This window comes from Brachypodium distachyon, chromosome 2 (genome assembly GCF_000005505.3).
Source record: "Brachypodium distachyon strain Bd21 chromosome 2, Brachypodium_distachyon_v3.0, whole genome shotgun sequence".
Classification (NCBI taxonomy): Eukaryota; Viridiplantae; Streptophyta; class Magnoliopsida; order Poales; family Poaceae; genus Brachypodium; species Brachypodium distachyon.
Window position 1 is genome coordinate 7,116,940 of NC_016132.3, and position 120,664 is coordinate 7,237,603.

Below are 120,664 nucleotides of genomic sequence, written 5' to 3' on the forward strand. Positions count from 1 at the left end.
GGCAGCTCGAGCTGTGATCCAAACGGGGACCGCAAGCTATGGAATATCATCTGGGAAGTTAATGTGCCGACAAAAATTAGGGTCTTCGCGTGGCGATTGGCAACAAATTCATTAGCGGTGCAGGAGGAGCGCAGCCGCCGTGTCAAGAAGACCATGCATGTATACACTGTCTGCGATTGCGAGAGCGAATCTGCTTACCATGCTGTAATGGTCTGTCCAAAAGCGTTGGGGCTGCGCCAACGTATGAGGCAGGATTGGAATCTCCCGGATGAGGCGAAGCTAAGATACAGTGGGCGCGACCGGGTATTGGTCCTCCTGGATTTGGTCGATAAGCTTACTCGACAACGCCTTTTGTTCCTGTGGTGGAGAGCTTGGCATCTCAGGAATGATTCTGTCTTCTCGACAGGCAAGTGCACTATTGAAGCGTCGGCAGTCTTCATCAGGAACTATTCCTTGGCCATGGAGTATGGGAAGGAAGAGGACGCCACGAGGCTGCACTGCCTTAGGGAAATGGGGGAGTGCACTGTCGACACTACTTTTGTTCCTGCAGAGAACAACAATTCTGGGAGTGCTCTTGGGAGGTCTCGGCACGGGGATGACAATGACTAGCTCTGGAAACTCCCTGCACAAGGTTGGCTGAAGCTGAACACGGATGCAAGTTTCCTAGAAGCAACCGGCGAGGCATGGTGGGGAGCTGCCCTGAGGCCGGAGGAGGGTCCAATTGTTACTACTGCCTAGGGACATTGCCCAACCTGTGCTTCGGTAGAAGAGGCGGAAGTCACTGCCTGCCTGGAAAGCCTCCATATCCTTGCTTTAGATCCTGGCACAAAAATCCATTTGGAAGTTGACTGTCAGGTGATTATCGCCGGGCTGGAGAGGGCTACCAAGGACCGATCTTACCTGTGCTTCCAGTATTGCGAACTGCATCAGGTGATGTCAAACTTTGAGGAGTCGAATTGGAGCTGGACGAGCCGAACTAGTAACGGCCTGGCGCACAGCTTGGCGAAATTCGCTAGGGAGTCTAAAACTGATGGGGTGCTTAATGGGGCACTGCCATGTGGTGTTCATGAAAATATGTCAAACCCTTGTAACTTTGATACTTTCACAGCTAATTGAATGCCTTTCCCTTCAAAAAAAAAAGAAAACTTGTAAAACAGCCGTCCACATGGATAAGAAGAAAAACACGAAAATGGGAGTGGCAGGGCTAGAATTTTGCCAAACAGGGAGCCCTCCATAGGCCCGCCCTTGAGAAAGAGTGCATTGACCTGAATGAGCGTAGACAAGAGGTTGGAGTGGATGTTAAAATCCCATGAAATTTGAGGCACATACAAGCGAGGGGCGGCAGCACACCGGTGGCGCGGGAAGGACGGCGGCGCACCGGTGTGGGTCTGCCGCCAGGTCAACGGTGGCGGCGAGGAGCGGCGCGGCAGTGGCGGCGCGATTCGCAGTTAACTTCGAAATGCACTGCCCGCGAAGCTTCGGTGCACAGTGCACCCTCGGCAGGGCACCGATGCATCGGCGGCGCTCCGGCGAGTACACCGGTGCTCCGGCGGAATGCACTGCTTGCAACTTGCCGTTGCACGGTGCACCCGTGGCAGGGCACCGGTGCACCGGCGGCGCTCTGACGAATGCACTGCCTACCCCAGCGGTAGTGCACGCGTGCACCGGTAGCGGCACGCGGTGCACTGCGGCGCAGGTACGAATGCACCGCCGACATGGTGCGAAATGCACTACCAGCGCGCGCGGAAATTCACTGCCTGGCGGGAGGACGTGGAGTTGGTGGTTTGAGACGGGATTGCTTGGGCGGGAAGAGCTCTGCAACCGGTTGCAGAATAAGAAAATGGAGGATCACCCTCCGTTGGCAAGGCAAAGTTGCAATATGAATATACAATTACAACCCTTCCCTGGTTAAGGTTGCATGATTGTATCCTTCCTCTAGATACATTGCTGAAGAAAATTATCTGGAACTCAGAAATAGTCCTTAAAAAGCCATGCCAGAGGAAAAAAATCATATTTAATTTTACGGTGATATACAGAGAGCACATATAAAGCATAGAAGAAAAAGCAAATTCGGCTCAACTGGGCGCAAAACCTCAATGGTTGGATCACAGTATACCTGGGCATGGGTGGCCTAGCCCGAAGCCGACGTCCCGGGCCGGGTCCGGGTTTCACTTTCCAGTCCCAAGCCTGGCCCGGAACCCTGAAAAAGCCCGACATGACTAAAATCAAGAATTTTTAGAAAAAGATAGGTAATAAAAATCATTTATTTATTCCGAAAACAATTACAGTGATGATAAAATGGTCATTTTTTCGGGCCTCCGGGCCGGGCTCGGGCTTGAGGTTTTCCCGTCGGGCTTTATGAAGCCCGGCCCGGGGTTTGCCAATGTATAGATCACACTAATGTTTCCTACAAATTGGCCCATTCACTTCCTCTGCTAGGCCAATCATTTTGTACCGGATAGGGCCTGCCAATTTGGCCCAAGTGATTCCCCATAGTCCAAGGCCGATGTTGATCTACCAGAAGTTGACGGAGGACTCGTACATGTTGCCGAACTGCCAGTTGGGCGGCGCGACATTGTACGCCGTGACGGACCTGCCGTCGTCAGTCTGCACCTGGAACGACAGGCTCTGGCCCGTGAGGTACGCATTGCTCTGCCAGTTGGAGCCCCAGTTACGGCTCATGGGCATCCAGTCGGTGTTAGATCCCTTCACGGCCGCCGCCGACACGGCGCCGCTGCCGGCGACGTTGCTGATGAGCACCAGCTCGAAGTAGTCGTTCCCGCTGATGGAGAACCGGATCCCCCCCGTCCTCCGGCACGGCGCGCGCGCGTACTTGACGGGCACGAACCCGCCCTGGTAGACGGCGATGGCCTCCCAGGCCGGCTGCGACATGTCGAAGTGCTGCCGCGGCGGGTTGCACCACCCGCCGCCGTCGCTGGGCACGGACCAGTTGGGCGGGCAGAAGTCGGTGGCCGTGACCGTGACCGGGGACGCCCCCGGCTTGCACCACCCGGTCTTGGAGGAGTCGCAGGCGACGGCGTAGCACGCGCCGCACGACTTGGCGTCGCCGTAGAGCGTCGCGCTCAGCGCCGTCGTGTACGTCCCGTACCCGGCGCCGTTGTACTTGTTCAGGTCGCCGTAGCCGCAAGACCCGCCTGCATGCAAAGGCAAGAAGCAAATGTTATGGAATCGTTCTGGTGAGCAAGTGTACGATGTTTTGCAGGAAAACGGACAAGGATATGTGTCCAAACTAGTTTGACAATGAGGAAAATATATGTCACGTACCCATTGCGCCGGACCCGTCGCTGCCTCCGTAGAACGTGGCGTTGGCCGGTATCCACTGCTGGGCCACTGAACCACCGAGCTGTGACACGCACAGGCCCAGGAAAACCACCAAGATCGTCTTCTCCATCTCGCTGAAACTAACACTGCTTGAGTGCTTCTCTAATTAATCAGGCTTGCAAACTGACCCCCCTGCGTACTGAGGCCAAGCTTTGTGTTCTCTCTGCTACTTATAAAGCATGCAACGAGACCTGCGAGCGGATGGGTGTTCTCCTATACCAACGGATGCATCATGCATGGTTGACGAGGCGATCATCAGGCATTATGCACAGTGCATGTGGCTTCATTTCATTGTTCATTTTGGATTGATTAATCATGGGTCATATGTCGCAGATCACGCGGTGCGTGGGTTAGGATCCCACATGCATGATAACCAGTAATTAGCTAAGCGGTTCGTGAATCTCTGCCTCTCTGGGATACGACATGATTAGTCATGTCAGTGAAACTATGTCCCGGTAGTTGTTCCTTTAGAAGCGACTTTCAGGTCTTGTGATGACTGTGATCAGGAATGCGGCAATGCATTCTCCGTAACCACTCATGTGACAAACAATATTCTCTACGCAAATTCAGAGTTTTCAGAACTTGGCTAGAAACATTGCATAAAGATCTCTCTTTCCTTTTTGTACAAAAACAAAATTATCCTCATGTGTTGTTCATACGAGACCGGGTGCCTGAACTATGAATCTAGTATATATGATGCCTTTGGTCACACATAGTTCGCGTGATAGACTGAACTTACTTCTGGGCAACACACGGATATGTTAGCTCAACATTATGCATGGTAGTTCAGACAAGACCTGCAGATGATACTTTCCGTTCACACAGTTTTTTATATAACCAAGTGACCAACAAATCGGGAGAACGTTTAATTACCTAATCATTCGATGAAGATCAGGATTGTGCTGAGATTGCTAGACATTCTGGCTCAAATTAGTTAATCAACTGCCGTTTCATCGACCCGCTATGGAAATCATATATGCAATGATATGATCAAACTGAGTGGACTAAACTTTTTTTTAAACGAGGGAGTCATCTTCCAACGAGATCATTGGGCTAATAAAATAACCTTTTCCACAGTAACTTACAAAGAACACCTAATGAATTCTGCAGGTCACTCACACACAAGGATCACCAAGAAGGTACGATCACGTGCTTAGTTGTAACAAACTACCGATGCAACGTCCAGAAAAGAGAAGTCTAAATCGATCTTAGCTAGCTTGTTCCAATGTTCCTCTTGCAGAGAAAACCGCCGAGTAGCACAATCACCAGGGAGGAAGACCGCAAGCCGGCATCCTAGTTGATGATCAAGATTCAAGAACAGCAGTCAATGGTTGGGTACATAAATTCAAATATTTCAAAATCAATTTCATTTCTCAAATGGTTTGATCGTACAATTTAGTTTAAATTCAAATTATTCTTGTATTTGATGTTATTTCGCCATGAAAACAGCGCTTTTTCGTTCAATTTCTCTTTCTTTCTTCCTGTACCCTTGAAATTGAAGTAAAGGTCGCAACTGATGTGTTAGGGTTCGGCTATGGGGGATCACCTTTACCGAAGAAAGTTTGTGGTCCACAAGTAGAGATAAGGATGACAGATCGGCAGGAAGGGGATGGGCACTGGCATTGGAAAGCGGCGCTTGAGCGCGATAAATTAGTAGGCTGGTTTTAGGGGACAGGTTGACTGGGAGGAGTGAGAGGACCAACGGGCGAAGGCCAATGGTTCTGTGGAGTATGGATGCAACAATATAGAGATGGCGGCACGAGAGTTCTTCAACCGATTTCGGTGTTGTGTCAGCAATAGGCTTGAGAAGTGTAATCTTTTTGAGCTAGCTTGTTGTAACTGAGATGTTTGCTCATGATACGATGAATGCCTGGGACTTTAATAAGTTTTAAGATGAATGCATTGGTGGATGCAAAGGCCTAAGATTCTCCCTCATTTTTCTTAAAAAAGGGAGGAGCTAGAGGACATGGTGATGGCGTGTAGTTTACGTGGCAAGGAGGGCAAAAGGGACTAGGCAAATGTAGTTTCGGACTAGCCAAATGTGAACTAATGCAATCCTATAATCTTGGGCATGTCTTTACGAGCTATCGGACAAAGAGAAATCCACACATGTTTGTTTGGATGATTTTCAATTTTTTGGCATGCCAATCCTATTTTGACAGCTCTATTTTTTTATTAAAGTTGAGTAACCTACGGGCAAGAAAAACCTTAACTAATATTTTGATGGCCAATAGGACAACGTTGGACTCAAATCAAAAGCCCATATGTCTCTCATCGAGTTGCACTGCGTGTTGCCACCTTGTGGCTCTAGAGAAGCGGTAGAGAAAGGATTCCGTCAAGTTTTATTTGTTTGAGGGGAAAGAGTCCAGTCACAGGCCAAAAACTGCTCAATGATAGTGGGCTGAGTTTACTTGCGAGGTATGCAGAAACAGGACTGGAATAATGGGCCAACACTCCTCATTTGAGTCCGTCACAAAAAAGAATGATTTGACACACTATATCGTTAGTAAGGCATATGTTATGACTTTGTCAATCTACAACTCTACGACACCTTTCTTCAGCAAGCCTGTGTACTTGCAAGTGCAACCATTTATTAAAACAAAGATGACATTTCTAATAACTCATCTTAACATAGTTAATCAATCATACACAACTTTTGAGGACAATCATTTCATAGATGGTTTATAAGAAAAGCCATCATTTCAGAGATATTAACCCTTTTATGTTGATGTTTTTTCCCTTCAAAATATAAATATACAATAAGTAAACGATGAAAATTTAAGGTCCAAATGTTCTCTTGTTTTTGCGAATAGCAAATATTCTATACAATAGAGCACAAAAAAATAATATAACATGATACATAACATACAAGACATAGTTTTGTGGAGAGTTAAAGAGATATCTCAACAATTATCAAACGCAGCCCAAATATCAATTCGAACAGAGGTGCTCTAACAAGACCACTCCTGCCGCTTAGCATATGAAGTTCACTCTTGCACAGAGCTGGTCTCAAAGAATGCACAACAACACAACTGCATCAGCACGTGCTTAACGCAATTAGAAAGACAAACAAATGAATGAGCAAATTAACCAGTTCAACTTGAAAATCGATAAGTCGTTCTAGCTCTTCTTGGGTGCAAACTTGGCCTTGATCTTGTCCACCTCCACGGCGCCGATCTGGAAGGCCTTGGCGAGCACGTCGTCGGGCACCTCGGGGGAGGCCCCGAAGAGCGTCATGGCGATGGACTGCGTGCCGGGGAGCTGGCTGTCGAACGCCGAGATCACCGCGGCGGGCTTGTCGCCGGTGTTCTTCTGGAAGTGCACGAGGCCCCTGGGGAACGCGAAGACGTCCCCCTGGGAGATGGTCTTGGCGAAGAGCTTGTTGGCGGTGGTGATGAAGCCGACGTCGAGGTCGCCGTAGAGGACGAAGACGACCTCGGTGGCCCGCGGGTGCGTGTGCGGCGGGTTGAGCCCGCCGGGTGCGTAGTCGATGCGGGAGAGCGAGACGCCCAGCGTGTTGAGGCCCGGGAGCTTCTCCACGTTGGCGCCCGTGACGACGGAGCCCGTGGTCGTGTTGGTGGCGCCCGGCTTGGCCAGGATCCCCGTGAAGAAGTCCTCCGCCGTCGCGTTCGCCTTGCACGGGAACCCGTTCACCTTCAACCCTGCGCGTGCAAAAACGGGCCGTGGAGCGTGAGCAGCGACAACGTATACGTTGTTGGATTGATGGGTGTCCCGCGGACGGACGGTTGGGATTAGTTGCAGAACACACGCATCGACGACCGTTGCGCATGATCCATGTTTTGCTTGCGTTGTATTTGATATAACTTGGTTGGGGGGAATGATGATTCATTTGAACCTAAGGAAAAGTTGCTCCGATACTCCGACGTTATAACATGGCCGGATGACGGGGACATGTGTGCTATGGGCACCAGACACACTTTACATGTGTACTAGCTTATGGCTCCTTTCTTTTCGGCTTCCGGGACGGGTTTCTCCGAGAAGCTGTTCTCTCCTAGCTTTCGGGAGAAGCCGTCCTAAATTTTTTGCTAGGTTTTTAGATTAGGTTAGGCTAACCTAATTTGGAAGTCTAACAAAATTTCACATGCGGCTTTTCCAGGAAGCTAGGTGAGAGCAGTTTCTCGGAGAAGTCCATTCTTGTCTCAAATTTTCTCAAAAATGGATGTATCTATTTCCAAAAAGTGTCTAGATACATGTAAGATTTCGACAAGAATTATGGAACGGAGGGAGTAGATTACTAGATTGGATGCATAATTAACATTTTTAATTGTTATGGAAAATTCTGAAAATAATTCACATATATGCAATTTTGGCTCCCGAGATAAACGATAAATGAAAAATACTTAAAAGTGTCAAAAGAATCAGAATTATTTACATATATACAATTTTGTGTTGCCTGTAAATTGTCATGGAAAAATGAACATTTGTGTGCCTTGTATAAAAAGATAAATGTAGTGCTAAAAAAAGCAATTTTTAAAGTAGTAGTATACATCTGTCGTTTTACACATGAGAAATTCTTATGTTTTTCCATTAAAACTGTAAGCACATAAAAGACATAGACATGTCTAGAAATGGTTTCGTTTGGAACTTTGGAATGTTGTTTTCTGGGCACCACTTTGAATTTCGGATATAGGATCGACGAAGTATCCCAGCCATGCTCATCCGTACTGCACGTCTGCATCCAAGACCCAACCATGACTTGGTACTGGATTTAGCATTAACTACCCAACGTGAATTTCTATCCAAGTAGTACTGTCCTACGTCAGAGCGTCAGACACCACAATACTGTGACCCAGCCGTGCAGAACCCGATCCAATTCGAACCCCGTTGCCAGAAACAGAGGGATTCAACAAAGCCTTGAACAAACAAACTGCCTTAATTGGAGTACCTGAGTTGAGGTCCGCGACGCAGATGTCCTGGAGGTAGTCCGGGTCGCCGGCGAGAGTCGACGGCGCCGCCGCGAGGACAAGCGCCACCGCTACCGCTACCGCCACCAGAAACAGGGAGGAGCAAAGCCGCGCCATCGTCTCTAGCTCCGGCTGACCTCTTCGGCTCTTTCTACAGCTCTAGTGGCTGGCTGGCTGGATGCTGAGAAGGCAGAGAGAAAGATGGTACTTATGGACCTTATGGTGGGGCAAGTGTGAGACGAGGCGAAAAGAATGGGCTCTCTCAAAGCAGAGCTGGTTGGTGTGACTGACCGTGCGAGTTAAGGAGCCTGGCGGCAACTTTGACAAGTGCTTCCAGCTCAAGCAAAGAGACTCTCAGTGACGTGCGAAAAAAAATGGGTTGGTGGTTTGTCGCTATGAGCCAGATCGATTCCTAGCGTTTCAATATCTAGTTAGGAGCGGTATTTGGATAATTTTTCTCCGGTTCACTGGGTTCTATGCTACTCATCCTGATACTGACGGACAGCCAGAAGCCCAGAAGCTTTGTGCACGCACAAGCTGCATCGGTGCTACACATGGCGGATTTTTTCTTCTTCTTTTGCCTCACAAAGGGTGCAAATTTAGCAGCAAAGCCCTGAAATAAGCTGGAGAATATGTTTTCAGAATTTCAGCTTACAGCAAGCCATGAAAAGGAAGTTACGGCAGATATAATTCTACGTGTTACTTTAATCAAAGACAAACGGGCCGTGATCTTGTGGGAGATGGCGATCGCTTACCTTGGAGAAGCTGCTTATTCGCTGCATGGCTCTGTCGGACACAACAGGAACCCGTTACGCTGTTTGTGACTGCAATTAATAAGCCTTATCTGAGTGGCAGCGGTACGTCCTCCTGAATCCTGAGAATGATGAAATCGACTTGTTTCTTCCAAAAAAAAAACATGTTTTCTTCTGTGAAACAGCGTGCGATCACCAGTGCTGTGCTAACATTTGTTGGTTAGACTGAACTTATTGTAGTAACCGTTTGTTCAAGTGCAAATAGTAATGCATGCAATTCGTGCCTGATCTTGTAGCTTTTTTAAGCTTGTTCATGTAATTATTCAATTGCACATTTGCTGGTTAGACTGAAAATCCTTACACAGAGGTTGTAGAATTGGCTACTAGACAGACTTAAACACGAATAATTTAGCGTTTGATCTCATCTACAACACATGAAGCTGAAGCCCAAATTTTACTGTCAAATGTACACTGCGCAGTGCACACTGAAGTACTGAACCTAATTGATCTCGTGGACATATAACCAGTTCGAGCTTATTGTAGTAACCGTTTACCTTACCTGAAATTTCCCGTCGATACTTCAATATGCCACCGAACACTAAGAGATGAGTGTCATGGATCGCTATTCACTCATCAGTTCAGAAGACCGACCCGAACTGCAAATAGTGCTTGGAGTTGCATATATTCAACTGGTTAAAACAATGACACTGGTAATTTTCTGCACGCTGAAGTTTATTATTATGACAGAAACTGTAACGCCTTCACGTCTTGGCGTCCTCTAGTTTGTACGTACTTCACATCAATGGTTGGAGACATAGGACACTCCGTGCTCCATGACTTAGTTAGCTGAATAGTCATTTATCTGTTTTCTTGTCTCCATCCAGCTAAGTTTATGCTCCTACTAGAAAATGCTCGTGTTTTCCTCCGGAAACCTTTCAAAAGCTAGATAAGGATTGCCCAGCTAACCAAAGTACAAAGCAAGCCAACCATTTTGCATGGAGAGAGAAAGAGACTCCCGGGCGGAGCTGGCATGTAGCTATTGGGTTCAAATGAACCCAATAAAATTAGGCTAATCCCTTTATATTCATTACTTATTTACTATTTATTAGTACTTGGAATCTACTCTCACTGCTGAATGAACCCAATGACATAATTCTGTAGCTTCGCCACTTCATCAGATCTAATACAAGCAGTACTGCATGATCTGTATGTTAATGTAACAACTAACAAGGGGCCAGAATTGTGAACTTCTCCCTTTACTTGTGTAATTGTGTTCCAAAAGAATATCCTGGCATCAAAGTGAATATAAATATTTGATCACCAACAAGATCTGGGATCTTTCTTTTGTCAAAATAACATCGGGACCTAACAGGAAAATGAAATGGCACGCTTTATGGAAAAGCACAAAGAAACTAGATCAGACAGCAAGATAACCTCCTACTTATTTAACCGAAAACACCCTTCTAAAACTTGCCTTTAATAGGTTTATGCATGCTTAATTATGATCCACAAGCTGGCCAGGATTGGAAAGCTTTGGACCAGTAGTTATTGTTTCATGCATGCAAACATGAGGCGATGGCTCAACTTAGAAATGGTCATGGGTGCTCCCATGACGATGAAGGTGCTCCCTGCAAAGTTGCAGAGCTTGAGTCTGTGTTTCGTTTTCTTTTTGCATCGAAAAGTTTGTGCAGCCTGCAGGCTTTCTTTCTTCTTCCAGGCGATCAAAAGTGAAATGAAAACCTACTGTGTGGCCCGGCCCGGAAGATATGGCCAGGCTTTTAAGAAGGAGCGCCAGTCTCAAAAGGAACCGCATTGCTGGTAAGTATTATAGCATGCAAATAATCTCTACCTTCTAGCCATCTCTATTTAATGTCGCACGTTGCCCAATGATATATGATACTCCCATATGATGTATAAATGAAACACTAAAATTTTCTACTCCACCCTACTCAATCATACTGAGCTAGATATACTACTCATCCAAAACAACAGTATAGAACAAGGTGACGTATCACGTGAAAATCTCTATTTAGTGAAAACTTGAAAACTTTCTATCCCGGCCATTAGATTTCAAATATACTGCTTAGACGAAAGTGGAACCTGTAGTCACTTAAAGACATTTTATGGAACAAAAACCATTAGGTGGGATTCTCTAGGTTCTTTTCTTCATAAATGCATTTAAGTGGAAGTTTTATCTCATCTGTTTATTTAAGATCTAATGGATATAATTAAAGTTTTCAAATTTGCACTGAATAGAGATTTTCACCCGATACATTCCCATAGAACAATCTCTACCATTAGACCTTCACGAATGATGGCCCAATGCCCATGTTTATCGAAGGATGAAGGTTAAAGAGCTCTAGTTCGAGCTTCATACTTCATCCATTTCAAATTAGTTGTACATATAGGTCTTACAAGTTTTCCTAAAATACTTGTTACATTTAGATTTGTAAAGATTATTAATCATTATGTTCTTGCTTTTTCTAGGCAAATAATTTTAATGCTATCATCCTATTGGATGAAGTGAGATGACGCTAAGTACAAATTGAAGGAACATTGACTACATGATGCAACAAATTGCATTTGAACATGAAGAGAGGGATCAAGCAATATTTGTCCATTTGACTTATTTTGTCTTTACTGCATGTACAACTAATTTAAAACGGAGACGGAGCTACGATTATTTGAGCAACTGAGCTCCGGTAGAACTCTAGGGTCTAGCGTACCAAGGATATGATGTTGAGGGAACTATACATATTGTGTCGTAGTGATTCAATCCGAGTATCTAAGCTAGCTTCGGATTTACAACTGATGGTTTGCTTAGGGGGGGAAGTCACATGTGCAAGTTTCAAAAGACATGAAAAAAAAATGTGAATGTATTTATGTTATGAACTTACAAAAATCATGAAAAAATGTGTTATGCTATGAACATACTATGAACTTTATAAAATTTCACTCATTAATATGGACAATCTTGATCTACAAAAACAGGGGTGAGTGAATAATGTTGCTGTTTAGAAAAGGAATTCTTCCAGCCAGTGATAGCACTACGATTAGTATGACCAAGTCCTAGCCAATGGTAAATGGGTATCTGATTGACCCTAATTGTTGGGTAACCACTGCATACAACTTGCAGCACACGCGGAATGTGTGTCTCCTCTTTCTAATTAGTGAAACGCGTTCCGGTAATAAGAAATGCGTTCTTGCCACCAGTAGTAGCACGGCGATTAGCTTAAACGCAAGTAGTTAGAATATACTCCTTTTTTTCGACGATTAGCTTAAACGCAAGTAGTTAGAATATACTCTTTTTTTTCGAAAAGGGGTGGTTAGAATATACTCCTTTTTTCGACGATTAGCTTAAACGCAAGTAGTTAGAATATACTCTTTTTTTTCGAAAAGGGGTGGTTAGAATATACTCCTACTCCGTGAATACGTATGACCAAGTCCTAGCAACAGTTGCCGAGTTGACTTCCACGTTATATAAACGGCTTGGAACTAGACAGGTTTCGAAGAACTTCAGAGTTCAGACAGCGGCTAGCTTGCTCATCCCAACTCCAAGGGTGTCACAGGGAATCACCCACAATGTCTAAGGTAATTAGTGATCGTTTATTCATATTCTTATTTTTGCTTCTATGTCTTTGGGGTAGTTTCTGTGGAAAAAAGTTGGAGGTGTACACATGCCATTATGGCCATGAAACCATTTGTACTGAAATGAATGCTTGTGCTTTGACTTTATGAATGACCTGCAGAAGATAGTGATCAAAGCTGATCTCATCGGCCAGAAGTGCATGAGTGAGATCCTGTCAACTGTTGCCAAGCTTGAGGGTACCTATCTGTCCCGTGTGATCGTGTCATCCTCCCTATCTATCGTTCACCCATGTTTCATCCTCTCTTGAACCAAATTTCCGTGATTTCCAGGGATCAAGTCCATGGACATCGACCAGGACAAGTGCACGCTGACGGTGGTGGGCACGGTCGACCCGGTGTGCGTGGCCCAGGAGCTCAGGAAGGCGTGCTTCGCCGCGGCCATCGTCAGCGTGGAGGACGACAAGCCCAAGGAGAAGAAGACCCCCTGTCAGGAGGCCTGCGAGAAGACTTGCAAGGACAAGTGCGAGAAAATGGCCTGCTGCAAGGACTGCGAGAAGGCCTGCAAGGACAAGTGCGAGAAGGCTTGTAAGGACGTGTCCTGCTGCGATGACAAGGGGCCGTGTTGCAACAACAACAACGGGTACCCTTGCAGCACGCCGCCGGCGGGATTCTACTCCGGTTACGGCTACGGCGTGCGCGGGCCGCCGGTGGGGTATGGGTATGAGTGCTACGAGGAGAGGTCGCCCGGCGGACAATGCACCGTTCAGTAGCCGTTACACTAAAACCACGACAAGAACAGTACGTGAGATTCCTTTTGATTTCGACGTGCTTTTAGTTCATGCGCTTCTTCGCCGTTTGCTTCTTGTACCCACGGTGGTGTTTCCCTTAAGAAAAGAATTGTTTTTACCAGTGGTGTAGTAGTACAACGATCGCCATGAGGTCCATGACCAAGCTATTCGTACATTGGCATTCTATTTGACTTGATCACTCAATTCCTTTTGGTTATCAATGCATACTACTTGCAGCAGCGTTCCTTCATTTCTCCGGCTACGACGCGCATACACTGAATATTTGTGGCTGTTTCTTCTGATGATTGAACGCAACCGTGTCGGGACTTAAGAAACATGTTGCCTTGAAAATTCGACGGACGGATGAAAAACAAACAAAGTAAACGTAGACTGACCAATTCGATCTAGGAATTTGTGGTGCAACTATACAGATTGCGACGTCCGGAGTTAAGAAACTAATTCTTTCCACCAAGTAGAAGCACGATGATTTGCTTAATCGCAAGTAGTAAGAATATAGACCATGTCCCAGTCCCAGCAACAGTTGCAGAGTTGACTTCCACCTTCATATAAACGGCTTGGAAATGGAACTAGACAGGCTTCGGAGGATTTGAGACAGCGGCTTGTTCACCCCAAGTCTAAGGTAATTGGCATTATATATATATTCATAATTCATATTCTTCGATTTCCTTCAATGGTTTTCGGGGAGTTTCTGTCAAAGGAAGTTGAAATTTTACACATGCCATTAGCATCATGAAACTGTTCTTTATTTTTTATAGGACAGGCATCATGAAACTTTCTGTACTCTGTACCGAACTACGGACTAATTGCTCGTGTTTTCATATCAATTAGGAGTAGTATAAGATACGAGATTCGGTTTTTTTTCTACGGGTGTGTGTCTACTTCATGCTCTGCTTCGCCCCGTTGGAGTTTGCGTGTTATACTACAGTGGTGCTTCACAGACTTGCAGGCAACATAAGATATGAAGTTTGCAGAGGCCAGGGATTTCCTCCTTTTCCCAAAAAAAGAGAAGATACTATGAAGCAGTCAAGGTGAATTGTATGTACGATGATCACAAACAAACAAAGTGAGCCAGCAAAAATGTTCACACACAAAAATTGAGCCAAGGTAAACATAGCATATGACATAACCTATCTGGAGTAGAAACATTGTAGCAGAACATTGATGATCAATCAGGACAGAAGACGAATGAATTCGATACAGAACAGCAATTAAATGGAACTTCTCAAGATTTACCAAAAACAAAGTAGTGTCCATCCTGTCAACATCTCGATCCAAATTGTGGAAATGGATACCGAAAGATGGCAAAGAAGATGGATACATTCGCAACTGGGAATAGCTCAAGTTTGATGGATCATGGATTCAACGTGCTCCAGGCAGCATAAACCATGAAACAAAAACTTAACAAAGTCATGTCTATGCTTCAAAAGCTGCAGTATGATACTCTGTTTTCAATCTCAGTCTGTCATAAAAAAAACCAATTACAGTACACAATAGTTATTCAAGTTAAAAATGAAAGAGTTGGGTCATAAATCTCCAGAGTCAAAACCCTTTGCTGCATTTTCTCAAATTATAAAACTGATTACATAAGAGAACAAAGTGAAGCTACAAATATGACAAACCTTGATCATCATTCCATCTACAGATCAAAGCTCATCCCTAACCTTATGATAACTACATGCAACTAAGCTAGACCTAAAGGGCCAAATATATAATTAGAAACTCATACCACATCACCTCTGTGTACCCTCTCCAATGCCGCAATATCCAACATAAAAAAGTTGACAGTAAACAAATACTCCCGGCACCAGAGAAGAAGTCAGGAGATTGCAGAACAAGAGGAACTAATCAACTTTGTGATGACCTGAGTTCATCTAGTGCCGTGGTGACCTGCTCCCGGACAAGCTCAATCCTCTTCAGATAGACCTCCAGCTCAAGAATCTGCTGCTGCCTCCACTTCTCTTCACTAGGCACCCCAAGGTTGTGTCCAGACAACCCAGAACCAAGGCCAAGAATATCAGCACTTCCTACACCCCCAAATCCAATGCCCAACCCAAGTCCAGTCTGCCCTGTGACAGCTACTGAGCTGATGAGCTCCTTCAGTAGTGGTGACAGGATACTCCGGACATCCTCTTCAGTCGGACCGTTGGGTCTCACTGGGGCAGGCACATGTGCCAGCACCCGAGGTGGTGGTGCAATCATAGGCACCGAATTCTGCAATGAAACGGCAGCCGGCTCCTGAGCAATATCGGTTAACATAAGCGCAGGAGTTGCAGGCGTTGTGGGCGCCTCCATCTCTTGTGCTGTCCTCCTCCTTCCCCGCCGGCTGCCTCTGCCTCTCGGCGTGGTCGCAGGCGCACTTCCGCCGCCACCGTCCTCAACTGCAACAGGCAGCGCCGTGGCAGCAGCAGCGGCGGCTGCTGCAGCTGCAGCTGCTTCTGCCGGATTCACGTCGTCCTCGTCCGAGGCGTCGCCTCCGTTGCGCTTGAAGGACGGGTGCCAGATGTGGCGCGCGACGTCGTAGATGGCGCCCTCGTGCGCGCTCTTGAAGGCGAAGGCGCCGCCCTGGGCGACCATGCGGTTGGCGCAGACGCGGTACTTCTTCTTGAGGCGGCGCAGCTTCTCGATGAGCTGGTTCTTGGAGAACTCGAAGGACAGCTTATGCCGGATCTCCTCGTAGAAGGGGACCGTGTCGTACTGGTGCGACGCGAACGCGGTGCCCCGCCGCGACGTGAACTCCAGGAACCCGCGCAGGATGAGCAGCTCCTCCTCGTCCGTCCACAGCCGCTTGAACAGCCGCCTCGATTCCTCCGTCGCCGCGGCCGCGGCCGCGGCCGCGGTCGCTCCCTGTGGGTGAGACGATGGCGGCGGCGGCGGCGGAATTGGACCGGCTGGTTCGGGGGCTGGAGGTGGGGCCGAGTTATCGGGGAGGGCTGGTGGTTCCTGGGGAGCAGCTGGGTTGGAGTTATTTGAGGCGTCGCTATCGGTGCCCTCGTCGTCTTCGTCAGCGGAGGAGGATGAGCGGGAGGCGGCGGCGGAGGCAGGGTCGTCGGCCATGGTGGTGTGGCGGGATTGTGGTGGGCAGGTGAGGGGATTTGGGATTAGGGGTTTGGGTCATTGGGTGGGAATCAGGTACCGGATACGGCGGACCGCGGATAGAGGACTACGTGGCGTCGCGCGAGAGGAAATGGAATAGGAGCGGCTGCCTTGCTAGGTTCCGTTCCAACGCTGACGCGTCGGTCCGAGTAAACACTGGACCCACTTAACGCATTTTTTTAGGAGAACCCACTTAACACTGTAGTAGTAAAACATAACTCGTGGTAAAAAAAAAAACATCATTAATTGTCTTATAAACTCATTCTATCATGAAAAGTGTTAGGCTAGTCATAGTGGAAGTAACAAAGGTAATAACTGAAGTGTCAACTAAGCAATTTTGGTGACGTGTCATGTTATTAATGTGAAAAGAAAGGGTGAGATAACTAGATATGTTACCGTTACATCACACTTCTCAAGATACAATGAGTCTATAAAGCTAATAAATGAGGTTTCTATGTTACCACAAATATGTTAACACCCACTATTGAAGTAGTAACATAGAATAGTAACATGCATGTTACTCTCCACTATGACTAGCCTTAGGTAACATATCTAGTCTCTCCTCGTTTAATAACATGACGCATCATCAAATTGTTTACTTGACACTTATGAGTAGTCTAAGAGCATCTCCACTCGTTCCCCCATACGAGGTCCGGCGTTTGCTTGTATGGGGGTGGGGGCACCGACGACCTTTTGATTATAGGGGTAGTATGGACCCAGCCACAACCCCATATCAAAAAGAAAATTGCTTGACATTTTCACAAACACCTCGCGGGCGTGGTCGGACGAGCTGGGAAAGAAGCCGTGCGGCCACTGCGGCAGCCATGGACGGCAGCGAGCTCGCTGGCGAGCCCGGCATCTGACTGGGACACGGCCACGTGCAGCCACGAGCGGGAGGGAAGCGGTGCGTCGCCGCCTACTCCGAGCGCGCGGGGAGCTGCGGCGCTTGACGCAGGTGACATGTCCGCCGACGACGTAGGCCTTGAAGATGACGCCGTCGTGGTTGACGAACTCCTGCAGGACGAGCGGCGGGCGGAGCTTGCGCAGCCCCTTGTAGTGTTAGACGAGGGACATCTTGTGTGACTTGGCGATGCCGTCGGCGACGAGCGGCTTGGCGATGAGCAGGAAGCGGAGTGCGGCCAGGAGGCACGAGTCGCCTATCGCGGAGGCGTCATAGTCCCTGCTGTCGTCGTTGCGGAGCGGGACGTCGAGCTCGGAGACGACCTGGAGCATGGAGATGCGGTTGTGGAGGCGGTCGATGGCGTGTGGTGGGTCGATGACGGGGATAGAGGGGTGGAGGGTGGAGAAGGCTTGGAGCTGGGCGCGCCAGTCGTGGCCGTCGAGCTGGTGGATGATGAGGTTGAAAGGACCATGTTCCGTGAGCAGTCGTGGGCGTGGTCGCGGTGGTAGACGGCGAGGTGCTCCGGGAAGTCCGGCAGGTGGAGGAGGGGGCGAATAGCACCGCAGGAGGAGGACGGGGCTGGAGCTCGAGACGTGTAGGTGAGAAAAGGATGAGAGGGAGAGACGATGTTGGACATGTGCCCTGTTTTTGTTGGATGGGGTGTTTAGCCGTCGTACCCGCTTGCCCTCCTTTGGCCTGGGGGCGCCGGATGAAAATTTTCTTGCGCCGGCGTGAAAGTTGTTTATAGTGGATGCGGCTGAATGCGTTTTTCTCACCCGCGCCACTATTTTGGCTTTTTTGTTCCTTTGGAGGGATGAGTGAGGATGCTATAACAGTGCTTGCGACGTCTGGGCTCTAGCGCCGAGAAAATCACTTGTACTGGCCCGAGGAGCGCTGTCTCTCCCTCGACCGTCTATTCGGTCCAGCCCATCGGAGCAAAGAGCATCCACGGTACCATTTGGCCCGAACCTTTGGCCCACCAAATTTAGGGTCCAATTCATGATACCCTCTCGACCTAAGATCCAAAAGGTAAGACTTCTCTGAAACTCGTCCGACCGGCGGCTTACCTAAGCCCATCTCTATCTCTACTACTTACCAGTGGAGTGCCCGTGCGTTGCTACGGATCGACAAACTCAAATGCTTCACTGCGTACAACTCATCCTAGACTCCTAATAATTTGGTAAAAACATATAACATGTATCCTTTCCCAAGGAATTCTATTCAAACATTTCAGCATCACTTCCGAAGTTACAGAGTTTGCGCTAAAACAGCGACAAGTATTTAGAAACAGATGGAATATAATATAGCACATGCTAATTAGTAGCAATAAAATTTCAGCTCCAATGCAAAACATTGGCCATCCTAAAATGAAAAATATCATCCTAATCTTACGTGCTCCTAACATTTTTGGATTTTACAAGACATGGCTCTTCATTGCCTTTTTAGTTGATCCGACCAAAAGTTAGAACAGAGATAATACCGTACAACACAGGTTGTTTCCTTTTCTCTGTGTGTTACTTTGCTAGGTCCATAATATTATCCTCTCCCATATCTTTCCGGACCAGAGGAATTAATCTCAAGTCGGAAAACTGATATGTCATAGCAGCAAAAGGAAACACATGTCAGAAGTATTAATTAAAAGCTGTTGAATATTTGTTTCCACTAAAATTACAAGGGAAAGAGAAGTATAACTAAACACATATGCATTTAGTACTACAGTGGAGGGCTATGAATAAAGTCAGGTTTGTAACTAACAAGCAGAACCTTAAATTATTATTATTTTTAATCAAAAAGGCTGACTAAAAATGACTCAAATGGCCTATGTTAAATCAGTACATGTACATAGCCGCATAACAGATCAAGTGCAAAACAAAATTTCTTGGCATGACCAATCCACTAAGTAATTCCTATAAGAATGCTAATGCTATATAACTGCACTTATTTGTTTAGTCATATAACTACTTCAACACTAATGCTACACTATGTCCATGCAAGTTGCAGTTTGTTTAAGTGCTTAAGATGGTCTCTAAGAAATCAAAGTGGTAAAATATGTTCAGTTATGCAGCTCTGTACAAAAAGAATTTGCCTTTTGAAACCATAACCATCTCTCTGAAGTTTGAAACCTGAAAGTGTCATTTGCTGATCGATCTACAATCAAATGCCTACGTTAGAATTGTGGGAGACTCAGTCTAAGTATTAATTAGAAGGCCAGGCTTGGGATGGGAAGTATTGCAACATTAGGTGTAAAACTTTGAGCTTGAAGCTTAGATATAAAAGAACAAAGACATGGAATAATTTTGGTCGCTGCGACATATGCAACCTCAAAACAATTGAAATGAAAGGTGTGATAAACTATAGTAATTAATTTTATCATTTTGCAGATGTTTCTAGAGAACCTCCACTCTGTAAATAGTTTTATCATTCACGTAAGATTACCTTTGTATAAGAATGCCCATCATCCTTTACAAAATCAATGTTCACTCATGGAAAAATTAATATCTTGTATCCACAATAAGGATATACTTCTAGCTTTTCCCAAGGTAAACTACTCCACAAGGGGAGGTTGGAGGCGGGAGGGTGCGGCGGCTCAACGTCCCTGCAGACGGGGAGCAAGAGGTCCGGGTGTGGACCCTCTCAAGGAGCAGGTTGAGGTACATCGAAACCTTTTTGAAGCACTATGATGGTACATCGAAAGTTTTATTTAGCGTTACTCTCCAACAATGTTATATCTCATGCCCACAAGTAGTTTTGCATTCTAGGCCAAGAATTAATGGAGGATACCTGAAGATTTTTCTTTCCACAATGTGATATAACTGGTGCATAGAGCCTCCTTGGATCTTCCAAAAATATCATCTTCAGGTATGTATGCCTCCTTCAAATATCATGTTATTTTACATACTTGCATCAGACCAAGACCGAGGACAGCACTCAATGCGAAAACAAAAATTTGCTAAGCTAAGAAAATACCTTGCTTCATGGAAAAGCCTACAGGAGCCAAGTCAAAATTGTCAGTTTGCAAAGCCTGGAACCAGAGTGGTGCTGTCAGTTGCAAAAATCACATGGCTTAACCCAAACTGACCTGCAAATTTGATTCTCCGTAGCATCGCAAACTTTCTGCATGTAATTCATCAACAGTAGATGGCATAGATACTAAAAGCGCAAAGACTGCAGGTCCATCTTCTCCTCTGCATATGCAGACGCGGAGGCCTAAACTTGTCGGTTTTCCTTGCAAACGACTACTCCCATTCAGTAACCAAGTGCTTGGTATTGTACTGTAGCTCATCAACAATTGTCAGTCGTTCATGGTGATTTCTTTTCACTCCACCCGCACCATAGAAGGCAAACAACCAGCAGCATCGGATAAGTATTCGGATTGAATACATTCATATAGAACTTCCTTTGCACTTCGGCATGTAATTAGCTTGGATCTGATTGTGCAAATCAAATATCTTTGATAACAAATACTCCCTCCATCCCATATTAAGTGACTTTCTATTACATGTATCTAGACGCTTTTTAGGCATAGATACATCCATATTTGGGCAAACTCGAGTCACTTAATATGGGACAGAGAGAGTAAGAATGGAGACAACATAGTAGTTGCTAGCTACAAACTAACAAACGAAAAAGTATTTATTCGAGCAACACAACAGATAAGAATGTCTTTATTCAGTTATTACCTATATGTCACAAAGGGTACAACAGAAGCAAGCATCTTCAAATTCACCTCGGTGGTCTTGAGGAACACGCCGATCACCATCTGGGTCAGCCGTAGCCTTGCCAAAATCTTCTTGATGTGCGGGTGCAATTCTTTAGTGCTGCAATCACAATTTTTTTTAACAAATCAATCAATGTTAATCCATCACCAAGAGCCAAAGAATAACAAAAGTATCTGAAAAGCTTTCGATTATCTACCGACCCGGAGCTGCAGATGGCGAAGAGGAGCTGGTCATCGTCGTGGCTCTCAGCGGGACTGAGCCTGCAGGACTTGAGGCGGGTGTGCATCCGCAGGAAGTCGAGCTCCTTGTCGCGGAACTTCCTGATGAACTCCTCGGGTCACTCCTTGTTTATACAGTGTTCAAAAGTACAGTAGTTAAAAGCTTATAAATATTCAGTGTTGTTGACTTCAAAAAAATTCACGCTTATCTTCCACTGAATACCGAACATGTTGTTCTAAACTTTCAACTTCAGTTTGCTGGTCATGAATGAATAAAAGTATTCGTATGGCAAACAACCCAATTTATCTACCAAAATAACCCAATAAAGAACCCTAACCCTTCACTGCTATAGCATGAGAAAATGACCAAGAAAGCAAGGAATCCGTGGAGGGTTCAGACCTGAACAATCTTGTGGCCCTTCCTCCTCCGCCCCGCTGGCTCCTCAGTTCCTCATTGTCAGGGGAGGTAGGGTCATGCACAGGCTAGGCGGCCAGCGGGAGCATCTGGGGCGGGCGAATCTCGCAGACCGCTCCATGTGTGTGGAAGCCTGCTGCCAGATCCCATCGAGGGATCCTTGACTGAGTCCTTTCTTGAGATGGGAGGTTGGCGACGCAAGCCCACTCCGCCTGCGCTGGATTTGGAAGGGGCGGCGGCGTCATCCGGCGGGACCACATCAGATCTTGGCGGCGGAAGAGGGGATGGCGGAGGCGCGCCGCGAGTGGATGGGAGGCGGCGATTTCGTTGGGGGTGGTGGTGAGGGGAGCGAGCGATCAATCGTGCAGGTGAGTATGCAATCGTTTCGGGTGAGAAAGTGTATTCCGCTTTCCGCGAATTGCGCGTGCGGTGGCAATCGGTGTAATTTCAATGAAATTGACGGATGAATCAACGTACGTACGTACCAAACTGCAAATTAAGTAGTAGCAAAGATAAAGATAAATGCACCAACATATTCTTCTGTGTAACTCCCTCACAAAACGTACACGGACCCTTTCGTAGCCGGGAATTTTTTTTACTGTGTGCGCTTTACCAGGAACGTTTAACCTGGAATTTTTTTTTACTGTGTGCGCTTAGCGATTAATTAATCGTCCGCTGCTCTGCCTCCCGACGTCGGCAGTCCCGATCCCGATCCGCGTACCTCTTCGTCTCTTCTTCCTCGCGCCCTACCCTCACCTCGCGCGCCCCCCGCCGCCCCCACGCCGCCTCGCGCGCCTGCCGCTCCCTCTCGCGGCCCCCACGCGCCCGCGCTCCTTCTCGCCGCGCCGCCTCGCGGCCCCCACGCGCACCCGCGCCGCCTCGCGCCCCCACGCGCCCGCGTGCCCTCGCGCCCCGGCCGCCGCATCTCACTCGCCCGCGCGGCCGCCGCCCCATACCGTCGGGTCCAACGCCGCAACGCTCCGCGGACGCCGCCCAGACAAGGCTCCGCCGCCCCGTTCAGACGCCTGGAGGTGAATTTCCTGCTACATCCTCCTTTTCCCTTGTCCCATAGAAGATTCCAAATTGCAGTGGTATTATACTGCTAATGAACGGGATCAACTAATTGCAATACCTCTTTGTACCATATTAATCTGGATTGGCTTCTTCAAACTTGCTGTACTGAACAGTCCAAAAGGTGAGCAGTTCTGATCTTTAATTAATTCGATTCTACCATTTAGGAAATACTGACCACCTTCTCATTGTTTAATCGATCTAGCTAGATGGAATACATTTCTTATGTGTTTTGCTTTGAATAATGTGATCATCTTTGGTTAATGGCTGGAGAATCTCAGCATCATTTACCTTTCTGATTTCTCATGAGCAGTGGAGCATGAATAATTGATGAATTTTGGGGCGAATTTTATAATACTTTACACCACAGTGTTTGTACTAACTACTAAGGTCATTCTATAACACTGTTAACATGTTTGATTTCAAAGATACTTGAAGTGTTTTAATTCAACACCATGTGAAGCATAAATTTTGTGGCGCTGTCAAGGGCAAACATTAATTCATATACTCAAAACAGGAAAGCTGGGGGTATGCATTTTGTTGTCAAGAATTTGTGCAATAAAATAGTGCCACTATTCTATAGGCAGCAGTGCTCACTAAATGGAAATATTAGTTAGTCAGAGCCTTGTATGTGTTATCATTATTGAATGCTCATGGTAATTACAAAATTCCTTTGATTTCGACTGATGTAAATAAAATATGTACATTGCATTACAATTTTTTGCTCTTCCATGTGCTTGTGACGTGACAGAGAACGAAGCTATTAAGTTTACCATCTTTGTATCCAGCATGCAAGTCTCAAATGCAATGCATCAGCTGTTTGTTTAACTTTCCAGATTTGTGCAGAACACCTTACTTTGCCAAATTTTTTGATGAAAATTGTCTGCATGTTTGGAAAATGCACCATCCGCAGGACATCGCTCCGTGCACTTCCGCTGGCCGCGCCGTGCCGTTCCACAGGTAATTATGGAAACTTGGTGTACAGAGTACTGCGCATGGGTTTATCTTCTTCGTTGCTGCAATGCTGCTCTTCTTAGCAGCAGGGTCATTGCATAAAGCAACAACCACTAAGTTCATGCCCGTCCAGTCCCCTGGAAGTGAGCTTCCTGCTATACCCTTCTCCTCTCCCCTTGATTTCTTATGCAGTTCGTTCTCAATTAGTCAATTCCCCGGGTGGTTGATTAGAGTTTGCTTAGCTTCGATGGTTGATTAGAGTTTGGGCTGGATGATTTATTTGTTAGGATGTTGGATTCACCAAACTGGATTGGGTGTGGTGAAAAAAATTCATGAGGTTGCAAGATTGAGATCCACAAAGAACTCTAATGGTATGAGTATAGGCTTCACGATTTAGTAATGAACAATAAGGTTGGACTTGGGCGCTGATTCTGCGCTAAACCAAGGAGCTGTTGATGATATCTGAAGCTTTACGAACTGGAGGTTGCACATATTTACGAACTGGCTTGACTTCATATATTTGCTTCGTTTGCAGCTTCATATAGCAGGAGGCCACCATGTGGTAATTTTAAGAGTAAATTTCAGAAAACCACACTTTTCCAGTCACTTGTCTCACAGAACCACACTTGTTGCTAATTTGTCCGCTACGCCACAACCATTCGGGCAAAGTGTAACAATGAGCCCAAAACAAACGAGTTTAGGGCTTTGACAGGATTCCCGACAGGTGGGGCCCACCTGTCAGGCGTAAAGTCGGGTCCAACGTGACCCAACCCAACCCATGAACGACCTTTCTTCTTCCACCTATCATCTTCTTCCCAGCCCCGCCATGATGACCATGCCGCCCACCGCCTCTCCTTCATCCAACGCGCCTACACCGACGGCCATATTATCGTCTGAACAGCCAGCGCCGGCGCCTGTAAATATGGTGCCCGTGTCACGCGGGCGGAGGCAGGCAGGCGGCCGCGCGAGGGCGCGCGCGGGCGGAGGGCTGCGCGAGGTAGCAGGCGGCCAGGAGCGCGCGCGGGCGGACGCAGGCAGCGGGCTGCGCGAGGCAGCAGGCTGGCGGCGCCGCACAAGGTTGTGCTTCTGGTGGGGAAGATGGCCAGATGAAGAAGACAGTTGTTATCGGGTCGGGTCGGATTGTCAAGTGGGTCCCACCTGTCAGGAATCCCGTCAAAATCGCTAAACTCTTTTATTTTGGGCTCGCTGTTACACTTTGCCCGAATGGTTGTGGCGTAGCGGACAAATTAGCAACAAGTGTGGTTCTGTGAGACAAGTGACTAGAGAAGTGTGGTTTCCTGAAATTTACTATAATTTTATTAAGAGTGTCAAGGTTAGAGATGGAATTTATTTTTACCTTTTGTGCCTCCTGCAAAGTTCGATATTCTGAAGTAGCCAATCTTTTCATTTCACGAGTTGTTGGACTTCAAAGGCTGAGTCCATTACGAATGAGCATGTAATATACTTGTAGTAATATTGCCGAGTAGTTGTCTTTAAGTATCGCTGGAAACTGGGGTTGATTGTAATATTTCTTCAACTATAATTATAATTTATTGTGTTCATGGATTTTATCTGATGCAATGTACATGGATCGTATACTGGATGTGCGGGTTTATATAGATAGACCATGTCATCTATTTGAGTGCCCAATAAAAAAAATACTAAATTGAAGATAAATGAAAATCAAAAGATATGCTTTAAATTTTAAGGACGTGCGTGCACGTGCACACTCACTAGTCAGAGTAAAGATCACACGGCTCGACTGGACCGTCGCTGCAGCGGGCAGCGCTGCCCTCTAGTCCGCCGACGCCGGCCACCTCGTCGCTGCCCGAACCTACCCCCAGCCCTCCCTCATCCTTCCTGCAGTCCCGTACCCCTCTCTTCCAGGCGCCGCCGCACGCATCTGCTCTCCCCCATTTGTTCATCCCAGCTCCGTTGAAGGAGGAGCCAGTCGTCGCCTTCCGGTGCTCACCCACCGGTAAGTCTTCTGTTTCGTTTCCGTTTCTTGCTTTCTTCGGTGTGCTCGCCTGGGGCTCACTGACTGCCACTTCTGCACGTGCTTCGTTCCATTCCATCCACACCCAGCCAGGAAAGGAAACGGAAACCATATTCCTGTGGAAATTTTCATATGCTCTGCATGCGCGCAGCCGATCGATTCGAATTCGTGTACTCCCTCCGTCCAACAACAAAAGATGTCTCAAGTTTGTTAAAATTTGGATGCATCTAGACATGACTTTGTATGTAGGGGTTCCTGCAGGTCGGGTGTAGTACTACTACGAGTTTGTCTGGCAGTTTGATTTCCGCTGTAGCTTTTTGTTTGTGATATCTGAAGCCTGAAGGGGATTTTATTTCCTTTTGCTGAATTCTTGTGTTGTAGCTAGAGAAGATGGATGTAGACCTGTGAATGCAGTTCCTCACCCACTCAGGATATGTTACATATTAGTTTTTGTGAACTCTGTGAGATTTTTTTTGTGAATTTTGTCAACTACGGAGTAGCAATCAGCCCTGCAGGCTGCAGGACCTGATTATCTAGTTCAGTGTAGTTGAGTTGAGTTAATGCAAATCAGCATTCAGTGCTTCGGTTCAGTAGCATGATTGATCAGCAGCAAGAGGGGCCGTTATGTTCACTGTCTAACCTATTGCTTGGGGTCCAGGGCGACCCTTGCCCCTGGGATTTTTCAGCAGGGTCGGTGGTTCGGCAAGGGTCAAATACGCGGAGGTAGCAAGTACTAGCAGGCAAGCAGCAGTGCAGAAGCTCGAGTGCAGGTAGGATGCGCTAGTTCTCAAAATCAGAGTTCTAAAATTCTGAATGATTGATTGCTTAATTCAGGTGATATATTATTGCTTGATTCCATCGATAAATTGAATTATCGATTGATTTTTATATTTGTGTTGCGTTATTACCCTGTGGTAGTCTGGTGATAGATAAATTGACTCCTTATGACTTATGAGACCTTATTAACAACTTGTGTTGTATTTTTCGCAAATTTGTACATCCAGTGTTAAAAAAATATTGTGCGTTCAAATCCGGCCCCCACATTGGTCAAATCCTGGATCCACCTCTTTGATTGTGCCGTGAGTGTCAGAATAGCCTGATTCAGACATGAGAAAAGTACTGAATCTAGCTAGCCTTTTGAAACTGATTTTTTTCTTGACTTGATGCTATTGGAAATGGTGAGGTTCTTGCTGATGCAAGAAAGTTTATAGCATAGCTTTTGTTTTGTTTTGATTGATAACTCCTGGATCAAGAGTCTGGATAACCATGTCAGAGCTGCAGACATGTGAAGTTATCTTGAGCTCTAACTGTAAAGAAAAATAATTACTTGGGTCCTATGACGATTTCAAGGGTCTTTTGGCCTGCCGCGAGCTCCATTTGCTTGTTCAAATAAAGTACGGAGTTTTGTAGGGTATTACTTCATTACTAGCATATGGGAATGAAGTTTATTGTGCCCATGGTTTGTCATAAGCATGAAACTCTCTGTCCTGGAGCTTACAATATATTTTCTACTATAATCCACATCCTGTTTATGTAAGAACCTAAGTTTGCTGCAGGCAAGCTCTTCATATTTTTGATTTACTGATAAATGCATACACAAATAAGATTTCGCTCTGCTACTGTATGAACAAACTAATTTCCCATGAACCACCATCCCTCTGCTGCTTTGTTTATGCTTTTGGCTTTTACGTGCTGACTTTAATATGCAACCTTTTTTCTTCTTCTCCTTTAATTGCCTTCTGCCACACTGCTAGTAGGAGGAACAATCAGAAGGTATTGATCTTTGACTACTAGTACATTATTATAGATAACCTTATGGTATGCATCTCCTCTGTTACTGATTGTTCTGCTTTCACAACCCATGTTTGGTCTGTAACACTTCTTTAATTAATCACTTTTATTTTGAGCAAACTTGGGATCGAGAAGCAACTTTCCTGACAATTAGGAAAATAGGAAGAACACTTGTTTCCATTTCTGCACTGAACTGCTTCTAGCAGAAAATAGCTGTTTGTAAGAAATGCTTATATCAAGAAATAACTGATCTGTGTGAAAAATATAAAAATCTTTACAAGTATGCTAATTCAAATTGAGAAATCTGCTCCATAATATTACTCATCATTTTATTTTGCTGTAAAAAACACATTCATGATGCCTCATCTTACATCTACTACTAAATCATTTCTGATCCATGCAATCCTGGTTTAGTCCAAATATACTTTTAGTAGAGGGGATTGAGCGTGAGGAAGGGATTCAACCTCCTTGCGGATTGGGTGATGAGAGGGGGATCAACCCAAGCCCTTGGTGGATTGTTCCCTACCAACCAAACAAGTCCTAAATCTGCCCACTTGGGCAATTGGATGAATATCTGGTTTGCAGTGTCAGCGTGTCGGAGACAGGAGTTTTTAGTATTTCTCTCTGTTGTCTGATTGATCTTGGTTCCCTTGCTGATTGTCCTGATTGTGGGAACTATGCAAATTCCAAAGTGTACCGAGTAATGAAAATCAACATACCGCTAGCACTTGCCTACATGGTGGATGTCAATTGGATTGAGAATTTGGGCTAAACATAAAGATTGAAAGATTGTATGCATTGCTTAGTTTTTGAATATGGAAAAATAGTGTCCAAACCCAGCAGTTGGCCCTGATTAATTCAACCCCCTAGGGTCCAGCTTAAATAATACTGTAAATCAGACAGCATGACTTTGACTTGCATACTATTTTACACTAAATAGTCACTATGACCGGCATGCAGTTTACATCATGCATTTGATTTATGAAATTACAAATTGGCATTGTTCTATGACTGCCAATTTCCCATTATATCATTCATGTTTGTTTTTTACTTTAGCTTGTTGGCGTTGCAAACTTTTCTCTTGATATTTCTTCCCTGTTAGGTGATAACTAGTTTGATGGTTAGCATGCTGCTTCCTATTATTGATGTTTGTCTTAAAAACATTTCTTGATCATGCAGTCATCTGAGCAGTCATATATAGACTTGGTAACAAGTTATATTCTACAAAATCGAACCTCATGGACAAATAGAAGTTTCACTGTCTTTGTTGCCAAAATGCACTCTGTTTTTAGTTAACACATTTCTTTCTTTCTTGTGGAATAAGGGCTGGATATTAATTCCTGGTGTGTTATCATAAATTCTAGATTGGTTAGGTGCTGTGAGAATTCCTCAATTTGTATGTGTTCTGCAAATAGATGGGTGAGCACTAATCAATGAGAAATCAATCAACTATAGCCTTTGTCTGATATTACGGTTTTGTACCTAATTAACATCTGCCAATTTTTTGGTTTAGGTTTCCGTTTTAGCACTTCTTACTCTTGAGGTTACTTGGAAAGGAAAAGATTTTCTACTTTATTTAACTACAAACAATTTCAGGAAGCAAAGTGCTCTGAAGTCTGAACAGCTGAAGCTCCTGCTCCGGCAAATTAGTGGGGTTTCTATCGGCAAAGAAGCTAAGGATTGTGATGGCATGTCGACAGGCTCTGGGATGGTCTGAAGGGGAGGTTATGCGGCCAGAGTCAAAGCCATGCTCCCGACTGATGCGTCACACTGCTGGCATCTTCTCTGTTGGTGGCGCCCTTGCTTTCTGGGTGCTTTGCCGTCTTCACTATGGTGATTCTTCCTGACCATCCAGCTTTTCCAGTTTCTAATGAATTAATCTTCAATCCTGATTTGATTATTCATTGTCATTTCAATATCTTAAGGTTTCAAGTGTTAGTGCTTCCAAGTAACTCAGAACTGAAACCATTTTGTTGACCCTGTTTTTGGCTATATGTAGGTCCAAGGATAACGGTTCCAAGGAGTCTCAGGTGGGCATCATGCGGAGTAATCTCTACAAGCTCGACATCAGCCTTGCTCGTGCGGCTCTTCAGTCCGGAATGTGAACCGCAGAACATAGCAGCCTACGACAGACCTGAATACAAGCCTGCATAGTATCATGAAAACTCAGGATCCATGTCTACCGGTTCCATGCTAGTTGCTCATTCAGCCCGGGAGATGCGTTCTCTGCCCTTCCTATGATACCCACCTTATGCATAATTTAGCCTGCCCTGAACTTGTAGATCTCTGTATTTCGTTATACACTGGGCTCTCGTCATTGCATCTCTGAGACTACGAGCTATGCTTGCTTCCGAATAACCTGATGGTTTGTAAGATAGAGATAATCATACTCCGAGTCCAAAGTTCAGAAGTTCGAATAAGCCAGTCCTGCGCTGTGCTTAATAAGCTTGTCTGTCGTTTTTTTTTTCACAAAAGCATAATGTCTATTTTGTGCACTGCTTAACGCGAATCAGTTTCAGAAGATAGCAGAACAGTACGTCCAGGATTAGGATCCGAGTTGCTTCCTGCTAACTAATCCCGGATGCTTCATTAAGAACTCAAGTTCGTATCGAGCTTTGCATACGAGATAAGTCTGATATATAGAACGTCGTTCGCGTACGAACTACGCTGCAAATAACGCTCGGAATCTCACTTAAATTTTACTCGCGTCGAAACCAACACAAGAGAGAGACGCCGGAGGAGCGAACTGAAGGAACGTCGCAATGCAGCTCACGCTGTTCAACTGCTGCCCGCCGCCGTGCCCGTGCGCAGACGGCGGCGGCTGCTACGAGGAGCTGCCGGTGTCGGTGCCGCCGCACGTGCCGCTTGGGCTGAGCAGGGAGTACGACCAATGGGAGGAGGGCGCGTACGCGGGGGCCGTAGAGCAGCTGCAGCTGCCTGACGGCCATCGTGGCGTCTCGGCGGAGATCACGGAGACAGGCAGCGGCTTCGGGGCTTGGCTACTGGCGGCTTTCGCGTCGGTCTACAGGAACATGGTGGTGCCCGTCCATCGAGCTTTTTGGACAGATTCTCGATGCTTAAAGCACCGGCCAGAAGCTTAAGCGCGCGTGTACGTACTATCCTCCGTGAGTTCTCTGATCCGGCAGGCACGATAACGATGCGCTTTTCGCGATCGAGAGTCAGCCGGCGGTCCGGTAGATGCGTACGCGTGCGGCTTTGCGCTGGGTTGCGTCGACGTTCAGATACCTGTCGTTGATGTCGTCTCGAGAAGCCTAGGAGGATCTATTCCAGAAAGATAGAGGAAGAAGAGATCGAGCATCTCGAATTCTCGGCGGTGGCAAATCGGAAGCGCCTCTTTTTGAACGATGGCATGACACGGCAACGACATTGTCAGTGTAGAATGTGTTTTTTTTTTGGTAGTTCGTTAAAAAAGGAGAATGTGTTTTGTCTATGTTAGCATTGTCGGTACAGCACCTACAAGCACAAGAGGCATTGACAGTGTAGAGTGTGGTTTGTCGTATGTGAAGTGCTTTTTGATCGTCAGATGAGCTTGTGACTGTTGTCATGTTTCATGATGATATTGTGGATGCGTTGTATTTTCGACAGATTTTTGTTAATTAACTGGATGTCCAGACTTTTTTTAAGACAATGAGTGGAACAAAGCTTCTCGCAAAAAAAAAAAGACAAAGCTTTTGCATCTGCCTCGAAGAAAATGTATTATTAAATATGCTTTTTCCGTATGCTATACTTGGTCGATTTATCAGTGTGTCTGTTTGTTCCGTGATGCACTATATCGAGTTTAATTATGTTGCTACTCGCTAGCTTGTCGTCAGAATTTTCATCTGGTTTTTTCTTTAGACAAAGCATTGTAATAGGAAATATTCTTTTTCTCGATCATAAATTGTAGAAACATGTTATCTCTCGACGAGGTTCCACAGAAAAACTTTGTGCAACAAGCTTGTGAACGTTAAAAGGAGGATGGACTAGACTCGCTCTTTGAATGCATGGACTTCTCATTAACAATGTGGTTAGATTGTGCATCTTGATAGCGTGATTGACTTTAACGAGACTCGCTCTTTGAATGCATGGACTTCTCGTCAACAATGTGTTGAAATTGTGCATCTTTAGAGCATGTTTGACTTTAACTGGACTTGCTCCAAGAAAATATTAGAAATGTGCTACTCCCTCAGTCCCATATTAAGTGCCGAAATATTACATGTATCTAAACGTTTTATAAGTACAGATATATTCATATTTTGGCAAATCCGAGTCACTTAATATGCGACGGAGGGATTACTTGATTACACTATTTCCCCCCATGTCACCTTTTTGTTTTATTGAGAATTCATACTTTTATCATGGAGGACAACTTCTAAAACACCATTCAAAAAACGTGGTTAACATGATGATGAAACATATCATTATACTGTATCTGTATGAAAGACGATTGTATTGATACCTTATGAGGCGACACAGAAAAAACGGTGCATCGACCTTACGAGGGTGACACAAAAGAAATTATTTTGAGAGAGAATCTGATGTTTTTGAAGTTTGCTTTGGGTCAGCCTCCAAACTTTTTCTCCGTATTTCAAACCGTCCCCACTCGCCCACTTTCTCCCACCTCCCCCATCCAATCTTCGCTTCTCTCGGGCCTGACCGAAAGCAGCGGCCAGCCCAGCAGTGCGCGCGGCAATGGCGGACCCCGTCGACCTCGTGCAGCGCCACTGCCTCCGCCTCTCGACGCGGCTTCCGCCTCCGCCGCAGCCGCGATGCCTCGTCGGGGCTCGCCTCCGCCTCCCGGGCTCTCCCCTCTCGCTCCGGTGCCGCGCGCTCGACGCCAGCAAGCCGGTGGCGGTGGAGGGGGATAAGAGCGAGGAGGACGACGAATCGTACTTCTCGGTGATATCGTCGAGGCTTTCCGATGTGGACTACCACGGGGAGAGCACCAAGGGGGATTTGAACGTTCGGAGGGAGCACATCGACGCGCTCGGTGAGCTCCGAGCCTCCGACGCCTCCGTGATTCTCAGCTATTACTCCCTGTTCCGAGAGTATGTCATGTTACTACATAATTGTTGACGATATTATTCCGGTGGGATCAAACGAGCACTGGAGTATGCATTCGACAAATTAAAGCATCCGGCAAAATAGATTATTCCTGATGGAGCATACGGTAACAGCATCACAATTATGCTAGAAATTGTTATAATTACTCGGAAATGCTTGGATTTTAGGTGGGAATGGCAAGTCAACATTGCATGGTCCTATAGAGGAGATAGCTTGGAAAGAAGCGAAAGAAGCTGAAACATTGCTCAGTGACATGGGAATTGCAGTAATATTCTACCCCATTAGCATGATTTTATTCTTCTCTGTTCAATTTTTCTAACATGTATTCAGTAGAACTCAGCACCAATCTGCTTGGCGCCGTCCAGCATGACCATCACCTCAGTGGCTCAGTCATAGTAACACTTACTATTACAGACGAGAAGTCAATTAACAGACCGAACATGATCTACCTTTACTAACACCAGAAGCTTTTTCAGTTATTGAAATAACCGCCAATTTGCAAAATTCAACACCGGTATCCATAGTGGTAAAACTATTTCATGACAGTTATGTTGTACCAGGAAAAGCTTAGTAAAAGCCATATTGTTGGGGTATAAATGAATCCCTATATGAGCCGGGCCTCTCATCCTGCATGGCAAGAGACTAAGTCAACAAAAGTCCCCTTTCGGTCAACATGCCAACAAGGCTTGGTCAAGCCACATAAGCTAGTTAACAAGTCAAGCGAGTCAAACAAGTCCAGGGTCGAGTCCTTGAGTTGGGAATGATTAAGACCGACACATCGGGTCTATGAGTCTTTAGACCAGGATCGGCGCGTCCAATCCTTGAGTCTATTCAAAACTCGGATTGACGACGTCGCCTCAGGAGACCTATTGCTACCTGGATGGTCGCTCGACTCTTCGCTCCCTCTATCTCCCAACGTAGAAATAGGTCACGCTCCACGAGGTGACAAACCTATTAAAAAAATATTGAAGTGTCAACTTGTCAAGTGTAAGGCAACCCTCGCTAATATGGCCGGCGTATCCCCCCTAATTCTGTTGTTGTTCTTGAGCAAGAGCACATATGTTTCTTGATAACCAGAAAAATACCTAATTTACCGGAAAATATTCTATATTGTTTAGCAATGCATGCCAGAGTAATATATTAAGAAACACTAAGGACACACTCTTTGTAGCACCAGCACCATGATTTCCATTTAGGGCAACATAACTGCAGCGGATACAAGAATCATGATAAAAAACATTCTAAGAAATTATAAATAGATGATAGCATAATATGTTAAAAGCTAAAGTTTCATGGTCAACATTAACTATAAAGTCTGCATACTGAACAACAGATTTATTTTACAGTTAATGTCTTACTTTTAATGTTTCCTTCTTGAACTTCCATGGTTGGTTCCTCTCGCCAATCATATCTTGATTGAGCATCATGATGATGGAGAAACTAGTCATCCTTCCAAGTACGTAGGCTTAGTTGTCTATTTCCTAATGCAGGATCCTTTAACACTGAGGCACTCTCCTCGTGGAATTTTCTGCACCAGGACACTAAATCTTCGATCTATCAGTGTCATTGGCTATGACATGGATTACACATTGGTTCATTACAACGTGATGGTACTTCAATATCCATTTTCTAGATTTGTCTTCTAATTGTTCTGAAACTGAGGATTGCTTATATATGTATTTTTTTTTTACAAATTTGATTGCTGATATGACTGGTAATTCTGAAGGATAATGTATGTAAGAGTGTCAACTATGAGTAATTCTTTTTGTAGCCCCCCCATAGTCTTACATCTTGGATAAGACGAAGTGAATGTTCTATATATCGTTCACTACAGTGATTACATGAAACTGCAAATATACTGATGCGTTTTGATATTTGTGCAGGCCTGGGAAGGGCGTGCATATGATTTTGGGATGGCCAACCTGAAGAGCATGGGTTTCCCAGTTGATGACCTTGAATTTGATCCTGACCTGGTAATTATACCAGTGTTTACTTCATGCCTAATACCTCAAAACACACACATCATCCTTAGTGATATAATCACTCTTCCACAGGTTATCAGGGGTCTTATTATGGATAAAGTAAAAGGAAACTTGGTTAAAGCTGACCGTTTTGGATACATTAAGAGGGTCATGCATGGTACCAAAATGCTGTCCACTCGTGCTGTGAGGTAGACATACATAGCCAAGGGTTTTCAGTTTTCAGCAAGTTGTTCTCCTCGGGAAATGATAACTCTTATCCGTGATTCTGCATAGTGAAATATATGGAAGAGAATTGGTGGACCTGCGGAAAGAAAGTACATGGGAGTTCCTTAATACTCTTTTCTCTGTTTCTGAAGCTGTCATGTTCATGCAGGTTATTTACCTTTTCCTTTATCTGATAATTGCAATTTTAATGTTAATGTTATGTTGCTTATTTTTCCATTAAGAAGAAGGGCGCAAGAAGCGCAAGTACAGGCAACAAAGCAAAGGCAAATGCCTAAAAACAGGAAAAGAAAGAAAAGAAAAGAAAAGAAAAGAAAAGAAAAGAAAAGAAAAGAAGATAAAAATGCTAAACACTATACAGTATACACTATACAGTTAAATCAACAACCACATCAATTCTCCTTTGTGCATCAGATAGTAAATGTTGCCACTATTCATCTCTCATAGATATATGTAATTTTCTTTGAAAGAGTTGGTAAGAATTGGTTGCAGAAGTGTTTAAAAATCAGGGAAATACTATGTTAAGTGCTAGCCTAGTAAAACTTCTTGATAGTAGAAAACAATGTGCCCTTGTCTTCCTAGTGATTAGAGTTTGAACAAACGTTACATTCTAGGCTCAAATGTTAATGTAGTGTACACATGAATTTGCAGAAATGCCCCGTGAGGTTTGTAGCAGAAACTTCTTGATAGTAGAAAACAACCAAGTTGCCATTTCATTTTTTGTTAGTAGTGGGGTTTGTAGCAGTAATGTCAGGGAGCTCTTGATGGTATTTGGCTGCCCTGAGCATTTGCACTTCCTAATAAAATCTTATCCAGGAAGCTTACTGCATGTTCGCAAACTGGACAGTATTTGTTGTTCTATAAATTAACATCATTAGTTCTGTTCTGGTTCATTCAGTAAATAGTCGCAATGCTTTTTCTAAGAAAACAGGGTTTTCAATTTGGTGTCATTCGACCTTCTGAACCTACATAGCATAACCTTATGCCTGTCATAGTAAACGTTTTCTCAAGTTTAAAGTGAACCATCGTTATATGGACAATGGTCCTTCTTTTCAGATGGTTGACAAGTTGGATCAGGGTTTGGTGCCTCCTGAACTTGGGCCACTGGATTACACAGGGCTGTACAATGTAAGAGTACTGCTGATTCTTTTAGATGCCCACCTTTGTCATGTCATAGCATTTGGAGTCTTTGCTTTCAGGCTGTTTCCAAAGCACTTTTTCGAGCCCATGTAGAAGGTCAACTCAAGGTACTCTTTGGTGATTCTATATGATTTACAACTAATATTTGTCTTAAATTTTCTTTAGCTGGTTGAAATGTAGAGCGAGATAATGGCTGAGCCTGAGCGATTTGTAGAGCCTGATCCAGAACTGCCTTTAGCTCTTCTAGATCAAAAAGAGGTTAACACACCACCACCTTAAGTGCTCATGATATATTTGAAATATTAGGGCCATTATACTGCTATACTAAATTACCGGTTTCCCTTTTCAACTCAACAGGCTGGAAAAAAGTTGCTTCTTATTACTAATTCAGATTACCTCTATACGAACAAAATGATGAATCATGCATTCAATCGCTTCCTTCCGAATGATATGGGATGGAGAGATCTGTTTGAAATGGTGAGTACTGAGTATTTATGTCCCCTATATGCTGGTTATAAAGGTAACACTTGTCAGCCATTGCATGTCATTGTACTCGAAAATTCATTAAGGCCAATTGATTATTTATTTATCTAGGTTATAGTCTCTGCGAGGAAGCCAGAGTTTTTTCAAATTTCACACCCATTGTACGAGGTTGTAACAAATGATGGATTAATGCGTCCCTGTTTTAAAGCAACTTCAGGTAAAAATCTTGTTGTTCCAGCTATGGTCTAATTTCTATTGAATCTCTAGGACTTGTTCTGTTTTTTTTCACTGTATGAGCATCAGAACATGTTCAAGATTCAGGTCAAACATACATCATAATTTGACTTCAGTCCAGCTTCCTTCAAAACCGAAAATTGTATAAGCAGATTTCGGATTGACCTAGAGGGGAAAAAGACATAAATATGTTCATGCTAGGATAGGAATAGAAAAAATGTGTGCACCAATTATGAACAGCTCTAGTACATGACTTTATATGAGCTCATACAGATTTACCATTTTATAACCACTAATACAGCTCTTGTATGCTATTATAACGTGAGTTTTGCTCCAATACACCCTTTTGCAACTGAAAGATGGTGCAGTTATAATTCATTGTTCACCCAGAAATGTGTTACCTTCCTTCCTATGCAGTCTTTTGATGCTGACGTGCATGCAACTTGATGTCTTGTTTCTTTCCGTTGTATGTCTCTGTTTCTGATGTACTAGGTTGACCAGGATTTTTTTTTGTGCCTGACTTGTTACTCTTTTCTTAATTGGGTATTTTAGGGGGCTTGTACTCTGGTGGTAGCGCTCAGATGGTTGAGAAGTCTCTAGACATTCATGGTGATGAGATATTATATGTGGGGGACCATATTTTCACAGATGTAAGCCAATCGAAAGTTCATTTAAGATGGAGGACAGCATTAATCTGCCGAGAACTAGAAGATGAGGTTAGGCTGCTTAGTTTTCTCAGTTCTCACCAATTTATACAAAACAGAGTTCTGTAGAGCATTCAGCATTGGTATATCACATTCCAGCTATAGGAATATGCGGTAAAAAAAATCCCTTCCTCTTTTTTTTAGAAAATGGAAGCTTTCTTAATTATTACATAGTTTTTTACAATCACAAAACTTGTGAAAAGACTTGGAACATTTGTTAATTCCGTGATTGATAGTTTGCCTATCATGTGAGTTTTGAAAATCTGTGAACATAACTTTTTTATAATCAAATTATCTGATCAAACTCCATTAGTTTAAAATAAATTGCACTATAGGGGTCCTTAGACTTGCCTGTTGCCTCATTTGGATCCATAGATTTCATTTTTAGCTTGTTTAGTTCCTATACTCGCATAATCACGACGCTTTGGTTAATCTATTGATCAAGTGATGAAACAACAACTTGGAGGGACCTAGTACCCACTGTCTTGTACAACTTGTGATGCCAAAATGCTGCTCATGCACCTACCCTTAAGATCATTAACCAAGTTGATTTTTTAGAATTCTCCAAAACTTTATCTAGAACGGAAATAACCACATGTAGTTTTAATGTATTGTTGCCAATAACTGTATTTTTGTTTAACTTATTTGATCTTTCCTTCTCCTGCGTTTGCAGTTTGAGGCACTAATCCAAAGCCATGTTCAGAAAGAAAAGCTTGTCACACTTATACAACAAAAGGAAATCGTGGGAGACCTTTTTAACCAATTTCGCCTGGCCCTGCAGAGGCGTACAAATTCACGTCCTGCACAGGTATTAGAGTGAAACCACAAAACTTTCGTAAGATTTAACATATTGTTTTCTTTCCACGGAGAAGCTTGAGATTTTATCCATCATATAAACAATCTACAAATGTTACCACACATACTTGCATTGATATATCGATTTTACTCTTTTCCAGACAGTTGCTGCTACTTCTATGAATGATCAGGAGCTTACAGAAAGTATGCAAAAGTCGCTCATTGTTATGCAGAGATTAGACGAAAAGATTGCACCATTGATGGAATCGGATGGAGACCTTTTCAATAAAAGGTACATCAGACACTCCTGTGAAGTTCTTTTGAGCATACTTAATGTAATAAGTACTTCAAGTGAGTGGTTTCCAGATCTATTGCCCTATGTCCCTTGCAGAAGAAATGCATGTTAAGTTTAGTTGCCATAAATGCCAGCGCGTCTTTGTTATTTTGCTTCTTATTTTGAATGTCTACCACTCCCATAAGGCCATAAATATGGAACTTTACCATCTTTTTCATATATCTCTTAGTGCATCTCTCTCTAATTGTCAGAAAGATAAACTAAGCAAAAGTTATTTCCTCTTAAGATGGGGTTGGCTGTCACGGGCCGGCCTTTGGGACAAGAGCCATCTAACCAGGCAAATTGAAAAGTGAGTGGTTATGTCCTCATAGCAGTGAATTTTTACAGTGCCCAGACTTATTTGTGTAAATAAAACTAATTTTTCTTTGCTGTAGATATGCTGATATATACACATCAAGGGTTTCAAATTTTCTACACTATACTCCTTTCATGTATTTCCAGTCACAAGAACAGGTAAAATACACAGCTCCAGATAATCTGGTGTCCTGCCTTTGTTTATTTACTTATGGTCATGTTCATTGGTTGAGACATTAGAGTGTCAATTCTCACATTGACAAAAGGCACGTTATAGCAGTAAATAGATTGACTGTAATGCAATCACTTCTGCAATTACCTCAGAATCTGTGAGAAGAATATCATACAAATGGGAGTACTAGATTTTTCTGTTGGTTTGCCTAGTGAAGTGTCTTCAGAGGTGGAATATTGATAATTATCATATCTACTTTTCGCAAAAAAATTTTATCATATCTACTTGACGTCATGAAATAGCCAAGGCACCAATGCAAGCAGATCACTGAATTGGCTTAGCTGTGTTCCTAAAAAATTCTGCTTACCTGGAAATGCACTGCAAAAGAACATTGACATCAACCCGCTATTTGTATATGATATCTGTCTGGACACTACTAAAATGGGCATTGCTTGCATAGATCATATGATTAATCATATTGTCGCATTCACCATTTTTCGCTATTTTATTATAATCTGTCTGATCGTTGGAACTTCTTCTAGACACTTGCACACGATGTCCATTCCTATTCCCGCGGTCAATAATGTTGGCGCCACTGCCAACGGGCTCCACCGATTTTAATTCAGAGGAAGAGATGGGGTGATGGAAAAAGAAAGGGAAAATAAAATTGTGGCCGTGGCAGCTGGGCAGAACCTGCATTCCAGTGCAAGGGCTTCTAACTTGGAAGATGTTACATTGCGTCGTCATGTGTAGCTGTGTGCCTAACTGCCTGCGTATGTAAAGTGATTAGCTTGTAAAATTGTCACACTCGTAAGTTGATTACAGTAAGCTTTGGTTTGGTTTGGTGAGGAACAAACGACCAGTGTAACTACGGTGGGTCATGTAAAGCGTGACACAGTGGAGATCCGTCATTGTGTAACATACATTGTGCAAAATACATGTTATTAAATAATGAAAATATTGTATTTCTAGTTCATTGTCTTGAGGAACACCCAGCGATTTTATCGGCCAGCACCACAACATCGAATCCTCAGGCTGTTGCATTACTTGGTTGGCTTGTTCCTCACAGCTAATCCATCCATCTCTAGTTCATGGTCTCGTGGATGAAAGATTCACCGTCGCGTTGTAAGCCTGTGCTTTCCATCCAATATTTGTAAGAATTGGCCTATCTTTCAGTAAAATCCTTGGAAATACATGCGTTTCAAATTCGTAAACAGGGTTCAGTTAGGTACTGTCAAAATTTGTCATTTGCCACATAGGCACTCTCGCCGTCCTCCGCTCCAGCCTGCGTGGCTCGTCACTCCCTATCCTCCTCGCACACCGCAACAGCTGCACGGTCAGACGCAACGCAAAGCGAAAAAGCGCCGCCCGACGGAAACGGGGTGCGGCGGCGATGTTGCGGCAGATGCGATGGATGACGGACAGGGAAGGGAGGTGGGAGCTGGACGTGGAGTCCCCGGCGACGATGGAGGGCACGGCGCGCCCGGTCCCGGGCGACCCGTTGCCCCTCGGCCTCTCGCGGGGCCCCCGCGTCACCCGCACCAAGCAGCTCGACTTCTTCCACCGCTTCATGGCATCCCCGCTCGTCCCCGCCTTCAGCCCCTACCGCAGCGGCCTCTCCCTCGACCACGCTCACCTCTTCCACCTCGCCGAGAACTGGTAAGTCCCTCCTCCCTTGAGGCCTTAACACCCTAAATCACCACCAATCTTACCAGAAACGGGCGTATTTGCGTATCCGCGCTGCTTAAGGGTGCTGCGGTTGTTAGATAGTGAAATGTGGTTCATAAGGTGCCGGTGGTTCCATACGTACAACTACTCCAATGGGCGTCAGTGAATGAAACCTAAGGAGTAGTAGATTTATTTTATGATAGTACGGAGTAGTAGATTTCTTTGGTATTTGCTTCTAAATGCGTTGGATTTTAACAAAAACATGAAGGGGCAAATCGCAAAACTTGCGGACGGACTACGACGAAGGAAGCGTTCCTCCTTTTATTATTTGGGTAGAGTAGATAGATAGATTTGAACCTTGCCTGCTTACAGGATGGGGACCTTTATAATTGCAATGATTTTGCTTCATATATAACACGTATCTGATTTTATCCAGGTCGCTAACAATTTATATAATTTGTGCAGGTCTTTTACTATCCTGGAGCAGCTTCATGTAAAGAAGCTTGTGGAAGTCGTGAAAGAGAAGTTGTCAAATCGGCAAGAAGGAGTCCCCTGGACCAATGATCTCAAGAGGCAATTGCATGATGTTATGTCTCTAGGTGTTGGCACGGAACTCTTGATCACACCAGACACCACTTTGCTGCTAGAGCTGTACAATATCAAGAAGGGCGAGCGAGGCAAAGCGATTATTAACCATAAGGCAAAACACCTGGATGCTCTTAGGCTATTCGGTATATATAGTTAATATGCGGGTATTCTTGTTACTGCCACTGCGATTTCTCAATAATCTTATTTTTGAAAGTATGCTAGTTAAGACATCTAGTCATGACTGGTTGTTTTATGGAAATATCTTTCCCATTTTTTATTTTTTGGGAATGACTAGTTTACTTAACTAATCCTAGCTGTTACTGTTCTGAATGCTTGGATGATCTGAATTTATCTTTACCATTTGCAGCTTCCTCAACAAAATCTTAAATTAGAAGCATCTTGGCCTGGATTATTTGTCGATAAACAAGGGGTATACTGGGACGTGCCTCTGTCATTATCTGCTGACTTTGCTTCAGTTGGCTCCAGTTCTGGATTGAGTTATCGCCTGTTGGTGCAGCAGAATAGTGGGGAACCAAAATGTTTTGGTGGTGATGAAACCAATGATGTTCCTCTCGCTCTGCTGCCTGGATTGTGTGTTAAAGCAGCTTTTTCCATCAAGAAAAGCATTGATGTCTGGAGGAAAAAGGAAGACAAGCTAAAAATGGTTCAGCCATATGATGTATTTCTCTCAGACCCTCATGTTTCATTCACTAGGATTGTTGGTAAGAATCTATCTGTGTTTTTATGTTGTCTTGACTACATCTTAGTACTACTGAAACCTGTCTTTGAGCTCTGGAAATTCATTGTGAAAGCGTCTTTTGACAAACATTCTTTCCATCCACTTGCTTACTGATTCTTTTGTTGATTAAATTTTCGTTCACATGCCGTGCTCATTGTTGCATTTCATGAATATATGATAATTTAACTCACCTGTTTCCCATTGTTTCACGATATTTTGCAAGTAAATACCATTGTGGATATATATATAATATCACAACAACTTGTAGCCATATATTGCATTTTTAGGTCATCAGCACCAAGTTTACAGTTTTCTGCTTCTTTTTCTTTTGTACAGGTGCCGTAGCCAGTGGTTCTTTGGGGGATTGTTCAAAAAGAATATCTGTGCAAGACGAAAGAAGCAATGCCTTTAGAGTGTTCAATGATAGGAATAAGTTTGCTGCCTTTGCAGACCTCTTTGCTTCTGTCACTTTTACAGCTCAGCATGGAAATTTTCAGAGGCTTTTCCTAGATCTGACAAGGGTAAGTGCCCGATTAGATATATCTTCAGGGTCGTTGTTCTTACGCGGTGCTTCTCGTCTTGCACAAGATTTCTTCTTCTCTAGACGGCCTGATTTAGAGACATTCTGCGACGTTTGTCCAAATACAATTGTTTCTCTTCAACAACAGGTGAATCATATATTTCTTTCAGTTCACTTTGTGCTCTGTTACCATAAGTGCATATTTCTTTATACAGAATATCATGCAAAACAAGCTACTTTCCATGTGATATTCATATCTAGAAAGAGTAGGTCTTTCTGTATACAGAATATCATGCCACAAATTGTGATATTTTTACTCTTTGTTTTGCATTTGAGTTGTGAAATCATTTCAAAATCTATGGGTCTTTTGCTGTTTAGACAATAACCGTAAGTGGTACTGGGAAAGCAATGTATTGAAGAGATTAGTTATACAAGCTACTTTCCAGCAGGAATAGGTTGCCAAGATGTTATTCTACACAAAACAAAAATACATACATCTGTACATTTTCTTTAGAAAACTTTGATTGTGGTCAGGAATATTAGCGATTTTAATTTAGGTATCATTATGTTGAAAGCGATAAACAAAATTGTTAGGAGAAGGTATCCAGTAATTACGAGTTAACCATTAGTTTTTGGATTGCTGGTTGGGATATTGGCATATTTCTTTCTTTCTTTTTTTTACAGGGAGGCATCTTTTTTATTGTTCCATTTATCTGTCAAACTGTGAGCCGCAGGGATTGCACAATAGTTTTGGTACTGGGAACTAACGAATAACAAATATTAAGAAAACCTATAATATAATGCTAATGAATGCATAGCATGAGAGCTTAATCGTGTCATTTATTAGGTCTAGGTATGCTTATATATAGAACCCCAACTCCTTAGCTATCGATGAGTACACTTGATTCTCTGAAAAATCTCAGACTATAGGGATCGGTAAGATTAGTACCTTTTTGGTCATTTCCCTATTTGCCTTCAATATATTCCGAGCAGATGAAAACTAGATAAGATGATTGCAGTTGGTAGGAACTAAGAAGCTTTCATAAAACTAGATTTAACAAAGCTGTTTGTTGTTCTTTTTACAGATAGTTGGGCCATTCAGCTTTCGTGTTGAGTCATCGGTTGCCATTGATCCAAGAAGTCAAGACCGTCTTGTTAGAGTAGATGACTCGGTTTTCGCTATTGATTGGGCCCTGAAGGTCCTTGGTTCAGCAAAGGCCACGGCTTGGTATTCCCCCAAGCATCAGGAAGCAATGGTGGAGCTTCGTTTCTTCGAGGCCTGATGCCCTGATGGATAGAGATTCCAGCTCACCTTAAAGGCCACATGACATAGTCATGGGGTTTCATGGCCTGATCATAAAATTTCACTCGAATATCAGATCAGATGGATTGGGGTTGCTGTTTTTCATCAAGCCTATGCACATGACATCATCAAATTTGTCTGGGATTTTAGAAGTTTCTATTGATGCTATAGTAAGGAAGGAGTGGTAGAATGTTGATTACCAGTGGTAATTTAGACTTTTTACGTGCATATGGTGTGGGGGCCACTCGTCCTTACCTGTAGAGAGACGCAAGCACTCGGCTTTCAATCTACTCTTCTCCAGAGAGTTCACGTGAGGGAGAAGAAAGGAGAGGGAGACACGAAGAGCTCCACCAAGGCACCAACGAAGCTGCCATCTCTGTGCGCTTCCCCATCAGCCGGCGGAGATTCTCCGTCGCGTGCTTCCGGGAAGCCGAAGAGCCTCCTCCGTGCGCTGCTGGGTGGTACACGAGCCGCCGCCGCCTCCGCACCCTGCCGGAAGGCTTTGATAGGCTATTCGCCTCCCTGTGCCTCCCCGTTGGCTGCCCGGGCTCTTCCCCATGCGTCGGCGCGGAAGTTTTTTTCTTCTTGAGCTGTGCGGAAGTTTTTCGGACCTACCGATTTTGCCCTTTCACAAATTACTAGTCCATTGTGATACTCTTGTTTTTACCACCGATACAATATGGGTCTTGCCCTAAAAAAAATCAATATGGGTCTTCGGATCTACAGTAATAAAATGGACGTCTCACAGTGATTTAAAGTTACTGTAGAAGACCTCTTCTTTTATCCGAAACATCAGCCCCTGCCGTGCTGTGCTGTTCATCGGGTAAAATAGGTTCTGATCTCCAGGAATTCAGAGAGGCGGTGACTATTTCGGCTCTTGTAGGATAAGTTTAGCTATGCCTTAATAATATACGTCAAGTGAGAATACATTTACTTGTGTTTCATACGTACGGTGGCAATTGTCTTTGTTCATTGTCTGAATATGCAGATGTTTCTTCGTAACATATAAGACGGTATAGCGTGCGCTTTACTCTACCACACTCACAGGTTAAAAAATGATAAAATTGCAGAAGAAGAGAACCAGCAAGTATAATAGTGAATTATGGCATCTTGACAAGGGGTGGTCCGATCTTCTCAGAGAGCAACGTGGATAACTGTATGATTCTACAAATCTTTCGGCTGTTCACCCGTCGCCAATGCAACGAACTTGCAACCCAATGAAAATTTGCAACACCACACACTTGCGCAGTAGTCCGCCGACCACAAGCGGTTTCGCAATCTTCCAATTCCCAGCGGAACGACAGATTACGCTCGAACTTTTAGTAGATTAAACACCCTATCGAAACGAATATGGTGTAGGTAAAATTCCTGATCGAAACAAAGAGAAATTATATACTTTCAGATAAATGCTTGGAGCAATTCAACAAAAGGTTCTGAATAAGCTAAAACGTGATCTAACTCTAACCCTAGCCGTACCCCTTGTATATATAGGCGAGGGACAGCCAAACACACAAATGGACTCAGACTCAAACTAGGTTCGACTCAAACATATACAACCAATCCGAATAGGACTTGGCTTAAACTAGGACTCGCAGGTCCGGGCGCCCCTTAGACGTGTCGGACTCGTCGTAGGCTGTCCTGGTGTGCCTCGTACTCATACTAAACTTGTGGTGGGCAGATCATTCTTGTCGTTGGCTGCCCCTTGCTCACAAGTTGCTCTTCTAGCATTTTGTATCCTCCATCTTCATTTGTGATGCGCCTGCCTCCCTCTTCTCTCTCGCGCATATCTTGATGTTGGATAACAGCACATGATGATCCTTGCACGCGACCTCCTCTCTCTCCATGCTCCACGGTTGCCTCAGCCTCAAACCTGATTACACAAAGATACAAAGATTTAGGCAGCATAAAATTCTCATCAATATAAACATTAGGTGCAGCTAGGAGTGCGTTCACCTGTTGTTCTAATAACTTAGCACGTGCTCGTGTAATTGGTCCAATTCGTAGATCATTGGGTTTATCTTAAACAGCAAGATCATCATTATGCAAAGATGACAAAGGACTAGGGATGCCCTCGTCACATCTTCTGAAGGAAAGACCAAAATAAAACTTTGCTTTGGTTTGAAAATTGGGATATTTGGTGCGTATTTGTGCAGGTTGATTCTTGGACGATTAAGATTGGGTGAACCAGAGGTAGGTAAAGGTTGACGATCGCCAGGGATATTTGTAGTGTTATTAGTTGACCAATTTTTCCTCAGATTAATTATACTACATCCGTTCCATATTAAGTGACGAAATATTACATGTGAAACGGGAATGTGCCAGTATTCCAGTCAGAATGAAATGCAGATCACCATTTTAACCTTTTAGAGTTAATTTCATTCTTTTTAAGGAATTTAGAGCTCATTTGAAGGTTCTAGCAAACCAATGTTAACTTCAGCTCGTTTTTTTTTAAAAAAAAAGCCAATTTAGAGCTCATTTCAAAGATCAAAGAAAACATAATGGGGCACCGCAGAAAAAAAAAATGGTGAAAGAAAACCCCAAAGCCCACTTGAGAGTTGAGAGTGCGGCCACGTATCTGCTCCGCCCCATTGGGCCATTTCAACCGATCTCCCAGTTCACTAAACCCTACCTGCCTTCCTCGCCGCCGTGTAAACCCCCCTGCCACCCCCGCCGCGCGGCCCATCCCCAGGTGCCGCCGCCGCCGTCTCGCCCCAAATGGCGGCCGCCTCGAGAGGCCTCCTCGCGCGCCTCCGCCACCTCTCCCTCGCCGGACCCCGCCTCCCCCCCTGCCGCCTCTTCTCCGCCGAGCCTCTCGTCTCCCACCCCGACGAAGACGGCGCCGGCGAGGGCGGGGGACGGATCATAGAGGCACGTTCTGGGATCATGGGCCCGGATTCTCGGAGGACCGGCGTGATCGGCGTGAAGTGCGGCATGTCGGCGATGTGGGACAAGTGGGGCGCCAAGGTGCCCATCACCGTCCTCTGGGTCGACGACAACGTCGTCTGCCAGGTTAAGACAGCCGAGAAGGAGGGGTTCTTCGCGCTGCAGGTGCTTCAATTTCTCATCTCAGCACCAAACTTGGTACATGATAGGGATCACAAACCGCTGATATTGTTTTACTCGTATTTGAACTTTATTTAGGAGAACTTAAGTATTTAGATTTTCGATTTAGCCGTGAAATGTTGAAAAATATTGTTTGTGGAACTACTTATGGGTAGGTCATGAGAGTTGAGCATAGCTGTGAAACTACTTATTTCAATGGAAGTTTGTAAGCAAATCCATGTAATAACATTTTTCTTTCCTCTTCTCCCCACAAGGAGGCTAAGAAAATGAGTTCAAAAGAGGACAACTAATTTGCCTTTGACTATTCTACTTTCTCAACAAAAAATCATATCAGGTTGTGTAGGGTTAGCCTACCAAAGTAGGTTGTTGCATTGTGCTGCTAATTTTTTTTCATCTTCTAAATTTGTGATAGCAACTTGTTTCAAGAATAACCAGCGGGTTTTGGAATTGCCAAGTGCATCCCACACAGTTGCTTATTGCAGATGACCGCCTACCCACACAATGAATAGTTCAGAGACTCTAGTGCAATAAGTATTTGTCTTAGTTTTGTATTTTGTTATTGATCTAAATGCAAGTTTATATGCTAAGTGTTCAGAGTTCTTGCTCGTCGGCTTTTGTTGTTATCGTTTTATCTTACAAAATTTGTTGCTATTTTCTGGAAAAAAAAATCCTGATATTTGTTAGCTCGGAGCTGGCCAAAAGAAGGAGAAGCATCTAACAAAGCCTGAAGTGGGCCACTTTAGATCACAAGGAGTCCCTCTGAAGAGAAAATTGAAGGAGTTTCCTGTTACTGAGGATGCACTTCTTCCTGTTGGGACAACCATCACGGCTCGCCATTTTGTGCCCGGACAGTTTGTGGATGTAATTGGAATCACAAAGGGGAAAGGTTTTGCAGTAAGTATTTCTTGTCTATCTATGCCTACTACTTTCACTACTTCCTAAACAGTGCCTAACATGGTTGTAATTTGTAAACTTCCTGAGGAATCACCATGTTTTAAGAATGAATGTTTTAGATGAACACGTCATCATTAAAGCTTGGGTTTCTTTCAGTGACACCTCTTCAACTAATTAGCTAAAAGAAATAGTATTTAAAAGTTGTGCAGTGCTTCGAATGCAAGAATAGATAGATGATAAGGTCCCAGCTATCTTTTTATTCCAGGAAGCAGTCTTATTCAAAGCACCCCAATTTTGTCCGTTGTATTCGCTGCTAACTTTCTGACAAGTGACAATCAAGACAAACATTGCTTGTTTTGCTGAAGATTTTTAGAATTCCCGAACCAATCTATAAATACTACTCCGTATTAAATATTGACTTATGGTGTACAAAACAGTCTGTTTATATGGGAGATCGAAGAAATTGATGAATTTTTAACCTTTTCAATATGACACTGTTATTTTCTTATCCGTAAATGTTTGTGCAACTTAGGAGGATTTTCAATAATCCAGCTTAGTTCCGCGTTACCATTGCAATCAACCTTATAATCTCACAATATTACTACTTCCATTTTTTCTTCTATTCTAATATATGACTTCCCGTTTTTATAGGACAAACCGATTATATAACCTTTTTTTACCTTTGTAGGGTGGCATGAAAAGACATGGTTTTAGTGGAATGCCTGCATCACATGGTGCATCTTTATCACATCGCAGCATCGGTTCTACTGGTCAAAGGGATGCTCCTGGAAGGGTACGTCATACCTCATAATGTCCATGCACTGAACAATTCATTTACATCTCTCCTCCCAAAAGGGGTATGGTATAGGACTATAGGTCATTAGAACAGACAGCGGTTATACTCTGCTGGAAGTCACTTAGCCTCTTGGCAGAAATAATCTTGGATATTAATTTGCAAGTTACCTAAGAGCAAGCGTAACGTTGGTCAACACCGATGCTAAGAAGCTTTAGAACTGGTTCTATGCCTTGGAGCAGTGAGGTGCTAAGAAATTTTCACTAGAATCGGTTCTACAAGGTAGTTGACTTTGTAGGTCCCACATGAACGAGCGCTGCAGCAGCCAGGAGGAGAAGGAGGCCGAGGTGGGGCTGGCGGCGGCCGGTAGGAGCAGATCGAGGCGAGAAGCCGGGAGGAGGAGGCCGAGGCAGCGCCGCCCGCTTGGCGGCGACAACGGACAGGAGGAGGAGACTGAGGTGCGTCCCTATTCCAACCGAGGGGAGGACGAGGCCAGTCGCTGATATTCTGGCCACCGCGCCCTGCCACCCTCGATTCGGGCTGCCGCATCTCCTCCTGTACACTACGTCGACGGATTCGACGCCTACAAAACGTACGGGTGGAGGAGGCTGACACAAATTTGTTGGGGATTTGAGAAATTGCGTTGTGGAATTTGTTGGGGATTTGGGAAATTGTCTCCTGTGATCTGGAGCAGACGGGTTTGTTGAGGAAGAGCAGTTCGGTGGGGGGTGATGCCACGGGAGGAGAAAGATGAGTTTGGGAAAACTAAAACTCTGGCTGGTGGGCCTAAACCAGATGCTCCTGGACTCGATACATTGCAGCACATTCTCGTTTGCTAGACTCGGTACTTGTGTCAGATCGCTAGATCGACACGCTGCTCATGCCCTAATGTGCAGAAATAATCTTGGATATTAGAACTATTGGAGTAGATTGCACCTTGTTTAAATAATCAGCAGCAGTGCTATTCGATTATATCTCTAGTCAGTAAGTAATCATAGGATGTCCTTTTGAGTTGTGCAGAACATGAAGTAGATTTACACGTTTCCTTTTTTATTGGCTGCTCAGGGTATTTACTTCAACTGTTAATCTATTGTTGTTATACATATGCACCAAAACCACGATTGTGTCTCCTTAAGGTTTCAGTGTACTCAGTACTGTTGAACAGAAACATTATTTTGTTGTTTGTTCAGATCTTATTACGCCTTCACTGGAAATATATGTATAGGTGTATAAAGCCCATAAGTTAATCAATGGCTGGAATATTGGTAATCGGTAGCTGCTCGGTCGGCTAGAGATTAGGGATTAATCAGAATTCGGACTGATTAACTGATTTCATCGGTCGACCGTTGCACTAGAATATGCTACTCCTATATAATATGTATTCAACAAGTAAAAATGCAAATGAGGAAAACAGTAGGCATGTATGGCCTGTCAATCTTGCTGTTAATGCGAGGATGAGAGGGAGAGGAGAAAATGCGGGATACTTGGCAGGGAAGTCAATTTGGTGGTTTTTGGGATGGATGGCCATGGAAATTTAATTATGATCCTATGCGATGAATCGCTAATCGGCTGATAAATCGGTTGGCAGACCCAGTGATCTGACCCGGCGATCAATGCTGGCGATTCCCGTTAATCTACTTGGTGACCTCCCAAGTAGCGATTCATCGGCTGATTAATCGCTGAGTCGGTGGAGTTTGTGAACAGTGAAGTTAATGCTTCTCATGAAAAATAAAGTGTGCACTTCGCTTCTAGACTTCTTGGCTTACATTTTAAAGGGTAATAGGTAAGATAACTGTATCCATATAGGTCCTTGTGTTTTTATGCTTAGTGTGCTTATTATTTCTCTTCCTAAATTAATCAATTCTGGAGAAAGACAATATGGTTGCTAGTTTTACTCTGTGGTTGTCACCTACGTCCTCAATATTACCATCTGCTGACTGCATTCCAAGACTATTTATAAAGACGGATTCTTCCTAGAATACCAAGGGCAGTCCTCAGATGGTTTGTGATTCTGATGTGATGTGAATGTGGATTCACCTAGATATTTCTCAAGAGGGGCTCCTGAGTCCTGACAGATCTTGGTGACCGAATCTGTAAATATATGGAGCGAAATAAAAACAAAAACCACTTGATTGTTTCTCTAGTAAATATAAGTACATGTCTGTAGCAGCATTTTTTCTGATTCTTTCCATGTGGTTTGTGTAAGACTATTGAGTTTTTCAAGTTTCCTCAGGTGGAGTGACAGGTGAGGTCACTTGAAGCTAGCACAAACGGATGCACTTAGTTTTAATTGTGGATGGACAGTTTAAACTTAATTTTTCTAGTACAAATGCACTATTGGAGAATTTTGTCCCAAAGAACAACACTGCAGGAGGTAGTTCTCCATATAGGCTAACAGCTGTAATAATCTCTCAGGTTTTCAAAAACAGGAAGATGCCTGGACGCATGGGTGGTGTACAACGCACCGTGAAAAATGTATGGGTTTACCAAATTGACCCTGCGAGGAACTTACTGTATCTGAAAGGCCAGGTAATCCGATCTCCACTTTGCAGTGCATCTTGCTGAACAGCTGAAGTATAAAGGTTGTGATATGTGTGTTATGCATCCTCTTGTCAACTTTGTAGGTTCCCGGTCCTCAAGGTAGCTTTCTTTTCATTAAGGATTCAATATACAAGAAACCCGACAGAACTCTGCTGCCATTCCCTACATATTTCCCGCAAGAAGGTGAGCCGGAGGACTTGGAGCCCCTTGTTGCTGATCTTGGTGATATCGACCCATTCATGGCAGCAGATTAGAACGATGGCCAAATTGGAAGAATCCCTTTTGTTTTCAGTCCATTTCTCGACAATCTCACGTGGTTGTTTGTTAAATTTTGCATTGATAATATGAGTAGTTCCTGGATTGCAAGAGTCATCCCATTACTGACCTGCCAGAATCAATGTTGTTCCATGTACATTACCTGGCGGACATGCCAGGGCCCTAACTCAATTAGGGTGCCGAGCTGATTGTTTGATCGACGGAGTGGAACAGTTTTTTGTTTAATAAGTTGTGTATGCTAAGGTCCAGATGGATTTATAAAATCTGAAATTTTCACTGCTGAGATCGCCATTCCGTGCTGAGAGTCCCTGTTGCAGTAATCTTTGCCTGTGACTGTGAGATGTCCTTGGATCGAAAGGACTATTTTTAGCTCCGAGTAAGGTTTCCGTTTGTAAATGTAATACTTCTTGCGATCCATATTAATCGTCGATATTACATGTATCTATATGTTTTTTAATATAAATTCATTCATATTTTGACAAATTTGAGACAATTAATATGGATTGGAGGTGACAAATAATTTGAGACAGATCGGATGTGACAAATTTGAGACAATGATCGGAAGAGTAGTACATTGATATGCGCGGAGATGTACGTGAGGGGAAATCACATGGAGCAAACAGTGTTTCACACGGATTTTAAGGCGGATTGAACAGCAGGGGACGTGCCGGTACCTACCGCTACCGGTATATAAGAGTATGCACACATAAAGACGCAGTTTGACAAGAAGCAGCGTACCGCAATCGATGGGGTTGAGGTCTGCGGCTTCGCCGGAGCTTGACACGCGGTGCAGAAGCCGGAAGCGGCGGCGCGCTGGCGCCAGAGCATGGCGAAGCGGTGCAGGAGCCGGAAGCGGCGGCGCGGGGAGTTCTGGCTCTGAGGCCGTGGACATCCTGGTGTCCGCCAGGCAGGAGCTCCAAGTGGCGGATCTGTCGCAGACGGCAGACCTGCCAGAGGGACAGCTTCTGCAGCGATTGCTCCCACGCCTTCTGCCCTCGCTGCTGCTGGGCCCCACCACATCCCGTCGCGGCACCTGGTCATCCGTGACGACACGGTGCACGAGGACGGCGACGGCGAGCACCAGCTGCTCCCGGTGCTGACGGAGAAGCCGGGGACGTGCTTGCGGTGCGGCTACCGGCGCTTCGAGCCACACGGACACGGGAACGCCTCCTTTTTCTGCTCCACGGACTGCATCCGCAGACACCAAACTGAGCTTGCTGGACGGAGGCAGCGCCGGGACGCCAGGCGGACCGCGCGCGGGCTGCCTCTGAATGTTGCCAAGAACAAGAAGGCGAGAACCCGGATCGCTCGGGGCCGGGTCGAGGAACGGGGTCGCTACCTCTGGAACAAACTGAAGAAGATCTACCTTGGGGGCATATACAGTGCCAAAAAGCCAAAATTCCAACTTTGCACCCTGTTTGGCACACGCCGTGAAAATCTAAGAAGAGTCCAATGCCCTATTTGTTTGGGCTGAAGATTCTTGAGAAGCAGCCGGAGATTCTTGGATTTGGGCTGCAGATTCTTGAGAAGTAACTGGAGATTCTTGGACCTGAGAAGCAGCTGGAGATTGTCAGATTATACTGGTGCTAGACAACTGTTTGCAACCTGCTTCTGAGAATAGCCGGTGGGGCCGTAGCCGGTGCTGAAAGTCTGAAATGCGCTTGTATGCTGAATGTAATGATTAAGTACTAATTTAGCACAATTTATTGTTTTGATTGATCTCGGTACCATTTGGAATTCGAAAAAATAAATAAATAATATTATTTGGGTTCAAGAGCAAAATAATGAACCGCAAAAATAAATTCGAACATACAGTGCAATGCACACAATTGCATATAGATTTTACCACAAGCGACTAGTTAAATATAATAACAAATAGTCCAGAATATGAAGTGCTCATACATTACCACGAACCACTAGTAGGAAATATAATAACAAGTAGTTCAACATATGAGGTCCAAAATACATACTGGCTCTACCGTACAACTTTTCTATCGACCTATCAAACCATTAGCAATCCTTTCACGAAACACATCCATGGTCAGAAGTATAATGATCAACCATACGCTTGAATTCTCTCTGCATGGGGGTCTTTTTCTTATTTGGGCTTCCACCACCACTACTACCCACACGCTTTCCATTCACAGACCCAGACTTCTGACTTGTAGGAGTAACTAGTACCTCCTCACCTTCATTATCATCTTCAATAATAACTTGCTCATTGCCTGCCCCAGGCACATAAGAACTCTTCCCATCAACATGAGCTCCCGCAAACATAACTTCAAGTTCATCTATGAAATCTGGAGGTCCTTTACGAAAACCTTCGGCAAGTTTATTGCCCTATGAATAAAAACAGTACAAATTAGCATCGAATCTCATACCAACAAAGTGTGCACATAATATTAATAACCTTTTAGTAACTATATACATTTATAGTCTCTTGCCACCAGTCCTCGTCGGCGGTAACAGTTCTTGTAGCTTGGTCCCAACCCAGCCCAGTGCATCTACCTCTATAGTACTTCCATGCTGAGTACAAAGCTTTCATGGCATCCCATCTATTTTTGAATTGTCTTCTAGTGTAGTTTCTTCTAGTTCGTTGGAAAAAATCTCGCTCTAAGTTCTTGTACCCTGTGGTACTCAAAAAAGCCGTTGGTCTATTTCCTTCAAGCGTTTGTTCAGCGCATATCTCACATAATGCTTTGGCAGCAATTGCATCCCAATTTTCTTTTGATTGGTTTAGTTTTTCTTGATCGATCTATATACATCGACAACAAGCATATAATTGTTAATACATAACAGCAAGAACAGCCCTATCCATGAATGCTCCATCAATACACCACAAAATCCATACATCTATGGAATACATCTATACATCCACACATAATACATGTACAAAAAAATCTTAGGTTCATCCAAACATGCAGCAGAGAGGGCATCCATACATGCAGCCATATTAGAGAGAGGGAGAGGGGGCTCACCTTGGCCTGAGATCCACGGGACTGTAGAGGGAGGGGCGGTGGAGGGCAGGGGACTCAGATCCGGCAGTGGAGAGCGGCGCCGGCGGGGGAGGGCGGGGAGGAGAGCTGCTCCGGCGGGGAGGAGAGCGGCGCCGGCAGGGGAGGGCGGGGACGACAGCTGCTCCGGCGGGGGTGGGCGGGGAGGAGACCGGCGGCGGGAACCCTAGCCGCCGCCTCCCATGCGCGTACGAGAGAGAGGAGAGGGGCTGCGTGGGGAATCGGTGGGGGTGGGGGAGAGGGGAAAAAAGAGAAGGGCATTCTGTTCGTAATTACGGGGAAGTGGAGGGGTAGGGGTGAGCGGGGAGAGCCAAAAGCTCAGGAAGCACCTCAAGAGGTGCTTCTAGTGCAAATGAGAGAAGTGCTTCCCATAAGCATTGAACAGTTTTTTTGCTGTTTGTTTGAGATTGTGCTTTTGAAGCAGCACAAGCACAAGCCCAAACAAACTGGGTCTAAGAGCATCTCCAACAACATACTCATACTTTGGGTGCCCAAAACCAATATGGGTACAAGAGAGAGAAAATTTGGGTATGCAAATTGGCTCCATCTCTTTCAGCATACCCAAATCTGAGTACCCAAAACTTAAATACCCAAAACTCTTACTTATTACAGATTTTTTTTAAAGAAAAATCCCCATCTTCTTCCTTATCCATCCATCTTCTTCAACTTCTCCCATCTCCTCCTCTTCCTCATCTGACCGTGATCCTCTGGCGCGCGCACTCCGGCGACCTCAAGGCCTGCCGCCTCCGGCGCGCGGTATACGACCGCCCAGGCGCCCTCCGGCGAGCGGGCGGTGACGCCCTGGCCCGCCATGTCACAAGCAGCAGTAGTGGGGGAGGAAAACCGACGAGGAGAGATGGAAAACCGACGAGGAGAGAAGGAAGCGGTGGGAGAGGTTGGGCGGCGGCGCAGGTCGCGGCGGAGCTCCTGGGCGGCGAAGAGAGACGGGGGAGGGGCTGGGGGCCTCGTCGGGGCTCCAAATCGATGGGGACATCGGGATGGGCAGCGGCGAGGGAGCTCGTCGGGGCGGGGTCAAGGAGGTCGTGGTCCGGGGGCAGGGGGCGTCGTCGGGACGGGGTCAAGGAGGTCATCGGAGGCTCAGAAGAGCGGCGCGGGGCACCGGCCGGCGACAGATCCTGGGCGCAACAATGGGGCACCTTCGGCTTCCGGCGGCGCACGTCGCGGGGACGACTGGGGTGACGGTGGTGCCGGGCACGACGAGGGAGGGGTACTGCGGCCGTGTCGGGCACATTTGGGAGGTCGCCGGTGGGCTCCATCGCCGGCAGCGAGGCGAATTCCGGCGGTCGGGCAGGAGGTGAAGCAACCGCCCCTGTACAGGGTTTGATCTCTGTGCTTATAGTGCTAGTTCCTGGATCGACTCACTAGCACACACAGTTTCAAGATGAAATATCGAGATACAAAGGTCAAAGTACTTTATTACATCGCATTCATCCAGAATTTAAGAGTACTTACAACCTTCCATGACCCCTTGGGTCAGCATATCAAAATAGAGTTTCAAAGACTAAGCAGCGGAAAGGTAGAAGCAAATGAGCCACAACTACTCCAAGGAAAGAGCATGTTGGAATGTAAGCACGTGCCCCAAACAAACAACGACGAACCTCACTCGTCGTCGGATTCACCTGCATTGTTAATTGTAGCCACTACGTGATTAATACATTGAATGTATTGGTAAGTTCACCTGGAAATTATAATAGACCTAACAATATACATGCAGTATATGGCAAGGTGGGGTTCAGGCTTTTTGGCGTGGTAGCAGAACATAGTTTACCTTACTACAATTGAATGTTACAATAATGTTAACTAATGGACACCGGGTAGAAACGCCGATGCTCCTATTAATCTAAGGACATCGAGTAAACACATCGATGCTCCTAACCCAAGTTCAAACCATTCATTTTATTAAGAAATTAGAATGAGTGAGACCTTCCTTACAGCTCCCAAATCTAGTTGCTCATAATTGTCCGTAACCGGGAACACGGCTAAGTACTTAGTTTGACACTCTCGAGAGGTTGTACACATTCCCCACAAGAAATCGACGTGTTAATCCCTTGCTGTTCTCAAGGTAGAGTAGCAACGGCATCGATTACAAGAATTTTCAGAACATAATCCCCCAGACCACCTGAGGGACCCGCGCTCCCACCTACACAGCTACATCATTATAATCCCTCGGATCTGGGTTCATATTTCTTACTCATCCAGCCAGAGCCTATTTAGCATGTGGTTGTACTGGAAGCTACTAAACATGAAACTAGTCCAGTCTCTGGTTACCCCGGGTGGCATTCCACATTTGCGACGCAAGCGCTCCCCGAATCCACGGGGAGACGTCCATGGACGATCCCTCCCCGAATCCATGGTGAGTCGACTCAGAGGGACTCATAGAAATGGACCTGACGTCGCATAACATCTCAAAAACTCAAAGCCGCCCACCCAGGATGATTCGTCAAAGTTGTTTTTGCCAGGTTTCCAAAATACTCCACATTAACAGTTTCATGGAAATTGAGATTCCCTCCCACGTATACTAACATAGCATAGCAAATCAGCTACCTACGATGGCAATTGGTGGAAAGGTAATGGCACAGGTATCCTACTCTACTAGTACAGAATATAGCTAGCATAGATACGAGTAATATCCCTATCAATGCAAACTACACAACACTAGTGCATAAATATTTAAAATAAAAAATTGTAATGGACATTAATGATCAAAGTGAACTTGCCTTGATAGCAGTTGGACTTCAAACACTCGTCACAATCGCACGGTTCGCCCTCCGAGTAAACTATAATAAACAAGCATACACATACATAAACAAACAATTCACAACACGACAAAAGAAAGTATGCTATGATGCAATGCAAGCATGTGACATGATTTGGTTTATTTTATTCGACAAGAAAGGTTTCAGTTTCACATACTCACTAAAATAATCCTTTGGTCAAAAAGGATTAAACCAATTAATTTTTAAAACCACAGGTTAAAAGCAAGGTTTACAAAAGGGTTTTAAAAGCTTAAAACAAAGTTTGATTAGAATCAGCCAACTAATTAAATCAAAATTCTAGTTCTCTGTTCCAAATGAACAGAGGACAATAAACCAAAATTTTGGGCCCTGGTTTCAAGTAAAAAGGATTTTTAAACAAAAGATATGAATTAAATGGCATTAAAAGACTTTCTGTAATTTGACTGGGTTTAGATTATTCAAAATTAAAATTAAATTATGCCAAAATATTCTACATGCCGAGAGTTTTCCAAAAGGTGTGGAACATCAAATTTGGCCAAACGGATTAAAAGATATGATCATTTGAATTTCTAGGGATTTTTCTGTAAAACTGCCATTTACTCAAACCGGGAATTAAGTTTTAATTTTTATCCATGACACGTGGCGTGCTGTGATTGGATGGTACCGGTTCGGGATTAAAAATGAATCGCGACCGTCAGATCTAACTTAAAATACAAAGACGGCCCAGATCGAAGGATACCCCTTCGATCGGGTTGAGCCGAGATCTAACAGTCAGGGGAGGTTCCGGCCTCACCTCCGGCAGCGAGGGTTCCGGCGAGTGGCGGCGACGGCTCGGGGTGGCGGCGCGGGGTGTTCCGGTGGCATTCGGGCATCGGGGAAAAGCGCGGACGGGGCGGCTCGTCTTGGCGAAGAAGATGGAGGCGTCGGCTTCGCTCGGGAACGTCGGAGACGTCGCGTAGGACGACGGGAACGCCGCGGCGGCGGCAAAGCTTCGGGTCGTCGGCGTCGGGGAGGCTGCGGTGCACAAAAGGCTGCGGTGCACAAAAGGGCTGCGGTCTGGCTTGGCCGGTCAGGCACGCGGGTGAGTAGGGCCGGTTCGGCCCATTTGGCCGGGCCGGTCCGTTTCTTCCTTTTTTTTCTTTTTCGTTTCCCTTTTTCTTTTTCTGTTTTTCCTTTATAACTTTTGATTTTGAACTCCAAATCAATTCAAATAAATCCCAGAAAATTTATAAAATCGTATTATAATATGATTCAACTTTTGGGACTATAAATCCTTCCAAATAAAAAATATATATATTGTTTTGTCCTATAAATGCCTTTAGGGCTTCATAACTATTTAAATAAAATAGCTTTTCAACTCCAAATAGATACCAAAAATTATGGGGTAGCTCATTTATGCAATAAACCCCTTTTATGATCAAAACCTTATTGGTTTAAAAACCAAAACTCAAATGGGTAAAAAGGCTAAGGTTTTAAAATAGTAGAAACTCTTTTAAAAACCCTTTTTTTTGGAATAAAAAACAAGATTCAAAATGCAAATGTGACATGATGCTCATGGATGCAATGCATATGAAAGGGTTTAAAATTTTGGGATGTTACAGGAGGAGGGAAGGGGCTAAAGGAACGCGGGAGTGAAATTTCAGGGTAGTTGGAGATTTTGGTCTTTTGGGTACTCTAGCCTAGAATACCCATATATGGGTATTTGGGGGCAAAATTGGGTAGCTACCCAATTTTTTTTGGCTATCCAACAAATATGGGTACCTTGCTAGAGCTAATTTTTGAGCCAAAATACCCATATTGACGGGTTTTTTGTATTCTTCCCAAATATGCCACGTACAGCGCCCGGGTTGCTAGGATTCTAATCCTGCCCGATTTGCCATCGTGGCGTCTAATCCCGGGATCAAGTTTTGCGTCCAAAAAAATAAGGCAGGCGGCGATTTTCAGAGGAAGCAGGCGCAATTGCAAGCGTATAAATACAACCCAATATTGACCCATAAATGCACTATTTGAGTTTCCTGCGATAGATCACTCTGTTTTTATAAGGCCTGCATGGAATTTTATGTCGAATTTTGACAAAAATTACATTGGCAATGCGAGGTTATTTGGCACAAAAGATATATTGTTAGATTCGTATTAGAATATTTTTTTTCCTAATGCTATGAATTTTATATACATATATTAAATATTATTTACATAATTTGTGGTCAAAGTTTGGCACGAAATTTAATAGATGTCTTATAAATCCGAACATAGGTAGTACATCGAAAGTGGTGGTTAGTTGCAATAAAATCACATTGTAGTGGTCCCGACTCATCAAATAAGGTTTTAATTATGTGTCAAACCAGTAGATAAGACTGGTCATAGTGCAAATAACTTAGATAGTAACATAGATGCCAATTGGGCATTCTAGTGATATGGCATGGTAATTAATGAAAAAAAAGAGTGATGTGGTAATTAGATATGTTACCATCACATCATACTTTTCAAGATAGAATGAGTCTATAAGACAATTAATGAGTTTTTTTATGTTACCACAAATCATGTTATTCTCAATATTGACATAATAACATGCACTAATAACATATACATGTTACTCCACTAATTTATGGTACTATGCAATATTACTAGCCTAATACAACAACATAAATTAAATAATATCAAGTGACGCGACCGATGGATGACACAAATTATTATGTTTTTTACGGACGTGCGTAATACTGTAAAAGATAAAAGATCAAGCAAACATGGATGAGGCCGCGTTCCTCGCGCGGTGACCGTTTCATATTTGGAGATGATCAAACGTGGCGTGGCGAGGCAGCCCTCGCGCGGCGCGCCAGGCGTTCCGACGCTGCCTCCGCCCGGCAAGTTGGCTTTGATGTCTTTGGGAGCAGCCCGTGGAGCAGAGAAAGGCGTCGTTCCGGCCGAGTGGCTCGAAGGGCCGGTAGCCGCACTGCATGCACGTCCCGGGCTTCGCCGTCAGCACCGGGAGCAGCTGGTCTTCGCCGTCTTCGTGCACCGGGTCGTCCAAGATCATCTCCACGTAGGGGAACCACCACTCGGATCCAGTGCAGCGCACGCAGTGCCGGACGCCGCGCTCCTCGATGCGCAGGACAGCCTCAGGGACGCGCGGCCCGTGGTGTCGCCCGTGATGGTCCCGGCAGGCGGCGGCGGAGAAGGCGGCGTGGCACAGGAGGCAGAAGGCGTCCCGGGGTAGCCACGTCGCGTAGTCCTCGGATGCGATCGTGTCCTGAACGTGGCTCGGGTATATCGGTTCGCCGTCTGAGTAGTGCGTGGCGAAGACGAGCCGCCGGCCGCCAGCATGGGAGTTGACGACGTCGACCCGGATGACCAAGTGCAGCTGCCGCGGACTGTGGTGCGCGTCGCAGCAGTGGGGGCAGAAGGCGTGGAGGCAGGTGACGCAGAAGCACCGTCTCCGGCACGCCCCCCACAGGTCCGCCACTTAGAGCTCCTGCCTGCCATGCAGCAGCCTGGCCTGAGCGGACTGCACCGCGCTCCTCGGCGGCCAAAGGGACGTTGCTACCACCGGCTTCTTCCCGTGTCGCTTCGGCGACGACGGCACGAAATCTAATCCCATCGATCGATCGATCCCGATAACACGACCCAGTGCTTGATCATCACCTGGTTGTTATGTGTTGGGAGAGTTATTGTTATGCTATGATTAATTAGCAAACGAAACCTACTCGGGTACAACAGACAAGATCGAGAGCTACGCTGCTCTACGACTTCGGCGTACAAGGCTCCACTTGCAGACACTTAACGGCTCCTCCTGTACTGCCTAAATATATGGATGCAAAGAGACTCCTGTGAGAAATACTAACAGAGAAGAGGATTTTAGGGTTTGGAAGTGCACCCACCGCTCAATGAGGCCGGCCGTGTTTTTTTTTACAGCAAAAGACCTAACACAAGACTAAAGCTCGTACAACTTACATGATCTGATACTAACTGAATTAGAAATTGATAACAACTGATACTAGTTTTTTGTTAGAAGCTGAACTGATACTAATTAATTTACAACTAACTGAATTAGAGATCTCGCATATACATGTTTAACTACTCGCAAAAAAAAGAAACAAGTACCCGCAACAAAGAAAAAAAAACTATTTAAATCAAGGACAAGACTGCAGCGCGACGCACGCTCGTTAGTCTGAGCGCCCGTACGCCAGCCAAGCTGGCTAGTTCGCATGCGGATGTACTTGCATGCATGCATTCCGATGGTACTATGTGCTGGTTGCTGTTGCTGCATTAGTATGACGGGACATTTTAAAATGGTACCGCTGGTTGACAAATCATTTTCATTTTTGGATTTATTTCGACGAGACTTAGATCTCGTATACTCCCTCCGTTCCATATCAAATGACTCAAATTTATCTAAATATGAATGTATCTATACCTATAATTTAATGTCTGGATATACGTAATATTTCGGCAATTAAATTAGACCGAGAGAGTATATGAATATGTTCGGATGTCAGTTTTATCCATCCTATGTTACCACCTAGTAGCTTATGAAGTTACCACCACATTGGTGCATCAGATTACCACATGTTGCTTTTCTTGATTATTGCAGAGATCAATATCGTGCTTTTCCGGTGACATTTGTCTCTTATAAAATATGGTGGCAATTTGTATATTACAACATGGCAATGGAAGAGTCCTAAAAAATTTGGTCGGATTATACATGTCTCCTTTACCTTCACAATAACTTCTTACAAAATAAGGTGGCAATTTGTATAATACCGCATGGCAACACAAGAGTCCGAATTTTTTTTTTTTGAAACATACATGTATGCTAAATGTTACCGTCGGGACAACACTTACAAAATAGGGCGGTGACATGTGTAATAATGCTTGGTAGCGAAACAGTTCAAAAGAATTGGGTTGAAACATATACGTAAGTATGCTAAATGTTACCGACGCGCCAACTTCTTACAAATAGAGTGGGAACTTCTTACAAAATAGGGTGTCAACTTTGTACAAAATGCGTATGCTAAATGTTACCGACGTTACAACTTCTTACAAAATAGGGTGGCAACTTCGTACAAAATAGGATGACGACGTACAAAATAGGATGACGATTTTGTACAAAATAGGTTGGCAACTTCGTACAAAATTGAGTGGCAACTTGTCTATTACCCGCATGGTAATAAAAGGGTCGGAAAAAACTTGGTCCAAAATAGCTGTTAGCCGTTGTTACCCCATGACAACTTCTTATAAAATAGGATGGCAACTTGTGTATTACCTCATGGTAAGAGTCTAAAAAAGACCGGTCAAAATATACATTTCTACCAATTAACTATGATGACTGTGGTAACTCCTTACTAGATAGGATGGCAACTTATGTATTACTGTATGATAACAAAAAAGTCTAATTTTTTTTGTGAAAACATACGTGTCTTCTAAAATGTCATGTCATGGTAACTTCTTATAAAATAGGATGGCAAGTTGTATATTACCACATGGTAAAAAGACTCAGAAATAAAATTTATCCGAAATATACCCATGAGAGGTCTACTTTCGAAGCGGTCGTCGATACGAAACTAATGGCGAAAACGGATTGCGAATCGGACAAACGGTTTGATCTAAAAAAACATTTTAAAATTTGAAAACCAGTATTTAATGCGCTGATGTCATTGGTGTTGTTACTTTGACCTGTGTACTTCGTAATTGCACTTTTCTCTTCCTTTGTGCACAGCATATTTACCCTTGCATGCATACAAACTTGATACGAGAATACATTGCAGAGAAGCCGTCGCTCTGGAGAACACACGTGCGAATGTGCCAGCTATAACAGCAATCTATGGCCAGAATTGAGTCGCGCGGAAAGACCAGCGCGCAGACGTTCACCGGTTATAATTTCCGTTAAATCAAAACCGGTGTATGTAGGACCGTACATTGAGACTACGAAACAACCTGGTACGGATTTCGGCGAAATTGCATGGGGACAGCGATGTTCACTTCGATCCATAAACTCGCGAATTTGAAAAGCAACTCCTTAAATTTGATACGTTGGTCCATTTTAATCCAAAATGACAATGTTCAAGCCAAATTAGGTCACTGGCATCTAATTAATGAGGCTCTGGGGGTCCTTCTCGCAAGTTTCCGGCCTGCGGATTTTTTCGTTAAACCCCCAAGAATAAACTGGTCTCTAACTCCCGGTCCCCAGACCCAAATTACTCAAAGGCGAACTGAGTACAACCCAGGGCTGCCAATTTCCGCATCGTTTCCCCAATTTGACGCATGCTGCTTCGCCTTAGCAGTCGTTGTATATGTTTCGTCGCCGCCCGCAATTCCCTTCTCACCTCCCATGGACGGCACCGATGCCTCGTCAAAGTGGGTTCACCTGCAAGGGAGGCGATTCGATCATGTCCTGGCCCCCCGAGATGGGGACAGAACATCACGGCCGTAGGGAGACATCGAGCGGTGTAACAGGAGAGCAAGGATCTGATGTTCTAACACGGAACGAGGGAGAGGGTCTTCTGAATAAATCACACCCGTCGTCTCTTCGTAGCGTTGCCTGGACCGCGGGTTAGAGGCCAAAAAATTCCAGGAGGTTGAACAAAAGAAAACAACGGCCGCAAATTTGCAAAAAAAGACCCCCCCAAGCCATGTCAGACTTGGCCTAATTTGGCTCAAAGTTGTCATTTTGAACTAAAATGAACCAAAATGCCAAGTTTAAGGGGTCGTTTTTCAAATTCGCGAGTTTATGGATGAAAGTGAACATCGCTGCCAAGTTCATGGATCGACCATGCAGTTTTCTCTATACGGATGCAAAGAGGCTCGATCCTTCCTCCCGGCCAACCGACAGATGATTGCTCTCACTACATCTTATCTTGATTAAGTTAAGTTTGATCGAAGTACTCAATTTGTGTAGAAATGCAGGACAGCGCACCCCATACTTTGATTGTCCGATAAAATTCTTTGATCAACAAATTTTCATTTATTGGTAGTATTGTTTACACATTGTCAATTAATCGTAGGTGTATTCGTTGACGGCCATTGGTACTTGGTCCCCACTGCTTTCGTTGATGGCTAAGGATCATATGAAATTTGGGTGCAATCGTATGGAGACGGTAGCACAGGTTTTCTATGGACGGTTTGGGTGGCGCGCCGAGCGTATGCTGGATAATGTATGGTTTTGTTCCAGCCTTTTTTGCTTCATTTTGTACAACTTTGAGATGTTTTTTTCTGGATGATATTATGATACTTCGGTTAATAATAGTATGGTTGTGTGCATCAATCGATGCAGAGGCCGCGGTACTCCCTTCTTTTAAAAAAAAATCATAGGTGTATTCTAAACACCAATTTAATATTAATCATAGTGTATTTTGAATACCAATTTAATATTAATGCCACACAACTAAATTAATGGTCAAATTTTTTTCCTTCAAAATACATCTCCCGGATGGTGTAAGTAATAAGTACGACATAATATTGCATCACATAACTTTGGTCGAAATCTGGTTACATAAACAAACAACTCTTGGTATAAGCCCCACAAGGCTACTTCCTCTGATCTTACTTCATGTCCCGCCCGGACACAAATGGGAACTACGCCGCGGCCACGCCCATCAGCAGTGTCTCTGGGATGGCCCGATGCAGTGGCAGAACCTCCCGCCCGGCTACCCTAGGCAATTGCCTAGGCTCAAGCCCAACCATATAGTAGCAAATATCCAATTTGCTATCTTGATATTTATCGAGTGGCAGCGCACGGGCAAGTAACTATCTTTTCAACCATGCAAAGATTTGTCAGAAATACGAACGGAACGCGGAACACAGCTAGTCGTGGCAGCGCCAGGGAAAATTGCTAGTTTTTAATGAAATAGGTTCCCGGGTGAAAAGCCAAGTCCTCGAACTGGGGGCGCATAGGAAAAACGCTAGTTTTAATGAAATAGGTTCCCGAGTGAAAAACCAATTCAAGTCCTTGGACTGGGCGGCGGCGGCGCTTGCGGCATCACTCTCCCCCTTGGGGGCGCCGTTGGGGGAATGCTAGATCTGCGCTTGAGAGGATCTTGGCCGGTGGCTGGGCAATTGCTAGTTTGGCTCTGGTTTGCGTCGCCATGGCCTGGCCTAGCAAGTTCAATGCCTCGTTGTCTGTCGTGAAGATGGGGTGGTGGAAGACGGTGACGGGCTGATTCTGGAGCGTTCGCATACGGCAGACGCTGGAATTTAGCTTGTCCGGTTGTGTCTTCGTGGCCTCCAGATTTAGATGTTGGGTTGTGGTGTGCGGTCAGCGCATACGGCCCCGATAATTCCCACACCCTTCATAAGGTTTATAAGTATAGCTTCGTGGCTTTGGATTGTTCGATTGGTGTGTTTGTTTTGTCAGACTTGTTATATAAATAGATCAATAAAAATTTGATGCAGAGGTCAGGTTTCAACTTCCTTTTCGGAAAAGGTAAAAGTTTATAGAAATGAAAAAAAAAATCACCATTCTGTGCTCAGAGTTCCCTGATTCCCTGATGAAGTAATAATTTCGCTGTGAGATGCGCGTGGATCGGAAGGACTATTTTTAGCTTCCTTGTCCAGTTCGGACTTGGGATCAGCGCCGTGCCCGCGTAGGTTTCCGTTTGTAATAAATACTCGTACTATACATGACGACATAAAAGACTCGGTTTTAAAAGAAGCAGCGTATCGCGATCTATGGTTTTGAGGTCTGCGGCAATGCGGCGTCGCCGAAGCTTGACGACGCGGAGCAGGAGCCGGAAGCTGCGTCGCAGGGAGTTCTCGCTCTGAGGCCGATGGGGTCGTTGACAGCTGAGGAGGCCGTAGACATTCTGGTGTCCGTAAGGCAGGAGCTCCAAGTGGCGGATCTGTCGCAGACGTGCCGGAGGGAACGCTTCTGCATCGACTGCTCCCACGCCTTCTGCCCTCACTGCTGCTGGACCCACCACAGCCCGTCGTCGCACTTGGTCATCCGGGTCGACGCCGACACCGACGCCGCCAGCAACGGCGGGCGCGGCTGTCTCGTGTTCCCCACGCACTACTCGGATGGGCAGCGGATGTACCCGCGCCGCTACCAGGACATCATCGTTTCCAAGGACTACGCCACGCGGCTGCCCCGGGACGCCTTCTGCCTCCGCTGCCGCGCCGCCTTCTCCGCCGCCTCCTGCCCGGACCACCACCGACGCCGTCACGGGCCGGACCTCCCCGACGCTGTCCTGCGCATCGAGGAGCGTGGCGGGCGGCACTGCGTGCGCTGCACGGGGTCCGAGTGGTGGTTCCCCTACGTGGAGATGATCTTGGACCACCCGCTCGAAGAGGATGGCGACGGCGAGCACCAGCTGCTCCCGGTTCTGACGGCGAAGCCGGGGACAGCATGCAGTGCGGCTACCAGCGCTTCGAGCCACACGAACACGGGAACACCGCCTTTCTCTGCTCCACGGACTGCATCCGCAGACACAAAACGGAGCTTGCCGGACGGAGGCAGCGCCGGGACGCCAGGCGGGCCGCGCGCGGGCTGCCTCGCCAAGCAACATATGATTATGACTAGGCAATGCGACATACGACAGAGCTTGCCGGACGGATCGGAGGGAGTACTTTTTTTCCCACTAAATTATCCAAAACCACCTTATGGCATTTGTTAACCAAAACCACCAATTTGTTATTGTATTTCATTTCAACTAACCACCGCTTAATCTGTTGCACATGGTCTAAATAGTCACTAGATCATGAAGGCGGCCTTGCTGCGCCGGTCGGTTGCGACAACCTATCTATCATGGATGAGAAACAGTAGAAATTTGTTCAAACATATGGTGAAATTTCAAATTTGAGTGGTTGAAATATGTAGAAATTTTCCCCGCAAAAAAAAAGAAATACGTAGAAATTTGAATCAAGTTATCAACAGGTAACACTAAAGAAAAACGTTATCGACAAGCAATTGCAACTCCTTGTTAGGTACCCCGTAGCATTGCAACAGCAGTAGAATCATAGAGAACACTCTAAGGCTCCGTTTGGCATTGCGGTGGATTATTATAATTCCGTTTTTTCCCACTTTTTCACTATTTTCGTGTTTGGCTAACCAATTTTTTCCTACATTCATCTGTATTTTTCCATAGCAAATTATAAAATAAGTTCAGCGTAGCACAGTTCAGCAATGCCAAATTGAGCCTAAGCCTAAAGACTACAACAGGTGCTACACTGGGTAGAGAAACATAAATAATTAGTTTAATAGGAATGTGCGCAAAAGTATTCTAGAACCCGTGGTCCAACTGAAAGCAATATTTCAAAACATCAAGATGGTCACTTCAAAATCGCATAATGCGTTGTCTTCAAGTTTTCAACACTGACATTACACCTTCTCCTCCTGTCATGTAAGCACATTGTGCAAAGTCTTTACCATGGCAACACCCAACTGAAAAATCCAAACAAAAAAATTGAATAACCAGTCTGAAACGAAAACTTGAATCATACACTTAGAATTTGTCCAATGGCTGCACCAATTTGCCAACCCGACAGGGTCATCCGAGAAATAAAGCTAGATGCCCCCTGACAAAAAACTGAAGATAGTGTTTAAAATAAATTAGCAAGCGTGACAAGCTCTGTAATCCAGACCAGCATGAAAATACACTTCATGTACTCTTTAAAAATTGAAGAAGTCAACAACTGAAGATATAATTCATGAGAAATGACAATACAATATGTGTAAATATTGCAATACCTTCACGATCTGAACTGTTGAGGCGATCAACTAAAATGCCAAGCAAGAATCGTTCAGCTGAAAAAAAGGTGCCAATGTGTGTAGATCCATCAACAGGGGAGCGCCGCCACGGCCTGCAGTCGGGAAGGGGAAGGGAAGCACCTTCGTGGTGCCCACCCGAGGCGGTGTGAACCAGGGAGGTGATCTCAATGGCCGGAAGAGCCGAAGAAGGGCACAAGAGAAGCGCCGTAAAATGATTATTCAAGAACCATGGAATAGCCATGGCTTCCGAAGGAACCAGAGTTGACGCGCAGACGAAGGGAAACGAAAATGCGAAGATTATCCAATCAAGAAAAGGAGAAGTAACACACCCACTATCCAATTTATTGAATTAACATCCATCGTTAATTAGGGAATGGTTCAGACACGAGAGGACACACCATGAAATTCTGATCGGGTGGTTCGTGGTGGAAAAAATGTATCATCTTTCTCTTATACATTTTGTCCTCCTGAAAAATTAAATTGAAACAACAGATTATAGAAGAGAATCATTGGATTAATTGATTTGTACACTAAAACTACGTACTACAGAAGCTCTAACCTGAAACAACAGCTCTACCGATGCAAGATGATCTTCAAAGAAGAGCTCAACTTGGTCTTCCATAGGGCTAAAGGAAAGAAATATCATGCTTTCCAAGATCATTGCAGCATTTAGATAGATTTTCATTTACATTCCATCATTGTACATATTATTTTAACTTTAATAAATTGTTGTAGGTCTTTTGGCCTACAGTTTCCATCAAAAAAAAACCCTGAAACAACAGAGGAGAGGAGAGTTGCTGAGTTGGGCCCTACCGACTAGGAGCAGGCGATGGAGTGCTGCCCGCTAAAGTTTGCAGAATCGGCGGTGATTCGTGGGAGTCGAGGAGACAGACAGACAGTGCCACGGCGAGTCGGCGAGACCGAACGGGGATCCGTGACCTAGCGCCGCAGGCAGGGCCAGGGGTGGGCATTGGGGTGGGCTGTGGCGGAGCAACGTGGGGCTTAGGCGGAGGCGTGCGGAGCTGGAAGAACGCCGGTGGGTGCTAGTTATTTATAATCCCTCTCATCTAACGGCCAAGAATGACCAACTCATTAAATCTGACGGCTAGGAGAGTGAAGCACTGAGAGGGCACTTTTGATGCAGAAATTGGCATGAGCGCCCTAGCGCCCCGCGAGCCGCTCCTGCGACTCATGGGGCGACACCCCGCCGCCACCCCTAGTTCTCCCTCTCCGCGCCTCTCTCACCCTGCCGCTGCCGCCGGCCGCCCCCCCACCCACCCCAATCTCCTCCTCTCCCCCCATCCTCTCCCCTCACTTCCCTCTGGCTCGCGCGGCACAATTGCAGCAGCGCACGCAAGGCCCGCGACGGCATGACTCCGGCGGTGGTGGCTTGTCCTACAGCTGCGATGTCGCTTGGGCAGGCACGCGGTGGGGTGTGCGGATCTGTGGAGGCGCAATTCCGGCGGCGGTGGCACGCAGACGTGGGGCAGCGAGACACGCGGTGGGCTTGCTGCTCGTTGGCGGGCCTCGAGCTGCTCCCCGGGGAGCCCGTATGGCAGAGTGCCGCTACTGCAGGTGCTGCGCTGTTGGTTGGACAGTGCGCTCCACGGCAGGGCGCTGCGGTTCTCCGGCCGGCGTGCGTTGTTGCTGTGATGCTGCTGAGATGGGGCCTGCGCCCTAGGGGCTGCGGGGGTGTGGTGGCCTAGAGGGTGCTCGGCCACCGGTGTGTTGGGTGGTTCGGGAGTTGGCTCAGGAGGCGTGCTTGAGACGTGTTGGCCGGCTTGACTGGCCACACGAGGGTGGCCGATGAAGGAAATATGTCCTAGAGGCAATTGTAAAAGTATTATTTATTTCCATGTTCATTATTAATGTTTATTTCTTTATGCTATAACTGCTATGATTCTTGAATATGAGATTCAAAGGAAAACTCATAAGCACGTGTAGAGAGATAAACACCAAGTTATCCTAGTCCCGCCTCTAGGACTAGCTCATGTGTCGAGAACAAGGGTGCCGAACAAATCCAATTCCATGATATACTACGAGATCGTCTGTCACTTGTTGTTAGTATTATCATAAGATTGTTATCGTATACTCACGTCCTTAGACCATGAGAATATCAAGTCCCTTCATACTGGAAGACGTGCTTTGATGGTTATCAAACGTTACCCGTAACTGGGTGGCTATAACGGTAATCTTCAGGTATTTCGGAAATGTATGTCTAGCGACTCGATAGTTCAAGATTGGGATTTGCTCAGTCCGGAACGCTTCCTGGGAACTGAAGGTCACCGAGAGCGTGATTCACCCCATGGGCTGCACCACTCCGGGGTTGATCCCCCGGAACGGGTCGGTGGGCTTCATCTGCTCCAGTGGCAGCTCAAGCTTTTCCACCAGCTTGGCGGATAGCAGGTTGAGGCTTGCCCCGCTGTCCACCAGTACCTTGGTCACCGTCACGTTGTTTATGTCGGCGACACTATGAGGGGGAGCACCCCTGAACCCAAGGGACGGATCGGGTGATCGTCCGAGTTGAAGGTGATCGGCACGTGCGACCACCTCAACGGCTGCTGCACCTCCACGCTGGGGAGGAGGGCGAAGACCTCACGCGTAAGCCGCTTCACGGCAGCGTGAGACGTGAGAGCATACGCTCCCCCGTGGATGCAGGCGACGTCGCGAGGCTCCTGGAAGCCGGGCTCGTCGGCGTCGGCGTCGCTGTAGACATCCTCGTGCTGCTCAGCGCGAGGTTTGTCGTGTCCCCGGGGAGGCCGGTCCTTGCCTCCGCGGGCCTGACCGCGAACCCCCACGGGTTCTCCTTTGTCGCCACCGACTGCGCCCCAGCCTGCTCCGCCGCGGGGGTTGTTCGGGCCGTCTCGGGAGAGGTGCCTAATGTCCCGGCAGCACGGCACTCCTCGTGGCGCTGCTCGCGCTTCTCCTTGATGGTCTGGAGAGTGCGGCAGTCCTGCGCGTCGTGGGTGGCGTTGGTGTGGATGGGGCAGTGCGCGGCCGCTGCCGGCTTGCTGCCCGATGCTCCCGCCGACGCCGCCTTCTTGGTGGCCTCTGGGGAGCCCCCGGCTCCGCGGCAAGCACTTGCTTCCCGCCGCGTTTCCGGGAGCTCTTCTTCCCGGAGCCCTCTGGTGGGTTTGCCGCTGCTTTGGCGGCAAGCTCGGGCGCCAAGCGCCCTTCCACGGCCATCGCGCACTTGTGTGCAAGAGCGTAGAGATCCCTTGTGGTCCAGATCCGGTGCGTGTTGAGCTTCTCACGCATCTTCGGGTCTCGAACGTTGATAGCGTACGTGTTGATGATGGCGGCCGCTTCCGCCTTAGGGATGGAGTAGGAGAGGTTGGAGAACCTGTTGGTGAAGTCCCGCAACGTCTCCTCCGGTTTCTGCACGACCGTGTGCAGCTCCGCCATGGTTCCCGGGCGCTTGTAGCTGCCCTAGAACGCGTTCACGAACTGCTCGCGCAGGTCAGCCCAGGAGGCTATGGACCCAGCGGGCAGGTTGAGCAACCAAGTCCTCGCTGATCCTTGAGGACCATCGGGAACCAGTTGACCCTGACCTTGTCGTCAGCACCAATGGAGTGCATGCCCAACGTGTAAGTCAAAAGAAAATCCTTGGGATTCACCGTCCCGTCGTACGTCCCGAGAGCCGGCGCTCGGAACTTGCGGGGCCATGTCACCCGGCGCAGCTCGCGAGTGAACGCGGCGTAGCCGTCCTCGGCGCCCATGTGAGCATCTTCCTACTCCTCTGGGCGCGGGCGTTCTGCTTCACGCCGACGCCGGCGCTCCAAGCGCGGGCGGAGGTCTTCCTGCTGGCGGGCGTTCAAGACGCTTCGCGCGTCACCCCATGTAACGGTCGGTGACGAATCCGAGGACCCCACGGGATCCTCGCCTCTTTTCCCTCTCGGCGGGGGAGGGTGTTCTCCGTGTCCCGAAACGCAGGGCGCGTCTCCGCGTCCCGAGTTTTGCCCTCGGCCTGAACCAGCCGGGGCGCCCTCGCCTTGCGGCTGCTGGGCGGCGAGTGCGAAGAGCGCATCTAGCTCCGCACTCCATGCTTCATGCACCGGCGTGCCTTGTGGTGGCTCATAGCGCACCATGACACGCGCGGCTATAATGGCTTCCGCCGGGGTCTGGGCGGGAGGCTATCGATTCTCCGACCAGCTGCCCTCCGCCCTGTCACCTGGTGCCCTCGGGTGAGTGGCGCGAGACTCCGTCGGCATCGCTCGTGACGCGCTGTGCTTGTGGCGCAGCTGTCGCTGCGCATCTTCGGCCCATGAGTGGACTCGCTGGCCGCTCGCGCGGCTGGCTCTGGCGCTGGGAGCCGCAGGCGCCCTCGGCCAGTTGTCTGCCGATGGCCAAGGAGGTGGAGGCGGCAGTTGCGACTGCTGCTGGTGCCGTGGAGGGGACCCCTGGTCCCCTTGTGCTTGTGACGCGTGCGCAGCGTCATGGGACCGAGTGCGCATGGCGAGAGTGTCGCGCAAGTCGACCTGGGGCTCGTCTGCCTTCTTGGGCGGCATGGCGAGCTAGTTGTTGAAGACGTCGTAGGGTGTGGATGACGATGACGCCGGCGGTCACCCGAAGCTCTCTGCACGCCCCCCTACCTGGCGCGCTAGATGTCGGAGTACGGTCTCCGGCACCGGGGATACCGAGCACCTCCTTTTTGGTTCGGTGGAGGGCAAGGTGATCGCTCCAGCGATCGCCGGCGTGGAGATAGACACGAAGTGTAGACACAAGAGTTTACTCAGGTTCGGGCCACCCGGAGGTGTAATACTCTACATCCTGCTTTGAGTTGTATTCACAAGTTTGAGTGCGTACAGATCACCCAGGGAGTTCCGGGTTGGCTCTTTGGGTGAACTCTGTGCTATCTTCTAATCACTCGGGTTGGAACCCATTGACCGATGGCATTGGTCCTCCTTTTATAGACAAGGAAATACCACAGGTGCCAATGCATGCAGCGTGACACGTTGCCTATACGCGTGTCACAGCCGCACGGAATACACTTTGGTTGATCCGCGCTGGACGCCATGCAGCGCCCTGTCTACTGTACATGGTAGAAAAACGGTTCGCAAGGTAGTCGCCCTAGCCTTGTTTAGCAAGACTAGGCCTGCCGATAAGACTCATGTCGGTGCATTAATGCACTGCGCCCGCCGTCTTGTCCTGTCTTCACTGTTCTGCGGGTCCCGCCTACATGCCCGAGCGCGGGTTGCTAGGGTGCACCCTCCCGGCTAGCGCACCTGCTAGTTGCCGAGAGGCGTTCCTTCGGCTTCCCAGGACCGGGGTTCCCGGGAGCATCTTGTACTCGGCCCTTAGCTTCACCTTTACTAAGGGTCGTTTCCTCGAGGCAGGCTTCCCGGGAGGCCTTCCTGACGAGGCTTCTGGCGACCCACGCGTCCCGTATCAGTGGGACCCCGTGGGCCACTGGTACAACAGTAGTAAATGTTGGATACTGGATGTAAACATGGTATGTTGGATATTGGATGTAAACTGGGATATATTTAGTTCATCATGATGCATGTTGGTCTATTTAACTTGTCTCTGAATTAAATGCTATTTCAAACACACTTTCAAATGGAAAGCAGAATATTTCTCTATTTATCTGGACATGAAGCATGTTGGTCTATTTATCTTCTCTCTGAATATTTCTCTATTTAGCTGGACATGAAACAGAAATTCAAACACACTTTGAAACTGAAATTCAAACATAATTTTAAACTGATATTCATATCCAAACTGAATTTGACACAACAGTCATTCATTACAAACTGAACTTTCCAATTAGATGAAACCCCTTGTGATCAAAGCAGTTAATGCATACCCAATTGCACAAGCTCCTACTAACATCAAAATGCATAACTCTTTCCTATCCTGCCCCTAATCTCTTCCAAATGACTCCTTTCAATCAACTTCTTCTCTTTCTTCATCTCCTTGATCACCACTTCCAGCTCAGCTACTATCTGGAGTAGCTTTCGATTTTCACCTTCCAAAGCAACTAGCATGTTGCTGTTCTGCCTCTTCTGCAGTGTCAAATCATTTCATCAGTACAATTGCCCTGCGTTTCAAAATTTCCAACCAAAATGCATCAACAAACATGGGCACAAAATTGAGATGGAGAGCGCCATCAGTAATTCACCAAATCTCACCTTGGACGATGCCCTATGGTCCCAGTAAGCCTCACCGATCACCTTGGCCCAACCGCCGCCGCCCGCTGTACTCCACCTACTGTTGTCGCCGCCGCCTCCCAATCCTCCTCCGTCTCCGCCTTGATCGTGGCCGCCACCCATCTGCCGCGAATCATGCCGCTCGGGAGCACGCATCAAGTGTTTGGTCTCTCACCCCAGGTCAGTCCTCCGTCTCTCGCCCAAGCTCGGCACGCCGGCGATTCTAGGGTTACGACAGAGTCAGGCGGAAGAGGAAAGGGTGTGGAACAAGTTTTTTTAAAAGAAAAGTCGCTTTTCTGATGTCCCTGAGAGCTGGATCGAGGAGTAAGATGCAATCTTCTCAGGGGGGTTCTTGCAAAAACTCATAACCGGCTAAAACAACCACGTGGCACCGTATGATTGGCATGGACCTCTAACCAATCCGCATATCAAGTTTAGGGACTAGCTTTGCTCATTTGTGTGACGAAAATGCTCCCACCACTCAGGTTTTGGGACTAGCGGTGCAATTACCTCTTAATTATAAGATAAGGCACTAAGAGATGATATATTGTACAACATGTTTTGTTGTCTTATCTAAATGACGTGGAACACATAAGAAAAGATAGCCTTATCAACCATTTTAGATGCCCTTAATACCTTTCCAACGGATCCGGACCCATCAGGAGATTCGACACTTGCTGAGCGTGACCGACAAAACAAGCTAACGGTTCTGTTTTTATCTTTCCAAAGGAGTTGTAGTTTGTTAGGAAAGTTAGAGATAGACTTGGATTTCGGCCTCCTTCCTCATGGTGGACGAAATTCCCTCTTCCTCCACCTTTATATACTCCATGTGTTCCCTATGGAGCCTCGGGTTTTGTTTAGTTAAAAGTTAGCCATCGTTGTAACTTTGTGTAATCATGTGTGTCGGCTAGACCATCTGCTTTACCGCTTTCGGAACCCCAATTTATCGTCTCATTGAGGCATTGGTTTAATATAGCATACTCGCAATTTCAGATTGCATCCGCTATTTATCTTGTTCTTCGATTGCTTGCAGGAACAAAGACCTTCGTGGTCAGGTTGATCGTGTCCCCGCGTGATCAATAACCTTCTGAAGTTGGTGTATCGATTGCTAAGACGTTGTCTGTAAACCGTAGTCGGATCATCAACGTCAACTCCTACCCAAATCGAGAGATACCAATCTCATCGAAAGATCAGGCCCCAGAGACTGGGCAAAGGAGGATCTTGTACACCACAACGATTCACTTCCTCTTTTCTAATGTATATTCGTAGGGCTCACGCGGAAGCTACGCGCGGTACATACTTACATGCAAGGAAAATAAAAGAAGAGGAAATAAACCACTGTGGTTTTCATGGTCTTTGTTAAGACAAAGTTATACGTCAATCAACACACATGGAAGGTGCGAGACAAGAACATCATGTTCTCCTTGTGGCGGTCCGTGTTGCGACCCATCGGCGGCGAGGATCCTAGGTGGACGTGTGTGCGGAGAGATTCTCCATCGTGGCAGCTCGAGAAGTTTTGTGTGACACCTGCTGGCTGTATCAGTCGGTAGATCGCCACGTGTACGTTAGAAGGCAAGTTGTAATTTCTTATCTTCTATGGTTTTAGATGTAACTCGAGCTACATCCCCTGTAACACGCATATTTCAACCTTCAAAAAACATTCTACGTTACCTTCATCCTAATAAACTAATTTGCTCTCTTTTTTTTTGCCCGGAAGCTAATTTGCTCACATAATTTCAAAAAAAATAAAATATATTCCTGCCTTAAAAGAAACATCCTGCCTAATTTGTGGTCGGTGCGGGCAACAAACCCACCTAGCGGGTGGGGTCCACCGGTTATCCTTTCCCCTTATATCTCCAAACTGTAAGGTTATCCTTATCGTCTCTCCCATTCTCCCCCTCTCTATTGTACTGGCTCCAAAACACCGTCACACACCACCGACAGAACGGCGCGGATCGAACGCTGTCGTGCGACACCTGCTCGGATCAAGGCTAGATTGGGGGCATCGACGCGGATCAAGGCCAGATCAAGGCGCCGGTGCGGACCGGCGCCGGATCAAGGCCGGATCGAGGGCAAATCGAGGCGCTGGTGCGGACCACCGACGGTTCAAGGCCGGATCGAGGGCATCGGCGCGGATTAAGGCACTGAACAGGCCAGATCGGGGTGCCGGTGCGGACCGCCGACGGATCAAGGCACTGACGTGGATCAAGGCGAGGGGTACACTGGCGTAGATCGTGGCGCCGCGGCACACCGCGGCCGTGGATTTAGTCGCTGCCTCCATATGCCATCCGAAGGTCCTCATGGATCTGACCGACCACCGTACGGTCTGGCTGGTCACCATCCCCTTTATGTGTTTTCTTTATATTTTTACTGCATTTTTTTTATCAAATCCGATGGTCTTTTTCCAAATATTTTAAAAGTTTCTCAAAATTGCTGAGAGTTCATCTCATATATTTATTTTTATTTTTTAGAATACTATTGATATTTCGTTTTAATATTCTTTTTTTTTTAAGTTTCTGAAAATTATCATAAGTTCATCTTAAGAACTTCTAACTTTCTGAATTTGTTGAAAGTCATCTCAATATTTTGGACTTTCAATTTTTTTAAAGTCCTAAAAATATATTGAAAATTTATGTTTCACATACTGAAAAGTCCTCTAAATTTGAAATTTACAGGTGGCGTGAAGTCTGTGCGAATTTACAGCGCACACAGCCCACATTCCCCAATCCCACAGTGATTGACCACCTCCAACGACCTTGTTGCGTCGTGTGCAGTCGAGTCGAGCGGACCCCTCCTCCCCTCCGCCCTCGCTTCTCGAACCTTCTAGTAGATTCCGCCGCCGCCACCCCGCTCCAAATCCTCCTCCTGCCCCGCCTACTCCGCGCTCGCCGCCGCCTTCCCCTGCCGCGGGGCCCGAGATGGACGACGCGTGCGCCGTCTGCGCGGAGCCGCTCGAGTGGGTGGCCTACGGCGCTTGCGGCCACCGCGAGGTCTGCTCCGCCTGCGTCGCCCGCCTCCGCTTCGTCCTCCGCGATCAACGCTGCTGCCTCTGCATGGCCCACTGCCCCGCCGTCTTCGCCACCAAGGTCAGCACCTAGGGTTTGCTCTGCGATTTCCTCTGTACCCCCTCGCGCCCCGCGAATGACATTTACAATTGCCCTCATTGCTGTATTGGTTTTTTCGCTGTCTAGGCAATGGGGGACCGCACGAGGGTGATCAGCGATTTCTCGGCCCTCCCGGTTGCACCCGGCGAGGGGAAGGCTGGGGAGTACTGGTACCACGAGGACACGCAGGTGTGGTTTGACGATGCCGACCATTACAGGGCAGTACGCTCGATGTGCCGGATTTCTTGCACTGTTTGCGAAGGTAGCAGCAGCAAAAGAGTGAAGAAGGGCCGTAAGGTGGGCAAGCCGAAACATAATGTTAAGTTTGGGAGCATCGAGCAGCTCAAAGGGCATCTGATCGACCAGCATTGCTTGTACATGTGTGACCTTTGCTTGGACGGGAGGAAGGTGATGTTATTCATTTTCTACTTTTCCTTGTTAACTGGTGTAACTTTAATCATATATTCTCTAATGTGAAGATGCTTGCTGGTAATATTCGTAGTATCGTGTAACACTAGGCAGATAACCTGGTGCAATGTGGTAATACCAAGTTACCAACTATCATTTCATTCCGGACATGATAATTTGTCGCAAGCAATTAACATGATAATTCTTAGGTCGTGTTGTTAGTTGTTACATCGTGCTATAAGTATCAGTTACACACTAGCAGGTCAATTAATACCAAACTAGTGTTGTCATAGATTTTGTTTGTTCTCGTCTACTTATCTAGTATCTAGCAATGCAAGTACTGTCTGGTATCTGTTGAGCTCGCTATTTTCTGGTAGCCGAATACAGTACTCTACACATCAACTTAACGCATGGCATCCCATGTTTTAATCCACCAACGGTTGATATTTCGTATATTTTGATCGCATTAAGACCATGACAAACGTTCATGTATTCCTAATAGACCAAATCCTCTAACCTTATTGGTGTTCGCTCACCTTTTTTGTGCACTTCAATATCCAAGTATATATTACATAAGGTGCTACCAGGTGATGGATTGAATATTTTCATAACATTTGCGATTTGGAACTTTGTGTGTACAAATGGACATTTACAGTTTTACACCACTATCAGTTGACATGTACTCCCTCCATCCCATACTAAGTGACTTTCCATTACATGTATCTAGACACTTTTTAGGCATAGATGCATCCATATTTGGGCAAATTTGAGTCACTTAATATGGGACAGAGGGAGTTCTTGCTTAAATCAGTTAGAAGGATGCCAAGTATATTTGTACTCTATTTTCAACCTGATGCGTAATGATTTAATGTTTGGCAAGTTGCCAAACGCCAACTGCTACCTCCGTCTGGCATAATGGTGCTGTCAATATCATTTTTTTTGCATTTTTTCCCTTCATTTATTTCAGTTCTACCAGCATTGCCAAGTACATTTGAACATACATCCTGGTTGGACACCTTGGTTTGTAGCCTCAATGAACATTTTCATGTATTCCAGGTTATCTGCAATTTACTCGCGAGTAAACTTGAAATAAGCAGATAACTTGAAATAGGCAGAAACTTGATATCCTCAAATTATGAAATTAAATTGCCTAGTGCTAAATACCAAGTTACCAACCTATAATAAGTTCCTGAACTGTTGTTGTCTTGGGCAGGTATTTACTCGCGAGCAGAAACTTTATACAAAGCCTCAATTAAATCAGCACATAAAATCCGGTGATTCTGAGGTTGATGGCTCGGGAATTGAGCTCAGAGGTTTTGTAGGGCACCCAATGTGCAAGTTTTGCAACAGCCCATTTTATGGAGATAATGAACTAGATACACATATGACAAGAGAACATTATTCTTGTCACATATGTCAGAGGTGCTCTTCAACCATTATTTTACTAGTCGGAGCATAAGTACAAAGTAATGCTATCTCTGACTTTGTGAATTTTTTACAGGCAGCATTCTGGGCAATGTGATTATTTCAGGAACTATGATGACTTAGAGGTATGCCGTATCAAGCTGTCAAACTTGCATTACAATAAGAGCACTATCTTAGATTTAGGCACAGTCAAAAAAACATTACACTCATGCAAACATTGCATGTAGTAAGAACTATATACTAGAAAGATATGTAAGTGGATACTCGACGATTGAATAGAATTTGCACGTTTAATCTATTGTTCCTATCTCCGAGTTTATATTTATTAGGTATACCTTAGACCATCAATGTAATAACTGTGTGGTCACGAGGTGCTGCATGTTAGGAGGAAGCAGATTGGCACCTAGTCTCTGATTAGGTACCCCAGAGGCTCAGAGGCCCAGAGTCCTAGGCGAGGGTGTAGTGTAGTACCTATGCGCTGCATAGGAACACTCAGGCCAGGTGGGTGCCTTTTCGAACACTGTAATTAGTAATATTAATTTAGTTGGTGCCATATCACTTTCTTAGATGAAGTTCATGTCTGGAGCAGTTAATCTGTCTTCTAGACCACCATAACATATTGGTTATCTATTCAACATAGAGCTGTGCCTGTTAGACCTCTTACCTTCTAGTATGGGCATAAACATGATTTCCATTTTGGGGTGCCGATACATGTCATCATCACCCCTAGATTTTTCATTTCATATCAATCCTATGCTACAAATTTAGTGTCAGGCGCTTCTTTAGATTTCAAGTTATTATTTAACAAGTTGCTAAAGAGCTCACACTAGTATAAATTTCATGCTATTATCTAACATGTTGCATGGGCATATTCAGGCGCATTTCCGGTCAGACCATTTCTTCTGTGAGGACAGGGAGTGTTTGGAGAATAAGTTTGTTGTCTTCCAAAGTGAAGCAGAGCTCAAGGCAAGTCAAACACCATTTATATATCATTATTCATATTCACTGGACATGTTACCAGATTAGTTCTTAGCACTTCGTTATAACTTGTCAACACCAAATTTTTCTTATGTTCATTCCAGAGGCATAATGCTGTGGAGCATAGGGACCTCATGCATCATGCACGGAAGAATCTTGCACTCCAGGTCTACAAATGAATCTGCCTCGTTTCTACTCTTTGTTAAGTTTAGACTTCCGTCTGTTGACACACTTGCATATTTGTATGGATGAAAAACATGAGTATCAGTAATCTGATTTAATTTACCTTGCTTACCATTGTCAGACATCAACCGGTTCTAGAGAATGGAGTGAGCAAGAGAGGAGTCATGGCAGAGGTAGGAGGAATAATGCTTGGGGCCCCATTGGTGCAGTTGACAATACCTTGCTGTCTGTGCGTAGCATTGCAAATGTGGGCCGTGGCTTGGGAAATCAAGTCACTTCTGTTGCAGCTCCCTTGCCATCATTGAGTATTTGTTCTGGTTCTGGGCAATCATCACAAGCGGGCCAAAGCTCTGGGACGAACCGTGTATTGCAGCAATCATACTTCTCTCCCCTCTCCCGTCAGGAGGTCCCTGATGCAAGAATAGGCTCTGTTCTTCAAGAAGCTTCATCCCCTCCTGTATCAGAAAGTTATACGCCAGCACTTAGTCGGAGCTCAAGGAATGCTGCAAGGATAAGGGACGAGGCATTTCCTCCTTTACCAGGCATTAGTAACAGGAGTGCTGCTTTAACGCAGCAAGGGGTAAGAAAGGTAACTGAGAACACTCGTGCATCCGGTTTCCAACAGCAGAGCAAGGGAACTGTGATTACACACCAGCTTAGGTCCGTTGAAAATACCGACTCTATCCCTTTTGATTCAAGTCGTTCCCTAAGTTCGCCTATGCCCAACCCAAGTCCTGACATTAGCGGATCTTCAAGTCTGTCTTCTGCTGGAAATGAAAGGAAAGGCACACTTGTAAACAGCCAGATGTGCCCTGTGGAGGATGTTCGTGCAGCAAATAATTTCCTGGTTGAAAGAATTCGGACTGCCTTAGGGATGGATCAAGATAGGTACACAATGTTTAAAGAGCTCTCTGTGGAGTACCGTCAGGGTGTTATCAATGCTTCAAAGTACCTTTCATATGTTGAGCAATTTGGTCTCTCGCACCTCGTTCTTGAAATGGCTAGGTTACTGCCTGATCCTCAAAAGCAAAAGGAACTTGCTGATGCATACTACACCAACTTGCGTCTTACAAGCCTCCAAGGAAATGGTGGTGGTGGAACTGTTACCTCAAAAGAAGGCAACCGAAAAAAGAAGGGGAAGGGCAAAGTTCCTGATGCTACAGGAACTACTAGTGCTACAAAGGATTCACCTGAAGATAAGTTCCTGAAAGCTACCCGCAAGCTTCAGTCTCCGGAAGGAAATTCTAGAGTGGTCCTAAGAGAAGGGTGTGGAGCAACTAGCGGATCTTCTCATGAGCTGGGGTGGCCTGTGAAGGGAGCTTGGCAAAACCATGGAGGACAGAGACTCTTGAGCAATCTGAAGAAGTAAATTCGGTTCTGCAGGTTGAATTACCAGCTTATCTGCTGTGAAATGTTGACATTTCAAGGCAAACTCGAAAGGCGGTGAGGTAATTATTAGTTTGCCTTCTGGTAGGTTTTTGTCTTGGAACAAACTAGTTTGCATGAATCTGTATGGGTTACATATGTATGGAGTACTGTGGACGTTGAAGGAGTAATTTGGACTACCTAGGTCATTTGCGGACATTGTTAGGAGAAACTGATAGCTATCAGAGCCATTGTGCTTCATTCATGATGTTTGTGGCAGGATTTTATTTCGAAGTTGCCGTCTACTCTCTTCGTTCCATAATTTTTGTCGAAATATTACATGTATCTAGACACGTTTTAAGAATAAATACATTCATATTTTGGCAACAAGAATTATGGAACAGAGGGAGTAGATTTTATTTCGTTGAATCCACCTAACAAACGTTGCAAGATGTGGATGCCGCGAGTCGCCATAGAAACGGTGCAAAATTTGCAGGTTCCATGACATTCCAGATGCGTCACAGCGTCAGGCTGTAGAATGCAGATCGATGTGGAGTATTAAACAGGGAACCCACTCGCAACAAGATTAAACACAAGCGTCGACAATCTAGATCTGAATATCTGATACTTCCTACGCGACGTGAATTTGTATAAGAATTTATATAAATCCACGTCATTTATTTTGAGACAGAGAAGTACATATTTAGTATTCCCTCTGTTCCCAATTATATACCGACTTTATTATAGATAACTGCGCCGTTTTTATGCTAGCTCGATTGAGCAGGGGCACACCTACTGACTGACGTGTAACAAACAGGCGTTGATCCCTGAAACCCAACAGCAACGAGCTACTACATAAGGATCACTTTTTATGAGCCATACTTGGGTCGTCTGCAACGTACGTGGAGGAGGACATGGTCCATCAGTTCTTGCAGGGTGGGCCGCAGACGCCGAGGAAGGTGTCGGTGCACTGGAACAGCTTCTTGGGCTTGGAAGGGTTGTGCTTCGCCTTCGATCCCCTCACGGCGGTGCATTTCTTGCAGACCGGGTCGCACTTCTTGACGACGTCGTCGCAGGTGTAGAGCCCCGAGAAGGAGAAGTTGCAGCTGCTGCAGCAACGCAGCTTGCCCCCGTTGGTCTCCCTGTTGCCCTTGCTTTCCCCCACCGCTGCTGCACGTCAGCGATTCGCATGTCAGTTCATCACGCACTAGCTCGTTTTACGCCATGGAGCGACCGGTTAATTTCGAGGAGAGAACGTACCGTTTTCTTTGGCCACGGCCGCAAAGATGCCCATGACCAGGACGGCATGGAGAACCAGCAGGATCACCATGAGCGTGCTGCTCTTCATCGTTGCAGACAGCTCTAATCCCCTGCTGCAATTCCTTGCAGAATGCTCAATGCTCTTTGTTGTTATTTGCAGATGATTGAGGAGGAACTCCATATATAGGTGTCGAGATCGTAATGTGGCAATTTACCATGAAACAAGCGAACGTATTTCTTCTTTTTCCGTGTTTTGGGATGTAAAGTTGTTAGGCGGCGAGCCACCTAGTCTTTTTTGAATCGTGGCTACGCGGTTTTGCCGGTTTGTGCAATGCATCTGTGATCTTTAATGTCTTTTCGTCAGCATCAAAAAACACAGCTGGGGTGCAATATATATAAGTTAGGTTCAGTTCCAAATAACTTGACTTTTCGCGAAAAATGAAGTTCAGTTCGAAATAACGACCGTCGATCGGAAGTAAAACGGAAGGTGTCACCACAGATCATGTGCCAATGACTATTTACAAAGAGACGCAAACTAACCTGCTAAATGCACACTTGTGCAAGAGTGTCAGACAAGTCGTGTAATGACATGCAGTACTCCCTCCGTTCTTAAATGTAAAAAGTTCTAACTTGATTTTAAGTCAAACATTTTAAAAAAATTGAGTAAATTTCAGAAAACCTAGTTTTTGAGGCAGTTGTCTACCGAACCCCACTTGTCACTAATCACGTCGCGGGAAACCCGCCGGCGGTGCGAGAAGGGAGAAGGCGGCCGCAGCAAGGAAGAGCGCGCGACGACGAAGGAAGGATGTGGTGGGGAGGAGGGTCCGACAGTCCGACCGAGAAATGTAGATACATTCAAATTTGACTAAATTTGAATGCATATATACACTAAGTCATGTCTACGTGCATCCAAATTTTGACAAACTTAAGACATCTTTTGTTGGATTGAGGGAGTAGATATGAGACGGGGGCGCTGAAGAGGTATCACGTGAACCTTGTGTTTCGATGAATTATGCATGCATACGTAACTTTGTATAGTCTGGATATGAAATCTATTGTGTATGTTGGTAGATTTTTAATATTAGAATATGTTCTTTTATATGTATTCGGTTTTTAGCTAGCATTGTACTTTGTATACGGGCGATAGTGTACGTATGTAACAGTAAAGCTGGGCGTACATAAATGCGAAAACAATTACTCTTGCCAGCTGCATCTGTGAGGTTTACTACGCCGATGGTATTGCTAGTACTACTTGCCTGTGCGATAGCATGTGGTAACTTTAGCGCGCTCTTCCTTTCACTTTTACACGTTACTCGTACATTTTCCCTTTTCTTTTAAACTCCTGGTGAGTAGTCGATCCCCTGCCAGTCTGCGTTATAATGAAATTCTGAAATTATAGCCCTAATAACTTTGCCGTGTTAATGATAATTTGTTACTATAGACTCTTATAGTGTTCCAACTTTCTTGGTGTTCAATTTTGTTCATTTTATTGTTGATTTTGTTTGTCCTTGAAGACTCTCTAGCTCAAAAATACTGAAGCACTGAGCTAGGAAATCTCTTGCGGAGAAGGGAATGGAAAGGAGCTTCTCTAGATCTATGTATACTCCATCATGACTCTCTTTTTTGCGCAAATGCTGCTCCAACCAAATGGTAAAAAGACATAAACCAAAGCAGTGTTACAATAACAGTACTCCATTAAATTGATACTCATTCCCACAGCACAAGAGCCACTTACACCTAGCATTATTCATGCCTCAAGAACAGCACTACCACTACATAACCAATAAGAACTCAACACGTAGTACGACCGAAGATAGACCAACCTAATTGGAAAACAACAAATTAAACGTCCACACAAGAGTGCAAGCTGCTAAACTGCACAAATAAAAACGTACGCGCGGCGTATAGCGCCCAGGGAACCATCATGCATGCATGCACGTGTACTACGTGTATAATAGCATTACGGAACGAACCAATTAACCATGCACCGCTAGCAGAGATCTAGCATTTCTAGCTTGCGAAAAGAGCCTTTCACGGCTTGTTGGCGCGCTCGACGACGGCTCCGGCGGCGGGGGATCCGGGCATGCCACCAACGCCGCCCATGCCAGGCAGGCTGCTGCCGCCGCCGATTCCAGGGAGGCTGCTGCCGCCGAGGAAGGGCATGCTGCCGATGCTGCCGAAGCCCGGGGTGGCGCCGCCGCCGCTGCCGGGGAGGCTGAACCCCGGGATGCTGCTGCCGGCGCCGGGCATCCCGCCAAACGCCGGCGACGCGCTGCCCGGGAGCCTGTCGAAGGGCGGGAACGTCGTCGGCTGCAGCACCGCGTCCTTGTTGCTGCTGGCGGCCTCCGAGGTCGTCTTCAGGTTCCTCGCCTCGGTCGCCACGGCCAGAACGGCCAGGACGACAACGAGCAGTGACACCATCTTGGCAGACATCTCAGCTGGAAAAGAGTGCTTTGCTAGCTCCTGAAACAAGTGTTGGAGTACGCGGTGTGTGTGTGTTGGGGCTTTGGTTGCTGGTGTGTGTGGGAGATGGGATGGGAGGAGGAAGAAAGGTGGCGAGAGGATTTATAGCGGGGCGCGGCAGAGCAGGGCAGCGACATTGAAGAGGTGTGGCACTGGCAGCTCATCCATCGGCCGGAGCGACGGTAGGTGGGGGAGCGTTAAGGAGACGAGTAAAGGAGGGGGGTACCTGCTGCTGTTTACTGCGCCATCCTGTGATCTCCATTAATACTTTTGCTCTTACAGGCCAGTGCATCAATTGGGCCGGGGAGGAGGAACAGAGACAGAAATTGTAGATCTCTGGTTGTGGTTGGGAGCTGCTATATCTATCTAGCGCGCGCGCAAGCTGTGTTGGTTTCAAAACTCAGGAAATTTGAGCTATAGCTAACTTTGGCCGCTGGATTCATTAGGGTGACAAGACACCGACAAGAAAAGGGAGCATTGCTCTAGTATTTTTTTTACAAATAAATTTCAGAAAACCACAGTTTTGGGGTCAAGTGTATCGTCGAACCACACATTTTGAGTAAGTTTGTCTTAACTAGCCTGAAATCGGGTGGTTTTGCTGTTTGGCATCCGACAGGTGAGACTGAAGCGACCGCCCCCGTACATAGGTTTGATCTCTGTGCTTTAGTGCTAGTCCCTGGATCGACTCACTAGCACACGCAGTTTCAAGATGTAATATCATACAACAAAGGTCTCAATATTACAACGTATCATCCAGAATTTAAAAGTACTTACAACTTGCATAACCCCACGGGTTAGCTGGAAATAAAACAACTGCTTAGCAACGGAAAGTGAAAGATACAAGGACATATCAACACCACCATGAGAGCATGTTGGAATATAGGCCCGTAACCCAAACAAGCGGAATGTACATCTTACTCGTCGCCGGAGTTTCCTGCATCATTAAACGATGTAGCCACTAGGGTCAATACATTGAATGTATTGGCAAGATTCACCAAGTGTTATATCAGAACCTACCAAGTATATGCATAATGTGGCAAAGTGGGGTTCAAGGCTGCATAAAAGATTAGTTATTTAATCCTATCTTTTAAATCAAATAGAATTTTATCACTAATGGACATGGGGTAGACACACCCATGCTCCTATTAAACTAAGGACATTGAGTAGACACATCAATGCTCCTAAACCCAAGTTCAAACCATTCATTTTATTTGGAAATTAGATTGAGTGAGACTTTCCTTACAGCTCCACATCTAGTTGCTCAAATTGTCCATTGCCGGGGACACGGCTAAGTAATTAGTTTTGACGCTCTCGAGAGTTTGTACACATTTCCCAGAAGAAACCCGACGTGTTAATCCCTTGCTGTCCTCAGGACAGAGTAGCAACGGCATCGATTACGAGATTTTCAAAGGTAATTCCCTAAACCACAAGAGAATCACGCTCCCCCTACACGGCTACCTCAGTACAATTCCTCGGGTCTAGGTTCATACAACTTACTCTTGTCTCGCCAAAGCCCATATAGCATTGTGGTTGTACTGGAAGCTGCTAAATAGGAAACTAGTCCAGTCTCGGTTACCCCAGGTGGCATTCCACATTTGCAACGTAGACGCTCCCCAAATCCACGGGAGAGACGTCCATGGACGATCCATTCCCGAATCCACGGGAACTCGACTCAGAGAGACCCATAGAAATGGACCTGACGCTGCTAATCCTCAAAATCCCCAAAGCAGCCCACCCAGGATAGTTTATTGAATTAATTGTTTTGCCTTACACCTAACAAAACATTTCATATATCCAAAAGCATAACAATATCATAATGTAGTTATTTCCCCCGCGATACTACCATAGCCTAGCATTCAACTACAATCGATGGCAATTTTGGTAGCAAGGTAATGGCAAAGGTAAAACTATACTACCTGGGATTTATAGCTATCATAGAGGTACCAGTAATATTCATAATGCATCTAATAAAACATCTAGCGCATAGTAAAATAATTGGGAAATGATCAAAGTGAACTTGCCTTGTCCAAGGTTGTGGTAGTTCTCGCACTCTTCGCAACAAGGTTCACAATCCACACAATCTAAAATAAAAGAAATCACACACAATAAACACAACATTCAATACAAAAACATGCTATGATGCATATGCCATGACGATGCACACTTGGTTACCTTTAATGTAACAAGTTTTGTTTCTATTTTGAAAAGTTTTTCAAATGATTTGGACAGATTATACAACATCAAAGAGGTAATTAATATGCATGAAACAAGGATAGGATTTAAATTAAAAGATTATATTGTTTTTTTCAAACATAGAGAAATATTTAAACTCGTAGTGTCATGTCATTCATAAAATAATTTTCTCTTCTGGTCCAAATGGACAAGAACATGCTCAAATAATTTTACAGCAAGCTAACAAGCTCAAAACCATTTTGAAATAATTCATTTGAAATTCAAACCATATTCAACCAATCTGTAATTTTCTTCTGGCAAAGTTGTTCAAAATTGAAATTGGACTGTTCCAAAATATTCTACAAGTTGTGAGGATTCCAGAAAGGTGTGGATCATAATTCGGCCGAAAATTAAAAAAAACCTTTGCCACGTGGCAGTGCGGCATTGGTCGGGTTCGGGCTAGGGTTTACCCTAGCGGCGCGGGTGGCCAGACGGTAGCGGCGCGGCGGACGGTGGAGCAGCTCGGCGGCGACGGGCGGCGGGCGGCTCGGACGGCTGGCGGCGCGGGCGGCGGCGAACGGCGCGGGCAGGGGGCGGACGCGCGGGCAGCTCAGGACAGAGCTCGGGGCGGACGCGGCGTGGGGCTCGGGGCGGACGGCACGGGCGAGCGGCGGCGGCGCTGTGGTCGACCAAAACCAAATCCGGTCACGTCAAAACCTGCGGGACGGATAGGGGAGCAAGGGACGGGCGGCCTACGGATGAAAAGCTCACCGGGGTGACGGCGGTTTCGCGAGGACGGCAGCGGACGGAACCTTCTCCGGCGAGAAATTAGACTCAAACCGAGGCAAAATCGGGCAAAGAAGTTTGGGGAAAAGGTAGAGGAGGCCGAGAGCTTCAAAGTGACGCGCGGGGTTTCGGATATGGAGTCGTGTGCGCGGAGGAATCGGAGCGGAGGCGTGGGGTGGTTTTCGAGCGTGCGTGGCGTGGAATCCGGACGGCAGTTGGAGGTTGAAGACGATGGCGGGGCCCGCCTGGCAGTGGGAGCGTCCGGTCGGCTCGGGCTGGTCCGGTCCGGTTTTGCTTCGGTTTTTCTTTTCTTTTTTTTATTTTCTGTTTTTGAACCTCAAAATTGATTCAAAGTTCCAAATCACTCCAAATAAATTGCAACAAAATTTGTAAAATAATATCTTCATATGATATAACTTTTTGGACAAAATTCCTCAAAATAAAATATTTAAAAATACATTTGCTTATAGAACGGCTTATAGGGCCTTTTAGGCTATCAAAATAAATTATTTTCAAAATAATTTCAAAAACAAAATTTACGGGATAGCTTTATATATGCATTAAATCCCTTTTTATGCCAAAACACCCATGGGTTAAAACACAAATGCTTGAAAGCAAGATCAAAGCCCAAAATCAAATAAAAACACTTTTGAATAGGGGTTTTCAGGGTAAATTTTTGGGTTTTCAAATGTGATTAAATGCAAGGGCGACATGATGCTTATGATATGCAATGCATATGAAGGGTTTTGAAAATTGGGATGTTACAGAGACCCACCTGTAAGGAAACACGTGAAACCGCAAAACTACCCGGTTTTGGGCTACTTGAGACAAACTGCCTCAATATGTGTTGTTCTGCAGACAGTTTGCAATATAAGTGTGGTTCGGCAATACAATTACCCAAAAACGGTGGTTCTCTAAAATTTACTTTTTTTTACTTCAGTCAAGAAAAAATAACTTTATTCCTCAAAACAGAAAAATTAACAGTGGAGTGGTGACAGTTGGGTAGCTAAATTATATAAGGAGGTGAGAGAATGGAAAAAAAACTATTTGGAGGCCTAATTGATTTTCAAAGTGAGAACTGTTCGTAAACAATATAGGACTCTTATACTTGGAAACACAAAAAAAAATTGGAGTAAATTCCAAGAAACCACAAGGTTTTAGAGCTAGGATTTCAGGGGGCACAAGTTTTGTGCTTTGCAACAGAAAACCACGAGGTATGAGTCTAATTGTTTCATAAAACCCAAATGACCCGGTTTTGTCAATTTGACAGCAAATCCGACAGGGGCGGCCCACAGCACAGACGTCACGTCAGACGAACCCTTTTTTCCCCAGCCCCTCACCCAAATCTATATTTGCACCCAACAACAAATAACATTTTCCCCGAAAAAAAAACAACAAATAACATAAAAAACAAAAAATTACCTGGCTGCCTCGGTGCCTCCGTACCCGCGGCCGCGCCTCAACCGCCGCCGCCGCTCCCCGCGCGCCGCCGCTCTGCTGCCCTGTCCCCATTCCCAGCCCCGCCTCGGGCCGTCGAGTGGCAGGCGCGTGCGGTAAGCGGCGGTGCGGGAGGGGCGGCGAGCGGTAGTGTGCGGCGCCGCGGGAGGGAAGGGGAGGGTGGAAAGGCGACGCCGGGGGACTGGGAGGAGCAAGGAGAGGTGGCGCCGGCGGGATCTCTATGCAGGGAGGGGTGAGCTCAAGTCAGGTGATGCTGAGGGAGATGGCTTCGGGGTTCGGGGTTCGCTGGACAGGGAGATCAGGTGGCGGCGGTGGTCGGCCGGAGTCGGTGAAGATGAAGGTGGCTCCCGGAGTCGGTGAAGACGAGGATGGACAGAGGTGGTAGAAGGGGATAGGGAGAGGGTCATGAATACAGAGGAAGAGGGGGGGCTATGTGAATAAAGAGAGCGTCTGAGCTGTGGGCCGGCCCTGTCGGATTTGCTGTCAAATTGACAAAACCGGATCATTTAAGTTTTCTGAAACAATTAGGCTCATAACTTGTGGTTTTCTGTTGCAAAGCACAAAACTTGTGCCCCCGTGAAACCCTGTCCCCAACGGATGTGGTTTTTTGAAATTTACTAAAAAAACTGCTCCCTCCGTCCAAGTATCAAGTTTTACACTTGCGACCTGAGGCCGGGCCTCCGATTTTTTGAGCCCGAACCAGCTAATCGCTTGGCGGACAGTGATAGGCCAAGCAGACGTTTAGCCAGAACACAAACCAAACAGTGTCTACGAACATCACAGGGTAGTCTACAGGCAGGCTATGTTTGTTCAGGGTTGCAACAAAACATACACTAAGGGTTAAGGGTTTATTGTTCGAATTAAGTAGAGTAGGTGCATTTTTGTTGGTCAGACCTCGGACGACTACGACAGTTGCTGCACATATTATTAATTACTAATATACAGTAAAATATAAACCCGCTTGCTCGCCAACAACGAACAGTCTTGGGGTTGGGTAAACAAATGTGGTATTTAATGGATAAATTCAGATATATACCTTAGCTTGCATGCCTGGTTCCGCATATATAATCCTTAGTTAGTCATGTCAAGAGATCGATCCAATTTTAATAGCACTAGCTACTTACCATAAATTCGGCCGAGCTTGAAAGGACTGAGCTGCAGTAAAGTGCTTTCATTTGGTGACTCCACCCAAATCATCATTGCTGTTGTTTGTGCTAAATTTGACTTTGTGCTTCTTAGGAATAAAAACACAAGATGGTACGTACTGCTGGCACTGTTCATTCATACCACACCCGATCGTCGATCCATCGACCGGCCCCATACCCCCATGTAGTTTTTGGTTTAAAGATGGTGGACTCGTGGTAGGCGACATTTTGAAGCTCGAAACATCATGAGCATGGGCGACATGCCCTGAGGAACAGGGCACTACCATCATACTCCTTCTACCAAAACCCCTCATTTTGAAGCTCGAAAAATTGCCGAGGTATTTTACGCATATCGCCAGCTCTCCATGCATGTTCCTTAGAAAAATGCATGGCGGCGATCGAACTGTTCGTCACGGCGTAGATTCTTTCTGGTGCATTAATTTGTTGGTCTCTTAATTGATTACTACTCCTAGCCAGAGAGCTCGAGCGGATTATATAACAGTGCACACCAACAAGACCGTCTTTGCTACTACACGTCATTCGGTTAATCCACTTGTTATCTCGGTCAAAACCTTCGCTAACGCTTGAAGGTCAAAAAGATCAACCTCTCATTCGATCTTATTTGAACGATATATATTCGCATCTCCATCAAAACATGACTGCTCTGATCACAGTACGTCGGTGGATCTTTTGTACTGGTACTCACTTGATTCCGCGGAGCATGCAGTGGCACACATAAAGATGACGCGACGACTTTATGGCACACGATGGAGTCACGCGCGCTAGCTAGCACATATGCATGCGCCTACCGGCCATCTGTAAACCGGATTTAGTTAACTCGCGCCTTTGCCAATGGATCGATCAGGGAACGAGCTGGAGCTGTGGATCGCACGATCAGGAAAGAAAAGGTGGCGACCAATGGAGGAGGCCGGAAGAGGAGATCTTCAAGTACTAGTAGCTAGCTCGCCAGTAGAAGTAAAGTGGATGAACAGCTGGCCTTAATTAAAAATTTCTCACCGGCCAACCGCCTCTGCCCTCACTCACTCGTCCCTCGAGATCGAAGAGATTCAACCAAAAGACCGATCTGATGGAAAGGGCAAAGACAATACACTTAAAGCAAGAATAATAGTGAGCTATAAGCTAGCTACAACAATTTAAATACTATATTGGTGTTTAGTTGGAGGAAAAAGAAGAGGAGAGAGAAGAGAAGTGGGCTGTTAACTAGTAGCCAGCTGCAACACGTGCTCCTAGGCACCCCGTGAGACCGTAATGTGGACCTGCTATTAATAAAATAGTGTTTCTTATACCCAACTTATTATACATGCTAGTTATTATATTACTTAAAGATGACATGGCAAAGCTTACAACCAGCAGCAGGCTATAGTTATTAATCTTGCTCTTCTACTTTAACACGCTTTAACACTCCTCCTCACGTGTGGCTCCCTCAGGTCTAAACATGAACCGAAAGTGGGCTGCAATTTTAATTGCGCTAACCGGGTCTCGAACACGAGACCTCTTGGCTTTGATATCATGAAAAGCTTCATGTTCTAGCCATCGCAACCAAAAAGACCAATCTGATGGAACGGACAGGGACAATCCACTTATACTTCAACAGAAATTACCTGCTTTCGTTAATTTCTGCAAGATTTTGAAACGGAGCTGGAGCTACGTACTGTACTCAACTCACTGGCTAGCGTCATGGACTCATGGGGCTCCCTCCGGCCCACTGGCAGAGAACGCATCCTGGTCGTTGTCATTTCTGCTTGCTGTACTCGCCCACCCACGCTACAGCAGTAAATGTGGACAGGTTGCTATGCAGTACACTACCACTTCCCTCGGTTCAACGATATTTGAGTCTGTCACAACTGATCGCTTCAATTTCTGCACGGCTTTATGTTTCCCCCAACGCATAATTTCTCAGCATGCCATGGTAATTATCCTGAACTTGGTAGGCCCAGGCAATTCATTTCATCTACTGTACTTACTCCATGTGCTTACAGAAATAGCAACGTCAAGATTGGATTCTTCCATCCCGCAAAAAAGAAGAAGAAGTTTGGTTTCTTCCTCTCTTTTTTGAAACCGAACAAGATTGGAATAGAATAAAAAGAGGTGTTCGTTCGCCCGAGATCAATTACCATGTCTTCTTACCCGTAATTAAGCTCGACGAGTTTTTCAGAACCAAGCGTTGGAGCAAAGCGATCTCGGACAATACAGATATGCAGTGATTTGCATGTACCGTACGCAATAGCATGTACGCCGCTAGTAGCTCGACAGACGATGTTACCTGGCATATGTTGGCCCGGCCGGCCGTTGGAGCACGGTGTAGACCGCATTTACTACTGCTGCTCAGGGCTCCGCTCGCTCGTCTGGAATCCCTTGTTTCGTTTGTTTCTTTCTTTTCTCTTCTATGGTGCAAAATTTAACAGAACGGTTAGCCCGCGGCGCGCCTCGCTGGCATGCAACTAGCTAGCTGGGCGGCACTTTGAGATACCCCTAACCCTGACCATGCATGTTAATTGTTGCATGTCGGATGGCTGCGATCCACGACTACACGTCAGTACAAAACACTGCGGATGCGCACTGTGGTAAAAATCGAATTCTATAAATAAACAAATTCAATAAATAAAAAAGTAAATTTGACAAAACAATTTCACAAAACCATATTTTTGGACAGTCATCTCACCGAGCCCTAGTTTTCGTTTATTTGTCCGCAGAACAACACATTTTCGGGCAATATGTCTCAACTCTTAAGTATACCAAAACAGAAGTTTAAACCGGTTTGATAATATTCCTTACAGGAAGGCCCCACATGTAACGTGCCACCTCGACGTAAACCCGACCTGACACACAGAGTAAGACGCAGGCTAATGTTGGATTTACGCCGACCTGACACCTGACACATGGGGCCCACATGTAAAGAATCATGTCAAACGGGCTTAAACCCTATTTTGGGCTACTTGAGACTGTCCGGAAATGTGTGGTTCCGCGAAAAAAATAGCGAAAACTGAGACTCGGTGAAACGATTGTTCCAAAAGCCGTGATTTTGTGAAATTTATTCTTTCTGAAAACACTTAATTCTGACATCCTGGCAACTTGTGGTTGTGGGCAGCTTAAATCATTGAAGGTTCTAAATATTAAAATTTATAAAATTAAAACTAACTCGAGGTCCTCGCAATAATATCAGCTCAGGTATTTTCACACCTTAATTTAGGTTTGAATAAAAATTCCTGCTCCAAATGGAGCGCAAGTCGCAAGCCCAAGCACGTTCCAAATTTCATTATTAGGCTCGACGTTCTTCCTGGGCCTTGCCTAACTGCCTTCCACCGCAGAAGAACCTGACTCGGCCCATGAAAACAGAAAACAGGACGAAGTAGATCTAAGCAAGCCGCATGATGATACCAAAAGGCGGCCCATGGCAGCGAGTTGTCACTTGTGAAAAATTAAGCAACCAGCAGTCTGAAGAGGACCCCTCAAAAAAAAAAGCAGTCTGAAGAGGACAATTAGCAGCAGCAATGGCCACAAGACTACAACCGGACACAGTTTTACACACGTAACACGACTAGGACGACGATGACACTGCAGACGCATCAGGATCGGACGCCTTATGACTGGAAGCCCGTTCAATCTATTGATGGACCATCGTGGTCACCCGGCGCCATGGCCACATGGTAAGCACCAGTGGTTGCGACGCCGTTCTCTCCCATGGCCCCATGCATGCACGCGACACACATAAACAACAGGAGGACCACGGGGTCACTGTTGTTTTAGGCCCGAGTTAGCGCTCGCATTAGCAGCAGCCTGAGATATAAAAGCCAATCAAACAACAATCCCCCGACGTACGTTTACTCTCGTCAACTTCCAAATTACTCAGGCGCCGGTGCAGAACGGCAAAGTGGATGTCGGCAGCGCGTTATTGTTAGTACTAGCGGATAACGGAACCAAATCTAGAAAGGGGCCGGGTTCCTGCGTGTCGCGCCCATGCTGACCGCGCGGATTGTTTGTCCGTCGCGCGTGGCACGAATGATTCGATGGCGCGCGACGCCACCAGGCGACGGGCGGAGCCGCGGAGGGGGAGAGACACTGCACGCAGCGATCCAGGGCGCTGTCGCCGAATCTAGAGGCCAGAATGGCCGCCCGACGCCCGAGACGCCGGATTGAAAACGCCAACGCTAACCACGGGTTGACCCGACTGACCGGCCTCGAAAACCGCGCCTCCTCGCGGTCACCCCCAGCAAAGCAGCTACTGGAACTCAAAGCCTTTTTTCCTTTTGTGTATGACATGTGGGTCCCATTGGCCGTGGGGACCTGCCTGTCAGTCTGTGTCGTGACGGGTCGCCGGAGCGCCTGCCTAGGACGCTCTTGCTTTGGAGTTTTGAGCGGTTTGAGGCGATTAAGCTCCAGTGTCATCATGAGCTCTCGTGATGATTGGATGAGTAGGCCTTAATTAGATTTTGAGGCCACTCCTAACCTGCCCGGCGCTACATGGGTGGGAGGCGGTCTTATCCATGAACCCACCCAAGATGAGCTAATTAAACCTTGTTTCTTGGCGCGTGTCACAGGCAGGTGGCCCAGGTCTCGTCAGCCCTAAAGTCCAAATCCATTGGTGGGGTCCATGCTGAGCCGTGGGCCATCGCGCATTTCAGTTTCACCTGTCGTAATTAAGCTGTCCAAAACATCATAAACTCGACCGACCAAGTGGGCCGGCAAAGCCAAATACTCCACTCGGCTCGGTACCGTCCAAACGACTGTTTCCCGTCAATCAGTTTCTCGACCGGGACATGGTCTCTTTTAATTCACGAGCAAAGTTGGCGTCTGCACCTACGCACCAACTCGCGAAAAGTATATATACACCTTGTGTGCAGTTTCTTGTCAGGCTTCCTCTGACCCTGTCAAATGCTATACAAGGACTAGCTAGCAGCACCAACTACTGCATGTCTGCATTCCGTCGGCTATACACACCTTGAGTACATGTCTACATGCATGACGACGCTAAACTACGACCACAAAACGAGGCGGCTTAGCCACGTTTTTTGAAGTGATCCATTCCGTTTCCGTGCCTGGGAAAGTTGCCAATCGGCGACAGGCCGATTAAGGCTTCTTCTTGGTCGAGTTGAGTTTGAGCCGGCACGCGGCAGCGGCCGGTCAGCGCGTGCCAGTAGGATTTTCGTTGGCAGTTGGCACGTCCTGGAGCCAGGCCTCCACGGTACGGCAGGAGAGATACTCCAGATGAATGAATACTTCTGCATTGACGGATTGGTTGACGTAGTAGGCGCCGGTCGGAAACCACCAAGGAGTTCTGATTGTTTCTGGCACGTGTTAAATGGCCGACCATTACAGGAGCACTCGGATTTGGATGTTTCAGCAAGTTCTACCTAGGCGCCCAATACAAATGAGTGCCGGCCTAAACAACTCTTGCTTGGCACGACACAATTGCTAACTTGCATGTACTAGTACTAAATTTAGGATCACTATTGGTATATATATGGTGACATTATACATGTACTCCTATTACACCATCCGTAAAACGACTCCAAGCCAATACGGAAACGGCTGCATAGTCTCCTAAATCCCTCGGATTAAGGAAATCCATCCATGTATCTATGGACGACACGGAACCTACTTATAGAGCAGTCCATATCGGACAGGATGACACTCTACGTCTATATAAGAAGTCGGAGGACTTTGCATAGGAAATTACATATCCAATGGAGGTCACACGCACAATTGAATCGCAACGTACACGCTCGCCCCTCGCCAATTATAGATCTCATATAGGGTAGCCTCGACGTGTAATTTATCTGGCCATCAATACGTAGCACAAGGAAGCAGTAGGGTTATTATCCGTGGGCTCAAACCTACATGCATTGGTTGTCGACAATATGTATATGTAAGAATGACGATGTATGAATCATCAACGTCTACAATGTCGGGAATTCACAATAGTTTTTAGCTGATACAAACTAGGATGTGAATTCAGGTCGTTACAGCTATAGCATTGAGTTTTTTTGCCTATCCGAAGTTGTATAACAAAATTGAAATTTGGTGTAGTTATAGATGCATGTGGTGTGCTTGTGTCCACGTCCGTCGTTGAAGCCATCAACCCGCTTGGATAGTCTCGCAGCCGACTGCAATAAAACATGTATCTATCTACTATGCCAAGAAATTGGAATTTCAAATTAATCAAATGCTTCAGAGATTAGAAAACTACAAGTTCAACTTTGATAATTGTGAGGTGCCAAATTTGTGTCGCAGTTCGAATAAGCTGCTATTCACAATTGAATGTGCCCTTTTTTCAGCTTGTCGATCAAATTTAGATTTCAATTTTCGTGACATTACAAAAAAAATGGTGTATATATGTGGCGAGTGTTTTATGAAAAAATAGCATGTCTCATCTAGAAACAAGCAATGCCAACCATTGATGCTTCAGCCTTTAGGGCATCCACAAATCGGGAAAACTGCCTCTATAGATGTTTCTAAGCCATTGCACCTTTTTCTAGCTACCTCTAAGCTTAGAGTCACCTTTTACCTTGAAGGCAACCTTCAAGACTAAAGTTATTATGGAGCCCACTTGTGAGACTTTAAAGCACCGAAGTCCTAAGATAACCTCTAAAACGCTATTCACTTGATGGTAGGGACCACCTTAGAGACATCAATTGTATCTATACATTGAAAAGTTTGATGTAAGAATAGAGATGGATTGAAGGTCCCAGCTTAAAGACTGTGGATGTTCTTAGTAGCCACCCTTCGGCAAATAGGTCATCTATATAAGATATATTTCATGAATCATGAAATTTATATTTAAAATTGTCAGAGATTTGACTTTCTGGATCCGTGGATTCACCCTCTCATCAAACAAACATGCACGGTGACATGAATCTCACTGGGAAAAAGTCAGAAGTTTGTTTTTAATAAATGTAATGTGATATCATGTTTACCCATCCAGCTGTAACCGTTTCCTGGAAAAATATCCAAAAATGTTCCTCCCCTCATTTTCACAAAGGTTGACGTATTTGGTTGCATTAAGACAACATTCTAATAACAAATAACTTTATTAATATGTAATTATTATGATAGGAAACCATAATTATCATCAAGAACTTTTGAGAGTGAATATATTGATATAAAGTTTAGAAACACATATTAATAAAGTAATTTTCGGTCAAAGCCTTGTCTTAACATAACCAAATACGTCAAACTTTGTGAAAAAAGATGGGGTATATTTTATAATCCTACCATCTTAATTTTTTTTGAAGTTATTAACAATGCTCTTTACAAAGACATGATGCTTTTGCTTCATCATACAATGGAAACTATGTACAATGGCAACGGAAAACATTTCAATGGTCCATTTGCCAATTTGGCAAACTTCAGAAACCCAAGCTAATTTGAACTTAAATGTAGTCCATGGCGACAGAACTTTGCCCTCGAAAGTTAGAACTACTCCACATATAAAGGAAGTGAAATGCAACTATATCCCAGTTACAAGGACTTCTTTGATAGGAAATTTTGACGGATTCAAATCTGGACAGTTTTTATACTTGAGGTACTTATTTCTTGGACCATGATTTACTTTGCCCTGGACATTCATTCACTAGATTACATAGATTTCTTTGTTAACTAAGGTCTCTTGGTACGTTTCAGTTTGCTTTACATATGGCACAACCAAAAAATGTCGAGAAAAAATAGTAGTCCTTCCGATCCATAAAACGGACGACATTTTTTATGAATAGGAGGGACTACTTGAGTGAGCGAGATCACAATCCTATGTTTCGGTTTACATTTCTGTGTTTCTGGAATCACCCAAGCAAAGACAATTTGTTGATTAGGGTCGCTGGTTAACGTTTTGAGGCAGAACCATCCGAACTTTCTACGACGTTTTGTCCCAGGTCCTCTGAACTGAAGACTACTGTAACCAATCATCCCATACCAAGCATTTCGTCGTTCTTACGAAACACGTCTTTACTTGTCGATGCGCGTCTACCGTGTAAACAATTGGACTTGCATAGTCCACATGCTACAGGAACCTCCGTCCCGTGCTTTTACTACCACGCGATCCACTGAAAACGAGCAAGTAAACAGAATCGGTAAAACATGGCCTCACGACGGAGCATCTGTCAGCCTCACATGAGTGACCACAAAATCCATCCGGTTGGGTTTCATCCCCGGCCCTCCTCGCTGTCGAGGCCAGATTCGCCGGTGAATTTGAAAAATCCGGAACCACGCGTACTCCCACAGTTACACGTCGCACTTGGCCGTCCCCGATCTATGCGGTCCAGGGAAAAAACATCACCCACGCCTCGCTGCCGCAGAGCCACATGTTGGGCTCGGCTCCCTGACCCGCTCCCGCTGTTGCCCGCTGCGCTAGTTCTCCTTTCCTCTCCCTTCCTGTCCCTGCCCTGGTGCCACTCTGTTCACCCTTTTTCACCTGCCTGCATCTAATTCAAACTGAAACCCAAGCCAGATCTAAACCAAACCCAATCCAACCCAGTGAGGGTAGGGGTAGCCTGGTCAATTCTCCCGCAACCTCTGCTCGAATCTTTGGGTCCTCTGGTGACTACTGGTGCAGTGAAAAGAAGTGAGGGAAATAAAAAGAAAAGAAAGATAAACAACCTTGTCCGCACACGCCGCCCATCACGCGTCCCGGTCACGTCCCCTCGCTGTAGCGTGGGCCTCATGCCGTCCTGGTCCAGCCGTCAGTGGGAGCGGCTAAAGCAGGTGCCCAGTGATTAGCAGGCGAGAAACCCGCCGCGGCAGTCCAGTCCAGGCAGCGGGCCCCGCGGATTTGACCGGTCAAAAGGCGTGGCCAACCAAACCCCAAGAGGGACGGATCGATCACGGGCTCCCACGCGCCGGACCCGGGCTTCTACGGCCCCGCGTCACCGACAGGTGGGTCTACGAGGAACAGGCTGGCCCACCTGTCCGTGGGGGGTCGGGGGTGCGCGCCGGTGGTGCGGCGCGTTTTCTTGTGGTGATGGTGGGTTGGCTTTGACTGCCCTCGGCAGCAGCAGGCGGGCAGGCACAAATCATTTCGGCAGCTGCGTCCGCCTTGGCATGGTGGTAGGACTTGTGGTAGAGTACCACCGCGTTGCGTCCCGACAACCAAAAGGGGCAGACGGGGGAGAGGAGCTAGAGTAGAGAGAGGAGAGGAAAGGGGAAGGCCATAGCAGCCGGGAGCCGGGAGAGACGCTTGCCATACAGAGGGAAGCGAATCTTGCAGGGGGAGAATCCGGGGATTTCTGTGGCGGAGGAGGAGGTATGAATCGTCGCGCATCTGTTCCTGTTCTTCGATTTGGATTTCGTTGCTGGGTTCGGTGTTTGTTTCTTCCTCCGCTGGGGTTTTGTGTAATCCACGAACATAGACGCGTTCGTGGTTGTGTTCTTCGTGCATCCTTGGTTGATGGTTCGGGACTCGGGAGTATCCCCTAGGATCTGCGATTTTTCCTGATGAAAACCGTGGCCATCTCGTGCTCCTCTGTCGGATTTGCGCGAGCGTTTCTCGCGAATTAGCTAGGTTTCCCGAGGCTCTCGACTTTGTTCGATTATGGAGGGATTACTCTCCCCGTCCGTCCGCATCTTGCAAGTATTAAAACGATTGGCACAAGACATCGAGGCTGAACGGCTTACAAGAGGTAAAAAAAAAAAAGCTACGCGGCGGCTAACATCGGGAAATCCCGCCACCAGCAGCACGACAACATTGCGAATCTCCTCTGCATGCCCCCATGGCCACGGGCATCGGAGTGATGCTGCTGCGTTTGCTCTGGATTTGTGCCTGCGTTTACTGGTCAGTCAGCAGGAAGCATTCCTATGGGACACCGGAGTACTGAAGTGTTTCTGGTATTCGTTGCTACATATAGATCATTTATGCCGTCATATCGTACCCAATTTTTAAATTGGTTTAGTCCTTTCCCTTTTGTTTGAGGGCTGCTGAAATGATTGGAAGCCACCCCCGTAAACGGATACAGAATACTAGCATCGTAAAGCAAAAGAGTGACGCCTAAATCTGGATAGGTTCCCTTTTCTTTTTAGCTTCAGTTAGGCAAATTTGCTGTCTTAATGGCAGCATCTGCCGTCTTCTTTTAGTTTCAGCTAGGCATTGCAAATTTTGAAGGGGAAAACTGTTTGCCTGAAAGTCATGGTTGCGAAGGCTCAGCGGTCAAGCTAAATACCAGTTGGGCACATTAGGTGTTCCAGCACTGCTTATTAGTTGTCGGTGCATTTGATGTGTTCGTCCTAGATTTTGTTGTTATTCATGTGACTGATGTTTGTCGTCGCTGGGATCGCAGGTGCGTCAAAAGATCCACAGCTTCTGTGATTTGATGCACAGCTGACTTGGCGTCTCTTGGCTTGCGGAAGAGATGGCTTCAGTAGGCATAGTTCCGTCCGGGCAGAAGAACAGTAGCAGTACCAGCATGGGTGTGGAGAAGTTACCCGATCAAATGAATGATTTGAAGATAAGAGATGATAAGGTCAGATAAGTTCTATTCGGATGTGTATAATGCAATCTGTTCTGTATTTCTTCGAGAATATAATGACTTAAGTCATAACATATTGTATCGAATGATATATGCAGGAAGTGGAAGCGACTATTATTAATGGCAAGGGGACAGAAACTGGTCACATTATTGTCACAACTACTGGTGGCAGAAATGGTCAACCGAAACAGGTACTACTTGATGTTCCATTTGATTGGGATTAGCAGTCTTTTGTTCTTATGTGTTTGTCTGCAAGCAGGATGAAATAATTAGAAAGCCAACACATAATTCTGGCATGCCAAATGTCCTAAATGCCTGCCTTATTGCCAATCTCTTCAAACGCAACAATTTTTGAACTAGTTAATTGTACTTTACAATTGATGTGGCGTATTTTCATTATAATAACATGTGCGTGTTGGATGCAGACTGTGAGCTACATGGCTGAACGTATTGTAGGTCAAGGATCATTTGGGATTGTCTTTCAGGTTAGTTGCAACAACTTCAAGCTGATTTGTGTTTACTAGGTAGCTAACTCTCTTATTTCATTTCATGAATCTGCTCCTAACTGCATTTGTGCATTCCTGTCTTGAGCCGACTGTCTATTTATTTTGGTACTCTATAGGACCTTAACAAAATTTTCTTGCGCCTACCATTATACTTGAATACTTCTATGTGCGGACATATAGATTTCTTCTAATGTTCAATTTTATTTTGACCTTTCTGCAGGCTAAATGTTTGGAGACAGGTGAAACTGTTGCTATAAAGAAGGTTCTTCAGGATAAGCGCTACAAGAATCGTGAGCTGCAAACCATGCGCCTTCTTGACCACCCAAATGTTGTAGCTCTGAAGCATTGTTTCTTTTCTACAACTGAGAAGGATGAACTATATCTAAACTTGGTTCTGGAGTATGTGCCTGAGACTGTTCATCGTGTTGTGAAGCATTACAACAAGATGAACCAGCGCATGCCACTTATCTATGTGAAGCTGTACACGTACCAGGTAATATTTTATTTATGTTCCATTTGGATTACTATTCGTGACACTCTAATATACGTATGCTGCTGATACTGACCTAGCATGTTCTGTTGTTCAAATAATAAATCCAAACTGCTTTCAATAATAGCCTTTGATAGCTCTGTATCAAGCTCGTTTTTTTATTTCATGAATTTAATCCAATATTTATTGTGATGGACAGATATGCAGGGCACTGGCTTACATTCATGGCAGCATTGGAGTTTGCCACAGAGATATCAAGCCACAAAATCTTCTGGTATGCTGAAATAATACTCATGATGTGCTGTTCTCAAGCACCAATTACATGTCTCTCTAAATTGATTTTCTTAACTTTAACGACAGGTAAACCCACATACCCATCAGCTCAAACTATGTGACTTTGGGAGCGCAAAAGTTCTGGTAAGAACAAGATAGTCAAGTAAGTACACATTTATAGTTTTATCTAAGTACCTAACCTTATCTGCGCGCTAATTTGTAGGTCAAAGGAGAACCAAACATATCGTACATTTGCTCCCGATACTATAGGGCTCCAGAGCTCATATTTGGTGCCACTGAGTACACTACGGCCATTGACATTTGGTCTGCTGGATGTGTTCTTGCTGAGCTTATGTTAGGGCAGGTAAGCAGCCTCTGTTTTATGTGCATCTTGAAGCCAGTCCTCCATAACTTGACATATTGTTTGAGATCATGCTGGCTTACATGGTCATTTTATTGGACAGCCTCTGTTTCCTGGTGAAAGTGGAGTAGACCAGCTTGTTGAAATCATCAAGGTAGCTACCAGTTCTTGTGCTTAGCAATTTATTGTCCTATTGACTCTCCCGGCATGAATCTCACCTTGAATTTGATCGTTTGTTGCAGGTCCTTGGTACCCCTACAAGGGAAGAGATTAAATGCATGAACCCAAATTACACGGAGTTCAAATTCCCACAGATTAAAGCACACCCATGGCACAAGGTGCAAATCGATCTAGTGCAGGTTTTATATCGTTAGGAATTGGTTTTTATCAGCTGACTAAAGGATATGCAAATATTTAGGTATTTCATAAAAGGATGCCCCCAGAAGCTGTTGATCTTGTCTCTCGGCTCCTCCAGTACTCACCCAACCTAAGATGCACTGCTGTAAGTACATCAAACAAATGCACATTACATGATTGGAACACACAAATACTAGATCAATGAACTAGTCTTGCATTAATCTTTGGAACTGCATATTTTACTAACATTATGGTCAACTATGTTGTCCAGGTGGAGGCACTTATTCACCCCTTCTTTGATGAGCTTCGGGACCCGAATACCCGCCTTCCAAATGGCCGCTTTCTACCACCTCTTTTCAACTTCAAACCTAACGGTATGTTCAGTAACAGGGCAACACTTCTCCTGCCTATTTTCACTATGGTAATCCTATGGTTCCCTGTGTTATGGTGGCTTAGATCAATAGTTATTAGTTCCATGGTTACTGATTTTTCATGTAAAAAGCATTCTGTAATCGTGTGTAGACTTAAAGTTGCTAAGCCACTGTCTTTGGATGCCACCAGCCCTTATCTTATCCCCCATTTGTTGTTTCTTCGCAGAACTGAAAGGAACCCCAGTTGATATTGTGGCCAAATTGATCCCAGAGCATGCGAGAAAGCAGTGCTCGCATGCAGGATTGTGAATCGCCCGCCTCATGACTTGAAATTTCTATGACAAGTGTGGTGTTTCCCCTGGGATGTTGGTTGGGCAGCAAGCGATTGTGATACACTGATGGTTGTTGAAGATGTGAAGTTTCGTTCTTGTATGACCACTCTGTTGACCTGTGTAGCTGAGTAGTAGTATGTTTGGATGTGAACTTGACATGTAGCCGGCTCAACCCCCCTCCTAACCCACTTGAGAAATGAGATTGCCATAGCTGATCTGTAATATGTTCTAGAGCAGTATGAATGTATTTATGGTAGTGGATCCATGCGTGGATCCTCGTTGATTTTCCTAGTTTCTTGACTGTCAGACTGCTTTCGGCTTTTAAATTGTGTTATGGAATGCTACTTGTTACCACTATATCACTATATAGTGATGCTATTTAGTTCATGTTGCCTCGTACCGTGTCGAGCTTTGCAATGTGAAATGATTTGTTTTCCTCTTAATGTCTGTTATAATATTGCAGACCAGTTTCGTTCAACTTCATTCAGAGAAAGTACTGTTTTGTGTTGTTTATAATTAAAAATATATATGTTTGCTCTTTCATAAAGATTGCCGTATTTGTCTTTTTTTTAGATCTACAATTGTCTTTTTCGGCATGGTTATTCAGCAGTGACTGAAATAAGAGTGACTGGACAATCCGCATAATCGCTCGCAAAAGCTCCCATAAAATTGTGAAAATTGTTGCAAAATTCCCGATCGCAAACGAGTAGTACAGCAGAGGCAGGGAAGAAGGCATAGACGCCAAAGGAGGGAGAGAAGCGGAGGAAGAATGGAGCAGACGCGGGAGATGCCGAGATGCCATTGGGGAAGTACTACTGTGACAAGGAGTTCCAGGACACCGCCGCCGCTCGCAGGCGCCACCTCCAGGGCGCGCAGCACCACCGCGCCTGTGCCCTTTGGTACGACTCCGTCCGCCGCCAAGGTGCGCCCCCTCGTTGCCTGTGTCTGTCGCACAATCCCTCGAACACCTTGGCGACGCCCGCTGTTCTCAGTCCTAAAACTTAACCCGTCTTTTTCGGCAGAGTCCATCGGCTGCGCTTCTCCCTTCCTCCAGCCCGACGCTGCGATCCTCGGCAAAGGCGTCTGCAAGATGTATGACGCCAAATCGGCTGTTAGAAACGAGGGAACCACCGGAGATCGAATAACCGTGCCGATTTCTCGTGCCCTCGTGCTGTTCAGTGCCGAGCAACGGCCAGATTCTATGGGCCGTGCTTTTTTTTGCGTGCCTCTGGCCGGCCCGAAATAACTAGGCCCGATGGCCAGGATTTTTTTTTTGCGGGAACCGATGGCCAGGATTAGTGCCCCGTTTGGCTCACACAAGCGTCTCTCAAACGGACCCTTCCTCGGTTCCTCCACGCCGCCGCCGCCGCTCGTAGCCGCCGTCGGACGAGAAGATGCTCGACATCAACCTCTTCCGCAAGGAGAAGGGCGGCGATCCTGACCTTGTACGCAATTCGCAGCGCAGCCGCTTCGCCTCCGTCGAGCTCGTTGACGAGGTCATCGTGCTCGACGAGGAGTGGCGCCAGAGTAAGAGCTCCTCCTCTCCGGCCCCCTCCCCCCTTAAAAAACCTCCCCAATCCGCAGTCCGTTACCCCCAGGATTTTTATCGCTGCAGGGCAGTTCGAGCTTGACAAGATCCGGCAGGAGCTGAACAAAACCAGCAAGGAGATCGGGAAGCTCAAGGCCGTACGTTCGCGTTGCTTTGCTTTGCTTGGCTTTCGTTTTGTACCTCTGCCGTACTTTGGATTTGCATTTGACGGTCGACAATGCCCTTTGCAGAAAAAGCAGGATGCTACGGAGCTGATACAGAGCACAGAAGAGATTAAGAGCAGATTGGCCGCCAAGGAGACGGAGGTGCAAGATGCCAAGAGCACCCTCGATGCCAAGCTCGTCGCCATTGGCAACTTGGTGCATGAATCTGTGCCCGTCAGCAACGACGAGGTATGTTGAAAGCGCAAGCGTTAGGTTTCGTGATTCTGGAGATAAATAAGTGATTATTGGTTTGATAATACCAGCGTGTAAGTAATTGTTTGTTTGGGATGCATAAGTCGTAGAACTACTAGCTTCAATTCAACCTAATTCTCGCCCTCCTGTTTCTGCTATCAGAGTTCCTATTGCCTTTTAGGTACTATATATACTATAGTAATACAAGTGTTGATTTTGATTGTGACCAACTGGGCATGCCTTTTTGGATGACTAGGTCCAATTCTTGAAGTGTTGCCTGCTGAGATTTGCTTCACGTAGCTGTAATAAGCTGAGCTCAAGCGATCTAATAGTTCCTTCTCGCAGGCAAACAACGCTATTGTACGGACATGGGGAGAAAGGAGGTTGGAGGGGAACTTGAAGAATCATGTTGATCTTTGCTTAATGCTTGACATTGTAGCTCTGGAAAAGGGTACGTGCTGAAAATACATTCTACTACGTTGGCTGAATACTTCCTCACTATACTGGGATAGCTCGGTTCAAGTTTGATTAAATGTTCTATTACATATTCCAAATTACAATAGCCAAGGAGCACCTAGTTAAGTGCTAGGCCAAGCATTAATGCAGCATGCATTGACACCTCTCCTTCATGTATTGGTTGGTTCCACATTGGGAACCAAAATTACACACAAATTAGTGTAGATGTAACTAGCTTTGCCTATTCCCAAAGCAAATGGGCTTACAAACTGAAATTGGATTTTTGAGATGTGCCTAATAAGCTGAAAAGGAGGGAGTACTTATTTTGTCATTCTGATACCGCCTGTGATTTTGTGATGCCTATCTGTAACACAACAACCTTTGTTCAGGCTAGTACAATGCCCGTGCATTGCAACGGAACAACAAATCAATTATATATAAACACTGATAAAAAAATCAGTATAGTTCACAAATGATTATATTGCTTGTGGCTTATAGTTCAAATGATTATAATGCCCGTGCATTTGCTTCCTATATATGGTGATTACCGCACATAATGCACATAAATATTCAAACTAATTTCAAATTTCTATCAAAGGATCTACACTTTTGATTTGATCATCATACATGATACGCCAGTTTCCATACCCTGAGGAGAGCCTTCCCAGTTTCCATCACAAAACCTGTATCAGTATTTCCAATTCCAGTTGCAAATTGACCAATTGCTCCAGCATTGCCTGTGTGATCTATAAAGCAATTGGTGCCGGTTAATACTTTACAATAAAACCTCAAGCCGCTTCTAGTACTTGCAATCAGTGCAATACCTTGCCTGGTGGGAAGTGATCTTCTCGGGCAAGCTCAATGTGGCAAAGAACTCTGTAGTCTGGGACTCTGGGTTTCCCTACAAACCCCCCAAAAATGTAACCCTCTCTCCAGAAACTTAGGACCTTTTTGGATTTGCTATGACAGTTCACAGAACCACATCATGCAAAAGAACAATATTTTTTTTTCATAAATCCTGCAGGTATTCAAATGAATTCCTTTCAAACCTGTCCTGCTATAAAGGGGGCTTATCCCTGAATCCTAAATCAGATTCTATGTCATTCATTTTAAACAAAGAAGTCATACTTTAACACGATATTCTCCAGGTGCATATATATAGTACATAGTACCAACAATAACTATTGGAACCGTGAGGTGAAAAATAATAATCAGGAATCCTGTAATTCATGTAGACCTCTAAATCAATTTTTGAGGTGAAAAGGAAACCTCAATGCAGGAGCAAGTCAGATGAAATCTTGATGCAACTGTCACAATCATCAATAAATCTGAAACTAAACCAATGAATATGTAAGACCATGACATCGAAGAAGCTAAAATCCCAATTGTAGATGGATCTTGAGAAACTCCAAAATGCAAGACTACCAGTCATCCGCCCGTTTGTTTATGATGAGTATGTGCAACGAAAATGGGATCAAAAGATCAATCATATTTCAACATGGGAAACAACTACGGGGAGAAATTACCGGAATCAATAAACTTGCCACGACACTACAAAAATGAAGATGAGTTACATACAGACTACAAAAGTGTGGCAGGAAAAATAATAGAAATATCTTAAGGAAAGGTACATATTATACAAGTTTATTTATTGCTAAAATGGTACATAAGTGTAAAGCAGGAAAGATAATATATATATAGGCATATATATATATATATATATATAGGCATATATATATATATATAGGCATATATGTATATCTGACACCTCCATAAATAATATTGACTGAACAACCCAAAGACTCAGGCTAACTGAATTTAAAACAGATATGTATTTGATAGGATCAAGTGGCTAACACATCACCAACCAATCAACCATGGCATCGGTTTCCATAACAAAATTTCAGAACTTGGTCTAGCAAGAAAACAATAGAATAATAATAATAGATAAAGGTATACTCCATATCTATAGCATCAATTATCTCTAGGAGAAGAAAGGATTTGGATTTTGGAGTATAGATAATTCCAGAACTGTTTTCTTATCAGTCAAATGTCGAGCAGCCCAAACTTGCTGTTAGAAACTGATGAAAGCTCTTCCTTATGACCATTCAAAACCATTAAGCAAGAAAACCATTGGATTAACCTGAATTAATCAGGAAACAATTCTCTTGTGAGATGGACAGGAATAAAGAAATCCATGGCACAACCATTGGTTGCTTACAGATCAGCTGATATCTTAATTAATCGAGTGAATTCCATTTTTTACCCCCTCTTTCAATTTTTTTCACACAATCTACCCCATTTAAGGGAATTTTCAAAATTATACCCCATTTAACCAAACCTTTGCCACTGATTGCCCCTTTTATTATTTTTTCCCCAAATCTGAAATTTTCTGAGGGATGGGGCCCACTTATCAGGTTGACGTGGCGTGCCACGCTGGACTTTGGAGTCGAACCGGACCGGGGCAGGCTCTGGTTCGGTTCTGTTCAGGCTCCGGTTGGGCCACGATTTGGGCCCGACGGCATCCAGCAAATCAGGCGTTCGCGCACCAGGTCGCTCATCTCTCTCCCTCGCTCGTCTCTCTCTCTCTCTCTCTCTCTCTCTCTCGCTGTCGATCAGGTTAGGTCTAGGGTTAGGCGGTGGCTGCCTGGCGTGGGAGGAAGGCACGGACGAAGTCGCTGGGGAGCAAGAGCCCGCTCGCGGATGGCGCGGATGAAGTCGCCGGCCAAACATCTGCCCCCTTCCCTCTTCCTTTCCCTGTGCTCGAGCGATTTGTGGATTCCATTGGTGATTTGGGGATTTTTTAGGATTTTGGGGTTTCCAGTGCTTAAATCGTGCTCTTGCAGTGTTCAATTTGTGCTGAATGTACTCTTGATTTAGGGCTTTGTGAAACACCGGCAATTCTTCTGTGGGTGAGAAAAGCGTCCTGGGGTTATCCCTGTGGCTGGCTGCTGCCAGAAAGAACCGAGGAGGAAAAGGTGTATGAGATTTCGAGGGAACTGCAAATGCTGAAGAAAGAATTGCTGCAGTAGGCTCCGTGTTTGTGGTTGTCTATGTCTTGAAGAAAACAATATGCTGAATGCTGCTGTATAGCTCCAGATGCCGTGTTTTGTTTTGTTTTTGTGTATAGGCTTGTGTTGCCAGACTGGACCGGACCGGTCTGTTTGACCCCCAAAGTCCAGCATGGCATGCCATGTCAGCCTGTAAAGTGGGCCCCGCCCATCAGAAAACGTCAGATTTGAGAAAAAATATTAAAATATCAGAAAAGTCCAGCGCGAGAAGGTATACGAACCTGCTGCCGGTCTTGCAACTGTCTTTGCCCCCAAGGCCGGCGCTGCGGAATACCTTGGATCCAAACTGGCAGACAATCTGAGGGGGTGAATCGGTTCTGCAGCACACCGCCGGCGGAGACGATGAGGGGGAGGCGCAGCAGGTGTAGTGGGGGGGGGGGGGATGAGGAGGTGCGGCGGCCGGAGCAAGGTATGAGAGGGGCGCCGGCGACATGAAGAGGGGGAGAAGTGGAGGCGCAGCGGTTGGAGAGCATGAGATGGCCGTTTTTGTTTTTTCTTGTGATGCGTGGATTCGGAGGGATGGGAGGGGTCCCACAGCAGTTGGAGGAAGTGAGGGCCGGCGGGGCTGTGGGAGGAGCAGCGGCAGCAGCTCCGATTGCAGTGGCAGGTAGATCAGCGGCAGCGGCGGCGAGTGGATCTCGTGAGTAGGCAGAGGGCGAAGGAAGAGACGTTCGGTCTCGGTGGGAATGATCTGAGACGTTGATAGAATTTAGATCCGACGGTGAGGGATGGGTAAACTGTGTGTTTATAGTAGTAGAGAACTTGGGGAGAATGGCAACTGTCAATAGCTTACCTAACACAGGCTTTGTCCTTGATGAAGTTTTAATAATCAGCACTGCCCGCCGAATTCTATATGCCTATGCGCACTGCTGGTGTGCTGTTCTTGATGACTGATTTGGCAAAATGTCTTAGCTAGACTATAGTATTCTGTTCATTGATAGAAAATTCTGGTTTCAACTACCACTCCTGTATCAGCAATCTTGACTCCAGTACTTCTGTGCCGCACAAACTATTGTCCTTTATTACTACTGTTTGTTCCCTTCCTGGATAGTTGATAGAGGACATTGCTGCATTTTCTTCCCTCTTGCAGTCGTAGACATGCTTAAGAAAGTTGGTACATCACCTCGACAATATGGGATGGATAACGTCATTCCGCTACATATAATCAACTTTAGTAGCAATCTTTTATGTTTGCATCTACATGCTCCATTGAACTTGTGAAGAATCGTTTTCAATTAAATTAGCAAGCGTCTTTTTTTTTGCCATGATAGCACAAGTTCATTAAAGTTTTAAGTTACCTCAAATACTTTGTTGCCTATTCAATTTTCACAGGTGCTGATGTAGCTGGTGGAAGAGGTTACTTTTTGAAGGGTAATGGTGTCCTCCTGAATATGGCGTTGATAAATTTTGGGCTAGCGTTCCTGGGTATACGAGGCTACACTCCAATGCAAACTCCTTTTTTCATGAGAAAGGAAACTATGGGAAGATGTGCCCAGTTGGCCCAATTTGATGAGGAGCTTTACAAAGTAAGACCAAAGAGGTGTTCCCTTCCATATGATGGTGTTATTCAGCAATTTTACTTGCACTTGTTTAGACCATGTTTTTCCAAAGCTTTTTTGTGGTATGGTAGCATATTTTCTTCTTGCCGATTTTCCATTCTGTGTTCGCAGCTTTGTGGTAAGCAACACCCAGTTTTATGAAAGTTATGTCTTGGGCTGGTTGGTAATGTTTCTCAGCTAAGTAACCTTCCAATTCTAGCAAACATAATATGTACAGTTTTGGCCACTTCATTGTTGAATCAACACTAGTCAATACTCTGATTGCATCATAATCTAGTTCCTAAAAAATATTTGTTGGATTTGAACTAGACAATTTTTTATTAGGTCCAACATATACTGTAATAATATGTCTATGAACATTATTTGCATTTTACAGGTAACGGGAGATGGAGAGGAAAAGTATCTCATAGCTACATCCGAGCAACCACTGTGTGCTTACCATCTAGGTGACCGGATTTATCCTGCTGATTTGCCAATTAGGTGGGTAATGCCTAACTTTAGGTGGTCAATTTGCACTAGTAATAAGATCGTAACTTTTGCCCATTTAGATATGCTGGGTACTCAACCTGCTTCCGGAAAGAAGCTGGTTCCCACGGGAGGGACACAGCTGGCATATTCAGAGTCCACCAGTTTGAGAAGATCGAACAGTTCTGTGTTACAAGTCCAAATGACAATAATTCCTGGGAACTGCATGAAGAAATGATTAAAAATTCAGAAGATTTTTATAAGGAGGTACATATCGGAAGCTTTGCCAACTAACACCATGTTTGTATCTTACACTTTGTCTTCCTGACATGTCTTAAACATTTCTGTGATGTCCATCTTGCAGATTGGTCTACCATATCAACTTGTATCTATTGTGTCTGGTGCTCTTAATGATGCTGCAGCTAAGAAGTATGATTTGGAAGCATGGTTCCCTGCATCCAAAACCTACAGAGAATTAGTGTCCTGTTCAAATTGCACAGACTATCAAGCAAGGAGGCTTGGAATAGGCTTTGGCCAGAAAAAGGTATGATTTTGTTTCAACTGTGTGCTGGTATGACTCTGCTTTATTTCTGCTACTCTGGATCAAAATGTCTGATCAGTTATCACCACCTATATTTGTTAAAATTGCAGAATGATGAGCAATCCAAGCAGTTTGTTCATATGTTGAATTCTACGCTGACTGCAACTGAGAGGACCCTTTGCTGTATTCTGGAGAACTACCAGAAGGAGGATGGTGTTGAAGTGCCGAAGGCACTGCGACCATTCATGGGTGGAATAGACTTTCTTCCTTTCAAGAAACCTCTTGATAGCAAACAAGCTGCTGACTCCAAGCCCACTAAGTCTAAACCTAAGGTATTTCCGTGCTTCTACTTTTTCTGTTTTTTAGGACAATATATTAATCCATAGTCTGAGTTTTCCTTTTTGTCCTCCCTGTCAGGGAAATGCTGCTTGAGCTGTAAGAGGGGTGATATTTCCGTCAGGCGGCTAATGATGCATCCTTTTATTAAACTGTTGTTCGTTTGTAGCATGATCATGATGTTAAAGTTTAGGTGTCCATTTTGGTTGCTTTGGTTACAACATGATTGCAATCAAGGATATTTGCACACAATTTACAAGAAATATTAGTGGTTATGATAATTTTCGTGTTACACTAATTGATTGATTATAGAGCACCACTGTAAAAGTGTACAATGTTGAAAACTTAATTTATTTGTTCAATGATCTGATGTGCATATATCACAACAAATTACCTGAGTAGCAATGGCACTTGTGGGACAGAAAGGCCATGAGCTACAAAGGAGAAATAAAAATGCCCAAGACTCTCATTGCTGATGTCGAAGCCGCTGAGTAGCAATTGGAAGATGGAGTAGCAATTGGAAGATGGACTTCGTTGCGCCGCTGAAGCTTATGCTGTAAAGATTGGCTTGGAACTAGCAGTCTTAGCTGGCTGTTCTCGCGTCCTGATCAATTCCGACTCGATGGATGTTGTTGCCGTGAATCAAATAGGGTTGCCCATGAATTAGCTCAGCTGCTCGGAGAATGTAACTCTTGTTTTCAAATGAATAAAAGAGGTATTTTTGCGGTAAAAAATAAATGCCCAAGACTCCCCTCAACCCCAGGTGTCAATGCGCTGCCACCGCCACCTGAGAGGTGCATCGATGCCAGGCAAGGTTGGAAAGGTTGCGATGATTGTGCCACTGCGCAAAGCCATTACCGTCACTCCAGTTTGATCTTTGTTCATGCATCGGATAATTTACCCTTGTGTTATCTACACGCAAAACGTGCTACAGATTTACTAGTCTGTCAGATAAGGCTGTTTCTCCATGCTCCAGGCTTTCACTGCTCGATGTTACTGTAGCCCTTGAATTTATTCCAGCCAGTTACATTTGGATAGCTTTCAGACCCCTGTCTTTGCAGCAGGATAGCATGTGCTTCTGCCCCAGTCACATTTGAATTCGACTTACCTTTTCCTTTTTATTTCAAAATAAATTAATCTGGATATGGAATTACACACTATCCTGCCAATCCTGGATTCCTGGTAAACTTTACTATCTGGTTTGGGATATAAAAGTATCTCCACTCGTCCCGCCCATTGGTGCCCGGCCTTTCAGGGCTCGTCGCTATCCAGCCCGCCCCCAATACTAAAATTCTATTTTGGCGAAAATTCATCAAAACAGGCGATATTTCATTAAGCCCGGCGACATTTCATTGAAATTTGCGAAAATTTACAAAATTTTAAAGAAATTATACTAAAATCCTAGTCGTCGAGGCTTCTGATCCAGAAGTCGTCGTTGCTGCTATCGTTGTCGAAGTTGAAGTCGTCGTCAAGGACGATGACGCCGGGCTCCGGTTTCACCTTCGTCGCCGTCGCTGCCTTCTCCTTCGCCGCCTCGTCCTCGAGCCAGGCTTGGATGTCGGCCTCCGTGGCGGTGTAGCCGAGACGGCGGCGCTGCTCTGCCTCCTCCTGGCTGGCGTGCTGGGCGAGGCGAAAGCCGGGGAACTCCTCCGGGTCGTCCTCGCACCAGGCGCTCGTATTCGGTCTCCGGCGCTCATTCCGGATCAGGCTTCGGACATAGAAAGTCACTTAATATGGGACGGAAGGAGTAAATTACATTTTTTTTCAATAAAGTTGTTGGTTAAATTGTTATCTCAAATATCTGCGAAAATGTGGGAGTAAATCGCTCGCAAAAGCTCCCATAAGATTCTTGCAAAATTCCTGATCGCAAACGAGTGAAGAAGGCAGAGACGCCAAAGGAGGGAGAGAAGCGGAGGAAGAAAAGGGCAGACGCGGAAGATGCCGTTGGGCAAGTACTACTGCGACTATTGCGACAAGGAGTTCCAGGACACCGCCGCCGCTCGCAGGCGCCACCTGCAGGGCGCGCAGCACCACCGCGCCCGCGCCCTCTGGTACGATTCCGTCCGCCGCCAAGGTGCGTCCCCTCGTTGCCTGTATCTGTCGCGCATTCCCTCGAACAGCTTGGCGACGCCCGCTCTTCTCAGTCCTAAAACCTAAACCGTCTTCTTCGGCAGAGTCCATCGGCGGCGCTTCTCCCTTCCTCCAGCACGACGCTGCGATCCTCGGCAAAGGTGTCTGCAACCACTTCGTCCGCACGGTGTGTTCCGGATTGCTTCTCAATTCTTACTCATCACCTTGTGTTGACTGCCAGTTTTAGCTACGGTATCCCATGTGGCCAACTGTATATGCGCAGCGTTTTGTGGAATTCTCCCTTCGTTCCCATTTTCAAGCAATCACCGTTCCTCTCCAAATACTTCCGTTGCTCAATGCACTCTTGTTTAGTTTGCTTCTTGATGATGTTGCAGGGCACATGCAAGTTTGGGGATTCATGCAGGTACTTCCATCCGAAGCCACATGCTGTTAACCCAGCATCAGCTCCGTCTGGTGAGTTTGCTTTCATGTCCTCTCTTTCTTATATTTTGGTACTATGGGTTAGAGGTCGGTGCTTCATTCATATGTTTACAAGATGTATCTACAGTCGGATGCAACTTGGCATATCCTAAACACTTGCTTCGCAGTGCTAAACTTGATTTCTTAAGTGAGTCCATATTGGGTTGTCTGGTGGATAACTGTCTCGCTTTGGGTTTTTTGTTACACTTGTGTAGAATTCAAGCAATAGTACTTGTTTCTTCACATGCTTTTTTCTTTATCACAGGAGGCATAGTTCTATGCACATAAAATTTGTTTGGATGTACCTGTAGCCTCATAGACTACTATTCTTTCTTCCATGGAGTGTAGATAGGAAGGGTATTAAGCGAGTTATGCTCGAATTGTTAGAATTTGAGACTACTTTTTTTTTGGAGATGTATTGTAACTATCATATATCTAATTAGCTATTGCTACATCATAGTGCTTAAATACCGAACATTTTATTTTTACATGGTAAAGGCGTAAAGCAATACTTCATGATTGGATTTTGTCCCTGTGTAGGCCTCATATTTTGAATTTCCTTACATACTATTCAGGGCCTGTCACTGGAGTGATGGTGCAACAGTCTAATTTTCTTGGGACTCAACCCAGTATTGTTGGATACCAGGCAGCGGAAATAAGTTCTTTCTCAGGTGATCTGATTGTTGAATGAGAGTCGGTGCCATACATTATACTCCATTAAATTTTCTGGCAACCACTTAATAACAAAATTATGATATGTGAAAATCTATCTGCTCATCATGTTTTCTTTTTGGTCAGTTGTCATGCCTGTATAAAACCCATGATGTGCAATCATTGTATCTAATCCTTTGCATGCTGGTGGGTCCATTTGTTTGTGCCTCCCAATAACTAATTAGGTGCTGTTTTGAATGGTTGGAGGCAATTCGTCTGTCTGTTGGTGCTTTCGGTGACCAATAATGAGTAGATATTAAAGTACTTGAGTAATTTGGTTTACTTAACATTCAATCTGTTGTCAGCTTCCTCTAGTCATGGAAACTATTCATGAGAACTTTTTCGCAAACACTTGACAGGGTAGCATAAATGTTTGATCGTACTTGATCACTTCAATTATCTTCCCTTTGATGATGACGTATTCCATTCTGTGGCATTTCACAGGGAACATACTAGGCGGGCACACTTCTTGGGGCAACTTACCTCCATCTCTGCAACCTCCCCCTGATGGCGGTCATCCTTCGCTTCCTTTTATCGACTGGGGCTGAAGTGTCCTCTCTCTGAAATGCGATCCGTTTATGATGTAGAATCATTGATCATAAAATGAATGGAGGAAATTTCACCCGCAATGAGTGGTTGCTTGCTATATGCAAACGGTTTTACTGGGAGTGAGATAGGTCTGATATGTTGAACATTTGTATTAGCTATCCAAGAAATCAACGGAACTTTTCTCACACAGAATACTTTATTTTAGGAAATCATAGACACATAATACATTTGGAATGCAGGGCAAGCCATCTTCATTGGAGACTGCAGGCACTCTAGTTATTAATCTGAAAAATGCTTGTCTGACCGAATATGCTCAGATCATCTGCATCCAAGCTGATTGGCGGTCAGTCCGGGACCATCGCAAGCAGGTGACCAGCCACCGTTCTTCTTCCATGTTGTCGTCATGGTTCCTGCATCCCTGGTATGCCACCAGATGCTTTGGGGAAAACATCTCTGGCTGCTTTCCCTCCTCTGGTGCCTCTTCGACACCGAGAAGCCCCTTGTCGGAGACACCAACAATTGCTCGCAGCAGAAGGAGCAGGGAAGCCATAGATTTTGATCAATGCAGACTGCTGCTGCTGCCTGGCTGGTGAACTTGGAATGATGGCAGCAACAATGCTCAAGCAGCAGCTACATATAGTGAGCTGTGCGTTTTTTTCTTACTGGTTTCAGGTGAATTTGCATTTCGTGCAAGACATCTGTTTTGGGTGGGAGGACTTTGTTTTCCTTCCTGTCCGATCACAGAAAGGTTATGGTCTGGGTTATGGTTGTTGTGCTGTGTTTTGTTAGACTGTAGGTGAGCCATTTAGGGTGTGGTTGGTACTGATATCGTGGAAAACACACTGCTAACTCTTTTCACCGTGTCAAGTGTTTGTTCATCCAACATTCTAGTTGGGATTTTAGGTGGAGAACTTTTATCTCTTGTACAAGAACTTTGTTTCTTTTCCTTTCTTGCATATGGTTTTGGCGTGTAAACGTCTTGTTATTACCTAATGAAATTCTTTGCCCGTTCATTGGATTCGTGCACTGCATTGACCAGTTGAGTATACGTCTTGACAAAGCTCTTCTGGCCGTACGAACTGCTGGTCCAAGACAGCCCATTTTCTAAGAAATGCTTTCACAAGAACGTCTACAATGTTCTTACCAATCGAAGTTTCTTTCATTAGCCAAAAGCATGCCAGTTATCAAGGTCGATGTCTTTCTGAACCCAATATTTAGGCTAATCTAACGTGAGCAGAGAGCGGAGCGCCCAGTATGGCAAGGTGTGGCACCTGCCATACCTTGCTTTGGTGCACCATTAGATTAGGGTCTCTCATAATTTCTGTTTCGTGGAGGAGAACTGGAAGAAGAGATAGAAGATGACGGTGTTCTGGGCTTATGGGTCTTGCACTCTTGCTTGGGCAGTGGGTTTCCCTTTTCCAGTTTCCGACCGGAAAAAAGAGTCCGCTTCCACGATTCCTGTAATCCTGTTCTTCTCGCCTTTCTCCTAAAATCATTTGATCGGCTGTGCACTAGGACTCTACAACGAAGTCACGCACTAGACTAATTAAGTAGGTCTCAGAAATTTTATAATTTAGATGACACTACTAATGTGAGACAGGTTGTTGTTATTGTTCTTTGTACGAATATATTGAATAAATTTGTGGAGATTTTTGTTTAGGCTTCACTTAGCCAAGTATTTTTTCCATAGAGACATGTACGCTAAAAAAATATATCTTTTGCCATGTCAATTAAATATCCTAAAACATAACGCGCTGACGTTTTTTATCTGGCTGATTCGCGCGCACGGAAGCAATTGGTCCAGCGCTGCCTCGCGTTCCAGTTTGGTGCTAGTTGGGAGTGCGGAGGGTGTAGCTGGATGTGATCAACTTTCTTTGTACTAGTCCATTTTCAAGGTTTAAATGTTTTGTAGATCAAATCGTCAGTCTGATTTATATTCTGTTTTCACCGGTTGCTTCGTATCGACGATAGCTTTAAATTTAGATCCGATTTTGATATGTTTTGCCAAATGTTTTTTCGGTCAATTACGTTACCAATCGATAATACGAAAATTACCACCCTACTTTGAAAAAGTTGCCATGTGGTAATAGGGTGGCAACTTCATTAATTATTAGCTGGTAGCTTTCATGCATAAGTTACCATTCTATTTGTACGAAGTTGCCATGTGATAACTTGGTGTCAACAGAGTGTCAATTTCATATATTATCGGGCGATAACTTTTGAGATTGATTTTTTCCGTCGAACATACCAATATGCATGAAGATATCACATGGTAACTTGTTACTAACTCGGTGATACTTTTGTATATTAGTCGATGGTACCTTTAGTGGAGAAATTACCAGCCTATTTTGCTTGAACTTACCGCATGGTTATTTGTTACTAACATGATGGTAACTTCATGCATTATTGGCTGGTAACTTTTAGGCCGAAAAAAATGTTGTTCAAACATACCAATATGGGATTTAGTTTCGAAGATCTAGTCGAGACAAACCTAACCGTAAAAACGGATCATAAAACAGGTACACATTTTCAGAGATAAGACATTTTGAAATTTGAAATCTCAAAAGATGTAGATGATGTCATCGAATTTGTCCATTAATGCATGCTTGCAAATAGTCACCATGTTGTCTCAAGTGTACGCGCGGGATGAAATTTGTGGGCACGCTCGCGCATTAGCACATCCCATTCATAAACCAATCTTTTTTTTCAGACTCATTTGTTACCGGGTTCTCTTGGTTCGGTCACCAAGTTTATCGAGTTTTGTTACCAGGTTAGGCTAGGTTATAGTGAACATATTTTATGTGTTGAATTGTACCAGTAGATACTTTTTTTTTAAGATTTGGTCACCAGGTTTAGCGAGTCCTATTACTTCACTAGTATTCTCTAGGTTGGGCTCCTATAGTTGACACATTTTATGGTGTTTGATTATAGTTCCTAGGTATTTTAGATTCAAGTCACTAGGTTTATTAAGTTCACTAACTAGGTTATTTTGGTTTGGTCATAGTCAACAGGTTTTCTAGTTTCAGTTACAGTCACTTCTCTTAATTAATGAGATGAGGCAAAACTTTTGCCTTCGTTTCGAAAAATAATTATAGTCACACCGTGTTTTAGGATTAGTCACTAGGTTTTCTACTTTCAGTTACCAGGTTTTCGCATTAGTTCATAATCATCGTGTTTCTAGATCTGATAACCATTTCTTTAGATTTGGTCACCAAGTTTTTTTGTGCCTACGTCGTCCTCTTGTAACAACTATGGCCAATGGTCATTCTTGGGAATATTGAAATTCAAGAATATTCATGAGAAGGGTACATGAGAAATCTGCAGCAACTTTGGGAGTACTATTCACGCCTTCCACAGTGTGGCCGAACCACACTCAATCTTTTTTGTGCCACGTAACACCTCCATATACCAATCCTTCAACTCATATTTTGCTCCAACGTGCATACATCGGTTTGTGTTTGGGGTAGGACCCATGTGAGATAAAGAACTCCATCCCTCGAAGATTACTTTGCACTGACTTTCTCCCCCTCATGAATACTTTAGATTTTTTTTATTCAACTTTTGGTTGTTTGCCTCGGTCCATATACATGGATCTGTTCATTGTTTTTGCTCCATGCTCCACATCCAATGGTATGCATCTGTCCATAATAGCAAAAAGTAGAGTTTCAATCAGTAAAAGTAGTACATTAGAGAAGACCTCATATGTGATGCATCGAATGGTTGGTGGGTCAGCAATTTTTTTATAGACTAAAACCTAGGCTTTGAGCCCTACTAGATTTGGGGTACAACCGTACATACAACCACCACCAACCATCCCACCAATTGTTGGTCCCCGCACTCTGGTCTAATAAATTGTAATCGGCATATTTAAAGCATACAAACACTAATTGCTTAAGATAACATTATGAAATAATCTATCATTTGGCACTTATTGTTCATATTTGTTCACAAACGGACACTCCTTGTACTTTGTATAAATTCCCTTGTGGTCATCAATAAATCCACTGGTTTTTCCTTAATCCCATTCTCCATTGCAATCTACGATTACCCTCGATGTGTTATCAGGCACCTTTTCTCTATGGGGACATGGGGTGAGCCATTGGCCATGAGACATCAAGACGAATAGAAGGTCTCCTAATGTGCGCACTTGCTGTCCAGAGCCCGCGTTATCACCATATCAATCTTCAAACAAAGCAGAAAGAAAAGCGGTCTCCATAGATCGATTAACATACATGCACCAACTAATCACTTCGTCATCTTTGGTTCAACCAGATGAACTAGCGTTTGCCAGTAGAAACGGAAGAACTAGCGCACTCATGTTATCTTCGGCAAAGACGACGAACGGCGCTGCTGCACAAAGAAGATAAAAAAAACAAAGAAGATCAAAACAACACAGAAGCCACATCAAGGCTACGCCTTGGCCGACTTCTCATTTTTAAGAAAAGACTGCTCCACTGCGCTGTAGGGGCAACACTCGGCAGCTATTTATCATCATCTGAAAATATGGCTATAAACAGACAATGTTTGTCTGTAATGGCAGGCGAAGGACGA

At 45.3% G+C, this 120,664-nt stretch overlaps 15 protein-coding genes and 1 long non-coding RNA gene across 23 annotated transcripts; 10 read left to right on the top strand and 6 right to left on the bottom strand.

Annotated features, from left to right (window-relative positions):
• Positions 1-2,246: 2,246 nt before the first annotated feature.
• LOC100844161 (expansin-A9) lies at positions 2,247-3,522 on the bottom strand. The gene is made up of 2 exons (XM_003566308.2): positions 3,286-3,522; positions 2,247-3,155 (listed from the first exon to the last, which is right to left on the bottom strand). The coding sequence occupies exons 1-2, from the start codon at positions 3,410-3,412 to the stop codon at positions 2,515-2,517; spliced, it is 768 nt and encodes a 255-aa protein (XP_003566356.1). The 5' UTR covers positions 3,413-3,522; the 3' UTR covers positions 2,247-2,514.
• Positions 3,523-6,119: 2,597 nt separating this feature from the next.
• LOC100846595 (germin-like protein 5-1) lies at positions 6,120-8,548 on the bottom strand. The gene is made up of 2 exons (XM_003566312.4): positions 8,249-8,548; positions 6,120-7,004 (listed from the first exon to the last, which is right to left on the bottom strand). The coding sequence occupies exons 1-2, from the start codon at positions 8,382-8,384 to the stop codon at positions 6,463-6,465; spliced, it is 678 nt and encodes a 225-aa protein (XP_003566360.1). The 5' UTR covers positions 8,385-8,548; the 3' UTR covers positions 6,120-6,462.
• Positions 8,549-12,510: 3,962 nt separating this feature from the next.
• LOC100822014 (heavy metal-associated isoprenylated plant protein 43) lies at positions 12,511-13,530 on the top strand. Its single transcript, XM_010232392.3, has 3 exons — positions 12,511-12,610; positions 12,769-12,844; positions 12,938-13,530. Exons 1-3 carry the CDS (start codon positions 12,602-12,604, stop codon positions 13,375-13,377), a joined length of 525 nt encoding a protein of 174 aa, XP_010230694.1. The 5' UTR covers positions 12,511-12,601; the 3' UTR covers positions 13,378-13,530.
• Positions 13,531-14,859: 1,329 nt separating this feature from the next.
• Positions 14,860-16,575, bottom strand: LOC100822943 (probable transcription factor At5g28040). Its single transcript, XM_003566315.4, has one exon. The coding sequence runs from the start codon at positions 16,468-16,470 to the stop codon at positions 15,262-15,264; it is 1,209 nt and encodes a 402-aa protein (XP_003566363.1). The 5' UTR covers positions 16,471-16,575; the 3' UTR covers positions 14,860-15,261.
• A 5,887-nt stretch (positions 16,576-22,462) lies between these two features.
• Positions 22,463-30,029, top strand: LOC100824486. Of its 6 annotated transcripts, XM_010232393.3 has the most exons (6): positions 22,463-22,793; positions 22,950-22,957; positions 23,747-23,793; positions 26,442-26,553; positions 29,171-29,407; positions 29,574-30,029. In XM_010232393.3, exons 5-6 carry the CDS (start codon positions 29,260-29,262, stop codon positions 29,726-29,728), a joined length of 303 nt encoding a protein of 100 aa, XP_010230695.1. In that variant the 5' UTR covers positions 22,463-22,793; positions 22,950-22,957; positions 23,747-23,793; positions 26,442-26,553; positions 29,171-29,259; the 3' UTR covers positions 29,729-30,029. The 6 variants fall into 6 exon arrangements, with proteins under 6 accessions (XP_010230695.1, XP_014755053.1, XP_003566365.1 ...); XM_014899567.2 differs by lacking the exon at positions 26,442-26,553; XM_003566317.4 differs by lacking the exon at positions 22,950-22,957.
• Positions 30,030-32,186: 2,157 nt separating this feature from the next.
• On the top strand, positions 32,187-39,995 carry LOC100826024 (5'-nucleotidase domain-containing protein 4). Of its 2 annotated transcripts, XM_003566318.4 has the most exons (17): positions 32,188-32,564; positions 32,806-32,903; positions 34,129-34,248; positions 34,522-34,611; positions 34,693-34,808; positions 34,894-34,993; positions 35,899-35,970; positions 36,042-36,089; positions 36,163-36,240; positions 36,340-36,459; positions 36,577-36,682; positions 37,252-37,415; positions 38,077-38,211; positions 38,360-38,490; positions 38,780-38,842; positions 38,928-39,006; positions 39,562-39,995. In XM_003566318.4, the coding sequence occupies exons 1-17, from the start codon at positions 32,267-32,269 to the stop codon at positions 39,601-39,603; spliced, it is 1,860 nt and encodes a 619-aa protein (XP_003566366.1). In that variant the 5' UTR covers positions 32,188-32,266; the 3' UTR covers positions 39,604-39,995. The 2 variants fall into 2 exon arrangements, with proteins under 2 accessions (XP_014755229.1, XP_003566366.1); XM_014899743.2 differs by lacking the exons at positions 38,780-38,842; positions 38,928-39,006; positions 39,562-39,995 and adding an exon at positions 38,745-38,758 and having other exon boundaries at positions 32,187-32,564.
• Positions 39,996-40,296: 301 nt separating this feature from the next.
• LOC100827567 (protein TRIGALACTOSYLDIACYLGLYCEROL 4, chloroplastic) lies at positions 40,297-44,065 on the top strand. Its single transcript, XM_003566319.4, has 5 exons — positions 40,297-40,678; positions 41,153-41,387; positions 41,643-41,997; positions 42,351-42,682; positions 43,620-44,065. Exons 1-5 carry the CDS (start codon positions 40,413-40,415, stop codon positions 43,815-43,817), a joined length of 1,386 nt encoding a protein of 461 aa, XP_003566367.1. The 5' UTR covers positions 40,297-40,412; the 3' UTR covers positions 43,818-44,065.
• Positions 44,066-45,206: 1,141 nt separating this feature from the next.
• Positions 45,207-52,805, bottom strand: LOC112271105. Its single transcript, XR_002963972.1, has 2 exons — positions 52,143-52,805; positions 45,207-45,707 (listed from the first exon to the last, which is right to left on the bottom strand). It is a non-coding gene; the product is annotated as an uncharacterized LOC112271105 (long non-coding RNA).
• LOC100828783 (50S ribosomal protein L3-2, chloroplastic) lies at positions 46,462-51,687 on the top strand. Its single transcript, XM_003566320.4, has 5 exons — positions 46,462-46,885; positions 47,585-47,794; positions 48,483-48,587; positions 51,003-51,116; positions 51,212-51,687. Exons 1-5 carry the CDS (start codon positions 46,553-46,555, stop codon positions 51,380-51,382), a joined length of 933 nt encoding a protein of 310 aa, XP_003566368.2. The 5' UTR covers positions 46,462-46,552; the 3' UTR covers positions 51,383-51,687.
• A 23,947-nt stretch (positions 52,806-76,752) lies between the features above and the next one.
• Positions 76,753-81,764, top strand: LOC100832124 (E3 ubiquitin-protein ligase hel2). Its single transcript, XM_010232396.3, has 7 exons — positions 76,753-77,108; positions 77,214-77,534; positions 78,748-78,956; positions 79,036-79,084; positions 79,836-79,925; positions 80,042-80,104; positions 80,242-81,764. The coding sequence occupies exons 1-7, from the start codon at positions 76,941-76,943 to the stop codon at positions 81,487-81,489; spliced, it is 2,148 nt and encodes a 715-aa protein (XP_010230698.1). The 5' UTR covers positions 76,753-76,940; the 3' UTR covers positions 81,490-81,764.
• Positions 81,765-82,084: 320 nt separating this feature from the next.
• On the bottom strand, positions 82,085-82,961 carry LOC100830615 (Bowman-Birk type wound-induced proteinase inhibitor WIP1). Of its 2 annotated transcripts, none has more exons than XM_014898857.2 (2): positions 82,746-82,961; positions 82,085-82,652 (listed from the first exon to the last, which is right to left on the bottom strand). In XM_014898857.2, the coding sequence occupies exons 1-2, from the start codon at positions 82,924-82,926 to the stop codon at positions 82,408-82,410; spliced, it is 426 nt and encodes a 141-aa protein (XP_014754343.1). In that variant the 5' UTR covers positions 82,927-82,961; the 3' UTR covers positions 82,085-82,407. The 2 variants fall into 2 exon arrangements, with proteins under 2 accessions (XP_014754343.1, XP_003566371.1); XM_003566323.4 differs by having other exon boundaries at positions 82,085-82,655; positions 82,746-82,926.
• Positions 82,962-84,418: 1,457 nt separating this feature from the next.
• LOC100832431 (MFS18 protein) lies at positions 84,419-85,307 on the bottom strand. The gene has a single exon (XM_003565539.4). The coding sequence runs from the start codon at positions 85,176-85,178 to the stop codon at positions 84,777-84,779; it is 402 nt and encodes a 133-aa protein (XP_003565587.1). The 5' UTR covers positions 85,179-85,307; the 3' UTR covers positions 84,419-84,776.
• A 14,467-nt stretch (positions 85,308-99,774) lies between these two features.
• LOC100834299 (shaggy-related protein kinase alpha) lies at positions 99,775-104,318 on the top strand. Its single transcript, XM_003566332.4, has 13 exons — positions 99,775-100,022; positions 101,053-101,235; positions 101,340-101,432; positions 101,667-101,726; positions 101,968-102,240; positions 102,437-102,511; positions 102,598-102,654; positions 102,734-102,874; positions 102,975-103,025; positions 103,114-103,209; positions 103,290-103,373; positions 103,500-103,602; positions 103,826-104,318. The coding sequence occupies exons 2-13, from the start codon at positions 101,125-101,127 to the stop codon at positions 103,906-103,908; spliced, it is 1,227 nt and encodes a 408-aa protein (XP_003566380.1). The 5' UTR covers positions 99,775-100,022; positions 101,053-101,124; the 3' UTR covers positions 103,909-104,318.
• A 144-nt stretch (positions 104,319-104,462) lies between these two features.
• On the top strand, positions 104,463-105,214 carry LOC106865932 (zinc finger CCCH domain-containing protein 3-like). Its single transcript, XM_014897942.2, has 2 exons — positions 104,463-104,853; positions 104,954-105,214. Exons 1-2 carry the CDS (start codon positions 104,727-104,729, stop codon positions 105,175-105,177), a joined length of 351 nt encoding a protein of 116 aa, XP_014753428.1. The 5' UTR covers positions 104,463-104,726; the 3' UTR covers positions 105,178-105,214.
• A 1-nt stretch (position 105,215) lies between these two features.
• LOC100836441 (serine--tRNA ligase) lies at positions 105,216-112,668 on the top strand. The gene is made up of 10 exons (XM_003566334.4): positions 105,216-105,458; positions 105,547-105,617; positions 105,711-105,872; positions 106,221-106,326; positions 110,735-110,928; positions 111,338-111,441; positions 111,510-111,693; positions 111,791-111,970; positions 112,078-112,299; positions 112,385-112,668. Exons 1-10 carry the CDS (start codon positions 105,326-105,328, stop codon positions 112,397-112,399), a joined length of 1,371 nt encoding a protein of 456 aa, XP_003566382.1. The 5' UTR covers positions 105,216-105,325; the 3' UTR covers positions 112,400-112,668.
• Positions 112,669-114,152: 1,484 nt separating this feature from the next.
• Positions 114,153-117,101, top strand: LOC104582534 (zinc finger CCCH domain-containing protein 3). The gene is made up of 5 exons (XM_010232398.3): positions 114,153-114,377; positions 114,478-114,560; positions 114,769-114,847; positions 115,429-115,524; positions 116,009-117,101. The coding sequence occupies exons 1-5, from the start codon at positions 114,242-114,244 to the stop codon at positions 116,110-116,112; spliced, it is 498 nt and encodes a 165-aa protein (XP_010230700.1). The 5' UTR covers positions 114,153-114,241; the 3' UTR covers positions 116,113-117,101.
• The last annotated feature ends 3,563 nt before the right edge of the window (positions 117,102-120,664 follow it).

Excerpts from the sequence above, each read along its gene's own strand:
- LOC104582534 (XM_010232398.3), top strand. The coding sequence starts at position 114,242 with ATGCCGTTGGGCAAGTACTACTGCGACTATTGCGACAAGGAGTTCCAG. Across the intron at positions 114,561-114,768 it reads GCAACCACTTCGTCCGCACG|GGCACATGCAAGTTTGGGGA; the intron begins GTGTGTTCCGGA and ends ATGATGTTGCAG. Across the intron at positions 114,848-115,428 it reads CCCAGCATCAGCTCCGTCTG|GGCCTGTCACTGGAGTGATG; the intron begins GTGAGTTTGCTT and ends CATACTATTCAG.
- LOC100836441 (XM_003566334.4), top strand. The coding sequence starts at position 105,326 with ATGCTCGACATCAACCTCTTCCGCAAGGAGAAGGGCGGCGATCCTGAC. Across the intron at positions 106,327-110,734 it reads CATTGTAGCTCTGGAAAAGG|GTGCTGATGTAGCTGGTGGA; the intron begins GTACGTGCTGAA and ends CAATTTTCACAG. Across the intron at positions 111,971-112,077 it reads TAGGCTTTGGCCAGAAAAAG|AATGATGAGCAATCCAAGCA; the intron begins GTATGATTTTGT and ends TTAAAATTGCAG.
- LOC100844161 (XM_003566308.2), bottom strand. The coding sequence starts at position 3,412 with ATGGAGAAGACGATCTTGGTGGTTTTCCTGGGCCTGTGCGTGTCACAG. Across the intron at positions 3,156-3,285 it reads CGACGGGTCCGGCGCAATGG|GCGGGTCTTGCGGCTACGGC; the intron begins GTACGTGACATA and ends CTTTGCATGCAG.
- LOC100832124 (XM_010232396.3), top strand. The coding sequence starts at position 76,941 with ATGGACGACGCGTGCGCCGTCTGCGCGGAGCCGCTCGAGTGGGTGGCC. Across the intron at positions 77,109-77,213 it reads CCGCCGTCTTCGCCACCAAG|GCAATGGGGGACCGCACGAG; the intron begins GTCAGCACCTAG and ends TTCGCTGTCTAG. Across the intron at positions 78,957-79,035 it reads TCTTGTCACATATGTCAGAG|GCAGCATTCTGGGCAATGTG; the intron begins GTGCTCTTCAAC and ends AATTTTTTACAG.
- LOC100827567 (XM_003566319.4), top strand. The coding sequence starts at position 40,413 with ATGTTGCGGCAGATGCGATGGATGACGGACAGGGAAGGGAGGTGGGAG. Across the intron at positions 41,998-42,350 it reads TTCATTCACTAGGATTGTTG|GTGCCGTAGCCAGTGGTTCT; the intron begins GTAAGAATCTAT and ends TCTTTTGTACAG. Across the intron at positions 42,683-43,619 it reads TTGTTTCTCTTCAACAACAG|ATAGTTGGGCCATTCAGCTT; the intron begins GTGAATCATATA and ends TTCTTTTTACAG.
- LOC106865932 (XM_014897942.2), top strand. The coding sequence starts at position 104,727 with ATGCCATTGGGGAAGTACTACTGTGACAAGGAGTTCCAGGACACCGCC. Across the intron at positions 104,854-104,953 it reads CGACTCCGTCCGCCGCCAAG|AGTCCATCGGCTGCGCTTCT; the intron begins GTGCGCCCCCTC and ends CTTTTTCGGCAG.
- LOC100830615 (XM_003566323.4), bottom strand. The coding sequence starts at position 82,926 with ATGGAGTTCCTCCTCAATCATCTGCAAATAACAACAAAGAGCATTGAG. Across the intron at positions 82,656-82,745 it reads GGCCGTGGCCAAAGAAAACG|CAGCGGTGGGGGAAAGCAAG; the intron begins GTACGTTCTCTC and ends GCTGACGTGCAG.
- LOC100846595 (XM_003566312.4), bottom strand. The coding sequence starts at position 8,384 with ATGGCGCGGCTTTGCTCCTCCCTGTTTCTGGTGGCGGTAGCGGTAGCG. Across the intron at positions 7,005-8,248 it reads CGTCGCGGACCTCAACTCAG|GGTTGAAGGTGAACGGGTTC; the intron begins GTACTCCAATTA and ends TTGCACGCGCAG.
- LOC100834299 (XM_003566332.4), top strand. The coding sequence starts at position 101,125 with ATGGCTTCAGTAGGCATAGTTCCGTCCGGGCAGAAGAACAGTAGCAGT. Across the intron at positions 101,433-101,666 it reads GAAATGGTCAACCGAAACAG|ACTGTGAGCTACATGGCTGA; the intron begins GTACTACTTGAT and ends TGTTGGATGCAG. Across the intron at positions 102,512-102,597 it reads TCAAGCCACAAAATCTTCTG|GTAAACCCACATACCCATCA; the intron begins GTATGCTGAAAT and ends CTTTAACGACAG.
- LOC100822014 (XM_010232392.3), top strand. Across the intron at positions 12,845-12,937 it reads AACTGTTGCCAAGCTTGAGG|GGATCAAGTCCATGGACATC; the intron begins GTACCTATCTGT and ends CGTGATTTCCAG.
- LOC100832431 (XM_003565539.4), bottom strand. The coding sequence starts at position 85,178 with ATGTCTGCCAAGATGGTGTCACTGCTCGTTGTCGTCCTGGCCGTTCTG.
- LOC100824486 (XM_010232393.3), top strand. The coding sequence starts at position 29,260 with ATGGCATGTCGACAGGCTCTGGGATGGTCTGAAGGGGAGGTTATGCGG. Across the intron at positions 29,408-29,573 it reads GCTTTGCCGTCTTCACTATG|GTCCAAGGATAACGGTTCCA; the intron begins GTGATTCTTCCT and ends GGCTATATGTAG.
- LOC100826024 (XM_003566318.4), top strand. The coding sequence starts at position 32,267 with ATGGCGGACCCCGTCGACCTCGTGCAGCGCCACTGCCTCCGCCTCTCG. Across the intron at positions 34,809-34,893 it reads CTGTCCACTCGTGCTGTGAG|TGAAATATATGGAAGAGAAT; the intron begins GTAGACATACAT and ends GATTCTGCATAG. Across the intron at positions 36,683-37,251 it reads CTGTTTTAAAGCAACTTCAG|GGGGCTTGTACTCTGGTGGT; the intron begins GTAAAAATCTTG and ends TGGGTATTTTAG.
- LOC100822943 (XM_003566315.4), bottom strand. The coding sequence starts at position 16,470 with ATGGCCGACGACCCTGCCTCCGCCGCCGCCTCCCGCTCATCCTCCTCC.
- LOC100828783 (XM_003566320.4), top strand. The coding sequence starts at position 46,553 with ATGGCGGCCGCCTCGAGAGGCCTCCTCGCGCGCCTCCGCCACCTCTCC. Across the intron at positions 48,588-51,002 it reads AAAGGGATGCTCCTGGAAGG|GTTTTCAAAAACAGGAAGAT; the intron begins GTACGTCATACC and ends ATAATCTCTCAG. Across the intron at positions 51,117-51,211 it reads TACTGTATCTGAAAGGCCAG|GTTCCCGGTCCTCAAGGTAG; the intron begins GTAATCCGATCT and ends TCAACTTTGTAG.